The following is a 144179-nucleotide window of genomic DNA, read 5'->3' on the forward strand; positions in this document are numbered from 1 at the left end:
AATCAGCAGAGCAGGGCGGCTTGGCAATCCATTTGGAGAACACAGAAGTCACAGAGCAGCACACCGAGGCCAGCTCTGAATGGGACCAAACTTCTTCACCAGACCATGGGACTGAAAACCTCTGGTGTTGAGACAAGTTTCTCCACCCTCAGCCTTAAAGAAAACAAAACAAAATAAAACACCAATGCATAAGAGCTAGAACACTGGGCTAATAAGAGTGCTTCTTCAAGTGAATCAGGCAGACAGACCAGCAAAGTGCATGGCACTGTAGCAGCCTGACGGATGAAGTTTAGTAATGATCCAAATCATTTCTGTTGACATCGGTATCACCAAAGAGAAAGGGGGTGTGCTGCCCAGCCTGTCCTATGGAGTGCAACTGCCCTTCCTGTCCTTTGCCTATCTTCCTTCCTTTTTGTTTCAGATCCCAGACATGTTAGAGGATGATGGGAGAACAGCTCTATTTTGCGAAGACCCTGAGACATTTGTCTGAGTTTGCAGGTGGGGCTGCCATACCAAAGTGCCACCAACTTGGTGGCTGAAAACAGAAGTGATTTATTCTCGCAGTTTTGGAAGAGCACTCAAAATGGAAGGCACGAGAGTGGCTAAGGCTTTGGGGTGGGACGGCGCATGGCCAGGTGATGGCCATTCAGAAAGTGAGAGAAATACAGGAGATCAATGCCAAGCCTTCCATTGTTTATGCCATCCATTCCTCTGGCATTCCTAGGCATCCTTCCAAATCGACTCGGGCCCACTTCACTTGATTCTGCCTCCTCTCTGGGCATCTACTCCGTCTACACACACTACCAGTCTTGCCTTCTATTATGCCCAAACCTCCAATGCGTGTATCTCCAGAAAAGTACCTAGCGTGTTGCTTTGGCCACAGTAAGCACTGAGTGGTGTTTTCCCTTCTTAGCTCCTAAAATTCTTCCACAACCTTAGGGATTTTCACTGCAAATCAAATCTGAACTGAGTTTTTTTTTTTTTTTTTTTTTTTTTTTTTTTAATTTGACAGACAGACACAGCAAGAGAGGGAACACAAGCAGGGAGAGTGAGAGAGGGAGAAGCAGGCTTCCTGCCGAGCAGGGAGCCCAATCCCAGGACCCTGGGATCATGACCTGAGCTGAAGGCAGACACTTAATGACCAAACCACCTGGGCGCCCCTGAATGGAGTTTTTAGAGAAGACCAGGTTTATGTGCAAAGACACAGAGATGCAACAGAATCCTTTCAAAGAGCTCTCTTACTAATGCTAAATCGTAGGGAATAATGCATTTCCTGACATTTTCAGATTCCCAGACCAAACTTACACTATGATCAAGGGGAGAACAGGGGTGAGCAGTTTTATAAAGGCTCTTTTGTCCAATCCTTCTTCCAGACTATATCTTTATTCGTGGGGCAAAGGGAAGGAATTCACTTAGAGTTCATGGATGACACAGGTGTGTGTGCCCTGACTTTTGTCCAAGCCAAGTCTTATGGAAAATATACCTTTTCTGTAAAAGGAAATCTGAAAGACTCCAGGGGGATAAAGGAAAGTCTGTGTATGCACGTGTGTGTGAATATGTGTGTGTGGCTTGAGAGAAAGCAAGCGCGTGCAAGTTTAAATTCATGTATGCTGGAGAGGGGAGGGAGTGGTGGATCAAGTTAACGTAAGGAAATTTAATCCGCATTTGACTGCTTAGCCAAATATAGAAGTAGTACCTACAGGATGACATCATTATAGGGGAAGGTGGTTGTTTCTGAGTGCAACACTCTGGGCTTAGAGAAGGTTTCAGCACCTGCTTTAATCAACCTTACAACTATTTTTATGAAGATTTACACTTATAGAAGTTTGAGTAGTTTTCTCGAGTTCCTTCCTTTTGCTTATAGTTTGGAATTTTTCCATGTTTTTGGACGCAAATAAATGCAGCTGTTTGCTCTGTAAGAGCAAGGGAAAACATATATTTATGCTGCATTTGTAATATGCAGAGAATGTTCAATTGAGACTGGATTTGGCTTCTTGCCTTATGTTTCAACTTTTCTTTTTAATAACATAAGATCCTTTATTCATGCAAATGATGCTATTGACTCATCATCATGGTTAAGCAAAAGAACAGGGATCTGGGCATAAAAACAACTGAGTTTCAGTTCTGCTTCATCAGTAATGACCTTCCTGGATGTGGCAAATTATATTTTCCAAAGATGGTCCCCAAATCTCACATCAGGACATCTTGACAATGTGACCTTGACCCTGTCCCTTCGGGAGGAGGAGTCTGTGTCTCCTCCTCAATGATCCAAATGGGCTTGTGTCCTGCCTGTAACCAATGGAATGTGGCAGAAGTGACTCCGGGGCCCCACTTCTGCGGCTGGGTCATAAAAGACAACACAGCCTCCCCTGCCTTCTTCCTAGAATGTGAACATCAGGCGCTGGGCTGCCATGTGAGATGTTTGCCTCTCCTGAGGTGGCTGTTCTGTGAGGAAGCTAAGCAGTATGGAGCAACCACTGATGGGCACTTGAGTCAAAAGTCCGGGTCTTTGCTGGGTGATGTATGGAGTTGCTGAATTACTACACAGTATCCCTGAAACTAACATAACACTACATGTTATCTACACTGGAATTAAAATAAAAACTTAAAGAAGTCCTGGTCTTGGAGAAAGACAAACACCATATGATTTCGCTCATATGTGGAATCTAAAGAACAAAACAAATGAATAAACAAACAAGCAGAAAATAGATTCAGACCTATAAATAAAGAGGACAAGCTGATGGTTGCCTAAGGGGAGGGGAGTAGACGCAGCATAAGAAGTAGAGCCAAGGATATGGTGATGCTGTTGTATGGTGACAGTTAGCAGCTACACTTGTGAGTGTCATGTAACATATGGAGAAGTTGAATCCCTATGTGAACACCTGAAACTAATGCAACATGGTGTGTTAACTACAGTCAAATAAAACAAAATTTTAAAGGGCTGGTCTTTGAGTTCTTGCAGCCCAGGGGCCAGACACATGGTCGAAGAAGTCTTCAGATGATCCACACTCTCATCATGAAGTTCCTCAAGATCTTGGAGCGTTTCCAGCTGAGGAACCAGTCAGGCCAGAGACCAGCTATCCGTGCCTTGCCCTTTCTGCCCTGCTGGCCACTATGTGGAGGAGAAATTCATTTCTTTCTCATTCAAGTCCCGGTATATTTGGCTGTCAATTACTCAAGCTCAGCTTTGAGCTTAATATACCCGTCAAAGGCTCTTGGTACTTGTATGATAAAATCCCACTTCTAGCACAAGGCTAAGGCTCCTGTCATCCCTTCAGCCTAACCTCCTGACACTCTTCCCCACTGTCTGTGCTTAGGTTCAACAAGTCTTCATAAAGTTTCTTTGCTCACACACAGTTCTCTCTGCCAGGACAGCTGCCCTCTCAGCCAACCCTATTGCCCAGCTAACTCCAGGTCTTATGCTAAATGACATTTCACATGGATTCCCTATTATGTACTCTTATAGTATTTTTCTTTCACAGTACTTATTACCTTGGTGATGGCACAATCATTTGCATGACTGTTTGGTATCAGCTTCACCACTACACTGTAGACCTTATGAGGACAAGGTCCATGTCCCTCATGTTTCCTGATCTATTCCCAGTACCTGAATCCTGCCTGGCACATACTAGTTTACTCAAAGACTATTTGTTGAATTTTATCGAATGAACTTGTAAGATAGCTGACCAAAGTTTGCAGGTTAGGCTTGTGGCTGGAGAAGTAAGCAAAAGATGAACCTGCCCATATTGGTATCAACCTATGACCTTGGCTTCATAGTTATTACATTCACAAATCAGCTGAGCTCACCCCACCAGGCTGCAGGCACCCTGAGTTTGGTCCCCATAGGCTATCTTGAGTGTCATCAGGGACACTTCTGATAATAGAATCTCTCTCTTTAAAAAATTGGTTTATGGATGAAAAAGTCCCAAGTATATAGGATGCTGAGTTTAGCAGAATCTGTATGTAAATTGGTATTTTGCTGGTGATCAATCTTGTGCTAAAAATGGAAAATCAATAAAAAAAAAAGAAAATCTAAGGAGAAAAATAAGTTGTAGACATTTTTGGCCCAATGAGTTTCCAAGTCCGAGGACAATGCATCTGAGACCAAGGTTACCGTCTGTTTCGAAGGAGTGTGCAAGAAAACCGGATGACCATTTCATATACACAGAATATGGCTGAAGCTCTCAGTGAGAGAAAAGTTCCAAAAACAATGCCTCCTCTCACTTCCTGGGAAAGGCCTTTTCAGTAGCTCCTTGAGACTGAGAAGGGATTCATCACACATGATCAACGGTCCTGGGATCTCTTGAGCAGCAGAGTTCACAGAACTGTTGAAGGTACAAGAATGGAAACAGCAGTGAGCTTAAGGACATTGAAGTAGCACGAGAAAGAAGGAAAGTCAGTAAAAAACACCTCATCTGAGATCCTTCAACTAAATATCGAAATGGGTTGGCACGATAGAAAGACATGGATGGCACTGGGCAAGAACCAGTGTCACCAAGTAGTGCCAATTCAAACCACTTCTGACTGAAGTAAGGGGGAAAGACTTGGGAATGGTGAGGCATTAACAGGGGAACTAGTAATCCTATATACTGTGAACGTTCTCCAGATAATTTATGTAGATGCCCAATTAACTTTGTTAGACAGAGACGAGGGAAGTCTCATTAAGAAAAATAGCTGTTAGAGTTGAACTGTGTCTCATCCCCCAAATCATACATTGGATTCCTACTCATCAGTACCTCCTAATGTGACCTTATTTAGAAATAGGGTCATTGCAGATGTAGCCAGTTAAAACGAAGTCATACTGGAGCAGGTAGGCCCCAATCAATCCAGTATGACTGGTGTCCTATTGAAAGGAGAAATTTGGACGCAGGGACAGACACATATAGAAGGAAGACAATGTGAAGAGACACAGAAGTTGGTCATCTACAAGCCACAGAGAGAAGCCTGGGACAGATTGTTCACAGCCAATTTTGATTTCATACTTCTAGCCCCCACAGCTATATTTCTGTCATTAAAGCCACCCAGTATGTGGTCCTTTGGAACAGCAGCCCTAGCTAATTAATACTGTTGCGTAGCATAATAGAGTGCACAGAGCACAGAGAAAGTTTAGTCCTGATCCACCCTTACTAGCTTGGTCAATCATTGAAAGACTCTTTAATATGCTCAGTTTCCTCTCCACTCACATGTAGAGAATCAGGAATGATACCCTAAATATTTAACAACCCCTAAGGCATGCGGCAGAGGCTGCCAATCCTACAGGTGGCCATAGGAGGTGACTTCAGATGCATTCATTCTTGAAGCCGCCTTCCAGTCTTGGACAACGAGATGGACACCAAGCACATAACCTGTTGAGGTAAGCAGCAGCAGCCCTGTCCACCACCAGGGCTCCATCCACTCCTTCAGCATTTGGTCAGCTCAGGCCAGGGAAATACATGGGGATGGGAGCCATTGTGGGGAAACCATGAGGAGAGCTCCCTGCTGGTGCCCATATGCGTCTCTCCTGGGCTGAGGTATTTGGTGAGAGAGCTATAAGGGTACGGGGTTCATTCCAGGGGCACAGAGCCTCTGCCATCTACCAACCTGCATGGAAATATTTTCCACTTTTTTTTCTTTTAAGATTTTGTTTATTTATTTGATAGACAGAGATCACAAGTAGGCAGAGAGGCAGGCAGAGAGAGAGGGGGAAGCAGGCTCCCTGCTGAGCAGAGAGCCCGATGTGGGGCTGGATCCCAGGACCCTGAGATCATGACCTGAGCCAAAGGCAGAGGCTCTAACCCACTGAGCCACCCAGGTGCCCCTATTTTCCTCTTTCAACAACCAGCAGGGTCTTCCTGGCTTTTACCTGCTGAATATGAGGTCTGGGATAATTACAGATACTACATGGTTCTGTGAAAATTAGGTGAGGTGAAATGTTTCAAGTGCTTAGCAAAGTGCTGGCATATGGATAATGCTCGAAAACCCCTAGTTTACATTAGTATTTTTTTAAGATGTATTCATATATTGGGGGAGGAGGGGCTGGGGGAGAGGGAGACAGAATCTCAGGCAGATTCCCTGCTGAGTATAGAGCCCAATTCAGGGCTCAATCTTGTGACCCTGAGATCATGACCGGAGCCAAAATCAAGAGTTGTACATTTAACCAATGGAGCCACCCAGGCACCCCATGTTTACATCATTATTGAGTAAGAAGGTATTTAAATAGAACTAATGGAACATTTATTAAGCACCTGCTATGGGCTGTGTACTCTCCGGGTACTAGGGATCCGAAGATGAATATGACCCAACCCCTGTCCTCAAGGAATATATTTTTATTCTTTTCTACTTCCCTGATCTTCATAATGAAAGGAGATTGAGTCTTTCAATATTTCATTGCCTGCCACCTTCCTTTCCACACAGCCTGTACTAATACCTCATCATTTGGGTATTTCTTTTTTTTTTTTTTAATATTTTATTTATTTATTTGACACAGAGAGAGAGATCACAAGTAGGCAGAGAGGCAGGCATAGATAGAGGAGGAAGCAGGCTCCCCGCCAAGCAGAGAGCCCGATGCGGCACTCGATCCCAAGACCCTGAGATCATGACCTGAGCTGAAGGCAGAGGCTTAACCCACTGAGCCACCCAGGTGCCCCCATTTGGGTATTTCTTTAGGGACTCCTCTATGCCATGGTTCGACTTGAGTGATTCCTGAACTGATAGCATCTAAAACAAAACAAAACAAAAAATTTGTATTGAGGCCAGAACTCCATTGATTTTGTGTGCATTAAGATAAAAAGAAAAAAGTCAAGCTTGGTTAATATGTGCCCCGTGTTGCTTTTTTCAAAGAGGGCATCAAAGGATCATGACAAAAATCAGAACTGCTGCTGTGGTCGAGGTGTTTCCAAAGATGGAATTCTTTGGAATCCATCTGTCCCTATGTGCACATGGATGGCTCCATCCCATCCTTATCCAGAGCTGGCATCAATGACCCTACCCTCTTGAAATTGGGCTGACTTGTGACTACTTTGACCAAAAACTGGTAGTGGAAGTGATTCCATGCCAGTTCCAGGGCTGACTTTTTACAGGACTGGCAGCTTCTGCTTTGCTGTGGTCTGAATGTTTGTGTATCCTCAATGTTCACAATTTTACTCCCAAGCTGATGGTATTAGCAGGTGGGGCCTTTGGGAGGCGATTAGACCACAAATGCTCTGCTCTAGTGACTGGGATTAATGTTCTTATAAGAGACCCCAAAGACTCAACTCACCCCTTCCACTGTCTTAGATCATAGTGACAAGATGGCCATCAAGGAACTGGCCCTCACCTGACACTGAATCTGTCTGCACCATGATCTTGGACTTCCCAGCTTCCAGAACCATGAGAAATAAATGTCTGTGGTTTTTAAGCTATTCAGTTTATGGAATTTTGTTATAGCCTCCTGAATGAACTAAGACACACTTCCACTTCCTTGAAACACTTGCTCTTGAGAAGCTCCTTCTGGAAGCCATGTAGTAAAAATTCCGACATGGCGAGACAGGAGTAGGTGGTCTAATCGCCAGCTTTTGCTGAGTTCCCAGCCAGCAGGCAGCACTGACTGCCAGCCTCAACTGCCAGCCATGTTAATGCGCTGTCTTGGACATCCGGTCCATCTGAGCCTTCAGAGAACCACAGGCCCAGTCTCTGTCTGGCCTCCACAGGGGAGACTCCACATGAAAACCACCCAGCTGAGCCCAATCAACCCACAAAACCCCAGAAGATAATAATAAGTCAATGTTGGAGCCACTAGGTTTGAGGGAGTTTGTTGCATAGCAATGGGTGACCAGAATTCTGCTCTTTGGGAACTTCAAATATTCTCAACTTCAAAGCACTGGAAAGAGGCCAGAGCATGGGAATCAGAAGCTGGGCTCTGGCCACAGCTCTGTCCCTAACAGGCTCTGTGACCTTGGGCATGGTGCTTCATCACTTTGGGCCTCTGTTTCTTCCCTAAGGAGTCCAGATCTCCAGGATTCCTCATACTTCTAACTCTTTATGGTGCTGTAATCTTTCTTGGATGGTGGTTAACAGCACCTGCACTAACCATTCGTATAGAGCTCCACCCAAATGTAAAATTCTGCTCAATTTCCTAGAGCTGCAGACCCTCAAGGTCATCTGGCTCCACCAGCTCATGGTATAGATGAGGAAACACCAAATCACGGGGTTGTGAAGGTGCCCCAGCTCCCATACTCACTGCTCCAACCCACTGCTCCCTTTCTCAAGCTTTGTCCAACTATTACTTCCTTCACCTTGGAAAGGAGTCATTGCTTCTTTTTTCAAATGATCTGGGGTGTGGTGAGTAAACTCGCCAACTTATGTTTTCTGGGTCTTTGTGGTCTTTAATTCTGCCCTCTCACAGCTTTCTAATTGCACCTGGTTTTTCTTTCTTGTGCGTTTTTAATTTTTTTCAAAAGTTTTTTGTTTTTGGGACACCTGGGTGGCTCAGTTGGTTAAGCGGCTGCCTTCGGCTCAGGTCATGATCCCAGCGTCCTGGGATCGAGACCCACATCGGGCAACTTGCTCAGCGGGGAGCCTGCTTCTCCCTCTGCCTCTGCCTACCACTCTGTCTGCCTGTGCTCATGCTCTCTCTCTCTCTAACAAATAAATAAATAAAATCTTATAAAAAAAGTTTTTTGTTTTTGTTTTTACTTATTTTTATTATGGTAGGATATATAGAACATACAACTTGCTGTATTAACCATTTTTAAGTGTACCAAATGGATCTAGTTCTCATGATTCATTCCCAGTTCCTGGGAAGGGTGACTATGTGACAATGATATAAAGCCGTAGAGGCCGATTCTGGAATATTTCTCCATGCTTCTGCAGTGTTCAGCTACTTGGGGGAACTTGGCCACTAGACTAAGAGCCTCGAGGACAGAAGACAGCATCTTGACCTGGTTATCAGAAGACCCTCCTAAGAGCTCTTATATTGTCTTAAGATTGTTTTTCTGGGCACCTGAGTGGCTTAGATGGTTAAGCATCTGCCTTCCGCTCAGTCAGTTAAGCGTCTGGGTCCTGGGATCCAGTCCCGCATCTGGCTCCCTGCTTAGCGGGGAATCTGCTTCTCTCTCAGCCCCTCACCCTGCTCTCGTGCTCTCTCTCTCTTGCTCACTTGCTCTCTCTCTCAAGTAAACAAATAAGTAAAATCTTTTAAAAAAAGGTTGTTTTTTCTGCCTCACAGGAACAAACAGGGCTCATCAATGGCAGCTGTTGCATCACAGGTAGGCAAACGGGAGGCTTTTCCCCCAAAGCTAAGCTACTCAGTAGAACAGCAGGGACATGGTACACTCATAAATACCCTTGTTGACAGTCTCTCTTTCGAAATCATGTTTATTTGCCAAGTTGTGTTTCTGCTAGAGAACAAAGAGAAATCTGCCCTTTGGTGACTGAAGGAGGTCAAAGCATTGTAATCGGTGTCACCAAGGCCTGACGGTTTCTGCCCCACAGATGTAATGAAAGAGCAGATCACTGCCATTCTCTGAAACATTTGCTCAAGTACACCCCCAGACTGTGGCCACGGACTGCAGGCAAATGCCTCTTCGTCTGCCCCCCACCGGGGGAGCCACAGCACCTCGACCCTTTGGACACCGAAAGGAATCACAGCTTTGGTGGAAAAGCAGGGACCAGTGGTGGTACCATTCGCCTCTGCTGGGAATGAAGGGGCAGTAAAACCCTTTGGGTCGACCTTGCATCCTGGGGTCTTGAATCTCTGGTCTCACTATGGTTGCAATTTGCAGAGGAAGGCTGGGCTCAAAGAAGCTATTCTCAGAACACCGTGAAGGGTTCACTTTGCAGTCACGGTCATGGACAGGCTGCTCCCAACAGGGAGAGGCACATCATTAGATAAATGTCGTGACCCCGTAGGAAGGGGGAAGATAAAAATCAACATCCAAGGTTCTGAAGGACAGCCTAATGGACAATAAATATTTTACCAGCTTCAGCCCTTTATATGGAATGCCACCTTTTCACCCTATCAAATTGTTTTCTTTGTGTTTTCTTCCCTCCCCCAAGTCCCATTACTTTTTCATAGCGCAGAAGGGAAAAAACAACACTGTTGTCACTTTACTAGTGAATTCTGTACACAGAGTAGTTTCTAGATAATGTTAGTTCTCTTCTTTTGGTGTTCCTTTTCACTAAAATAAGCCCGCCTGTCTCTACTGGGTAAAAACTTTCCCCCCACTCTATGAGAAAATTAGACCAGAGGACAATGTAGGTGATCCTATTTTAGACAATCATAAGACTTTTTTTTTTTTTTTTTTTTTTTTTTTAAATAACCCTGGCAGAGCGGCAGGGTCAGTCCCTCTCTTGGCCTGCAGGAGAGGCCAGTGGCCCCCAAGTCAGCCATTTCTATTTTCGGATCCCCAAGTCCAGAGAGCTAACCTCCCCTGTGCTGAGGGCCACGCAGCCAACCCGCTGGCAGATCGGGCCTGCAGCCTCTCCGCATTTACATTTCCATAAATTTACATCAAATTTGTGCTGAATCATATCCCCCGCCCCCCGCAGAAGAAATGAAATACATTATCAATAAGTACAACAAATCTGAATAATCAGAGCGACTTTCCCTGTCTCTTTACCATTTAACTCCTTCCTTGGGGCCCGGACTCACACCATTTCCCAGACCCGCCAGGACTGTTTTTCTCCCCCACCCAGCCCTGCGCCTGTGCTCCCCCCGCCCCCCTCCACTCTTCTCTCCCCCACCTTCTTGATTTTCTAGCCTCTTCTCAGGTGCCCCACCGGGCCCTGCCTCTCTCCTTGTCCCTCCTTTCCTTCCTTGCCTCCTCCAGCTCTAGGCCCTTCGCTGCTGACTTCTTGGTCCCCCTTCCCAGAACCCTTCCATCGCAGGAGCGGCCCCTTCGCTCTGCAGGTCCCCGCCTCCTGCCCCGCCCCCCGCCCCGCAACGACCCAGCCAATCACGTCCAGGTCTGCGCCCCTCCAGGATGGCAATTGCGGGTCCCGGCCTGCGAGGCCATCATCAGCCCCAGTCAGTCATTTGAGCACCTCAGCGGCGGTTCAGCGGGGAGTGGAACTTCCTTCCACCCCCTGCTGCCGGGCTGATTGGCAGCCAGCGGGGCTGGGGGGAGGAGGGCCAGCAGAGAGCAACTGATTGTTTGCTGCTGGGTAAGGAGGGCTTAGTGGTGGCAGAGAGGGGGTCCAGGAGCTCAGGAGGCAAACAGATAGAAGATGCTCTGAGTCAGGAACCCTGGGCAGAATTGAGGTCTGTCTGATGTCTGGCTGCCAGCCCTGGTAGGGAAATGATGGATGAAGTGCTTTGCAGAGCATCCCCAGGTAGGCGAAGAGAGAAGGCTTATCTTTTACAGAGCTGAGGCCAGTGGCCCAGGGGACCTTGGGTCTCAGGGCTCTGTAGCAAGCCTGACTGCCAAAGATGCTAGGACCTACAGTCCACTGCAGTCCTCCACCCGCCCCCCCCCCATTAAAATCAAGAACAAAGGAATGCACTTAGCAACCAGGTGACGTGGGGGAGGGTTCCTGGCAGGATCTGTCTAAATGTCCCTCCTTTGACAAAAGCAAGAATTGAGGACCTTGGCTTATATGGAGTTAATTTTTTTTTAATTTTATACACACACACACACACACACACACACACACACATATAGTGTGCACGCGTGTGTGTGTGTGTACATAACATATATCACAAAGAACCGTATCATTATAGATCATTTTCTTCCCAGGCTCATCAGACTGGATTTCCTAATTCAGACAGGAGAAAGGTGACTGGGGGAAAGGAGTGGTCATGGGTATTGCCCCAGTTGCGTAGTTCAGAGAAAAGCTGAGCCAAAAATCTCAACTAGAGATTTGCTAGGTTCCCTTTAAGGAGAACATTGACATTTTTGCTTGGGCCGCCAGAATCTGAATTGAAAATACTGTCTGGAGAAGTTGTATCAAAAGCTTTAGGGCTTTCCTGGGTGTCTGGGGCCTGTTGGGACTCGGCCAAAGTTATCTCGCAAGTCAGTGGAGATGGGGTGATGAGAGGCTACGTTTCCAACAACAAGTTCAAGTCCTCCTTTTGTTCCCAGTCTCTCCGGAGGTTTTTGTTTGTTTGGTTTGGTTTGGTTTTCATCAGTGTCTATCTGCTGCTTCAATATCTTAGATTAAGCTATTCTGGAGTTGCCACATCTAAAACCCTCTCAAACTTTTGAAAGTCAGACACATCACTCAAAAGCATCTAAGCACTTTCTTCTAACACTATAGGTACATATAAATAAATAAATAAACCTGGCCCTGGGGCTATGAATCAATACGGAAAAATTGGGACCCTGGAGATTTTTCAGAGTGCTAAGGGGGTGTGAAAATAGAGGTGAAAGCCAACGTTTCAATACTTAGTGTCTGGGTGGCAAATTTCAGAAAAAGACTTAAGACACTCCTGGTTTTCCATTGGTCCTGTGCAAATGGACTGTGGGTTGGAACACTTAAAGTACCGCTTTTATCAGATATAAGGACAGTTGGTGAGCAGTTTCAGTTTTTTTCTTTGATGAAAGTTCACCACAATATAATTAGCTTTGTTTTTGTCAGCCTGGGCTGCTATTGATGAGGTATCTAGAGGCCTTCTGGTATAGGTGCCTAAAAGCTTAAACTGCATTTAATTATTATTATTACTCAATGTCAGGCTACATAAATGAAAAGAGATAAAAAAGAATCGCTTGCAGCTCCATTGCCTCGGTTCGTGATTAAATCTCATCTCACAAGCTAAGCAGCTTCAAGCTGGCACTCGGGGCATGGAAACCTCTAAGGAAAATCCCAAGCAACTACAGAGGCCATGTCAATGGAGTTAAAAGTCTCCCCACATGCTGGGGTGGGTAGAAGCTCGCTGCTCTTTTGATTTTCCTCCCCCAATTTTATTTTTAAATACCTCAATAACTGGTTGACTAATTGCAGGGAAGGAAAGCACATAGGGGAAACAGAGTCATACAGAGGGCTGTCTTAAAGGTATGTGGTCTCTCAGGTGGCGATTCCTGGGCTTGCAACTGCTTCCAGATTGTCCTGCCGCCTGAAATCACCAGGGAAGGCTCCAGAGCAGCAGCTGACCTGCAAGCCTCAGCTGCACATGGTAACAGGAAAGGAAGGGCTGCTTTTCTACCTGAATGCCAGCTGAGACGAGGCACAGACCAGGAGGCAGTGGAAGGCAGATGGACCGGGTTATGCCTGCTCTTCCTGCAGTGTAGATCCTCGACAGGTCGGATGAAACCAGATGGTTTGCCAGAGGGCAATATATTGGCAGACAATCCCTTGCTTTGTAGCATGAGGCGTTGATCAGGCTGTTAGGAACAAGTGTTTGACACTGAGTTAACCCTAGACATTCAACTCAGAGAATGAACCTTCTTTCCACCTCCTCAGATTAAAAAGAGAATGGATTAGGTGGCCCAGTATGGTCAGGAAATCAGAAGCCTTAGGATGCATTCTAGCCTCTTCTTTCTTTTCTTCCCATTTGCTAGAACATTACTTTGCAAAACCTCAATGGTAAGGCTTGCAGACCCTCCAGGACAGGAACCATGGTCTGCAATATTATTGAACATTCCCAGGATGTATACAGTATTTGTATACAACAGGCACTGAATAACTGTGCTGCCTGGTTGACTGGCAGGCTCCTTCTCAGAGCCCCTGGCCTGCCAGAATCTGTTGTAGAATATTCTTTAGATGAAGGCCTGGAAGGTTCACGATGCCAGGGGCTGTTGCTTGTTAATGGCTGCTGGGGACAGTTCTGACCAACCAGGCTCTTTCTCAGTAGCCTCACCATCTATGCCGGTTATCTACTGATACATAGCAAACCACCCCAAGCCTTAATGGCTTCAAACATAGCAGCCATGTATTTAACCATGTGATCTGGGGTCTGCAAATTGGGCCAGGCTCAGCTGGGTGCTTCTTTTGCCGGTTCCTACTGGGCTCATGCATGAACATGTCATCTGTGGCAGCTGGGGGTCATTGGCGTCATTCTCGGATATGTGGCAGTTGGCTGGTTGTTGGTCTTGAGTCCATCATCCAGGAAGCTATCCTGGGCTTGTTTGTATGGTAGGGCACACAGGTTCCCAAAAGCATAAGCAAGGATTAGCCCTCCTGCACATTTGTAAACACTGCGTTAGCTGAAGCTAGTTATGTGGCGGAGCCTAGAGTAGAGTCAAAGCTACAGACACGGGCTGGGGCATGGGCAAGGAATTATTAAAATTTACAGACGGTCTGCAGGCCGACAAAACAAGGCCAACAATAAAATGTGGTATGTCCTTCTCCCAGGTGTGGTACATCATGTTCATCCAAGATGCTGAAGAGATCCTCTGGGGACAGACGTCCTAGCCAGGTCTCTGTTTCTCTGTTTTTCAGATCTCTGTTTCCATATTGGATACATGAAGAGAGCACCCATCTCACAGGATTGATCCAGGATCCAAAAGGGGCTAAAAATTATAAGTAAAGGCTGGCGATGATGCTCCCAGAACTGTAAAATGGGTCCATAGCCTCTTAACCTACCTGCTTATCCCCTCAGGTAGGGCTTCTGCAAGACTGGAAAGTCCACATTGGTGGTGGTCCATGAGAGTTTAGGAGACCTGGGAAAAAACCATCTTGAATATTAATGACTTATTTGTGAAGATTCTCTGACCTCTACAATTCTCTTCAGCCCTTCCTCTCAGGAGACGGTCTCTGTTTGAAGCCAGCCTGTTCCCCCCCACCATCACTCACCGCCCCCCCCCAAAGAGTGCAGCACCCCACTCAGAGCTTTGGGTCCTATTTAGATTTCAGTATTGTTTTATTTTCAATTTTTTTCATTTGCTTTCTATTTATGACAGCTGATAATTTGAGAAATAAATACAAGTAAACATTAGGAACTTCAAAAACAATGTTAAATATATAACACGTGGTCCCTTCATTCCCATGACCATCAAATATTTGTATAGCTCCTACGATGTGCCAGGCCCCGTACCTGACGTTCCCTGGAGAACAAAGCCACTGACCTGCCCCGGTGGGGCTTACTCTCTGGAAGTGGGTCAGGGGCTGGCTGGATTTGGGGGCTTGGTTCTTGCAGTGGACACGCAGGTGCCTGTGGAGCCCACTTCCTGGCAGGAGAGAGCAGGAATCTCTGAGCCAGTAGCGACCAGAATAGAATGCTGAGGCCCCCTCCGGCTCCTTCCCTGCGAGGCTGGGCGCAGGGGCGAGGATGGCAGGCGTGGGGCCAGGGCCCGGGCGCAGGAGTCAGGGGACCCGCGTGGGGATCGGGGGTGTCAGGGGCTGGGTCCCGCGTGGCAGTCGCGGGTCGGGGAGCGGGAGGCCAGGGACCTGGAGGTCGGGCTGCGCGGGGAGGCCCGGGGCCCGGCGGACTGTGGCTGCGGCCCGGGAGGCCGCGGCTCCTCCTCCCCTTCCCGCGGAGGCGGACGTTGAGTCAATAGCGCGGGCGGCCGCAGGCGGCGGCGCGGCGGCTCGGAGGCGCCCGGCCCTCTCGGGGCCGCGCGGGGCTCGGTTCGGGGCGACGGCGGCGGCGCGGCGGGGGGAGGCGGAGGCGGAGGCGGAGGCGGTGGAGGAGGAGGTGGAGGCGGAGGCGGAGGCGGAGGAGGGCGGCGTCCGTGAAGCCGGCCCGCGCCTGCAGGAGGAGGCCATGAACGGAGACGGGACCGAGAGCGACTGGCAGGGGCTGGTGAGCGAGGTGAGGCCGAGGCGCCGGCCGGGGGAACAGGGCCGGCTAGAGCGGCCGCCCCGGCCCACAGCCCGCGCCCCCCAGGGTGGCAGAGCGGCGCGGGGACGCGCGGGGGATGCGCCGGCCCCCGCCCCCGCCAGGTGCTCTGTTCCTCCCGCGCTTCCCGGGCGAGCCGGGCGCCGCTTTGCTCCGCGCCATCTGGTGCCAGCTTCTGGGGAGGGGCCTTCCCACTCTCCCCCCACCGCACCCCGGCAGGGTTTGGCCCCGGATTGGAGAGCGAAGCGCGGGCATCCGGGAGGAGAGGCGCCAAGCCCCACCTGCTTGCCTGGTCACCACTGTTCTGGAGCCTTGCGATTGGACGGCCGGTGCCGAAGCGGAAAGGGGGTGCGCGGGGGTGGGGGGATCCGGGCCCTGGGGTTCCACTCGGGCCAGGTGGAATTACCTATAGTGGAGGTTCGGATAGGGGAGTTCGGGGTCCTCCGTAGCCTTCATGCGGTCACTTAGTCATTTCTGTCAACACGTGTGTACGGTGGGCCTACCCCGTGTAAGGCGGAGAGCCCTTATCAAAGGCTGAGAAAGACAGGTGCAGAAGTCATTCGATCTGTGGAAGCAGAAACACCAGGCCCCTTGTTCCCCCCCACCCCCGCCGTCACAAACTCCCCTGGGTCCACTTGTAGTCTAAGCTGTTCCCACTTGAGCCCACCTGAGTTTTTGGCGTGCGAGAGGCTGTCCACGGACTCCTCCAGGTGAGAGTAAGGACTGATGTGTCCCTCTCACAGGTAGGTGGCTCTTCCTGACTCACCACCATATGTGACAGCAGTTAGCCACTGCTGAGCATCCCTCTGAAATTTTCCATTCTCTCCCTCCTGAGAACCATCCCCCTGCCCCCAGGCCAACTTGGGGTTTCTTGGACTTGACTCCTGTGCACACAATGTGGGGTGTAGTGGTTTGCTCTCTTCCTTCCCCTTGCGGGATGTTGGAGGGAAACCTGGTAATGTCCTTCTCTTTTAGTCATTTTCTGGGGCTCCAAGTCAGTCTGATAACGGTACTTAATGTCCAGTGTGTGGGAAGCGTATTTCTGAAGAGGAATAAGATGTCATTAGTTCTCCCTGGTTTAGTTTGTTTACTGGAGCATATGTTGCAGTTAGGGAGAGTCACACAATAGACACAAAGAATGCTAAGGAATGGAATGTAAAGGATGGAAAACCAAAGGAAGGAAATGCTTAATTGCATTCGAATGTGCCTCTCTGTGGTGGGCTTACCTCCACCTTGCACTGAACACACTGTACTGCAGACTGGTGGTTCCTACCCACCCCCCAACCCAACATGGGTTTTCCTTGGCTTTGTTCCAAGTGCCTACACACTGAGCTCCATACACAGCAGGTGCCTCCAGAATGCTTATGGAATAAATCAAAATCCTGAAATGGGTCTTTCAGGAGTTGCCTCGCCTGTCCCAGCCGCATTTCTTCAGGGTAAGACCTTCTTGCCTTCCGCAGACATTCATTAAAGACTTTAGAATGTGGAAGGCACACAGCAAGGAGGTATACTTGCCGCTTTCATGATAGCGAATGTCTATTTCTTGAGTCCCTCAACAATGTTAAGCATTTATATAGCCTCAATCTCATCACGGTATAGAGTAGGAATTACTTTGTATTTTACAGATAAGGAAACTGTGGCTCCGACAGGCTAAGGAGCTAGAGAATTTGAACCCTGGTTTGTCTGACTTTCTTGGGATCATTAGACTATACTTTGTATTTTTTTTTTTTTTTTAGGATTTTATTTATTTATTTGACAGGGAGACACACAGCAAGAGAGGGAACACAAGCAGAGGGAGAGGGAGATGCAGGCCTCCCACCAAGCAGGGAGCCCAATGCAGGGCTCGATCCCAGGACCCTGGGACCATGCCCTGAGCCGAAGGCAGACACCCAACGACTGAGCCACCTAGACTGTACTTTGTATTTTAATCATTGGTTCATCTGTCTACATTTTCAGCTAGACAATAGGTTTTCCAAGGGAGGGGATCATGTCTTACTCAGCTTTGAATCCTCAGAGACTAAGTCAGTGTTTGTTAGAGTATGATCTACACATCACCTGCACCAGTCATTTGGGGAGCAAAAAGTACAAAGAGTCACTCTGCATTATTGGGAAAAATGCAAGTTTCAGAGCCTCTCCCCAAATCTATTGTGTGCCTACCTCCTCACCATGGCTGCATCAAAGTCCTAACCCCTGAGTAGCTGTGAATGGAAACTTATTGGAGATAGGGCCTTTGCAGATATAATTGAGTTAAAGACTATGAGATGAGATCATTCTGGATTTAGGGTGGGCCCTAAATCTAATGGTGTCCTTATAAAAGAAAGTAAAGCTAGATTTCAGACACAGAGATACAAGGGAGAAGGTCATGGGAAGACAGACACACACAGACGGAGGCCATATCAAGATGGAAGTAGAGATCGGAGTTGTACAGTGCAAATCCCGGAATGTCAAGGTTTGCCAGCCACCTCCAGAAGCTGGAAGAGGCACAGAACAGATTCTCCCTTGGAGCCTCCAGAAGGAATCAGTTCTGCTGACACCTTGACTGTGGACATCTGGTCTCCACAGCTGTGAGAGAATAAATTTCTGTTTTAAGTCACCCAGTTTGTGATAACTGGTTGTGGCAGCCACAAGAAACCGATACACCCATGGCATGAAAATGCCCAGGAGTGTAGCCTCAAATCTGCTTTTCTCAGAAACTGAGCTACCCAGGGGATTCCCCTGCCCACTCAAGTTTTGCTGGCTGGCTGTGGACTGAGTCTGGCATGGAGAAGATATATGATACCCAGCCAAGCAGGATTCAAGGAAGAGAGTGGTCAGTGGCTGGTGGTGTTTCACAGTGATTTTGGAGCCCAGCCGAAGGAACTGGGGAAGATGTCACCAAACATCTGACCTGAGCTGAGTGGGTTTTTCGACAGCTCCTATTGGTTTTCTGCAGAAGACCTGGCTTTTGCCTTCCACCATTAATTACCCCTCCTGCCCAGAGACCTGTGCTCGCTTTCAATCAGTTTTCTTCCTCAGCTTGCTTGACTCTAGGAAGTAGTTTTCATTTAAAATGATCCTACAGAGATGAGTTTTATTTTCATATTTTTAGTATAACAAGCTGAAATTACAGCCTCTTCTCAGGCCCCGAAGTCAACACAGCCATGCATGTGAAAAAAAAAAGCATGGCTTGTGTGCTATATTGGAAATTAAATGTCTGGGGAGGAGGAAATGATGTTCTTAACGCCACCTGAGGTGATCTTTCAAAATCAGGGAGAAATCTTGAAATAGAGCCATGCAGACAATCAATACCTTTCTATTTCCAAAATAAAAATGCTAGCCACCTCTCAGCCTGGTGCCCTGTGATAAACCATGCTGAGTTCAGTGTCGCATTTTCACTATTTGAGTGTTGGTTAATTAATTAGATAGCAATCAGTCTCATATTCCTTGAGTGCGTTGTATGACCCTGGGCCTCTGCCCAGAGTGGAGCCACTGACATTTGAAAGAGAGAGATTGAATAGACATATAGTCTATTCAGTTCTATCTATAGTTGTCCTATGGTTAATGGCACAGCTGTGGGTCTCAGCAGTCGACTGAGATTAGGGGGTGAACCTTGGCTACCTCTTTCTGGGTGCAAATGATAAAAAACCCAACCCAAAGTGGTTAAGCTCAGGGAATTTACTGACTGGTGTTGGGAGTTGAATTGTGCTCCCCCAAAACATCTGTTCAAATCCTAACCCCCACCTTACAGCTGCAAACGTAACCTCACTTCGAAATAGAATCTTTGAAGACATAATCGAGTTAAGGTGGGTTCTTAGTCCAATGACTAGTGTCCTTATGAGGAGAGGAAAATTTGGACACAGGGATGCACAGAGGGAAGACCATGTGAAGTTACAGAAAAAAGAAGGCCACATGATGAGCTATGCAGCTAACAGGAGTGCCCCCGATTGCTGGCAACCACCAGAAGCTAGAAAGAGGCAAGCAACAGTCCTCCCCTAGAGTCTTATTAGGGAACGTGGCTCTGCTGACACCTGAATCTTGGAATTCTAACCCCCAGGAGTATCAGAGAGTTCATTTCTGTTGTTTCAAGCCCCACGGTTTATGGCAATTTGTCACAGCAACTCTAGCAAAACAATGCAGCTGGCCTGCTACTAATTCCAAGGCAGGGGTGGTTTGGGGCACAGCTGGATCCCTGACTTGCAAGGACACTTGGCTCTCCTTGCTGTTTGTCTTCAGTCTCAGCCTCCCATACTTTCAAGTTCAGAGGAGAAAACAGAAGCTCTTAGGTAGTACATTCCATAAAACTGCAGGAGTCACTCCCTGGGAACTCAGATCACTTGCCTGCCCAGGAATGAAACTGCTCTGGATTGGAGTCCTGCCTCTCCCTTTCCCTGAGCTTGTATTTGCATCCTAGGAAGCTTGAGCAGGACTCCGCCCTTGGCAGGGGTGATGTGGTGGGGGGCACACTTCTGGTGCCAGGCCACAGTCTCCTCTTTTCAGGCTAGTATCTGGTCAGAGGTCACCGTTGTGTCCCTCCTTGTCCCCCTATCATGCTACTCATGTCAGTGTAGTGCTTAGTCACTGCTCTGAGCCTAGGGGACTTCGCTGTCTGGCCCAGGCTAGGGGCAAGAGGTTCCTATTCTGCCTGCCCCTAAATCACTCCTGAGCAGAGGGAAACTTGTGGAAACTATTGTGTAGTTGTCTGGGTAGATGTACCACACGACGCTTGGCTGGTTGTAAGACCCTTGGGATTATGTCCTACTTACTCAGAAGGAAGGGTAGATTCGTTAGGGTAAAGTCTAAGCCACTGTAACCAAGATACCTATCCTCAAAATAGATTGTTTTAAAGTTGGTACATGGGTCTCATTCTCGTTACAGTGTGGTGGTCCATCTGGGGAGGGCCGATTCAAGAATCCAGATTTTTGGGCACCTTCTTACTCCAGTGGGTCCTGGGGGTGGTCCCCAACTGTGTGTGTAGAACTGGTTGGTGCCATGTTTTTGCCCCAGCCCATGAGAATGGAGAAAAAGAGGGCAGGGGGTGTCCAGGGCTAGGGCTTATTCTTTAATGAAGGATGACTTCTGCTCCCATCCCCTTGGTCTGAGTATAGTCACGTGGTCTCCCCTCGCTGTGGGAGGTGTTCTAGCGAATATAATCTTTAGCAGTATGTGCTTAAATTTGGGAGGGTTCTTCTTATCGCCACCTGAGATTTTTTTTTTTTTTCACAATTTGGGAGATTCAAAAGTGAGAAGGATACATAGGACATGAAAAATACAAACCATAAAAGGAAAAAAGGATAAATTTGACTTTATCAAAATTTAAAACTTCAGCTCTTTGAAAAGCTCCACTAAGAAAATGAAAAGATAAGCCACAGGCTGGGAGAAAATTTTCACAGAGAACATACCTCATATCTGGAATATAGAAAGAACTTGCACAACTCAATAATAAGAAAACAAGCAACCTAATTTTTAAAATGGCAGAAAAGTTCAATAGACACTGCCCTTAAGAAATCTGTATGGAAAACAAGCCCATGAACAGATATTCGTTATTACCATCGCTAGAGAAGTATAAGTTAAAAACCACGGTAAGATGCCCTGACACACTTATTAGAATTGAAAAACAAACAAACAAAAAAAAACAAATGAACCAAGTGCTAACAAGGTTGGAGAGCAGCCGGAAGCCCCATGCGTCGGTGGAGGAATAGGACATGAAAATCCTTTTGCCATTTCTCATCAAGTCAAACATACACTTAACTCAGCAACCCAGCAGTCCCACCCCTAGGAGTTTATCCCAGAGAAACGAAGACATATGTCGACACCAAAACCTGCGTGTGAATGTTTATAGCAGTTTTAATTTATAATTGCTGAGAATGGAAATAGTCTCCACGTCCTTGAACTGATGAGTGGGTAAACGGCCACACATGCGTGTGACGGAATTGTGCTCACCATTAAGATGGAACAGATCACTGATCCTTGCAAAAACATGAATGAATCTTTAAGACATTTGGTACACCTGAAGCTAATGTAACACTGTGTGCCAGCTATACTTAAAAAAAAAAAAAAAAATTGGCAAGTGAAAGAAACCAGAGGCTCAAGCCAAGCATACCTACTATAAGATTCCATTTATATGAAATTTCTGGGGAGGCACAGCTAAACAGGCAGGAAATAGATCGGTGGTTGCCAGAGCCCAGGAGTGGGGTGAGCAGATTGACTGCAGAGGAACATGAGGGAACCTTCTGGAGTGACGGACATATTCTATGCCTCGATCGAGCTGACGACTACATGAGTTGTGTGTGCTAAAATTCATAGAGCTGTATACCCAAAAAAGAGGAATCTTTCTCTGTATGAATTATATCTCCATAAAACTAATTATTTTTTTAAAAGATTTTATTTATTTATTTGACAGAGGTCACAAGTAGGCAAAGAGGCAGGCAGAGAGAGAGGAGGAAGCAGGCTCCCTGCAGAGCAGAGAGCCCGATGTGGGGCTCCATCCCAGGACTCTGAGATCATGACCCGAGCCGAAGGCAGAGGCTTTAACCCACTGAGCCACCCAGGTGCCCCAAAACTAGTTATTTTTAAAGGGAAGGCTTGGGTAGTCAATATCGCCATTGCTCTAGAGAGCCTCACTTCTTATCTGTCCAGGTCCCCACCTCATTGGGTTTCCATCAAGACGAGCCATGCTCCCCGAACCTGCCCACTGGTTTTCACTCTGCTCTCCCAACCCAGGCTGACTGGGCGGAACTCCATGTGCATTCTTAGAGACTCCCTGATAACCAAGCTCTCCTCCTTACACTCTTGATTCTGTCCTTTCCTTAACTTTGGAGATCTTTCTAGTCTTTTGGGGGGCTTTGGGAGAGGAAGCTCTTGGGGACACTCTTCTATGCCCTGATGTCTTAAGGACCAAACTTTCAACACTGAAAAGCCAATCACTTTGTTGCTTGTGTTTTGCTGGGTGCTCCTTTTCTGGGAACATCAAGGCAGAATGACTGGCTTCTTAAAAAGGGAGAGGAATATGTAGCGAGAAACAGGATAGGGGTTATAGGAAGTGGAGGCAAGGTGGGTAGATAGAACATCAGTTAATATTTCAAGGTATTATTCATATTAATAATATTATTATTAAATGAAAAAGCAGTACCCAACAGTGAGCACATATATAGATAGTTGGTAAGTCTTGAGCAGTAGGAAAAAAGCTTCTCAGAGGCAGTGGAACTTGAGCTGGCTCCCTCCCCTTTGGCTGAAGAGGGCATAGGTGATCATGACAGGAAGCAGGCATGAACCCTGGGCTGGTGGTTGACTTTTGAGGATATGCTTCTGGTAAAGGCTGAAACCAGTGGGTTGGGGTATAGCAGACATTAAGCCTGGAGTAGCCAGGGTGGACCAGATGGTGAACGACTTCAAAAGCAAGACAGAGTGTGTGCTCTAATGTAGATGGTAATAGAGAGGCACTGGGTGCTTTTTTAGCTGGATTACAAGTTGATGAAAATATTTGGAATAGATTTCTTTCCACTGAACTCAATGATCACAGAGCCTCTTACATCTATGAGGCACTATGCCAGGCACTAGGGATGTATAGGCAAATTTGGTAACTTTGCCAGGAATCAGGGAAAGACAAGATGAGAGACCAGTAACCCAGTCTTTTCTGTCATCACCAACATTCCCAATTATTCCTTTTGCACTGAAGTCATACCATTAATCATACGGTTTTCTAACTAACCTGTAACTTGTCTATCTCTCCACGGAACCCAAAAGATCTTGAACTCCTTGAGAGCAGGAACCATGTGTTATTAATTTGTGGCCTTAGCTCTTTGCACCATATTTTGCCCTTTGTAGGTGTTAACTGTAGAATATATGAATTTGGATGTTTTGAATAAATAAAGTGATAAGGAGACATAGCATCTGTAGGAATAGAGGAAAAAGAATGGCTGTGAGGAAGATTTTTTTAAAAAGACCCCGACGGGATTTCATAGTCAGCTGTTTGGGAAGGTGAAATCAAAGGAGTCCGAGATGACCTAGAGAGTTGGTGACGCTGGGTGTGACGGAGGGGTGGGGGTGGCCAGGTCTGGCAAGAAGAGATGAGTTCCATTTAGAACTCTGCATTGTTCAGAGTTTCCTGGGAGTACTTGAACTCTTGCAAGGCAAACTTCGTGCTTACTGGGAACATTTTGGATGAGCAGCTATCTTCCTAGTGGCAGGCTAATTTCAGAGTAAGTTTATTAAAATTAGCATGTGGGGGAAAGTGAGCACAACTGCTATTTTTAACTAATAGGATTCATGTTCTCTCCTGTGCAGGGAAATTCGCATATGTGCTTCTAAAATTGACAATTTCTACTCTTATTATGTTAAAAAATTAATTTAGTGGCTTTCACATTGAATAAAATACATTGGCTGAAGATTCGAAGAGGACTTTGCTAGTCCCTGAATGAAAGTGACCAGAGTGAATGACATTTCTCACTCACCGCCCGGTTTCCCGCTAGTGAAACCAGACTGAGGCTTTGGGTGCCTCACGGCAAAGGACTTGGCTGAGTGGAGAGCCTGTATTTCTCTCTGGCCCATAGGGTAATGTGGTACCAGTGGATTACCTGGTTCCCAAGGAACACAAACCTCTGTTTTTTTGTTTTTTGTTATTTTGAAGTCTTCCCATTTTTATTTTCTATGTAAATTTGCACCAAGTAGTAAACTCTGTTTCCATTTCCTTATGCTGTTTTATTGTAACAAACATTTATGTGCAGGATATCAGATCTTCTTCAAGCCAGTCTACCCTCTATCAACTAGCCTGCTATGCGACCTTAAAAAGAAAAGCACTTTTTTTTTTTTTTTTTTTAATTTTTATGTATTTATTTGACAGACAGAGGTCACAAGTAGGCAGAGAGGCAGGCACAGAGAGAGAGGAAGGGAAGCAGGCTCCCTGCTGAGCAGAGAGCCTGATGCGGGGCTCGATCCCAGGATCCTGGGCTCGTGACCTGAGCCAAAGGCAGCGGCTTTAACCCACTGAGCCACCCAGGCGCCCCCAGAAAAGCACTTTTCACTAAGTCTTCTTACTCAGACACCTTCTATGGCTCCCCATTACCTGGTATTCAAAGGCGCCCTCAAAGTAGCCTTGACCTTTCTAACTTTATGTCTCGCTGCCCCCCTCAGCAGTTGGCTGCTCCAGACACATTAATCTGTGATCCATTCTTACCTTTACCTTATCCTCACATCCTGATCTCATCTGGGTGGACCTTCTACTTCTTCCCAGACCACAGCTTTTGCTAGTCCTTCCAGGTGGAACAGAAGCCACATCCCTCATAAAATCATCCATGACCACCCAGGCTTGAAGTGAGCTCTTCAACCTGTTGCCTTATGTAGCTCAGGTTCCAGCCCACTCATCCCGCATGAAAATGCTCCCAGAGGAAGGAAGGGACCTTCTCTGTGTGTGGATCTTAACTCCTACACCAGTTATGAGCTCCTCAGAGAAGGGACCGTGACCGCCTGTGTTAGGTAGGAGATAGGAATGTGTTTCACGCTATGACTCAAGAGGAGCAGAAACTGAGAGGGGTAACTGAATAACCAACGTAGTTCTGGCCCATAGGCAAGACCTCTACTTGGATTTCACATCCTAACTTTTGGAAATTAACTCCTCCATATGCCTGCCCACCTATAGCTTTATTAAAAGGCTGACACACAGGTAGAGTATTAGTGACATTGGATGGATCCGTTCCTGCATTAGTCTGGTTGGTTGGCATGATGGAGGAGTAAAGGACAGCCTTTAAAATGGGACAGGGGATAGCAGTGGAAGGTCTTCAACACAGCAGACACAGATTGAGAACTACTCTGTGCAGGGCCTTGGACACCAGACAGTCCCTCCTGAGGGGTTTAAAGTCCAGTGGTGGTAGAGAATGGGGATAAGGCCACTACCCTGTGACATACATTTTGGTAAGTGCTCTGCTGGTCAAGGGGAAGTTAATTTAGCTTGGGGGATTGAGGGAGGTTCTTGTGCCTGGAAGGTTGGGCAGGATTTGAGCAAGTAGAAGTATAAAGGAAGGGTGTTCTAGGCAGAAGGAACAGAAATAACAAAGGTGCAGAGGTGGCAAAATGTAAGGCTTGTTTAGGAATTACCAGAGTCTGGCTTCTGGTTGGCAACACATAGTGGGGCTTGGTGTAGTGGTTGTTACACAGACCTTGAATGCCCTGTTAGCTATATAGAGAGTGCTAGGGTCCTGAGCGTGGCCTTTACTCTTCAGGGGGCTGATGGAATGATCGTATGCTTTGAGCAGGGGAGAAATTACCTGAATGCATAGGGAAGGAAGGTACGTAAATGGTACGGATAAGGACTGAGCCGGACGCAGGAGCCCAGCTGTACCTCTTCCTCTTTCCCTTTGCTTTCGTCACTCTCAGCCCACCTGTGTCTACCTTCTACCCCTTCTTTATTCCTGCAAATGCTCTTGCCAAGGCCGTCCAGGACAAGCCTCCTGTTTGCCATACACTGTGGTCTGTCTTCAGGCTTCAGCCTTTGTGGTCCTGACCTTGCAGTCTATGACACTCCACTCTTTTTTCCCTCCATGCTGGGCATCCCTCCACAGGACTGTTGGACATGTCTCTGGGCACCTCACCCTCCCTGTGCCCTAACCTCAATTCATCCTCCCCCTGCTTTCCGCTGTTCCTGTGTCTCTTCCCTTCTTCCTCCCATCTCAATTAATGACATCACTACAGAGTCTGTAATTCTTCCTCCCAGCGGAACCCAATCTAATTATTAATGAAGGCCCCTATTTTCTGCTCAGGGACAAGTCTTTAATCAGGGCTCTGGGTCACCACTCCCACGATCCCACCATGGCCCGGGTTCTTATCCACTCTCCCCAGAGTATCTGCCACACCTTGTAAGATCTTTCTTCCATGTCCAGCTGTCCAGCTGGATTTGTCATTAGAAGCACGGAAAGGATTTACCACTGCTTTGCCTCAAGCCCTCTGATGGCCTCCTGAGGCCTTAGGAGTGAAAAACCAGGCCCTCCAGGGGCCCTACTCCCTCCTTATCTCCAGCAACTCCCCTTCTGCTACCACTTCCCCCACTCTCCACAGAACTCCTGACAGATACCAGATCATTCCATGCCTTGAGGCACCTCTAGGCCTTTGCTTGTGTCCACAGTGACCTCCTACATGTACTTTGAGGCCCAGATCAAATATCACATCCTCCACTTGAGTTTCTTACCTCCCCTAGGCCTGGTGTATTTTACCTGGGAAGTGGATAGTATATTCGACTTGGGACGATGGTGTGGGGGACTGTTGGCAGCATGACTAGGCAAGGATTCCGAAGGATGGGGACCCTCAGAGAGGTGGGTGGCCAACAATATCTAGTACAATTCCAGGCACATGAGGCTTAGTAGGGACTCGGGAAAGGAAAGAAAGAAAGGAGGAAGGGAGGGAACAAAGAGAAGGAAAGGAAGAAGGAAACACAGTTCATGCTCCCATTTCTGATATTCTCTTTGAAGCCAGCCCTGCTCATCTGCAGCTGTGCCCCCCTTCCAGCCTCTCCCCCTGCCTGATCATGGCCCTGAAGATGCTGAGAGTGAGCGTCACGTGGCCTCAGCCCAGGCCGGTGTCCTGCCAGCTGCTGGGCTCAGGCTGCAGTGGGTAACCTAAGTCATCAAACCCCACCGAATCTCCTGACTTCTCCAAGACCTCAATTCCTCTGGATTTCCTACCGTGAGGACATTATCTGTCTATTATCTATCTTGTATCTCTCACCTAAGATGGGGATAAAGTGAGGTGGGATACGTGAAAGTGTGTTTGGAAGTCCTCAGCATCTCTGGTGGAGGTGGTGGTCCAGTCCTTGTGGGGCTTTGGGAAAACCCTTCCCAGGGCTTCGGAGATGCTGCTGCTGAGAGAGGCGATGTGTCAGCTGCTGGTTGTCAGCACGATGCTGCTGAAGATTCATGTCGATGGGGTACAGGTGGGCGTACTTGCCTGCTTGGCTGTCTGCAGACCCCATAACCAGGGAGGTATTAGAGGCGGCAGGAGGGAACTCCTTCTTTCTAGCCAGTTCTAATTTGCTTTTTAATGTGCTGCAGTCTGGTGAGTGCCATTGGGGCCAGTCTGTAACCTTTTCTCTGACAGTCTCCAGCTTTGCTGGACCTCCTGGTGCATGTACAGGTTACTCAGTCCCTCCTGGGCGCCTTCCATTTCCCTGGCCTCTTCCGCGCACCCCTCACTCGCCCTCCGACCTTGCATCCATCCTGCTCTCCCTGAGTCCAGCCTCCTGCTCGCACGCCTCTCTGGTTTTCAGAGCCCTCTGCTGACCACACTCGCCTTCCCTCGTTTGATTGGGGCAGAAGAAGCCTGTTAGTGAGCGGACTTCAGTGCTCAGGCAGTGACTCACAAAGAACGAGCAGTAGCCCCCTCCCTGGAGGAGGTGTTCCCTCATCAGCCTTCCTGCCTCCTGCATCCCCTTCTGCCTTTCTACCCTCTCCCCTCTGCCTGGTCGAGCGCCTGGAAGCCAGACTGGGCTTCTGGTCTTCCTTGCTCAAAAGTCTCTGGAGCTCCTACTGGCTCTCCCTTGGACTCCGACTCCGCTCACCTTCACAAAGCAGATGTTCCCGCCGTATCTCCTGTTTCTCCTTTTCACGTGTCCTGTGCTCCGCGGAGCCACGCTGGGTCTCTGCCGGGAGCCTGTGTTTCCACACACCTGCTGTTTGCTCAGGCTGGGCCCTTGAGCAGGAGCTCTGGTTCTCTTGCTTCGTCCCGCTCCTCTCCTGAGGCTCACTGGTAAAGACCTTCACCTCCAACCGGAAGGTCTTCGGCCCTCTGTGGCCCCATCGTATCCAGGTGCCCCTCTGTGACCCAGGCCTCCCTAGGTGGGAATGATTTACGTATGTGCCTTGTCTCCGGCCTGGAGTTCCTCAGAGCAGGAATGGGCTGATGCAGATTTGAATCTGCCCTTATACCCGGCACGATGTCCTGCTCGCAGCAGACAAATCTGAAAGAGATGCCAAACCTCTCGGGTTCTCCGTGAATACCTGAATCGAAAAACTCCTGAATTTGAAACAAGGACATTCATTTTTGGTTTGTCAGAGCAACATTCCCATTTGTTTCTTCCCCCAAAGCCCCCTTTTATCCGTCTGATCTCACAGACCTTCTGACTTCCAAAATACAGATTGTGATCTTTTAAAGGTAGTAAGTCAAATCGCCTTTTAATAAGCTCCAAGGGATTTATGAACTCACTACAAGTCATTTCCTCCCTCCCCCTCTCCGCCGCCCCTTCTTCCTCTTCTTTTCTCCCAAACTGAAACTTTATTGTATCAGATATATTGCTTGAAAGAGTCAGGCAGAAGCTGCAGGTGGGAAATCATTTGGTTCTGAAGAGCTGCTTTCTGTAATGGGCTCTGACCTGTATTTGAGAGCATCTGAACACTCACCAGTGTCCGCCTCTGCTCGGGCTAGATGTGAATCTCGCTGCAAGGTTGTTGGCTCCCACAGGTGACTTTCATGCAAAGCAGTTACACAACTTCCCTGGTCCCTGCAGTCATCTTCTCATCACGAGAAAAAATTAGTAAAAAGAGTACCGTGGGGCGCCTGGGTGGCTCAGTGGGTTAAAGCCTCTGCCTTTGGCTCAGGTCATGATCCCGGGGTTCTGGGATCGAGCCCCACGTCAGGATCTTTGCTCAGCAGGGAGCCTACTCTCTCTTTCTGCCTGCCTCTCTGCCTACTTGTGTTCTCTGTCTGTCAAATAAATTAATTAAATCTTAAAAAAAAAAAAGAATACCTTACATCTGTCTGCCTTCCACTGATATTCAACAGGGTGAACATAGCCTCAGGCACTTTGCTAAAAGTTGGGGCTAGAAGGCAACAGGAGTTGTCACCTTCCTCTCCATTCCCTTATCCTCGTAATCTCCTTATCAGTTAGAATGAGCTGGGGGTAGTGTCCTTTTATAAATGAAGAAATGGAAATGCAGAGCCCTGGTTGACGGTCACTCAGCAAGAAACGAGTGTGTGGAGACATGCCTCTTCACTTCAAGTCAGATGTTTTTCCCACCCAAAGGCTTGGATTCACACCCTCTGCACACTCACGCCAGCTGACCGAGATAGAAGCCCCAGCAACTGGAGTTGAGATAGAGACTTCTGGGGTCTGGGTCCAGATCCCTACCCAGACATCAGGAGATTCCAGAAGTTGAGCCAAAGCAGTGTCAGGGATACCTGCAGACGTGACCAAAACTGAAGGACAGTCGGGATATCACCTCTGCTATGGAGGCTGAAGGCAGGTGCGCCAGGCAACGTAGTCTTGTCTGAGCAGAGGCTCAGGGCAGTGTGAGAATCTAATAGTGTCAAGGGGCCATTCTCCCCACTCCCCACCCTCGTCCTGTCTACTTGACCCATCACAGAGAGTTCCTCAGGCAGCACTGGGGGCCTTCCCTTGCCGGCTGGAGTCTGGGAGTGAAGAAGAAAAGGCGGGTGGGGAAGAAAAGCGAGTGGCTGCGGGTGTCACCTAGAGATAATCAAACTTTGGGTCAGTATGGATTTAACTTTAAATGTCTGAGTCGGTTGACACACTCCCCAAATTTGGAAAATATAGGTGTGTTTAAAAGGAAATAACTATAATTCCAGTACCCAGAGCTGACTGCTGTTAATATTTTGGTGTATAATCTCTCAGGTATTTTTTCATGCCCGTCTTTCCTTCCTCCTTCGTTCCTTTCTATCCTCCCTCCCTTCCTTCCTTCTTTCCTAAAAGTTCTTACTTATTTTAGAGAAAGAGAGAGTGTGTGTGTGTGTGTGTGCGAGCAGAAGGGGAGAGAGACTCTCAAGTGGACTCCACACTGAGCACAGAGTCCAACCTGGGGCTCCATCTCAGGACACTGAGATCATGACCTGAGCCAAAACCAAGAGTCAGATGCTTAACTGAACGAGCCATCCAGTTGCCCTCCATGTCTTTATTTCTAAAAATGAGTTTATATCACAGGCTGCTTTATTTTATTATTTTTTTTCATTTGTATTGAGCCTAACACACTTACAGTGAGTGCACACAGTGAATGCTCCATGTCTTTTGGCGTGTGCATGCTAACCACCACCCAGGTCAAGATCTAGAACATTTCAGCTCCCCAGAAGACTCCATATGCCTTTCCCAGTCAACTCAATGTCCCCGCACCCCCATAACCATTATTTTGAATTCTGTCACTGGATGCTATTTTTATAACTTGTTCTTTTTCCTACTCAGCAATAAGTAGTGCCTAATGTCCATGTCCCTCACTCATCAGCATCATCAACACAATCTCTATGGCGGTGTGGGGTTCCACCTTATTGACAAACCATATGCTTGCTGGAATTTGAAGCTATGTCGTAGAATTTCTTGCTGCACTGTTTCCCATTATCAGAATGCTCAGATGTCTGACATCAGGGTTCTTTCAAGATCTTGAACAGGCTGCAGGGACAGTGACTTGGAGATTTGCCTATGGTTTTTTTGCAAGGCCAGTTTGTGCTTTCCCCGGCTCACTTAGTTTCTTTGAATACGCATGAGTTATGCTGAATGTCCCAATAACCAATCCTGTGCAACGGCAAGGACATCTCACATCCTACCATGTGTGGCGTGTAAACATCCGTACAGGAGAGCAATTTCAAGGAGTTCCTTCATCCCATCCCTCAACTTTTTAAAAATTAGTTTTAAGGGGCGCCTGGGTGGCTCAGTGGGTTAAAGCCTCTGCCTTCGGCTCAGGTCATGATCCCAGGGTCCTGGGATCGAGCCCCACATCGGGCTCTCTGCTCAGCAGGGAGCCTGCTTCCTCCTCTCTCTCTGCCTGCCTCTCTGCCTACTTGTGATCTCTGTCTGTCAAATAAATAAATAAAATCTTTAAAAAAATAAAATAAAAAAATAAAAATAAAAATTAGTTTTAAGAGAGGGGAAGAATTCATTGGACAAAATTTAAGCACCTGGGTTTAGAAAGAGGCTCTTTTCCGATTACAAGATTGCTCAGTGAGTGAGGAAAACAGCTGTTTTGATTACTGGGAACAGTCATGAGGATTCATGAGAAAAATGCCATGCTTCCCCCAGAGACAGTCTCCTGCCCAGTGCCGACCAGTTCCCTTCTGATCATGTAGGCATTCACAGTGCACATTTGGAGACATTCCTGGCTCTCACCCTTTCTTGGTTTGGCTTTCGATTATTTTACTATCACTGTTACTAGGAACACCACCGTGATCCCTACTACTCCCTCAGTATCATTATTATGACCAACAGCAGTAAAGTTATTTGTACATGGTTTCCATTTATTAAGCCCTGGTCACGTGCCAAGCAGATAAGGTTTGGTCCAGGGACATGTTGGAAGGAAAAAGGACACAGGTATTGGGCACTATTTAATATGTTATCACTAGCTATACTTCATTTATTCCCCCCAACCACCTTGAGAGGCAGCTAGAGTTACCATTTTACTTGCTGTGATCGGTATGGCTAAGAGTTGATGAGAAAGCCTAAGAGAATATGCTGGTAATGCCAGATCTGGGATCTGAACCCAGGTTCTTTTCCCCCCAAAGTCTGTGTTTTCCCTACTTGACCACGGCCTCACCAAATGAGTGAATGAGGGAGTGACCAAACAGAGTTGCTACAGTGTTGTGCTGGTGTAGTTTGAATTATTGAGCTCAAACGGAAGTGTCCTTTAATTTAAACCCATTCAAACCTTGGTGTCATACTTTTATGCTTTTGTGTCATAGATATCCAGTGACACTGGCCAGTGGTGACGCAGGGCTCTATTGCGAACTCAGTTACGTATCTTCCATTAAAAGGCTCCACATTTCCTCGGTATCCATTGTTTGGCCATGTTGGCATATTTTTGGGGATTAATTTTAAGGTAATACCAGCAACAGCAGTGGTTTGGATAAGATAGAGTTATCTGTATTTTTCCCTCAAGTACAGTGAATTTAGAGGAAGACCATCTAGGGCTGATAAGGTGGCTTACAGTTTGTCTGGGACCCAGGCACCTTCTGTTTCTCTCGTCCACCATTCCAAGAGTGGAGCTTTCTATTCTGGGACCAGTATTTTGAAGGAAGAAGAAGACATGAAGAAGAGTGGGCTCCTTCCTTTAAGGAAACTTCCCAGCAGTCTCCCAGGACACTTCTGCTTCCCTCTCATTGTCCAATACTTTTACATGGATGTAGGGGATCCTAGTAATACCTACCTCGTAGGGCCTCACTGGGAATGTGCGTCAAGTGCCCAGCATGGACCTGGCATGCAATGAGGGGTGCAGGAGGATCTGCTATCAGTGTTTTGTCTGATGCACACATGGTCATATGTGGGATCTAGGCCCATCAGGCTTGCTAGGTCTTACTCAACAACTTGTTTTGACTACTCTGGTCTTTGCACCCTCCCACACAGTACAGACAGCAACAGTCCTCATGATAGCTATGAACATGATGCTTGTGGATCATGAGGATGATGATGGTAAAGATAACTTCTCACTAAGTGCCAGCTACATGCCAGTTACTGGACTAAATGCCTTGTTCATTCATTATCTCCTTTAACCTCACAAACCCATGAAGTAGAGACTGTCATGGTCCCCATTTACAAATAAGGCATCTTCGGCTCAGCAAGAGGTGGATTAACTTGCTTGAGGTCATTCGGCTAGAACTGGCAGGACAGAGACTGGAATTCAGGAAAGTCTGACCGCCCTTCCCCCAAGCTCAGGGTCTTACTTGGGATATCCACTGCCATCCTTCATGTCGTTTTAGGTCTCTCTGCCTCTGAAATTTCATCTCCTTTTAGAATGGTCTCCTGGCCATATATTTAGTCAGTCCTTTTGATGCTACTGTCTGTAGCAATCCTGATTATCACTAAATTTCCTTACTGAAAGAGAAATGCCCAAACCTTGACATTACCTGCATCAGTGATGTCTTCTCTGAAGGAATTCCTTTTAAGTGTCAGGTCTTGTGTCTGTACTTGCAGAAGACTGAACTGGAACAACCCATTTCATTGTCATTTAAATGGTTTTCTGATGACCCGTGATGGTGGTGGACAAATGGCCTGTCAAGGGAAATGAGAAAATCATCCCCAATATTGGCTCGTGGCTTGTTGGTGATGTGGGGCCAATGAGGATTTTGCCCTCCTCCCTGAAAGCCACAATAAATTCAGATCATCCACAGGAGCCCTTTGCTGGCATAATCGACCCATCACCATTACCAGCCAGAGAAACAGACGTGGACACAGCTCTCACCTTAAGAAGCGTTTACAGTTTAGTCCGTTCTCTGAAAGCTCCTGTGATTTGAATCACCGGGATTGCACACCCTCCCATGTTCCAGAATGCCTCTCCACACAGCTTGCTGCTGTGGGGTTGAGTTCTGAACCAATGGTTCTTGTTGAGGGAAATTTCCCACTCATCAGTGCTGCCCAGAGGTGGTGACAACAAGTGCAGGAGCAAGGGAGCTGTGCTCAGAAGAAGGTGAGCTAGCGCAGAGAGAGGGCAGCACTGGCTCCCAGCCGCAGGCGTCAACTGCGGACGCCTTCATCCTGTCGGCAGAAATGTGGGCCCAAGTGGCCCCTTGAATGATGACTCCGTGGTTCTCACACAGAGAGAACCTCAGGGGGAGCCGTGATGATCATGACTGGTTGGCATCTTGGCAGATGGTGGTAAGAGCTCTATTTACTTGGATAATTAAAATGGTCATGGATTTGCATGTCTGATGTCAAGATCTCTAGTCTGCAGATGACTGCTTTTTGGGGCACACAGGGATGGAACCCCTCCTTGCTTTGGAGTATCTGCACCTGACTCAAGTGTCAGAGGGATGGGAGCCAGGGAATATTCCCCCAAATGCTCCGTCTTGAGTTGAATCTCCATCTTGAGCACTCTGACCCTCTTATGGAACTATTCATCCCAGCAGGGAGATGACATTTTTCAGAAAGGCAAGGTCTGCTGACAGACTTAGGAATAAAGATTGTTTTCTTTCTTTGAATAGGACTGATGTAGTTCTTTGGATTATTGTGATTATGAGAAAGATTGGTCCCTTTAAAATTTATTGAGTGCTTTTTTATTTTTATTTTTAAAAATATTTTGTTTATTTTGAGAGTGCATGCGTGCATGGGGGTTGGGGGAGGGACAGATGCAGAGGGAGAGGGAGAGAATCAGAAGCAGGCTCCACATCCAGCACGGAGCCTGACGCAGGGCCCAATCTCATGACCCTGAGATCATGATCTGAGCCAAAATAAGTGTTGGATGCTTAACCGACTGAGCCACCCATGTCCCTCAAGTGCTTTTCCACATGCATTGTTTTACTGACTCTGTATGATTCTTCTCTGAGGGAGGCATGGGGCACTGTGGCAGGAAAGGCAGGAAGGGGCGTGGGACAGGCCTGGGTTTAAATCCCACCATTGCCACTTACAAGTTGTGTGACCTTTTTTTAAACTCCCAGAGCCTCGGTTTCTTCATCCATAGAAGGGAATAATGTCTGCATTTTGGGGTTGTGATAAGGATGAATGATGTATATATGTAAAATGCTAAATCACCTTTGGGCACAGAGTAGACCCCAAGATGTTGATGTCAGTCACACAGCATTTATAAAAGAGAAAACCGAAGCCCAGAGCAGGGTAAGTGGCTTCTCATGGCCATTCGTAGGTGACGGCCATGAGAGCCACATAATTTCACTGTAAATCCCAGATGCCATATTGTGTCTATTCATGGTCCCTTTGTCTTGGTGCCTCCCAAATTCCCTTTTGTTAAAGGATAGTCCTGGACTTGGTTGTTGTCCTCCTTGAGCCTCATCTATAAAGTGAAGGGTCTGTTAGAGGTCTCTTCTGCCTTCTGGTATTTGGGGGCAGATCTGAGAAGTTAGGAGCAGGTGGATATACAGCAGTCGGTGGGGCTCATCCATAGTAGGATTTTTAGGGTTTGGGTTTTTTTTTAATGATTTCTTTTTGAGCCCAGGGGAAGATGAACCACAACAATGTTATAAATTTTAAAGGCAGTTTGACCAAAATGTTGTCCATACTTTGCTGGCCTCTTATTGCTACCCAGTCCACAAGAAAAGCTTTCTGCAGCTGAATTGAATTATTATCCTATAGTGAAGTGACGAGTGGATCTAGCATCACATTCCACATGTGACCGTCATATGTTATAATGTGTCATTGCATATGCGAGCATTGGTGACATGGGCTGTCACCTGTATCTAGTGTATCCCGGGCCCCTGGCAATCTGGGTGAAAAGGGAGAGCCTCAGATGCATGGGTAATTTCAGCCCCCCATCCCGAACACCAGATCTCTGAAATGAACCAGAATTGCACACCCTGTCGTCAGCATCGCAGCCGGAGGCAAGGTCAGATCAGCCCAGCACTGCAGACAGCGCAAACTCACTCTAGGCAAGCAATGATTTTTAAAAATATACACTATCTTCAGCAAATGAGAGGGATTTCCTCCACCATTTATGGTCAACTAGGAGGAAAGCCAGTCGTTTTTCCTTGCATTTCCTCCTCATCTCTGTAGGCCTGCAAAGAACAGGAGCACACGCAGACAGCATAGAGACTGAGAAGGTGGGGAGAGGGAGGAAGGGAGAAATAACAGGGCGAAGGATTGAAATAGATATCCAGGCAAACCTTCGTTATTCCTAACTTCAGTTAACCAAGACTGTCAGTGAATTTCACATACCCCCCAGCTACTATAGTTCATATTATAAACTCTTCCAATTACCTGAAATCTCACTTAACTTAAATTTCAGCACATCCCCTGGGGCACTTGAATAATCAAAGTTTGCCTGTCGAAAGTAATACCGAAGAGGGGAAACTGCCACGGTGACTCCGAGAAAGATAGATCATTAAAAAAAAAAAAAAAAAAAAAAGTCATCTTAGAGAAAGGCATTAGAATCATTAAGTTACCAACCTGAAATTGCTGAAATGTTATCTAAAAATTACAGAGACAGGGACGCCTGGGTGGCTCAGTTGGTTAAGCAGCTGCCTTCGGCTCAGGTCATGATCCCAGCGTCCTGGGATCGAGTCCCACATCCGGCTCCTTGCTTGGCGGGGAGCCTGCTTCTCCCTCTGCCTCTGCCTGCCATTCTGTCTGCCTGTGCTCGCTCTCTCTCCCTCTCTCTCTGACAAATAAATAAAATTAAAAAAAAATTACAGAGACAAACAGAGATTTATAACAGGGCTGTGGAAATGCTCGGGAGCTACATAGTTGGAGACTGGGGTACACGGCCTCGTCCAGCGAAGGTGGCTCGCACAGGTGCTGGCGAGTCAGCACAGCTCGATCGGGGTGCCTGCAGGCTGCAGGATCTCAGTGACTTGGCCATCTGCGTGGGCTTGGCCTCACTTGGCCTCCTACCCCATAGATGCCCAAACTTGGCCTGGCAAGGTTCAGGGTATCTCCAAGCAATTGTCCTCAATGCCTATCTGGAGAATGAAGGTGGCAAAGGAAGTTTATGCCCTTGTGATCTGGGGAAGTGCTCATTTTAAGCGATAAAAATGAGGTGACATGCAAATGCCATTTTGCTAATTCTATAGGAGCCATCTTGTGACCTCTCCATACATACCAAGTTTTTGCAGACAGATGACTTTTTCTAAACAATGCTGAAATGGAGTTGAGAGTTTTAGGCTTAACAATAAATAATAATTGATTAGCTTATTAACATATTACAAACATATATATTTACATATGTGTGTGTGTGTGTGTGTGTGTGTGTGTGTGTAAATATATATTATAGCTTACTAGGAACCAAAATTCATTTTTTTCTCAAATACTTCTTAGCACTCACTCTCGGTCAGGAACTTGGCTCTGGAGATGCAAAGGTGAATGAGTTGGACCTTGGCTGCAGGGAGGTCTCAGTCTGTGACGAAGCAGACAGGTGGGCAGGTGGTTGTGATGCTCTAATTAAGGTGTACCCAGAATGTCACATGGCTGTGAGGAGCCAGGAAGAGTCAGAGGTGGACAGCAGCCAGGAATCGAAAGGCTCTTGTTTCTCAGTCTCCTTAACAGAGATATTTTTAAAGATGAGTGAGTGGCAAGACCTGATTTATGGTTTTCAAAGGGACTGGTACCTGCTCTAGACAGGTAGGGAGACAAGGAGGCCATCGTGACATTCCCAGCCAGACGTCACAAGGCAGGGCAAAGTAGGGGTTCTGGGAATGGTGGGAGTGGCTTATCCGAAGGTGAAGTTATGTCATTTGTTGAGTACTGTTTACCTGAAGCTGCAAATTGGATGAGAAAGGAGGTATCCTGGGAGGAGGATGGAAGATAGGGTAGGAAGAGGGTGTGACAGAGTACAGGGGGACCAGGGGAGGTGTACCTCTAAGAAAAGAGTGAGTCCGTGAATTGAGAAGTTTCTAAATTATTCCTGAACACGAACCCTTCAGCCACATACGTTTATCATCATGCGGCAAAGCCTTTGGGGATTGGCGGGTATGTTCTTGCAGCAGCTAATGAGAACTAGCCTGATTCCATCAGTAAAAATCGCCAAGGCCCATGAGTCACTGTTTGAGGGTGAGAGTCCCTTGGTGGAGAGGTCCCCTTCCTGACATCCCGGCTACCTTCATCCCTCTCTGCATTTATCTGTTCGTAAAGCCATCTAAATAGTAATGTAGTATGTCAGATAGACATTTAATTATTATGATCTTCCTTGTAGCAAATTATGATTTGCTTTATTGCAGATAACAGTAAACGGGTAGATAAAAGCCACTCAGTGGTGAAAACTATGGGTCTGGGTTCTTCAGAGGATCAGCACAAAGCTATCTTCATGGTGCTTCTGCGCGGGTATGAATTAACATCGACAAATGACTTGTGAATTGTGCTTTAAAAATATAATTGAAATGCAATTCAAAAGAAATCTATATTTGAGAGGATAATAAAAATATTTCATGATATCTAATATACATGCCGAAAACTGGGCATATTTTGCCAAGTTTATTCCGTTCACGTTTCACCAATTACCCGGTATAGTTGGTATGTGGTTTTTCTTTCCCATTAGGTAGGTGTTTACCCCACTGCAACCTGGAAACTTCACCACTGTATGTGTGTTTCTGGGTATGATCAGTAAAGACTCAGGGGTCCATTAAAATAAAAGGAATTGTTATTAAATGCCCACTCTTTCTTTTTCAGTCTTTATTCATAAATCACCAGAAGGGGAGGGAGGACCTTAGCAAAGCTGAGAAATAAGCTCACTGGAGTAGATCCACCCAGATGAATGGGGTGAACATTCATTGTTCTCTCCTTTCCAACTACACCCCGCTTTGGAGGGTATTACCACTGGATGTAATCTGCAGAGAGACACAGGGTGACAGCCCGGGTGTCCTGGTCTCCCCCAGGGGAAGGCTGGCACACCATCTGCTTTGGGCAGCTGGAGAACCCTTGAAGAGAGAAAAAGGCTGAAATGTAACAGAGTTCTACGCGATTGATTGGTGGCCTCTGATCTGATCTTTCCTGCACGGGCACCTCATCTTGCCTTCAGCCTCCAGAGTCACCTTGCCGCCTCCCTGTGTCCTGCTAATTCTATGTGTGCCAGAGTCTTTCCAGGACATGCCTACGTGAGAGGATCAGTTACTGTTGCTTAATGACCAAAGGATCTTGGTTGATCAATGCAGAGAACAGTCTGGGTGTGCTACTCGTTCCTTTAGTAATGAAGGGTAAGCTGACCTCGTTGAGCTTCAGTTCCTCGTCTCTAGAATGGGGCTAATTGTACAATCTATTTCATAGATAGCTGTAGGATTGAATATAATGTTTCAAGTCGAGCATTTAGTACAATTTGGAAAGTAACAATATTCGCTGGATAGAGGCTGCTACACTTACTATGGTAATGAAATAAAGGCCCAATTCTCCTTAGTATTACTCTTAACAGTGCCTGGGACGTAGAAGACGTTCCAAAGATACAAATTTGTTTTCTCCTTCCTCTTTACTGAAAACAAAGCCAAACCCACCTTTCCTTGGGTAGGGAAGAGAGCAGATATCGCCAGCCCCTAAACCACACTCAAACTTACCAGGCAGAATTACACCCTGACTAGGGAGCAAAAATGGAAGCCTAAGGAGAATCAAGTGTGTATCCCTTGGCCCCACCCAAGTGACCAGAAAGTGGGGGCATTTTCCTGTGGCTTGTCCCCCTGGGCTCAGCCCTTGGACAGGGGGTTGGGCTGCCATGCAACCCATTTGCCTGTCGATAGGATTCTGATACCAGCTGCTGAGGCTGAGGCCAGACCCATGCCTGTTTCTTGTTGCCTGGGCAGCACCCTCCCTAACAGAATTGCGTTAGACAAGGTGATAACAGAATCCATATTAAGAAACAGCAAAGTCAGTATGTTCTTTGTAGGCTTGACAGATCAGATCAAACGGCAGGATCCAGAGGTATGTCTGCAAAGCAAGCCCCTGTCCCCAGCTGCCTTCCCCTCCCCCTGGGAGCTCAGCAACCAATTTTACCCAAGCAGTAGAGTCAAAGATAATTTCCGCCACGTGATGTCAAGACCCAATTGTCTTCCTCAAAGGATTCTTAATGTCACTCCCCTATACAGAGCCCCTCAGGGCTCCTGCTTGTTGGAAGAATAAAATCTGAACTCTCCAGCACAACTTCCAGGCCCTTTCTGACCTGACCACCCATCTGTCTCTCTTTCCAGCTTTATCTGATGCAGGCGTCATTCCCACCCCGATGCCAGAGACGGCCCAGCGTGTCTTCCCATGTGTCACCTTTGTGCTTTGCTCTGGCCGTTTCCCTGCCAGGAATATTATTTTCCCATCACCGCTACCTGTCACAACTTCATCTACTCCCCAACAAAACGAACCCCTCCACCTGTACTTTGGGATCCCTTCCAAATGTTCACATCTTCCTCCAACTCTTCGAGCCCCTTCTTTGCCGAGCTGTGATCCTCTCCTTGTGCTTAAGAAGAGTAGAGTATCAATACGCATATGGCACTTCCTATTTTAAGTGTGTTATACATACTAATTGCTTTAATTCTCACATGAGCCCTATGAAGATACTATGATTATACCCATTTAACAAATAGAGAAACTGAGGCACAGAGGGGCTGAGTAATTGATCATGTAACCAGTGAGTGGTCAAGCCAAGATCCAAATGCAGGCATTGCACTCCTTCCAGCTGGAGGTAAGGCAGCTGATCAGATCTCACAGTCCGACCTGATCTGTCAGCCATCATTCAAACTGTCTTTCCCTGGGTTTCTGGGAGCTCCATGTATACCTCTCTATAGCATTTAGCATGCTGTAGTTAGTAATGATTAATGAGTGATGGTCAGGTCACATTATCATCTATTATTATCTCTTGTGTTATATTAATAATTTTTATTGCTATAAAAAAGGACCAGGCACCGTTCTAAGTTTTTAGGCATTCATGTCTTGCTAGGGATGTGTACCTTGATTTGCGGGGTGGAGAGAAATGCACCGGACTGAGGGAACCCTCAGCTTGGGTTTTGACTCTGGGTCCCACTAGCCAACCTTATGTAAGCCAGTGTATCATGCTGAGTCCCAGCTTCCTCATCTGTGCAATTAGAGGCCTGCCTTAGAGGATTCCTGAGGTCTTTACCACTTGTGAGTTTGAAACTCTCTCAAAAGAGGACAAAACTACATGTGTCACAGGATGTCAAGGTAAGATAAATGTATGCCATTGTCTCATTTATTATATGTATGTATTGAGCCCCAGGTAAGTACCCTGTATTGTTTTTAGTGCCGGGCATCTGGAGAGAGAGAGGTTGAAAATAAACCAATAGTGAGTTGTATAACTCAAGGTCAAGTAACAAGTGCAATGAAGGAAAGTAACACAGTATGAAAAGATTGAGATTCTGGGTGGTGACAGACAGGGACGAGCTTCCTGAGAAGACATTACAACAGATATCTGAAGGAAACCTGGGAACGGGCCATGCAGAATGGGCCAAGTAGAAGAAACAGCAATGTAAAGGCCCTGAGGTTGGAGTGGGCTCGATGTGGCCATAGACCAAGCTGCCCCTCATATGTTCCAATGGAGGCGTCAAGTTAGAGATGAGAGTGAGTACAGATGAGAGCCTGAGCTGGTGACACCAATTTAGGTAAAATTGGCACAGAGATGATGGAAAAGCCAACAGAATGAACAAAAACCCTGGCTGAGGTGGGGGGAGGATTTGGGTTAGCCAAGAAAAGAGGCCCCGGGGCCTGAATCACAACCAGCATAACTGTGCAAGTGCCCTTTGAAAAACTAAGTGTCTCATGCCTGTGATTCACTTGGTGTTGAGCCCTGTGTGGTCATCAGCACGCAGCCAGCCAGAACTCTTGGGACGGGGTTGGCTGACACCTGAGCAGATGCGTGGGTGGCCTCTTACGCCTCAGCCCTTCCCCAGGGAATGTGTTTGAAAAGGCCCCAGGAGAGCTGCCTGTCTTCCAAACGGGGCCTCAACATACTGTGCGTAAAATGCGGTGCTCAGTGCACAGTGATCTCTGAGTGTCTTGTTCTGAATGTGTTTAGACACAAGAACGGTAATATGTGGACCTGCTACTCATGTAACTGGTACCAATATCGAATACTAAAAGAGCCTGGAATTTGTAGTTGAGAGTCGTGGTTTGAGGGAGGGACACCTGAGTGGCTCAGTTGGTTAAGTGTCTGCCTTCAGCTCAGGTCATGATCCCAGGATCCTGGGACCAAGCCCCACATCGGGCTCCCCACAAAGCAGGGAGTCTGTGCCTCCCTCTCCCTCTGCCTGCACAAGTGCTCATGCTCACTCTCTCTTTCAAATAAACAAATAAAATTTTTTTAAAAAATGAGTCCTGGTTTGAGCTGACGGTAGTTAGTTAGGTATGTGACTCTGGGAAAGATAATCTCAGCTACTTTGTCAAGTGGGAGAAACAGTTTTTGTCCCACTTGTCATATAGTGTGGACCATCCAATGAGGGAGTGTCTGCAAAAGTGTTTTGTTTGCTTTAAATGTGAGAAGAATAATACTTCTAATTTTGAAAAAGCATATAAAGTCAAATTTCACACAGCATCTTCCTTTTGGAGCTCAGTGAGGTGGGCAGGGCAGGTCTGAACTAATCAGGGCTGTGCCTTCATCCCAAAGCTCTAATTATCTGCATTACATAATGGCCCCCATCTCTCAAAACTCACCAAGCACCGAGTCCTCCATGTAGGTTTCCTCCCCTGCTAGTGAACCCACCCCCTCATCCCACTCTTGTCTCCCTTGGGGAGCTTCATTCTGTATTTGTCCAGTGAATGAGTAAATGCATCCTACAGAATAGTAGAGAACAGGTCTATAGATGACGGTCCAAAATAAATGTGTGACAATACACAGGGGTGTGTGTGTTTATTCCTACACCCATGTTCTAAAGGAGAAGTCTGGTGAAACAGCATGGGTGCTCTCTTCTGTTCTATGCTGCACCTTTTTTTTTTTTTTTTTAAAGAAAATGAGGGGTTGCAAGTGAATTGATCTCGGTACCCAGATGAAGGTGTCATGAACCACGACTTGGAAAACACTCTTAGAAAATATCCAGTAGCCAGGAACATTGTTCTTTGAGGTTTGAGGCAAGTCGTGTGGGTTATCTGTGAGCTTTACCCCAGTTCCTGCATTCGATGCTAATTTGAAAGAAAAAAAAATAGGCTATGGGAATAGACCCACAGCATTACAGCAGCTTGAAGGTTTGCTGCATGTAATGTACTTTTAGTTTTTCCTGGTCTACACGAGGAAGTCAAAATCTAATAAACGCTTAGGTTTGGGACAATTCCTGTTTGAAAAAGACGGGGTGTTAATCACACACATGTCATCGAGACTACATAGGGATTGGTGAGGGAGACTTTCAAGTAAAAGTCAGGTTCCCTACCCCAAATCCTTGGGCCCCAAAGTCATTTCAGAAGCAGGAGTTATTGGAATCTGAGAGGAATTGCCATAAGCATACAGAATATTATGTATTGGCCCCAGCAGACTCTAGGGCAGTGGCTTAGTCAATAATCAAACACATTCATTTGTCTTCAGCAAATATCTAAAGATTCACATTTAGTGGCATAAAGACCATAAACGCCCTCACATCACTGAGGTCACTAATGGGATGTGAACACCGGGGAGATTCAGAAAAACCCGTAAGGGATTGTGGAAATTAGGTTTGTTATCCAGGTATCATGTTTTTCATTTTCAAAATCAACAGGATCATTTATCCCTTCGGGGGACCAGTGTTTGGCTCTGTGCCTCACACAGAGAAGGCACCTAGAAAATATTTGTTGAATGGGTGGCTGAGACCAGCTACAGCTTACAGAAAACTGTTCCAGCCTGGCTGCTTTGGAGGAAATAGTCCTCTGGTTCTTTTCTGACGCCCTGTAGTTTATCCCATTTCTTATAAGTGGATAGTAACCTTATCGCTTCCACTTGGCTCCCTCTCAAGGAGCACAGGGGAGAGATGCTTGTAGAGTCCTTTTGTTTTTTCCCATCTTCCTTCAGGCGTCATCTGAGGAAAGGAGAGGCAGGCTCCCGAGAAGTGGAGGGGAGTGGGTGAAGAGATAAATGTTTCACTCGTTTGTTCCAGGTCTAAAAACTAGCCAAACTCAAAACTGCCCTTCCATAGCTCCCTCGTGCTGGGAATACCAACTCAAAGTAGGAAGAAACTCCATAAATATTCTGGTATTTTTCTTTCCTTCCTTTCTTTTTCATGGAATGCTTAGCTTTTAAGGCACTGGGGCTTCCAGGGATTGGCTCTACAGAAATCTGGGTTCAAATTCTGACTCTGCTTGCCTCTCAGTACATTGCATAAGCCTTTCCACACTGTACATGAGGAGGTCAGTGACTTCACGGTGTTGCTGTGAGGATTGAAGGTATCCACACGGAGAGCATCTGTCACAGAAACTATGCTTTTGGTTCACAGTGATGGATCTTCATCTTTGTGATGGTTCAGCAGAAGCACAGACCAGGGGCAAATATCCTCTTCACCGGTCTCCCTAGGCTCGTTCTCTGATTTGACTCCATGAGTTGGGATGGGCTAAGTTAGGCCCTGGTAACAAACACCTCTCCCAAATCTCCATACCTTAACACCACAGAATTTTACTTCTGGATCATGTCATGGTCTCTGTGGACCCCGCGGACTCTCCAGGGCAAGTCGTCTGCTGTATTGACACCACAGTCAAGACCATTTCGTCCTCAAGGCCGTACCTGCTTCCACACCTGTTGCAGCCGGTGAGGGGAAGGACCAGCGATTCTCACCTAGACTCTCAAGTGCTTTCACCCTGGGAGAACCTCATGTCCCTGAGAGGCCCATTTTATGGGATAAAGCAAGTTACATGGCTCTACCTTACTCCAAAGCACAGGGAGGGACAGTCCTGCCATGGGCCTGGAAGGAAAGGAAAGCTGGAAATATTAGAGAGAGATGCTCATGTTAACCACACAGGCATTAGCCTTTTCTCGTTCTGCCGTAAATCGTTATTGCGATCACAGCCTCCGCCCAGCACCCACGGCAGCTAGTGGGCATCTGATAACCCCTGCTATATAGAGATTCTGAAACTGCCATGGTCACGGGTGATCTTTGGAAACCACTGAGCCAGCTCTGTCCTACATAAGGCAGAGGAAGCAATTTCTGGGCACTTGAAGTGAGTCCTACCTCCTGGACTGGAGCCCCATCCCTCCCCGCCCCCATGTTTTCCTGGACACCATTTACCCCCAATGATATTGGATAATGGGGGTAAAATCATGGGTTCCTCAAGTTTCAGGGCACCCTGGTTGCCCCTCTCATCTTCCAGGCGGGGTGTGTGTGTTCTGTTCTGTGGTTCTCCCAGGGCCCCCACAGTTCATGATTAGCTGCAGGTGAGACCCACTTTCGGATGGAGGACTCCCGGCCCTGCCTGCTGATTCTCTGTTGTCCACCTCCTCCATCCTCTACACTTACCCTGTCCTCCTTTAAGAGCTGAAATGTCTCAAGCACGGTCACTTGGTTGGTCCAGCTTCCTGTTCAGGTTTCGGTCCCGCCCGAGGCTGGGGATGGATCCGTGCACTTGCCCGTTGTTCAGAAGCTGCCAACAAGGAGGCTCTTCAGGACCTTTTCCTTCCCTTCCAGTTTTTTCGTTGTTTTGTTTCCAATTGGAGGGCTAGGAAATGGGTCATTTTAACAGCATCACCACAGGGACCAAACTATAACCATTTTAGAATGAGTGCGAGAAATTCCTTCCCATTCCCCAATATCGCTTCTCCCCCCCCCCCACAGAGTTTTCTGTTGTTACTTTGATAACAGACATAAGCTCTCTGGCCAGGTGCAGGAAAACAGAGCCCTTGTTTGTACTTTGGTCACCCTCTGGGCTACAAAAAATGGCACAGAACGGTTCTGAGACCGTGCCTCGCCCCTGGACCCGCGGGCCACTGCTGGCCTCTCAAACTATTGCAGTTAGGGTTCTAACTCTGGACACAGTATGAAGCAGGAGGCCTCTAGAGCCTGGGTTTTCAAAGTGTAGCCCGAGTGAGATTCCCCGTGCCGTGGGCTAACGATGCAGATTCCTGAGCCTGGGCCGGCACAGAGATTCCGACTCCATGGCTCTGAGCTGGGGCCGGGCAGCCGCAGTTCCACCAGCACCCCCGGCCTGCGGCGGGGCGGGGGGGCACAGAGCAGTGTCCTCTAGCCTCTTCTTCCTTCTTGATTCTGCCACAGCAGGGTCGGGGGACTCCGGGGAAACCGTCCCGTCTTCGGGGCAGCACCGCTTCGAGCTGCTTCCGAAATGAGGCTCCAGCCTGAGATTTGTTCTCTTGATAAAAATAAGCGGCACGGAGGGCATTTGTTGCCGTTTGCTGGTGTAGACCCGAGTAAGCAGAAGAAAGCGCAGTCGAGCAGCGGCTTCCGAAAGACCACCCTTTTGCCGCTGTGGCTCTAGGTTCTGTATGGAATGTGTTTGCTTTCTGACCCTTGGAGCAGGTATAATGGTCCTGTTTTTCGTGCCTTGAAGGAACTCGAGCTGCAGGGATGCCCCTCTGCAACTCCCAGGTCACTGTCTTCACAGAGGCCTCTGTGCCTGTTTCCTGCCAGGTACTCTGGACCCAAGGGAAGGGAGTCCTATTACAGCCCTTCACGGCTTCCAAGGCCCTATCTGAACCAGGCCTTGGGAGAGAAACTGCTTCTCTCTTGGATCCTAATAGACAGCAGTTCAAGGTCAGGGAACCTGAATTTCCACTTTGCCAATAAGGGGTGGCCCTTACCGCTTCCCGAGACCGATGTTATGGCTAATCTTGCCTACAGCACCTCACAATGTCTCCATGCAATTGGAATTTTATTCCCCGAACGTGGAAGACAGTGTCTTTGGGGTCTCAGAGTTGAATCTGATCAAGTGAAGGGACAAAGGTGGCCGTTTCTGTGCCACCAATACTAACAGCCCTGACAACCGAGGCTTACTGATCCGGGGCAAAGAACCGAAGGCGCAAGGGCAGATCTGTTAAATTGTGTGTAAATGGGATTTTTTTCCTGTGAAATCTCAGTACCTCCCTTAGGACATTGCAGTTTAGGTTTTGAGCCGCGCTCCTCTGATATTTACTCGTTGGGGATTTTACTCCTGAGAAATCACAGTGGCAACAGAACCATTTTGCCTCCACGAAGACGATGTCAAAGTCTTAAAAATCCAGGACGTTTTAAGGCAGGATTCCAACCTCATTACTGCCAGGAATAAGACTCACCCAAGGTGGAAGTGTCCTCTCTTAGAACTCAAATCCGTCTCAGAATGGTTTTTCTTTCCCCTTTGTTTTTGAAGCTAAGCAATTACTTTTTTTTTTTTTTTTAAGGAAAAAAAAATTGTGCTAATGCACAAAACTCTCTTTTTCCCCTTTCATTTATTTGAAATTGAACTTAACAAAGTCAGTTCCAAGCAAGCACTATATATGAGTAATGCTTTTTGTCCATAAAAGAGCATTGACTCCAATGGTATGGGAGCGCTGATTCTCTCTCTGCTTTGTGTGAGCGTCCATAATGACAAAGTGCTCATGTCAGAGTGTATAATGAAACTATAAATTGTTTTCATGAATGCTCTGAATTTGGTCTTTTACGGGGCAAATTCAAAAGGTATTTAATGCCACATTTCACATACGTGAATAACGCCAGGCGGTGCAGTATATCCAATGAAAGTAAAGAGTTCCAGTCAGGCTCACACTGGCCCGTGTGGTGGCTGATTATCAGGTAAGGGTGGTTCATGGTCGGGGTGGGGATGGGCTGATGGAGAGAAGGAGGGATGAAGAAATCCTGTCCCCCTGAGGAAGAGTTCCAGCTAGGTATACCCAACTGTTTGGGGGCAATCGAAGTGTGGCTAAAATACTTAGCTCATCTGGTGCCTGGGTAGTGGGTGCCTGTATTGGAGTTATAGAAGTTGTACACATCTTGGTGGAGTTAGTAAACGAACATTCTCAGGTAAGAAAATGTCTCCTGGGGTGAATGGACAAGGGAATTCTTCTGCAGTGATTTACAGTTCAATTAAGTTATTTCTAATAGCACTTTTTGTATTTACTTATTATAGTAAAGCCACATGGGTTTCTTCTAGAAAATTTAGAAGACACAGAAAAGCACAAAGAATAAAGTTATAAAAAACACGTGGCCAAGAGTTGTTACTAATATTTTTACAAAATTTGTATTGAATTACCTTTCTGTGTATATCATTTCATTGAATTTTAATAAAATTTTACATAATCTTACCTAAATATATTTTTAATACAAAATTTGGGTCCAACTATCTATCCATGTCATTTTAAAAAATTTGCTTTTTTACTTATATGTTGGCTAAAGTATTTTATCTGTTTATCCCAGTTTGCTAAAGTTCATGAACATCCAAGGTTTTGGTTCTGTCATGAGGGGCGTAGGTCAGGTACCATGGCTGTCTGCATATTGTATACCTACTGCATACATCATTTACTGACTGACCTCTCTGGGTATATGTTCTCTAAAAACAAAAAACTCCACAAAACAAAACCAACTGTGCAGGAAGCATGAAACAGGGGGTGTGTTAAACGGAGGTCTATTGACGTTTTTGACCCGCTGGTTGGATTTTTTTGTTTTGCAGTACCTAGTGTGTAAAAGAAAGCTGGAGAGTAAAAAGGAAGCCCTGCTGATCCTCTCCAAGGAGCTGGACACATGCCAGCAAGAAAGGGACCAGTACAAACTCATGGCCAATCAGCTTCGGGAGCGCCATCAGTCCCTGAAGAAGAAGTACCGGGAGCTGATTGTACGTGTTACGTCACGGTGATGTTCTCGTGCCCTCATTAAGATAGAAAGTGGATTACGCTGGAATTAAAATTTTAAAAGAAAAAAAAAGTGAGGATTTTAACACACCAGTTCTTTAAAAGAAAGTGAGGGGAGGTTCACATTCAAACAGTTCCAACATGGAAAAATGAAGAAGTGGAAGTTGTCACCCCTGTTTCCTCCACAACCCAGCCCCAGTCACTAGCAGAAGCGTGTGCTTCCGGACTGCCTCCTCTGGCATCTATGAAAACTCATACAAATGTGTTTGTATATGCCTCCTTCTTAGTTTAATTGTATGGGGCTTTTCATTGTTTTTTTTTTTTATCATTTTTATCACTTTTTGTTGTTTCTTTTTCTTTTTACCTTTCTTTTCTTTTCTTTTCTTTTTTTAAGTAATCTCTACACTCCGGGTAGTTGGGACTAGAACTCACCACGTGGAGATCAAAGGTTGCTTGCTCCACCCACTGAGACTGCCAGGCACCCTGTTTAAAGAGGATTCATATTATAAATCTGCACTAATCCAGAAGCTGCTAGCCACATGTGATTATTTAAATTCCATTTCAAATTAATTAGAATTCAGTGAAATTGAAAACTCCGTTCTTCAGTCTCGGCACATTTCATGGGCCCAATCCCTGTAGGATACCATGTGGGACTATGTGGATGTAGAAGAGTTCCGTGATGGCCACTGTGTTGGGACGGTGAGAAACTGAGCGTTTCCATCATTGCAGAGTTCTGCTCATCCCCACTGTGTAAACATAGTTCCAGCACTTGCTTTTCACTCAGTCCTTTGGTCATTTCTCTAGGCCATACGAACAAATTTAACTCCTTTTGAAAAACAGTTGCATAGTAAGATTTCCATAATTTCTTTTACCTTTCCTTTATGCCGGGCATTTAGAGTCACTTTGGGTTTTCATGTGGCAAGATTTTTAAGGCTGCAGATTATACTGAGATGGAGGGTACCAACGGCAGAGAACCAGATGCATTCCACTTTTTTTTCCTCACAACATTACGATCTCTGTTTTTGAGTGCTGACCCAATGGCTAACATTTAGCCATCTAAGCTGGGGTCATTGAACTCTCCTGAAGCAGAAATAGAATAGGAAGTTTCCACATAATGTTGACTTCTATTCAGGCAGCATGGGAGACAAGAGTACTGGTTTACTGAGCATTTATGCGTCACCTGAGTTCTTTTTATTTCCAGGTGGCACCAAAGGGGTGAGGGAGGGGAAAATGAATCCTTTTAAGACAGAGATTCTGAGAGGACTGCAAGTTCTCAGTTAATTCTCTTTTATCTTGACCATATCCTATCCCCTCTTCCCTACCATATCCCCGCCCCCAACTTGTTCTGCTCATGGAGAAAACTCAAGCATGTGTGCATCCACTATTATTCCTTTGGATCTAACTATTTAAAAGAGGGATTGGACTCAAACCAAATGAAATACTATCTCAGTTTTGGCTCTGCTCAAAGATAAATCCAGTTTTTTCATGTATTTACTTGGTTCATACGGTTTTAGAAAGTATCTAGGTTTGGTCCTAATTGGAACTGATTTCCTAGAGGTTTTTCCAAAATAACTGGTTCAGTTTATACTTAATTTTTTTAAAAGCATATGTGAGGGATGCCTTGGTGTCTTAGTTGGTTAAGCATCTGCCTTCAACTCAGGTCATGATCCCAGGGTTCTGGGATTGAGCCCCGTGTGGGGTTCCCGGCTCAGTGGGGAGCCTACTTCTCCCTCTTCTCCCTGCTCATGCTCTTTCTCTCGGTATTTCTCTCCCTCAAATTAAAAAAAAAAATCCTAAAAAAATATATTTGAATTTGGTTCAGCACACTATTGATTGCAGGGGGAAGGAGTGGGAGGGTCTGAATTTAGTTCGGAGTTTTGTTCAGTTCCCTGAATCTAAGCACACTTTTTTTTTTTTTTTTAAGTAAAGTGTAACATTTGTTTCTTTGTAGGATGGAGATCTGTCACTTCCCCCTGAAAAGAGGAAACAGGTAAGCCTTATTCCTGAAGTTTGGTAACTCTCAGATTGTTCATACTGATGTCTTACAATGACTGGGGTGTCAGGCAATCCAGAGTGTATAGAGAACTCCTCTTAACTTCCCAGAATCCTTTTGTGTTACAGAGTGGGGAACAGGTAGTAGAGAAATGCTCACTGAGAAGAGGGGTTGGCGGTTGTGGGGGTGATGGTGTGGAAGGAAACCCAATGACGTCTAACAAGGGGGAAGAGGGCATACCAGTTGACAGCATTCCCTTTCTTGTTGGGAATCCATGAGTTGGGAGCTCAGGGCTGTCACTCTTTAGCATTCTGTTCGTGGATGGATTCTGTTCTCCCATTCAGTCTCTACCATTTCAGGCTTTTAAAACCATCTTACCAGCAAAACTCACATGTTCTTTTCTACTAAATGATAGCCCACATCGTTTATAGGTGAATCCATTTTCCCCCCACAGATTTCAGATACTTAATTTGTGTCGTTGAACAAATCTTATATATTTGTAGATCTGTTTCTGAACTTCCTGTTTTGTTCCATGGAGCTTCCTGTGTAGTCCTGGTGTTGTACCACATTATTCTATTGGTTTTGGCTTTGTAATACTTGTGACATCTGTTTGGGCTCGTCTCCTTCCCTTTGCTCTTGCTATTCATGTGTTTCCTATTTGTTACTTTTTCCAGATAAAACTTACAAACATTTTATCAAGCCTTCCTCTCATTCCACCAAAACAAATGAACCAACCTATTGGTATTTTGATTGGGGCTTTGTTAAATTTGTAGATTAATTTGGGGACAGTTAAGATTTCTATAACATTATGTCCAGGAATATCATAAATCATATTTCTTTTAATCCAGTTGCATACATACATACATACATACATACATATTTATGTTGTTGTTTTCCAAAGGTATCTCTGTCAGACCTTCCCTCAACTTGATAATTGTTCTCTACTGACATGCCCTGAAATACAGCTTTTTATGGGGTTGAAGTGAGCCCAGATGATGGTGATGTTAATGCTATGTGTTCCATGTTATGGAGAAGCCTCTGCCTCAGAGCAGGGCTTCAAAACTAGGAAATGAAGATACAGGAATTGCTTTGTTTCTTCATAGCTGTAATGGTTAACTCGACATCCTGTTTTTGTTCATTGACAATATACTTGATATCACATGTAAACTTGTTGGGTCCATTTCCTTGAGATTTTTGATGCTGAGTAAATAGTATGCCCCCCCCCCCCCACAGGACTTTCACCCTGAAACAGCAACGCAACTCCTTCCTTCAGTTACCCCTTTGGTTATTTAGTTCTACTCATTCCTATACTCTCTTCCTATTTTATTTGATTGTTTTGTACCACTCCAGGTTTGATCTGAAGTCAGATTTTGCTATAGAGCTGATTTTTTTTCTAAACAAAATTACAAGGGTGTAATTTTATCATGAATGTCTAAAAGTTGTCCTTAATCTGGAATTACTAGATGTTTTTGTGGTTTTTGGTGGCTAGGAACAGTCATCCTTGTTGAAATTTTCAAGTTTGTTAGTATTCATGAAGGGGTTTTACAGTTTAAGTGAATTCACGTCCCATGACTTTATAATAAAAAATTTGCATTGACCAAGGAGAATCTGAAGAATTGTAGTGAGTCTGTCAAGCTGCATTCATATAGCTCTGAAAAAGCAAGTACCATGTCCTCAGCGATGGCTTTTTAGATTTGAATATAGCATTCAATTTCTGTCCCTTCGGGATTTGTACAATGGTGTGACTTTGGCTCTGTCTCCTGCCTGGTTTGGAACCTCTGACTTGCTTCATGAGATAGGATGGGTTGCGGTGTGGGCAACTGAAATTCTGAAGTGTTTAAACAGTAAAGAATATCAATGACTTTGCAAAACCAGAAGTTCAAAGGTAGAGCATCCTACTTCTCCATTATGTGTACTCCTTCTCTCCACTGTGCCACACTTAGCAAATAAACCACAGGACCCCTAGGGGGTGCCTGGGTGGGGGCAGAGTCAGTCAGGCATCTAACTCAAGAGTCGACTCAGGTCATGATCTCAAGCCAGGAGGTGGAGGCTGGTGTTTTGGCTCCACGCTGAGTCCCTGCCCTTATGAGCATGTGCAGGCTCTCTGGCTCTCTCAAATAAACAAATCTTAAAAAAAAAAAAAATACAGGACAGTTGGGAAATTCGGGTTTCAGATAGACAACTAAAACGTTTTTAGGATAAAAGTATGGCCCTTGGGCTACCTGGGTGGCTCAGTTAGTTAAACATCTGCCTTTTGATCTCAGCTCAGGTCATGATCTCAGGGTCCTGAGTTCAAGCCCCATGTTGGGCTCTACATGGGACATGGAGTCTACTTAAGAAAAAAAAAAAAAAGAAAGAAAGAAAAAGACAAAGTATGACCCATGCAATATTTGGGACAAATTTATGCCAACACATTATTCATTATTTATCTATAATTCAAGTTGAACAGGGCATCCCATATTTTAACTGACCACTGTGGCACAGTGGTAACTGTGCCAATTTCAACACCAGCTTTCTCTTGAAGAGATAGAGAACTCTTGAATTTTCTCTTTCTTCTTCTTTACTTAGAATAAAGAACTTCACTTTCTTCTAAGGCCGGTTCCCCTAAGCAGGAGAGGCAAAACCCCCAGCCATGGAATGGAAGTGCTTTTCTCCATTCTAATTGGGTTAGTGTAGGACATGCTCCCATTCCTGGTCTACTGACATTCACCAGGAGAGTGCCATGTGTTGACTGGCTTTGATTAATCACCGAGGAAAGAAGGGCTGCTCGGAAGCCAGCAGTGACACTGTAAATAACTGTGTGGCCTTGGGAAGTTTCCTTTGGGTGTCTGAGTCTTAGCAGTCTCATCCATAAAATGGGAATAAATATGGTACCTACCACATAGTGGTGCCAGCAGAGTCCTCCCCATGGTGCCTGGCAAAGGGTGAGCACCAATAAATATTTTTCATCCTTTCCTTCTCTACCTCATCTCCCTTAAATTTTTTTTTTAATCAGTTATATAAAAGTGTGTTGAATCTGCCCACCATGGCCCTTGTCAGGACCCTTTTGTTTCCATTTGGCAGGTTAAAGTAGCTGGGGTCCAAGAGGGGTTTCCTGGCTCATAGGACTTCACAGGGTTATTTGAGCAGAGAGCAGGGAGGCAGAAATGCAGCCGGCGCTTTGGCTACCCCAGCTCCCTCTTCTGCGCTCAGCAGCCATTGTTTCTTTCTGTGAACCTGCTTTCTCTGTAGAATGGGAAATGTGACTCCACATCTTTGATCTCTAGAAAAAAGTTGCTCCTCAGTCTCAAGTGAGAGCTCCTCTAGGCCAGGCTCAAGCCAGGGGCCCATCTCAGGGTTGGCCAGGCACAGCCAAGCATTCTATAGACACAAGAAGGCTTCTACTGTTGTCATATTAAGGGGTGCTGGGTAGGCAGACATAACTGTCTGCCTCACACGCCTTCTTCACACGACCTTGGAATGACCAAGAGTAATGATGGCAGCCAACCTTTTGGAGTGACTGCTCGAGCCGTGTACAGACCCTGTGTTCGGCATTGTACTATGGATGAGCTCATTTAGTTCTCACCCAGCCATGTGAGGTGGGTGCTGTCATTAGTGTCGCCATCTGACAGATGAGGAAATTGAAGCGTATGGTGGTCAAGGAAATTACTGCAGGGAAATGACGTAATTCATTGGTTTTGGAGCCAGAGTATGAACCCCTGCTGTCCACTCAGAGCTCATGCTCTTAGCCACATTGACTCAATACCTACTTATGGAGCATCTCATGGGTGTCTTGTGCTAATTTAAACAATGGGGACACAGGTCTGAGAAAAGTCAGATCCAAATCCCCGAGCTTCTGGAACTTGCATTGTAGTTAGGGTGACCACACCTTTGTTTCCCCAGGAACATCTCCATTTTGTCCTGGCATAATTTGTATTAGGGCTCCTTTTCACTCTCCAGAGCCTCTTGGTTTAGATGATAAATAATATAATCACTTTAATTCTAGTAGAGATGCTATGAACAAACAATAAACAAAATAATTAAAATAAATCAGATGTAATGGCCATTGATGCTATGGAGGGAGAAATACAGCCCAAAGCAAAGGAGAGAATTCTGGCTTAGTGATGGAAGAGATGTCTTGATAAATAGTGGGGAGAAATAGTTCCAGGATTTGGAAATATAAAGAATTTTATCCATTCAAAATACATTTTTAAAATTTTATTTACTTTTAGTTAATTTATAGAAACATGTGGCTGGTTTTTTGGCAGTGAGTGTTAAGATGCCTTCTTCCTTAGCTCGGTGTGGGGACGAAAATGCACCAGTAAGTATTTCGGTCCTGGTTGCAACGAGACTTTGCATTTAGCCAGAAGAAGACAGCTTTGACACACATGTGACAGGACGGGAAGGGAGAGGCAAAATTATTTTCTTCACTTTTTCGTCTAGAGGAACAGGGTAAAAGCATGCACTCTGAGCTGGTGTCTCCTTTATTAATTTACATGTTTATCACGAAGGCAAGACAGTGGGTAAAATATTTACCCCTCCAGCTGAAAAGCAGGTGCACTTACTTAAGCAGAAAGCACTGGAACAAGAGCAAGCTGTCATGTTAACAGATGGGACATGGAGGTCCAAAGATCCACATATTAGAAAAGGAGATGCCACACAGAGCCATTTCATTGCCCATCAGCCTCGTTTCTTGATTGGGAAGGTGGAATTTCTGTGGTCTCTACTTCAGTCTTCCCTGTTCGTGTCTCCACTCAGAGGGAGAGATTGCTATGATCATTGTTATGGGCAGGATGTCTGTGTCCCCCCAACATTCATGTATTGAAACTATGCTCCTCCAGTGTGATGGTATTAGAAGGTGGGGCCTCTGAAAGATAGTTAGGATGAGAAGAGGTCATTGAAGTGGAGCTGTCATGAGCGGGATTAGTGCTCTTCCAGAAGTCATGAGAAAGCTCGCTTTCTCTGCTCTGCTCTGCTCTGCATCCCCCGGAGGGTGCCCCAAGGAGTCACAACCGAAGAGGTCCTCACTAGAGCCTGACCACACTGGTTCCCTGGTCACAGACTGTCAGCCTGGAGAACTCTGAATAATAGTCTTCTGGAGTTTATAAGCCCCCCAGACTATGGTATTTTGTCATAGCACCTTGAGCTGAACACAAATGTAGTTGAGGGTTCTTCTCAAATGTAGGTAGAAGCAATACCACATCTTCCTCCTCAGTAGTGCTTTGTGCTTTTCTGAGACCATATATGCATGCATGTATGTATGTGACCTCCCAACTGTCTCCCAATGTCCCACTGGCAAGTTAGGTCTTGCACAAAGTCGCAAGGCAGCGTCACGGCTCACAGCAGGCCGAAAGAGCCCAGGTTTGGCATCCAATCCTACCGATGTGAATTTCACCCTTCCACCTGCTGATGGGTGATCTCTGGCATGGTGCCTACCCTTTCTTAGGTTCACATTCCTCCATGAGACGCATTCATAAAGCTCCTCTGAGGAACTGGTATGATAGTGTTCATCATGCTCATTGCCTGGGACTTGCTGAGTGCTCAATGAATGTTGGCTGGTTTCTGTTTTTCCCCTGACTTGCCAAGCCAGTTCATGGAGCAGAACTAAAAATCCAGATCTGCCAACTTGTAGTTCCTTATTCTCGTTCAGGTTTTTTGTTCTATATTCGACTCTTAGACTGAGTGGGGAGGAAGCCTAGTCAACATTTAACTTAACCCATTTTGGAAGTCCAGAGATGAAGTGCTTTGATGTGCTTAGAAGTGGTGGAGAGCCAGAAACAGCTAGGAATCTTTACCTGGTAAAGCCAGTGTTCTTTCTCATGGCAACTAAGGGTCTGATCATAAATATCTTCTTGCCTCTTTTGTCTCCTCCTCAGAGACAGACCAGAACTTTCATGATTATAGTTCTAGAAATATAGTTGTCGAGGCTTTCTTTTAGAACTTAGAATCTCTTTGAAAACAACTCAATTTCCAAGGGCAAATCATGCGTTAAGGAAACTATGAAGAAATCGTGACAACAGCAATGCACTAATAACTTCTCCTGGGATATTGAAATGAAAACATCTTCTTGATACTCTAGGCAGAACTACACACAGAGCACTTCTTTCCACTGCAGAGAGAGATCACCACAAGATCTCAAACAACCCTTTCAGTATTTTTCTTTTGTTAAACAAGCAGTTCCTCCAAAGGAGACAAAGGGAATTTGAATTATCTTGGGTTAATCTTCTTAGAAGATGGGATTCTTTGGGGTCGCAGCAGCACATTCTCCCCATTCCAGCTCCTCCTTGAATAAACAATCAAACGCATCTTTGTCTTCTCCCGTTTTGATTTCAAGCCGACATATCACGGGGGGTATTACTCCAGGTTTAAGAGGGAGCCTTTGCTTTCTTCCCTTAAAGAATGATGGCTTATTTAGATGGTGTCATGCGCCAGAGTGAGAGAGCCTGGAGAAAACAGAGCATGGGTTGGCCCTTTGTGGAATGGGAGGGAGTCTTTTACTTTTCAGTACGGAAGTCTTTTTGGTTAATCTTATTTTCGTCCCCCGGGGACTGCAAATCAGAGCGGCTCTATGTTTTTTGGATTTGATGCTCACAACCTAAAACTTCCTTCAAAGATCTCAAGTGCTTTGAGATGTTTCTTTTCATGACTCTTTGAACAGTGCAACTTTCCTGTTCCACCAGGGAAATTGGGAAGAAATCCAGGCCCGGCTTGCGGGAGTCCTCCCGAATGAAGTGACTGTAATTTCATTCTGAGTACTAGAGGGTGGGTCTTGCTATCAGCTCTGTAGTTATTTGCAGGGAGTTTGGGAGGAAGGTGAGAGTGCTCCCCACCCCCACCCCCAATTTATAGATAGGGATGTTTATGTTCAAGGAATGCAGAATCATAATGGCCAAGATGAAGCAAACATTCGTGTCCACAGCAACCTTCCAAACCTTTGGGTGTGTGTTTGCCTATGGGCCTGGAAATGCAGTCATTCGCAAGCACGTGTGTTGAGGTTATGAGGTGGGAGGAGTCTGCCAAGGGCTCCTTGCACAGCCAGAACATATGTATGGCAGGAGCTCTGGGTGGTTGTTTCTGTGTAAATAGGAAAACTGTCACTGTAGCAGAGGTCATCACTTTGGCAGTTGCTATGAATAGGGAGCCCTTGCTCAGCAAAGCAAGTCTCCGTCTATTACTATTAACACAGGACTCACCATAGACCAAAGCAGCAGAGTCAAAATTGCAATTAAATTTGCTATCAGTCACACTGCTCAAGTATACTTGATGTTTCATCAGACATTTTTTTAAACATATTCTTGTTTAATCTAGTACTCTGCCCTCCCAAAGGTATGGCTTTAAGGAGTCCACAGCATCAAACTTCTTTTAAAAAAGACTTTATTTATTTCAGAGAGAGAGAGAGAGAGAGAGAGCATGTGTGTATGATACCGTGAGTGCGAGAGAGAGAGAGAGCAAGAGAGAGAGAGAGCGCACAAGTGGCGGGAAGGGGCAGAGGAAGAGGGAGAAGCAGACTCCCTGCTCCACCCCAGCTCAGGACTCTGGGATCAGGCATGAGCTAAAGGCAGATGCTTAACCAAATAAGCCACTCAGGTGCCCCAACACAGCATCAAACTTTTTAACACCTCATGCAACAGCTTGGTTTCTGAGTCTGGTCTCTGTCTCTTTCCCCCTCACCCTCTCTTTTCCTTACTGTTCTCGAGGAAGTGCATAGGTCACGGTTTTACCTGTCTCTCTGGCTCTTACTTAACTTTTTTCCCTCCCACTTTTGATAAGTACTTTTATGTCAGCAATTTGATAAGTACTTTTACATCAGTACTTTTATGTCACCAGGACTTTCTGGTGTACATCATTTTTACATTGTGATGTAGACTAAGTTTTCTATGGCTAGGTTCCTGCAGTGATATGTATCTAATAAATTACAGAGATTCAGGATGACATGGGGGATTGCCCCTGGAGTATTGCCCCTGATGCCTGGTCGCTGGTCTGAATTATTTAAGGACTCAGGTGGAAATATGTGGCCCACCCCTTTTTCTGCTCTTGCCGGTGTCTGGGCTAGTGCAAGGATGGATGGTTAATCTTAAACTTTTCATTACTTTCTTTTATTCTGTGGTTTTTTTTCACTCTATACTCTTAGGTTCAGTACATGGGGGCCTGCAAATTTAACTAACAAAAGACAGAAGGGAGATTATACAATTTTATGGCTATTTTATATGTATGGGAGTTCACAGAAGAAGTGAAACCCAAAGAAGTAGTTGGCTCAGGGGCTTACATACCATTTTAATAAAAGAAAGGGCATTTGGGCTTCCAGGGATGATCAGCTATGGGAAAGTGACTAGAAAATGTATAGGAAATTAATGGGAGCCAAGGGTTATTTTAGTAAGTCTTGTATAATGCAGATCTTGGGGTGCCCCGAATGGCTCTCTGGTGATGGGCTGCTTACTTCTTCCTGGTACGAAAGAGGTTGGGACAGCTTCACAAAGGGAAATTTATGCCCTGCTTTTAGGTAGAAATGGGGAGGAGGGAAGGGAACTCTCTGTATCTGTTGATTCACAATCGCCTTCAACTCAAAATATCCTCATGGCAAAGTGGAATATTTTGGAGTGGCATATTCTGATCCCCTTCATATCCATCTTTACTTTTCCTACTTCAGGGAGAAAAATGGTATATAGTGGATTCTTTTCTCCCCATCTGAAGGATTCAGGGTGGTGTTTTTATAACTAGTGTCCTGAAATCCCTTCCTTGTGAGCCAGTGTTGATTACTTGATCATTGGAAACTAGGGTCCTTACCTGTGATTGTCATTGCCAAATGTGATTATATCATTGATTTTTTTAAATCTCCCTGCCATCACTTCTTATAAGTTTAAAAAGTATATTGCATCTAGAGTGTAAACTGTTCTGACATATTTTATGGCATTTACAGGCGAATCAAAACCCAGTGGTTGAGGCAAGAGCTGGAGCCTAGGATGCAGTGGGACTGGAAGAAAGCTGGATGAATGGCTCCCTTGGCCCATGTGGCTCTCTGTCTTAGTGAGAATGTCTGCCCCCCAGAAGGCGAAAGGTTGGGGTGAGATCACACTGCTCTCACACCTTCCAGATCTTTGCCCCCACAATAACCATCAGGATTTGTGGCCTTCATCTCTATGCAGAGAGAATTGCCATGAGAGTCATGGTGCCCACACCATGGGCTGGCCTTGGCAGCGCATCTCTATAGACATTACTGGGTAACTGGGGGTTGACTTGTTCCTCAACGAAGGTGTGTCTGAATCCTTTTGGCCTCGAATGTCCCAGAGACGTTCCCATCCAATCCTGCTCGTCTCTCTTCCCGATCATGATGTGCATGAACTTGCAGCTAGAAAGAGTCACTGCAGTATATGGGTCCTACAACACATGCTACCGTATTTATTCCCCTGTTATCAGAGCTAAAATGTCAACCTTTCCTGTGGGCCCTGGCTAGGTCTGAATATTTAAAAGAGCTTTTAAACCCTTTTGCAATTTGCTATTTATGTTAGCTCCTGCCCCAGAGATCTAGAGGAAACGATCTCTCAGAGATCGGTTTGGTTTTCCTTCCCTGCAAAAGCCTTCCCAGGGTTAGGCGGTCTGCCACTTTTTCTTTGACATTTCCTTTACATAGTGTGGCTATTGCCAGCTGATGGTCACAGAGTCCTTCTCAATAACACAGAGACAAAACGCCCTGCATAGCTGATAAATTATAAGCAGACCCCACGTGTTAGCTTGATGGATTGTTAGAGTGAGCGTGTGTGAGTCATGAGTGTTATTTTTGGTCAAAAGAATCGTGTGAACTTTTCTCCTCTATTTCGAGTGCTTTGAAATGGACTACTTTTCTTTCTTTTCTTTTCTTTTTTTTTCCTCTTTAAGGTATATGTCAAGGAATTAGGTACCCTATCAGAGCAGTCATTTTCCAGTTCCCGAAGTTATTGTTTTGGAGTTGAGGAGGTGGAAGGACTGAAAAGACTGAATAGAAAAGAAATCTGTGTTGACAAGTCACCCAGCCTGGGAAATGTGAAATTACAGCTGAGCGCTTTGAAGCGGGGTGCCTCCCCCACCGTACCCGACAGTGGGGTCGGTTTCAAAGCACGGGTAGATTTACTCAAACCCAGCATGGAGGCTCTGCGCTCCTAATGGACCACCATTCTGTGGCTACTATGGAAATGCCTGGCTTTATTTTGGTAGAATTCTGTTCAGCCAGCTGCAGAGTAAATAATGGTCATCAGTCACATCACTGACTCCACAAATCCTTGTTTCCAGAAGCAGCCTTGTCCTCTGCTTCCCATAGCACTGGAACCTGTGATGTGAATACCAGGTGCCTGCCCTGTGCTAATAGCTAAATAACCTGACAGCTCTCCAAGCTCGGGGCTTTTCAAAGTGAGGCCCCAGGACCATGCCGGGAGCCAGGCAGCTCGCTTCTGGCCCATGATAAACACAGAAATTGAGGAAGTGTTCGGAAACTTCTGTGACAATTTGACAGCATGATTTTATGTTTGTTGACTCTACCAAACACTTGGGGGTTTTACCCTGATGCCATTTAAATTCATTTTTTAAAAGATGTTATTTATTTACTGAGAAAGAAAAAACAGAGAGTAAAAGAAGCAGACTCCTCACTGAGCAGGGAGCCCAATATGGGACTCGATTCCAGGACCCTGAAATCATGACCCGAGCCAAAGGTAGATGCTAAACTGACTGAGCCACCCAGGTGCCCAAATTCACTTTTCTAGTGATTGATTTTTATTGTATTTTACAAAAATTATGCTCTGTGCCTGGTTGGAGGTAGAGAACTAGCCTTTCTCCACGGATGGATCTGGTTATACTGGTTTGTACTGGTACTGGTTTAGCTGGTTGTACTGGTTTAGCTACGACCTGAGGCTGGTGACGGAATATCAGGGTCTTCCCGCTACCTGAGGAGCTCAAGCCACTGTTGATTCAAAGAGGAAAGACTGGGGCACCTGGGCGGTTCAGTCAGTTAAGTGTCTGCCTGTGGCTCAGGTCATGATCCCAGGGTCCTGGGATCAAGCTTGCCATTGGCCGTTACACTCAGCAGGAAGCCTGCTTCTCTCTCTCTCTCTCTCTCTCCCCCTGATCCTGCTCTCTCTCTCTCTGTCGCTCACTCTTTCTCTCAAATAAATAAATGCAATCTTTAAAAAAAAAAAGAAAGAAAGAAAGAAAAGAAAAGGTTAAGGACATTGTAGATACGGGGTCGGGGGGCGTGTCTTTTATTAAGTTTCCACGGGTACTCTTTTTCAAATTTAATTTTAATTCCAGTATAGTTTACATGCAATGTTATACTAGTTTCCGGTGAATAATAGAGATTCCACAACTCTATACATTACTCAGTGCTTGTCCTGATAAGTGTCCTCTTGATCCCCTTCGCTGTCACTCTTACAAGCATTTGTTCCTGAGCCTCCCTTCTGCTGGTTAGGAGGAGGCAGGCGCCGTGAAGGTGAATTTTGCTGTGTCTCCTGCAGAGGGGGTGCTGAGACGCTGCTTCCCCGCCCCTCCGTGGGGCCAGTCCCTCTGGTCTGTGAGGGAGGGATTATGCTAGCTGAGCTCATGTCTGGGATGTGTTCTGGGGTTCCGTGGAAGGAAAGCAGAGGCAGCCCACTTGTGCTACCATGTGCTAAGGAAGGAGAGTGGCAGATAGAGGGGAGAAACCAGGAAAGGGAATTCAAGAGCTAAATCATCACTGTACTCTGGACCCTGGGGTCGGCCTGTCCTTGTGGCCTTGAACTGTTCTCCAACTGGAAATTGGGAATCAGAATCCTGGGATGTGTTAGGAGTGAGGGAAGCAGGGTGCCTTTTCCCTTATCGGGAACTTCCCCACTCCCATCCACAAGGCTCATCCTGGCTCTCTCTGCTTTTTTAAATCTTGGTTTAAATGTGGTCCTTTCCTTTGGCACACTTTGTTCCCTTTGCCCACTTTGTTTTTCTCATCATTCAAGCAGTAGGTCATTCTGTATTTTATGGCAACATAATGTAACTAATGTAATATAATATCATCTATTCAGATGGGAGTGTACAAGGGCAAGGCATTCTGTCTGTCCTGCTCAGTGCTGTATATCCAGAGTCTAAAACACATGGTAGGTGCTCAATAAATATTTGTTGTATAAGCAAATGGATGAATAAGGAGTAGTAAAAGGGCAGGATCACAAAGGAGCTAATTGTGTCCAAGGAGGCATTCGGCCGTGTCTACCCAGCCCTTCGCTGAGTGGTTGAGTTGGGGCCACTGGAAGGACACAGTCAGGAGGAGCTAACCCTTTAAGCAGCACCTACCGTATACCAAGTACTGTGGGAGTTGTCCTGTGTTCATTATTCAATTTAGGTATCACATGGTCACGTGAGATATGTGTGGGCAGCTGCTTTTTCAGATGGGGAGACTCAAGAGGTCGAGTACTTCACCCATGGTCACCCAGCCCTGTGAGTGGCAGAACAGGGATCCAGCTTAATTGATCTGATTTCTAAAAACTTCCAGAAATAGTCGTTTGGTCACAGTGTCTCTTGTTTGTTTTTTTTTTTTTTTGTTTTTTTTTTTTTGCTTTTTTAAGTGTAAGATGGGAATTGATTTTCTGCATCCTTCACCAAATTTTATCTGATAAGAATGGAAAACTGAGAAAATCAGAATACAGCTATTCTAAAATATGAACCTCGCACATACAAGGTTGAAAATTAGATCGCATTGTTGAGGAATACAGGGCTTGGTTAAATCCAGCCAGTGGGGATGAGTCAGGTTTCCATGCAAGACTCTGTGCCCAGCACTGGCTTCAGTGTTGGTACATACTGTTAATATTCCATATTCTTCCCTAGGCTGAGACCACAATCTCCAGACTCAACATATTGTCCCTTGTTTGGAAAATATTTATGGAGCATCTACTAGGTGCTTGGAGTAGATCATAGAGAGAACAAAATTCCTTGCCCTTCATGGAACTTCTATTTTTGTAGAGAGAGAGAGGCAGGAAATAAGTAGTAAGCAGGAGGCCATGAAATAAATCACATGATATCTTAAAAGATGGCATGGGCTACAAAGGAAAAAAATAGCGTAGGGGAAGGGGCTTAGAAGGTCAGGGTGGAGGCGAGCAGGTTGCTGTGTTAGATTGAGTGTTAGATCGAGATAGTGTTAGGTTGAGTGGTTCAGGTAGGCCCTGTTGAGACTGTGGTTTCTGCACAAAGTCTTGAAGAGGTGAAAGGGAGAGGGAGCCAAGAGGTGTTCTGGTGGGAGAGCATTCTGGTGGGAGAGCATTCCCGTGAGAGAATATAGAGCAACTGCACCAGGATGGGAGCATGCCTGGTATGCTTGGACACCAGCAAGGAAGTAAACTTGGGAGGTGCCCAGCCAGAGTAGGGAAGAACCTGAAGGTAGAGACAACCTGAATCCCCAGTAGATGGGACATGGGAGATGAGACAGAGTGCAGAGTCAGGGATGAGCCAAACCAAGGCTTAACTTTTTTATCTTTCCACCTTCGTTCCTTTTTTAGGAGCTGACATTGAGTATTCCCAAAAGTATTAGAATTTAAAAAAATATTTTTTTTTAATGTAGGCTCCATACCCAATGTGGGGCTTGAACTCATGACCCTGAGATCAAGAGTCAAAAGTACTGACTGAGCCAGCCAGGAGCACCCCCAAAAGTATTAGCATTAAGGTGCTTGGAGATTTGGCCACTACACTTACACTAGTCCCCTAATGCCTCTGCATTTGGGTTTCTTCAGCTGTAATATGAAGGGACTCTTCACAATAATCTTAAAAATCCCCCTTCCAGCTACTTCTGAATGATTCCCCACAGGCCATATTCTCATTGCTTGCTTGCTTCTGTCCCTCCTTCTTTCCTTCATTTATTCATCATGAGTTTTTAAAACACTTGCTGGAACACAAGCCCTTCCTGAAGCAACAGACATGGACGCCAAGGAAAGGAGGAACAGCATCTCTGCTTTTCCGTCGCTTGCAGTCTTCTCGCTGAGGTTAGAGAAGAGGGCAACAAGCAAGGCAAGAACCAGAGCAAGCAGCAGCTAGCAAAAAGGGGAACAGTGTGGCACGAAAAGCAGTCATGTGACAGCCATTTCCAAGCTCAGGGCACCTGCGGAAGGGGTGGGGGCATGGTTAAGAGGTGCTCACATGCTCTGGGCATGGGGGCAGTGATGATGTGAGGTGGAGCTGGCTCGAGGTGGGGAGGCTGGTGCATAGAGAGTAGGCCATATGGGCCAGAGGGATCTGGGTCTGAGCAGGAGGCACAGCCTATGAATGGATGATGTCATGAACCTGGGTCAGGCAGGTGAACTGTCCTGGTACCACGGGACCAGAAGAAGGGAATAAGGAGGTGAGCAACCCAGCCCGAGACTGTTGGATTACCTCCAGACCCTGATTTCTAAAGTTGTTGCTCATTCCTCGTCCCCTCTCTGGCAAACTCATCTCGTGATCAAAATTCTGGGCATTGAGGTAGCAAAGAAAAGCTCACTAAACCAGTTCTATCTGAAGGGGAAGAAAACTATCTAAACAAGGAAATGAAGCTTTCTCCTGTATTGATGGCTCAAGTTTATAATTGAACTGTACATCCATTTGCAAGATTTTTAGCACAGAGCCCTTAACATTTTTTCTCTAAAAAGTCGAATATGACTGACCCCTCCATTCCTTGTCCTCGTGCCCTTCTGGAAACAAAGGAGATCCCCGTGCTGAGGTTCACAGCCAGTGCTGTTGCCCTCACCATGCAGTTGTCATGGTGTGATGTGTACACTTGCAATCGTGGATGCATTTATCTAATGGGCTTTGCATGGCTCCACTCGGCCGGGGTGCCGGCCTCCGCAAGCCCAACAAAGCCCCACATTGATCCACTCCCGTGTTTCTGATTGTATTCCATAATATGTTGACATTTCCAGGCTAATCTTGCACAACTACTGCGAGATTCTCAGGACCGAAATAAACATCTGGGAGAAGAAATTAAAGAACTTCAGCAAAGGCTTGCGGAAGTCCAGGGCGACAATAAGGTACTGTGAATATTTAAAGGGAAAAGCTCCGCCATGTAATTGTGTGCTTAGAGGTTTATGGGGAACACATCAGAAAAACGTAATGCCGCATTTGCTGAGAAATTTGTTATAGATTTTTTTTTAAAGATTTTATTTATTTATTTGACAGAGAGAGAGAGAGAGAGAGATCATAAGTAGGCAGAGAGAGAGAGGGGAAGCGGGCTCCCTGCTGAGCAGAGAGCACGATTCAGGATTTGATCCCAAAACTCTGAGATCATGACCTGAGCCGAAGGCAGAGGCTTAACCCACTGAGCCACCCAGGCGCCCCTGTTATAGATTTTTACATTTGCAGTGAAAAGTCACAGTTTAGCATTTCTTATCTTTATGACATCCCTTTTGTGTGTGTGCGCACGCGTATGTGCATGCTTCTGGGTTGCTCCAAAATATTGCCACAACCCACTGTGGAAGTTTCATTATATTCAGCTTGGTGGTGAATAACATTGCGGTTGAGGGCAAAATAAAACCCAAAATGCTATGTTTTCCCCCTTCTCTACAAATAATGGATTTGTGGCTCAGATGATTTGGAATTATTCGCATTCAGTTTTGAATTTTAAGTAGTCATCTTACTAATTACGTTCACATAACCAATTTATTTTATTGCTAAATTTGGCAATTTGTATGGAACATTGCTCAAAATCCACTGCGTGGTATTAATCAAACTCCCCTGTTGGCAACGTTAATTATAAAATATGAACTCATAAACTCCAAACTAAATGTGTGCTCTCTCTCTCCCAGCTGAAGCTGTGAACAAAAGTACAATTGAGAAAAGGAAGAAAAACTATCAAAGTTTTAATTCTCTTCCCCCCCACCACCAGAAAAAATTTCTGTTTTGCCACAAGAGATCCATTTCCAACTCCTTGCCAGAGGCAGCTTTCCTCACAGAGATGGCCATTGGAGTTCAACTCAAAAAAACTCCATGGCAGGGAGGAAGTCCTTTCTTCGGAAATGTCTTTTAAATGTTGCCAAATTTTCTTGACAAATGATGGTGATGTTCATTGTTTCTGGGAGTTCTTGTTTCGTGGAAGGCGCCATTTTGAAAGATGCTGGCTCTTTAAAAAATGCACGCAAGAGTCTGCGTTATACAGAGAAGTCTTCCATGATCAAAGATCAGAGAGGATTTTCTGCTGCTGGTTTGAGAGGATCAGTCTGAGGACCAACTGGGAGGTCTTCCTGCATAGCCTCTTCTCCACTTAATCAGCCTTTACATTTTTTTTTAAACCCTTTGGATTTACATATATTTGGAAAAAATTAGGCTTGACTATTCCAGGTCATGAAGTAGGGGGTGGGAGAGAATGCCTGAGAAGGGTTTTAATTAACACTGGACAAGCTAATCAGGGCTCTGGTGTGGTTTTATGCACCATTACAAGGATTTAAGTTCTGTAACCTAGGTGTTTGGTTCATAATTAAAGGCCAGACCTTCTTAGTCGCTTCCTCAAGGTTTTCTAGAGAATGAAATGAGATGTGTTTAGTAGTTTCCCTTAAACCCATAAAAATACTACAGGAATTTTGGAGACATAATAAATCCACAAAATATTAGAACATTTTGAAAAGATATGATATTTGGATTCATGGTTCTTGACTGATTTTATTTCCTTATCTCTTTTTTTCCCCCTTAAATGAGCTATCCACCTCCCCAACTTTCCAAAATATACTTCTGCCTCATCTTTTGGTCACTTTCAATTTTGACACCTTTTAGACATGGGAATCGACATTTGCAACTGGTATTTCAAGGAAAGAAAGGGAGGGCGTGTGTGTATGTGAGTATGTGTGTATACATGTGTGAGTGTGTGCAGGACTGAGTGTGTGTGTGTGTGTGTGTGTATGCACGTGTCACACTAAGCACAGGTCTGGGGCTCCTTGTGTGTTGGCACAGTCTGAACTTCTTCATTTATTTGCACTCCGGGTCTTTATTCCAGTAGCTGGACACATTTACCAAACTTTGTTTTCTTGCCCAAGGTTTAGAATTTAGTGACTCATATTCATGGTCTGTGAAGTAATTCGCCCGCCGAAAGGTACAGGGAAGATGCTATAATGTTCAGCAGGCCCCGTATCTCAGTACCCAGCCTCCCCTCCTCAAAAAAGACCAACTGCAGTGAGCCCCAGAGAATCCATTTATTCTCATTTGCATCTATAGTTATAGGGCTGATTTATTTTCAGATCCCTGTGAGTCATAGCCATTCTCCCCCCCACCCCCACCCCCGGTTGTCAACATTAGGGCCAGATGACTCATTTGATAATGACACCAGGCATCTTGGGAAATGCAGAGGCCCCTGTTCCTTGGTATGTGGTGAAGAATGGGTTAATCCTCCATTTGTTCTTTTTTGTTGTTGTTTAATTTGTTATGTCACTTGCTGTTCCAACATTTCTATCACCTTCCAAATCCAGTTCAACCTCCTTGCCATGGTGGGTAGGCCTTCCAGTATCTGGCCCCTTAACTGATTTCTATTGCCACTAGTCACCTCATGCTTCAGTGAACAACACTAATTTCAGCCCCTTTGCTGAACTTTATTGTCCTATGCCTCAGGGCCTTTGTACCTGCTACTGGCGCTGTTTGGGACACTCTTTCCCTTTACTTCCCTCTCCAACTCTGGTTCATCTTTCCAGTCTTAGGTCAAATGTAGCCTTCTTCAACTCTTAGGGGCAGGTCTTGTGCATGCCCACAGTGCTCCGCTCTTTCCCCTCTGCTTATGCACGTGTATGGCACACTCACCCCAAGAGTAAGCTCTTTGCAGGCAGAATTCCTGACTGGGCTTTATTGCTAGGAATTAGCACTCTTAGTTCCTGGTACATGCACATTTCTTAGTAAATCTTAATTGAAGGAATGGAATGGAATAGATGAGTGAATGAATAAACGGAGAGAATGAAGGGAAGGAAAAGAAGAGCCAAAGGTTCAAGAAAGAGGAAGAGAAGAACAAAAAGGACAAAGAATATAAGAAAATAAGCAGACTGAGAAAATAAGCTGTGGTTGTCACCAGTAACTCCATTCACAGGCCAAGAAGTAGTTTCAAAATTTGGAGAAATGAGCTAAAAAAGCAAACTTTCATCTAAAAAAAAATAAAACTAAAGCAAACCCTAGGTGTGAGACCTTGGGAAGCCCTTGTGGAGAGAGCAGTGTCTGAGTCTGAGCCTTGGTGGACTCAGGGTAAAAGTCCTGCCCATAGGCTGCCTCAAGCCTGTGAAATTCAAGAACACTTCGTATCTGATGTTATTGGACTACCCCTCCCCCAGCCCATACCATTCCAAACAGAAGGGCCGATGGCATCATTTTATGAGTGACTGTTAAAGCAGAAGATTGTTATCTCCAAGTTGCCATTTTAACTGATGACCCTTATCCATATTTTGGGAAGCCCAGATTCTAGGTGTTAAGTACATTTAAGAAACAAGGTGATAGGAAATTACTTGCCTTGGATATTTTAAGGTAGACTAATTTTTCCATTTGTTCAGCTAGAGCCTTGTGACCCTACGTGCCATAAAGCATTTTCAAACAGCCTCTTGAAAGATCTGTTGCCACCCTGGCTTACAAGCAGCTTAGCCCTCCCATGGGGTTGGGAGGGTGGTGGGGGGGTCCGGGATAGGGTGGGGGGGGGGTCCCGTGATCAAACACCACCTGCCGTCTCTCTGAAATGTGCCCAAGAATTTCTCGGAGCTCTTGGGTGGACACAAACCCCCAGTACAAGCTAGAAGAGAGGCATGAGGAGGGAAACTTACCAGACACCCTCCGTTTCCTTGATGATTATGGTTCTGAAAGGTTAATGAGGAAAGAGGAGGCATGTGGGGAGGGAGGACTCATATCTCCACAAATCACCTTGGGAAAAGCTTTTCATGGGTGGTAGATTGCCCTGGGCTCTCAGGGTGTCAGTCTGTGCAGAATAAGGACCAATTATGTGGAAAGACCCGACAATGCTGGGACCTCAAGTCTGAAAAAGAGCCCAGTAGGAGAAATGCAGCTTTCCTTCCTGCCCTAGAGGACTGCCTGCTCCTTTTCTGGGCATTAAAAGAGTGGATTTAGGGAAAGAAGACCAGGAGGAAGAAGGGGTTCTCTGAGAATTTAAGGATTAGTAAGAGTCACCAACAAACCTAGCAGAGCACATTTGGGTCAGATAGCCAGAGGTGAGCTCTCTGAAAGAGGAAGGCTGGCTGATAGTGCTTTGTTGATGTATAACAAATCATGAGGCCACCAACATGAAAGCACTGAGCTGTGAGTTGGGAAGATTGGGACTCCAGGAAAGACCAATTCCAGCCTTGCCAATCAATGTCAAGTGGTGTAGAGAAATATAGTCTAAGAAGTCCAACTTTGGAAATTGTTCGACCCAGATTTATAGCTCTGCCAGTGGTTGTTTTATGGCCTTGAGCAAGTCAGTTTTCTCTCCAGGCCTTAGCTTCCTCATCTGGAAAATGGGAGCGATCATATCTCCCATTGAATTGTTGACAGGTTTTATCATTTATTCATCCACACATAAATGGGGACTTGCTACATACCCCGCTTAATGTTCTAGGAGCTGTGGATACACCAAGGTATAAGAAAGACAACGTACCCATTCTCACAGAGCTTATATTCTAGTTGGGGAGAGATACAGTAAGAAAATAAAATATACAAGATCATCAGATAGAGGTTAGCGCTGGGAAGAAAAGAAAGTAGGACAAGGAGAATTAATGATTGGGTGTGTGTGTGCAGTACTCAGTGTTTATAAAGGGTGTAGCATAGTGCCTGGAACCTAGGAAGTGTTCCACTAAGGGTAAATGTTGCTGGTATCTTAGCATGACCTGGGGCCAGATTGGCTTAGAATTCTCTTGTGCAAGTATTCTACCAGGAAGCTCAGGTCTTCCTTCCTATTGATCAAGTATTTCCAGTGAACTGGGTACATGCCTCCCAGTAGAGACAGAAATTGTGGTGAGAAGCCTCGCCTCTGGATGCCCCAAACTCAGCACTCCTTATAACCACCCCAGACTTTGCCAGCACCAGGCATGCTTCCTTTGGTGCAGAGCTCCTGGAAGCTTCCTTGCATTTTGTGTGCCCCTTGTAGAATAGGCACCTAACAGCAGAGCGTGCCAGAAACAGGAACTCATGTTCCCAGTGAGACAGCCAGAACTCGGTTTTCTTGTCCACTTGCTTTTGTTTTTTCTTCATGTGACAACTTATGGCACTTTGTTGCAGAAGAACAATAATGCAATGCAAGGTATTCAAAAGCAAGGGCGTTCGGGTGGACAGCATCTCCTAACAGTGTCCCGCATCCGAATTTCCTGGGCCCCTGCTGGCCAATTGAAATGTAGCTCTTTATAATATTGCATAAAAACAGGGTTTTGCCCTTAATAATGAGCTTTATGTTACACCAGCTGATGGCCTTTAAGCACCTCTGTTTTATGTGGCGTTGGCACCATAAAACGATAGGGCCCTTCTGTGACCATACCTCTATTGACGTGGGACTTTTGGATGGATTCAGAGAGCAAACCAATTAAGTCAAAGCCACGAGCCAATAAAGACAGACCAAGGAGTATGCAGGTGACTAATTAAAGTATATTTTGTTTTTTTTTTTTAAAGAAAAGAGTGCTCAGCTGTGGCTGTTTGTAATGGTCTGGAATGAGTTATCAGAAAGCTCTTTGTAAACCGTTCCTCTTTATGCTTCAGAGGAACAGAGAGATGTGTCCCAGTCTGTAGGAGACCCAAATGAAGAGAGCACTCTAATGAAAAGCTCTTACCTTGGGGCATTATAGAAATTAATTACAAAGAATTGAAATGAGTGATAAGGGCCCTTCGCCGGCTCCAGCCCCAGCATATCTTGCTCTAACTGGGATCTTGACTATGAACTATAGACAATGCTCAGATCGTTCAGCAAGCAGTCAGAGCAGATCAGTATTCCCTAAGGTTTTACTGTCAGATGAATTAGACACATTGGGTCTCAGAGACCGTACTGGAGCCTGTCCCACCTCAGATGAGTGCGTAGCTCAGGTGGCCCATGAGACCAGGCATTGTAACTTACTTCTTATTTGTTAGTTTTTTCAAGTATTGTTTACTCTCTCTTTTTTTAAATTTAAAATCAATGTCATTAACATACAGTGTATTACTAGTTTTAAGCGTAGAGTTTAGTGATTCCTAGAGAACTGGTTCTGAGAGATAGTGGCCCAAGACTCCTTCTACAGCACGTCACATCCAGATCATGCTCAAGAGCAAGGACATTGAAGCGCCTTATGGCTGCTCGGTGGGGCCCTATAAAGACTGTGGCTCTGAGGCTGACGTGTACTGACCTGGCTGACGGTAATTCAGGGGCTTCCTAACTGTGTGCTCGTGGGCCACCTGCTTGACTTCTCTTTGTCACAGTTGTTCTCCTCTTTGGCACAATGGAAATGACAGTAGTACTTGCCTCATAGTGCACAGCTCAGTGGAAATCATTTCAACAGAGCTGTACTGAGGCCCCAACTATAGGCTCTACAGAGGGGGAAATAAACAGGGAGTCCCTGCTTTCATGGGGCTTCCATTCTAGTAGGGATAGATGAACAGTAATCAACTAAACAGATACATTCTATTTCATAGATTCTGAGATGAAGGTCTTCACATTTGAACATCTCTGACATATAATCAGTGGTATTGTGTTGTTACGATGGACAATTTTTATTCCTTTTAGATGTACATAAAGATGGGTCTTAAAGTTGATGGAGTTTTTTTGTTTAAGAATTTATTTATTTTAGAGAGAGCTAGAGAGCATGAGCAGGGGGAGGAGCAGAGGGAGAGGGAGAGAGAGAATCCCAAGCAGACTCTGCACTAAGCTCAGGGCCTAAGGTGGGGCTCAATCCCGTGACCCCGAGATCATGACCTGAGCCAAAATCAAGAGTCAGACACTCAACTGACTGAGCCAATCAGGCACCCCTAGAGTTTTATATTTGATGAGATACAGTATGACATGTCAGAGGATATTTAATGCTAAGTGAAAACATGACTTAGAGTACTATGGGGTACAACCAGGGCAGAAGGGGAACACTCTTTATATTAGGTGGTCAGGGAAGGCATATCTGCTCACAGGCCCTTTGCTGAGAAGCTTGAAGAGTGGGAGGTGGGAGGTGGTCAGTTAACCAAGGGATAAGGTGCACAGCCCTGAGACTGGGACAAGCTTGGGACGATAAAGGCATGGCAGGGAGGCCAGTGTACCTTTTATGAGAATTAAATATGAAAAGTTATGTTGCATAAAGCATTTGTCACAGAACACACTCCCCTGGGGAATACTGTGCAGTTGCTGTCATAGTTGTGGAGAGAGGTGATGGAACATGAATTCCACAACCCTATATTGCCAGGGTGGACCTCCCAGTCCTGCCATTTGCCAGGTTTATGGTGTGGGCAGGTTGCTTTACCTCATCAGAGAATGGAGATACAACAGTATGTCACAGGGTACCTTGTTGGTCTTCTCTGGGTTCATGTCTGTAAGCACTGAAGCCAGGGCTTGGGGCGTGGGAAGAGCCACCTGTGTTCCCTGTAAGCAATAAGAGATTGCAACCTTCAGAGAGGGGGCACTGTGACTCACTGAACTCAGTGTGGACTCAGGGCAAGAGCCTTGGCTTCAGAGCCTGCGTCAGCCTCTCTGTGGGGTGGGAGGGTCTCTCCTGTAGAGGACATGACAGTGTCTGCTTCCTGGAATCATGGGAAGCATCAAATGGAGCCCTCCTATGTTTAAAAAGTATTTAAGGGCTCCTCCAGTTAGCTAGACACCACTGTGGGTACCAGATGTTCCAGAGCACTGGATAAGGGAGCTTCTGGCTATGGTGGAGCTGTTGGTGGGGATGGCATGAAAGGTGAATGAGATCATTTCTGGTAGGTATAATGAAGACAGTAGAGCTGGGTGATCTGAGTAGGAGCCACTTCAGGGTGAATGGCTCTCATGATGGTATCCAGGGAAGACTTCACAGAAGAGGTGACATTGGATCTGAGACCTGAAGACAGAAAGGAAGTGGGTTCTGGATAGACCAAGAGAATGTGCAAAGGTCCAGGAGCAGGCACAAGCATTTATGTTTGAGGCATTGAAAGGAATCCAGACAGGCTAGAGAACAGAAAAAAGGCAAGTGGCTGGAGATGGAGTCAGGAGGCTTGTGGGGAGAAGCTCATGTCCTCATGTTGTGCCTCATCAACCCAACTAAGAACTCTGGCATTTGTTCCAATGCAGTGAAAAGCCACTGAAGATATGTGTCAGGAAAGCTTCTAGCACATTGTTTGGCTCAAGTTGGGTGCTTGTTAACCGGGAGACATTGATATACACACTAATGAATGCATGTGATGATCTCCAGAGCCTTGGGAGGAAGACAATGAAAACAACTGTGTTTTTTTGGTTTGATTTGGTTATTTTAGTGACAAATTCTTTTGTTTAAAGCTAGAACTGGATTGACCTATAGATCCAGGGATTTGGACTCTGGTGTACACAGTAGAGTTGCAAACTGGAGCCTTTTTAAGCAATTATGTCCAATTTTATCAAGGGTATTTCAAAACGGTCAGAGGGCAGTTGGAGAGCATATGGAGAAAACCAACAGGAAAAGTCAAGATAGGCAGGGCCTTGTTTATTAAGTCGGCAGGCATGGCACTATGCCAGCTGAATGTCTAATAAATGCCTTTTGATGCTGACCTCTCCCTAGGTGAGCTCTTTGCAGCAGAACACAGAACTGGGGGGAAGGGAGGGCTAGCATCCACTTCCTGTTAGTAATCCTTTCATCTGATCTTCCCCATAAACTGACAAATAGAGTCTCTGCCTAAGAACGGTAACCATACCAACTGTAACTGGGGATTGCACTTTTAAAGCTCTTTGGAGACTTACATCAATAGTCATCATTGCATTGTAACTGCACTTTATGAGGATAGAGACACCCTCCTCCGAGAGCTGGCATTGTGCAGTGCACAGGATGGGCAGCCATACAGAGCTGTCTTGTCTACAAAATAGCTTTTATCCTTATTACAAACTGAAGGTATCCCCCTGAAATTCTTATGTTGAAACCTAACTCCCACTGGGGTGGTATCCAGAGGTGGGGCCTTAGAGAGGTGAACAGCTCAGCCTTCATGAATGGGATTAATGACCTCATGGAAGAGACCCCAGAGAGAACTCTTGGGCCTCTTCTGCCAAGTGCGGATACAGCAAGAAGATGGTTGTCTGTGAATGACGAAGAAGGCACTCAGCAGAGACGAAATCCGCCAGTGGCTTGAGCATGAGTTTCCTTGACCTCAGAACTATAAGAAATGCATTCTTGTTGATCAGAAGCCACCTAGTCTATTGTGTCCTGTTATAGCAGCCCAAACAGACCAAGGCAGGAGTTGGTCCTAAGAAGCGAGATGCTGCTAGAACAAGTAACAAATGTGGAAGTGAATTTGGAACTGGATAATGGGTAGGGCTGGGAGAGTTTGGAAGTGTGTGCTAGATAAAGCCTACATTGCTGTGAATGGACCATCAAGGGCAGTTTTGGCGAGGGCTCAGGAAGAACAGAGGAGAATGCCTATGTCTTCTTGGAGAATACTAAAGTAATCCTGAAGAGGATGTTGATAGAAATATGGACAGTGAAGGCCATGGATGAGGCCTCGTAAATAACTAGGAACATATTGGAAACTAGCGGGAGGGCCTTCCTTGTTATGCGATAGTCAAGAACTTGGCTGAATTGTGTTTGAGTCCATTGTTTTATGGAGGGTAGAACTTGTGAACAATGATATTTGGTATTTAGCTGAGGAGATCTCTACGGAGAGTAGTGGAGACATGGCTTGGTTTCTTCTGATTGCTTATAGAATACAATAGAGAAATGACTTGAAGATGGAGTTGTTAAGCAAAACCCAGAATGAAAGATTTGGAAGTCCTCAGCCTATCTGTATTGTAGAACAAATGAGACCACCAAGGGGATGGCCAGGTGACCTTTTGATAAGGAGATAAGCACTGACCAGCCAACTCAGACACGACCCAGGGGTTGTTCCTAAAAACAATGAAAGAATGAATATGAAGACAAATCAGAGACTACCCAGTCGGCCTGGTGTGCATGAGCCTGGGATCCCAGCAGCCTGGTTCCAAACGATGGGGTCACCCAGACCTGCACGGCCAGCAGGGAGCCCTATGAGGTTGCATTACCAAGTCATGGGGGTGAGGTTGTCATCCCTGGTGGGTTCGAAGGCAGAACATCAAGCCAGAGAGGATGATTCTGGAGCCTAAAGGTTTAACATTGTTCTGTTCAGTTTTGGACTTACCTAGGACCCATCACCCCTTTCTTCTTATCTGTTTATCCCTCTTGGAACGGGAATGTCCTCTGCCTGTCCTGCCTTTGTATTGTGGGAGAACGTAGCTCGTCTGGTTTCACAGGCTCATGGCCAGAGGGGTTTACCGCAGGACCAATCATGACTGGAGTCTCACCCATATCTGATTTAGGTGCCATTTCAATGAGGCTTTGGACTTCAGAGTCAATGCTGGTATGAGTTAAGACTTCTGGGGCTGTTGAGATAGAATGAGTATGTTATGTATGTGAGAAGAACATGAATTTCAGGGGACCAGGGATGGAGTGTTAGAGACTGAATATTTGTGTCCCCCCACAAATTTGTATGTTGGGATTCTAACCTCCCATGGGATGGTAGCAGGAGGTGGGGCTTTTGTGTAGTGATTGGGTCAATAGGAGGCGCTCTCATGAATGGGACAGGTATCCTTATAAAAGAGGCCTCTACCTCTCAGTCACGTCCTCCACCACATGAGGACACAGCAAGAAGGCGGCCATCTCTGAAGCAGGAAGCAGACACCACGTCTGCCAGCACCTCGATTTTAGCACTTCCAGCCTCTAGAATGGCGAGAAATAAACGCTTGTTGTTTAGAAGCCACTGAATCTGTGGCAATCTGTTTCAGCAGCCTGGATGAATTAACACATTCCCCATTTTCAGAAAAAACAATGACACCCAGGGCCCAGCGAGTTTAGATGACTTGCCAAGGTGGCACGACGAGGATAAGCAGCACCGGGGTCTGAACACAGGTAACACCTGCGAATAGCATCCATTCCTGCCCCTGGCTACCTGTCACCATCGTCAGGGGCAGACGGGTCCAGGCAAGCGAAGACCAGATGAGGAGAGGATGTGGAGGGCTGAAGGGTGAAGGCTGAGAAGAGATCTTGGAAAGGAATGAGTCATTCCGACGGGGGGCCCCCAAGGAGGACCAGAGTTGGAACAGGGCCTCCGTAGAGAAGTTGGACTCCATCCACGGGGTGGAGGAGGGGCACCCAAGAGCCATTTTGCCACATGGTTTTGTGGCCGTGTCCCTCAGCCACATCCCAGCTGCAGCTGCTCCTCAGCCATAAGCTGACAACTCACACCCATAATTCATTCATAAGCGTTTATTTCCATCTAAATCAGCAAATGAATACATCTCTTGGTGGCGTGCATGAGCCTTATGGGGCAGTGATCCGCTTCTCAGGCTGGCGCAGGAAGGTTGGCCACGGAAGTCTGATGGCCCCATTTGGGGGAATTAAGTGGCCCGAGCAGTTGCTTCATGACCATTTCCAAGGTGGGACGTCAGCATCATTGCCTGCAGTGTATGGATCAGGTTGGTTCCAGTCTGCTTCTTTCAGCTTGGAAGAAAGACTGGGCCTCCCTGGGGGGCGCATGTATGGGGACACTCACATGGAGGGTGACAGTGATGACAGGCATAACGAGAATCACAGCAGCAGCTGACAGTGCACACATTCTGTGTTCCAGGGGCTGTGCCTAAGTGTTGCAGAAAAATCCCACCATCTCTTAGGATTACATCCTAAAGTCAGCATGTGACAGGCAAAAACTTGTGTCTAGCCCTGGTTCCCCTGATGGTCCCTTAAATTGTCCATAAAGTTCAGGGCATGTGGCATTTAGGTTCCCGAACCGGGCAGTATGGATAAATATGAACAATGTGCTTGTGTCCGAATGTATTAGCAGCCACCCTCCCACACCCCTCTGTCTGGGACCCTGAAAGCAGGGGTGCATAGTGGCCCAACTGAAAACATTGTGCTCACTCATCCTCTCTTCTCCATTGCTCTCTTCCTGACAAGCACGATCTTTGAACTCCTGAGTTAAATGCTCACTTAAACCACCTGCACTCCTTCTCAGTTCATGCTTATAGCACCCACTTGCCCCCCCAACCCCACTCCCCCCACAGAAGCTATACTGTTACTGCTTCAGTGGAAGATACAGCAGCTCGGGGAAGGTCAGGCCTGTGTACAGTTGTACAGGTAGCAGACTGTGGACCCAGACCCCAGACCCCAACCCAGACAGATTCCAGGGCCTGCAGGGCTGCTGCCCTGGAAGTCAGGAGAACTCTTCCCACTGCATCCCTACTGCAACCCCCTCCTTGGGTCCCTTCAGCTGGTTGCACTTGAATTTCAGAACAACTAATGATCCAGCTATTACGAGTGTGGGCCTCACTTTTAAAAATAAATGTTTCAACCAGTCCAGCCCTGCAATTTAATAGGCAATATTGTATGCATATTAAACACCAAATGATTGTTAACATATTTATTGAAGCATAACAGGCATCGGGCATATAAAAGATGACTCTCTTATATGGCTGTCAGACCTCAATAAACATGTTTAATAATTAATTGGCGTTAAGCAAACATAATTGTGTGATTCTAAATTAGGTGTTCAGTGAAGCATTCTGTGCATGGAAAACCACAGCAGTGTTTTATTACTTCAAGATCAGGCTGTCAGTCTGGCTTTTCACATATCAGGCGAAGTGCCCCCCGTTCCACGCCGTGTCAAAGGCCTCCTGTAGCCTCACTCCAAAAAAGGCATGAGCCCTCTCCTTCCTAGACCCTTTGATCTGAGAAACGTTTCTCATTTGGTTAGCTGTTTGTCTATCTGCATATCCACTTGGGTTCTGAAAGTTCTGAGCCAAGAAATTGTCTGATGCAGAAGATGTTTTCACATCCCAGTCATTGGTTGAATTAACCAGTTCTGCCATAAACACCATCTCCCCCAGTACAGGTGATTCACATCATTCGAGATAGCTCTGCTCTCTAAATTCTCTGCAAACAACAAATTAGCAAATACCGAAGATTGCTCCTAGAGGAAATGTAAGACTAGGTTCCTCTGAGCCTCTGGTCAGAACTTTTTTTTTTTTTTTAATCAGTTCATAGAGTACTTTGAACTCAAGGCCCATAGCGCTGTAAGTCACACCTGACGCGAATTCTCCGTCAGGCACCTCACGACCTAGAACACAAGACATTGCTTCAGCACTGTGCATTTTAAACAGCAGAACACCAACAAAAAGAACAAAAGCATGAACAAACAGGACAATGACCAGACCACGAAAGGGGCATCTGTTTGCAGTACGAGGACTGAAACAAGAAGGTAGACCATTGCTTTGTTCTACCTCAGCTGGAAACGCTCCTATGAGAGGAGTCACATTCTTTGCAACTCTGTTCATAGCTGCACATGTCTGGCCATGATGCAAAAACACCATGAATGTTGATTTTGAGATTGCAAATAGATGTGCAGGTAGGTAAATTCACACCTGCAGGATCCTTGAGTTATGAGGATCAGCTGTAATCAGGTTCCATGGAGCACAGCTGTCTACATCCCTAAGTATCCTATGTCCTCTGCTGGCCTTTTGCACGAGCTGCCCAGAGAATTGTCTGCTCAGTATCAGTGCTGCTTTAGCACATAGTAGGTGCACAATAAATATTGGTCACATTCAATCGAGTGGTTTTCAGTAAAGGACCCAAAGTAGTTGTCGTTTGAAAGTAGATGCTCGTTGCTTCTGTTTACGCCATTGTTTTCCTTGGTGACTGCTGGTATTTATTGTCTCGATCTAGTTAATATAAAACCTTGGCTTTTAACTTTCTTTCACCTGCCCCTAAATCCTTTAGAGACTTGAAGATCCATTTTCTTTGCTGCCACGAACCCCTTAAGAATCATGCTAGGTGAGGAAAAGCATACCCCAAGCGGACTTTGCTGGCTGGGTCATAAAAATCTGTCTCCAGGTTGTCCGTCTACGAAGCCCATCCACACACACCCTACAGGGAAGTGGGGAGTCAGGATTACAACCTTTTCAGAAGAAGCATCAGGAAGCAGGGCCATAACTTGAAAAAGTCAGTCTCATGGCCACACTGTTGGCACTGACCTAGACACTTAAGGACAGTTCTGGCCCCATCAGATCTTCCGGGGATCACTGTTTCCATTATGACCCTACCCGAAGGTTTGGAATTGCACATGGAGCTAGGCGCCAGAGTCTGGAGCAACTCTAGGTCTGCAGGGATCCTTTGGAAAATTACATTTTGGAGCCTGGAATTTTATCTGTAGGCATTTAAAAACCTATAAATGAAAGTCTGTTATGAAAGTCGTGTGTGCTTATTTGACAAGTTAGAACATAGAGTACAGAACAGAGAACATACATATCTCACTATCATCAAAACACACACATTTAAAAATTTGGGTGTAGACAGGGGCACCTGGGTGGCTCAGTGGGTTAAAGCCTCTGCCTTGGCTCAGGTCATGATCCCAGAGTCTTGGGATCGAGCCCCGCATCGGGCTCTCTGCTCAGCAGGGAGCCTGCTTCCCCCTCTCTCTCTGCCTGCCTCTCTGCCTACTTGTGATCTCTGTCCATCAAATAAGTAAACAAAATCTTTTTTAAAAAATTAGGGTGTATTGGGTCACTTTTTCTTTTGTGCACAAGTTCTTTGTATGACTTCAATTTTACTGCAAATGAAAGTTAGTCTTCTGCTTTTTGTTCCCCGTTTAGCATGCTATCATAAGCATGTTCTGTGTTATTACACAGTTCATCACCCTTATTTCCAACAGCTGCAAACTAGCCCATTGATTGGTTGCACTACATTTTGCTAGCCATCCCATGCTCATTAGATGTTTGTTCTCGTTCTTTAGCTCTTTCTGAAAATGAGAGTACAATCCACCTTTTCTTTTTTCCTAAAGCTGCTGCATGTCTGGGATTGCTATTAGCCCAGGTTGTCAGAAACAAGGTTACTGGATCATTGGTTGGGACATTTTTAAGGCCCTTGATGACATAGCCTCATTGCTAAGATGTGGGAACAACAGGCCTATCTTACTAGATGCTTCCAAAAATTGTGTTATCATTTTGTTGTCTTTGCTGACTATAGAAGAGACCCAGAGTTTTTTCTTTACTGTGCCAGACCTGCAAAGGACCTCCACCTTCAAACGCCCAGGCCAGTGTTCCCATTAGACTTACACTGTGTGTGCATGGATATAGGGGTATATGCATGTGTGTGCAAACTACAATGTATATTTAACTTATTCTTTAATTCATGATATTGGCAAGACATTTCTTTGTCTCATGCCTTTCCTTAGTATTTCTTGAAAAGTCATACCTTCCAAAACTTTTTGCTGAATATGCTCAGGTTTTGGTTTGGATCTATTCATTTTAACACACACACACACAGACGTTTTCTCTCTCTCTCTCTCTCTCTCTCTCTCTCTTCCTTTTCCTACTAATGGGAAATACAGCTTTTGAGGATGACAATTGCCAAACAGAGGCTCGGAGATGAAGAAATTGGCATGCGGCATTTTGCAGCCCATGAGCGTGAAGACTTGGTTCAGCAGCTGGAAAGAGCTAAGGAACAGGTTATTGCTAACATCTGTTAAGAGTGGGGGATATGTTTGTACCTTTGGACTGTGTCCCGTTTCTCAGAGAAGGCAAGGTACCTGGGATGCCAGCCGGAGGCGCAAGGAGGGTGTGAGTTGAATGCTTTGACGTTCTCCCTGCTCTGTAAGTTCCTGATCTGCCTCTTGTGGTCCTTGCTTCCGGAAGGTCTGTTCCCCTAGTTTGGGGTGCCATTGCTCTGAACACAAGAAACATCTTCCCTTTCCCCCATTCAGGATAGACAGGAAAGGAACAAGACATGACAAATGGGCCTTAATTTGCAAATTTCCCCAAGTGTTGAGTGATGCTTTTTAGACAAAATCTCAACGGGTACAGAGCCCTAGTTAGGGGACAGGAAAGAGAGCCTAGACTTCATTTCCCTCCTCTCGCAGGTGGGATGAATACGCCCTGTCAGAGTTGGTCAGCAAAGCAGAAGCCTCCATCTCTGGCCCTAAAATGATGTCTGAAGAACATCTTAAGTAAGGACACTTCCTTGGTTTCAGATAGAGTCTCTGGAGCATGACCTGCAGGCCTCTGTGGACGAGCTTCAGGACGTTAAAGAAGAACGGTCTTCCTACCAGGACAAAGTGGAGAGGCTCAACCAGGAGCTAAACCACATCCTGGGTGGGCACGAGAACCGCATCATTGACGTGGATGCCCTCTGTATGGAGAACAGGCAAGTGGCCGGGCCCAGGCAGGCACTCAGGCAGGACACTGGCCGTGCAGTCTGGGCAGCCCAAGTTACAGCTGCCTTGCAATGACAGGAAAGTCCCACCGCCAACATGGTGATAGTAATGCCACGTATTAGCTTCGAAAGTCAGAAAGGCACCACACCCCTATACACTTGCCTCCCCAACCCCTGTCTCCTTCCCCCGCCCCTCCCCGCCTCCCAGCTGGGCAAGAAGGGTAGGGAGCCGGTGAAAGCTGCTTGGTATTGATATCAAGGAGAGGGGAAAGAATAAGAAAATAAATTGAGAAATTCCCTTAGCTGTTTCTTTTCCCCGAGGCAAATTTCAGAGTGTGTGTGTGCGCGCGCGTGTGTGCGTGTGTCAATTTTAATGTTATGTCTGGTGTCGCTTCTTCCTGCCTGCCTCCCCAGTGGAATCATCTTAATGAGAATTATGTGAAAACTATGTTGATATCCCTTAGAGGTTCTCTGCAGAAGGCTGTTCTAAAGTGGGGTTTCTGTGATTTGGGCATATTTGGCCTTGATTACATCCATTTAAGAAGAGGTCACCAAGATGCACTTTTCTTCTCCTCTTTTGGTGGTGAGAAGGCATTGTGTGTACACAATAGCTCTGGAGGCGGGTTGTTTTCTTTTTTTCTTCTCCTACTTGCCTATATGTTTTTTATTTTGTGCCCAGACACTTCCTAGTTACATGTTTTCTCTCCTAGGTACCTTCAAGAGCGATTAAAGCAACTCCACGAAGAGGTCAACCTCTTGAAATCAAACATCGCCAAGTATAAGGTAGAGAATTGTGATGATGCTGTTAATGACTCATGATTGTACATCTAAATGCCATTCTGTGTTAATTCCCTTTTATGTGCCAAAGACATGTGAGTGCTCGCCTGCCCTCCCAGATAAAGTTAGAGCTTTCACTGAGGTAACCAGGAAGAATGAAGCACAAAACAACAAACACAACAAAAATAGCTTTTGCAAGAGCATTTTCGTTGCTGTCACCTAGACAGGGCGCATGGAGCCTGCCCAGATCTGGACGTGGCCACTTCACTGCCTCGGTCCGCATAGAATTAGGTTTGTTATCAGCGCCTCTAGAAAATATTCCATCATCAGACACTGCTTGTCTCATAATCATCCATAAGAAAATGGTTTCTGAGCGACAAGAAGAAACCAAGATTGGGGAATCACAATCTGAGCGAGAACGTTCACGTCACACTGAAAGGACAGAATGTTTAAATTCTCCCACTGTTGTTTAGACTCATCCCAGCTCCATTAGTCTGATAATATCTATTTCTGCAGATGTTCGTTGTGAGCGTTATAATTAGAAACATCTCCTGGGTTTCTCTGCTTTGAAAATAGATTGATTTCTCTTCCTGAGGGTAGAGTTTTATAGCAGTCTAGATGCTTGGGAGAACCGTCTCGTTTTCCTGGCTTCTGACGTTAGCTTTTCTTCCCTGAAGTCTCTATGCTGTTCTCCCTTTTCCATGCTGTTGGGGGCCACACTTTACACCAGTCTATATATACACACACACAGCCAAAGAAGAATGCAGCTTTTAAAGTTGTATAATTAATACATACATTTAAAAAATGTGTGTATGCATTCATTTAACAGCCTTTATTTGGTTCTTCAATGTGCCAAGCACTGCTACACAGCGCATATCAATTGTAGTGTAAGGGTCTGTGACAGGAATGGCACTTTGGTCAGCACCTGTGTGCCTCCTTATCTTGTGTCCGTGGCAGACGTCATTCATTATTTGTGGCTTTTTCCAGTCCAGCCCGGAAGTCTTCCAAAGACCAACAGTGATCTTTTGGCATCGGCAGATAAAAGTAAACCTGTTCTCCGTCTCATGTCTATTCAGAAGGGGTTTCCATAACTAGTGACTTCACACATTAGACGGAGCACTTGCTTTCGGATTTGACTTAATTTAATGAATACGCATTGAGTGCCTTTTATATATAGGAGAAGGTAATTGCTGTCATTCTGCTGGGCACCAACTTTAAAAAACAAAACAAAACAAAACAAAACTCTCTACCAGGTCCATAAATTTCATACCTCTTTGGCAGGGCCTCGGAATTTTAAAAGTTGGTTCAGCATTTGGGGTTTGCCAAGGGGTCTTGTGTGTCTGATGGGAGCATGCATCTACTCTAAGTAGGTATTTTTCTTTTGCTTTCTTTTTTTTTTTTTTTTTTTTTGGCTTTTTTGATAGAGATTTGTATTCTCTCCCAATGCTGCTTTAGAACGCTCTCGAAAGACGGAAAAACTCGAAAGGCCAGAGTAAATCCAGCAGCAGTGCACTGACTGGAGTCCTATCTGCAAAGCAAGGTAGGGTTTGTTCTCTGGAGGGATCTCAGAACAACAGAATGCCAGAGCTCGGGGTCCGCGTCTCTGTTTGTGGTGGGGGAACCAAGGTGGTTCTTAGAACAGCCCTTCCCAAACCTCCATCTGCATCAGCATTGGCTGGAGGCCTTGTTTGAAAACACAGATTACTGCCCCCAACCCTGTCCCAACACACACACAGAGTTTTTGACTTTAGGTACAGTGAGGCGCCAGAGAATGCACATTTCTAGAAAGTTCCCAGGTGTTGCTGATGCCGGTTCTGGGATCTTGCTTTGAGAACCACTGCATTAGACGTTTTTCTAATAACAGACCCCCTTCACATCTGGTCCTCTAGCCTGTGCTCTTCCTTCAAGAACACTTTCCCTCCTTCGATCACCGGTTTAACATCCATGAGTCCATGTTCCAACCTTGCCAAGTTTCTCCTTTTTCTGGCCTCTGTGACCAGAATAGAAAAGTCTCACAGCCGCTGAAATCATTTTATCACGGAACATGTGCCTTTTTCAAAGAAGCTTTTATTGATTGCAATTCTGTTCCTCCTTCTTGTCGATTCTGATGAAAAATAATGATCTTCCAGGAACAGTCCAGGGGAATAAATAGCAGAGAGCTTGCTTCTGACACTTAATATTTGGGAACTCAGTTCTCAGCGTAAGCCTCAGGTTGAACATGGGCGACTGGCCCAGTTTTGGGTTGTCGGCCACACAGACCAGCAACGATCATGCAGGAGTCTTAATCAAAGCTGGAGTGGCTAGGGGAAAAAAAAAATGCTGAATCTTCAGCTGACCTAATAACCAAAGCACTTTTCTAAGCAACTTCTGTTTTTCCACTCAACTAAAAAAAAGACACCCTAGAATTGTTTTTAAACGGAAACCTCAATACTCCCCAGAAATGTGAAGTAGCCATGTGAGTTCAGCTCTGGATACCCTGGACAGCCAAACATCTTTGAATGGTGAGACCCAGTCCCATCACTGATGTGGGGAATGCCAGCCACATTCAAACACCACGCCCTAAGCCTGCCAGAGCCTTTCTGGATAACCCTCTGGCAACTTATTTTGACAAAGCTTGAACTCATCCCCTTTGAGCAGCAAGAAATAATTACCAACGTCTGAAAACATACTGCTTGAGGCAAGTTCTTCCTCCATTAGTTATGAGGGAAAAAAAACATAGAAAGTAACATAAATGTCCAGCAGGAATTAAATAAATTATATCTACACATGGGCTCCCAAGCTGCCTTTACATTTTATGTTTTAGGAGATATTGATGATGAGGAGTTGGGTTAACTGAAAAAAAGAAAAGCTTTTTCTCATTTCAGAAGAAAAATGTATGAATCTGTGTATCTATGTATAGGCATATAGAAAAGGATGTTCAGAGATGTAGTGAGAGATTTATTTTTTTCTGTCTGATAGGAGCACAGGCTGTGTCTTTTTTATGGTAACTCATGGTTTCTAAAAAGATGCAGACACAAAATATATTTTGTATTTTAAATAATGCCCCATAGGATCTTGCCGCCCACCGAACATAGCACGCTGTAGGAAACTCTGCCACAAAGCAAGGAGCTCGGGACCAGGGTCATTGCCATTTGCATGGCTGTGTGACCTCCAGCTGATGTTTTTAATCCATCAGCACCTTGCTTTCCTGTCCATAAAATAGGGATAAATAATACTTCCCAGGTGGGTTTTATTTTATCTTTTTTTTTTTTTTTTTTTTTTTTAATTTTGGGCCTCAATGAGTTAGTATAAAGCATTTTGAAAGGGTGAGATGCTGGACAAATGCAAAAGATTATTATCCCTTTAAGAAATGGGTGATAAAAGTCCATGAGAACTTCCTTGTTTCTGTTCAACCCTCACACTAAATTTTATTTTGTTTTAAAAATAAAAACACCTGAAGTGGATTCTTCAGTACTTCATCATACCATTTAGAAGCCGGGAGCTTAACCCAGCTTCATTATCCAGGAAGATCAGACATAGGTTTACATTGCAGTGTTCCAGAAGGACTTAAGACTCAGCTGTAAACTTTGTATCCCACCCAGTTCAGGATTTGTTATCCGAAGATCATGGGTGCAGTCTCCCAGCCACTCCACAGTCCATTTCTGATCTGAAATCTCTGGCAACAGCCCTGCTAGAGACAATCCACGAGAAAAACATGGTCATCCAGCACCAGAGACAGACCAACAAGTAGGTGACTGGACCCTTGGGTGGGGGTGGGTGGGAGAGATGTGGGATGGCCACCAGTGGGGGGTTGCAGCCAGGTGGGATGGCAGACCTTTGGGGGAGGGGAGGGGAGCACTTAAGTCTGGAAGGTCCCCTCCTAAACTAGAATGTTGTGTCCACATTGTGACAGCATCTCAGCCATCTGCCAGAGTGGGGGAGGGGGAGAATACTACCAGCCATTACAGACTGAACACTTAGTCGGAGCCACTCACTGAAGAATGCAGACGACATGGGCAGTACGATTGCCCGGGTGACTCACCCTACCTCTCCTGCGGGTCTCCTTCAGGGAGGGCGCCTCCTCGGTGCCATCGTAACTTATAGCGTGACACTGGGGGGTTCGGACCAGCAGGAAGGCCAAGCATCAACTTTCATAGGCAACTGGGCCTAGAAGGGAGTGTCATGTCACTCTTCCAGAGAAGCAGAGAAAGTGGTGGGACAGAGCAATTAAAATAGAGTGTCTTCCCTGATTCTTTTTTTTTTTATAAAGATTTATTTATTTATTTATTTGACAGACAGAGATCACAAGTAGGCAGAGAGGCAGGCAGAGAGGCAGCCAGAGAGAGAGGAGGAAGCAGTCTCCCCGCTGAGCAGAGAGCCCAATGCGGGGCTCCATCCCAGGACCTTGGGATCATGACCTGAGCTGAAGGCAGAGGCTTTAACCCACTGAGCCACCCAGGTGCCCCTTCCCTGATTCTTATAAACATATCGACTCAAGTTAGTAGCCATTAGAGACACACGCAAATTGGAGGTGTTCAAAGAATGGTGAACAACAATAAGTTAAAGCAACAGACACTGTGAACAGGGCTGGCTCTGAGGACAAGCGACCATGCTCGGAAGGGCCCTGCCCTTGGTTCGGAACTCCATGGTTGCCATCTTGAGGTTCTTAATCATTCTTGAACAAGGAGGCCTGCCTTTCCATTTTGCGGTGGGCCCCAGAATTATGTAGCTGGTCCTGCTTATGAAACCTACACATAGCCCCAAAATGAAGCTGTGCAAGAAGTGAGCAGGCTCTGAAACGCTGGGGCTTCCAGCAAGGATGGGAGGGGTGAGGGAAGCGGGGTCCTGGCGAGGGGGAGGGGCACGGGGAAAGAGGCAACTGGAACATGATTGAGAGTATTGTAAAAACAAAATAGAAAAAAAGAGAAGCTGGGAGTGAAGGGAAGATTGCGCAGGAGATTAAGATATATATAAAAGAAGGCAGGGAGCAGTGGAGGGAGTCTGGGCAATCTTAGAGGGATGACAAGGGTAATTTATTGACAGAAGAAGTTTTTAAAATTCTTTTAAAAGAAATCTTAACCAAGGAATGAGACAGTCAGGTGCTAAAATGCAGAGACATCTCAGGGGAGGGAGAAGAAATGGAAATCTCCCCAGAATAGGTACGAGGTCTATTTTATCCAGACAGAATCCCCTGCAGCCGATAGTGTTCTGCATGAGCCTTCTTTGTCCTCACTGACTCCCTATAAAGCACCCACTGGGGCTCTTTCAAACCTTCTCAGGTCTTCTAAACCCTAGTCTGTTCTCAGCAGGTAACCTCAGCTGCTCTTTTATGGAAAAAAATAGATGCGCCTTCCCAGGAACCCCAAGACTTACCCTCCCCTGGAACCAGTGCCTTCCACCTTCTCCCTCCTGGCTCTGGGAAACACACCCACCCACCATCCTGTTGGTCCACACCATCTTCCCTCCTCTGGGCTTGGCGCCCCTGTGAGCAACTCATCCCACCTAGTCCACTCCTGCCCCCAACCCCTGGCTTCTGCCTCTTCACCCAGACACCACACAGAGCTCCCTGAACCTCCATAGTCTTTCCCCAGCACGGCAGCTCCCCCTGAATTCCACTCACCCAGCATCTTTGTGAACAAGAAGGCTGCCTTTACTTCTTCAATAGCACCCCCTCAAACTGTGCTCCTGAGAGCACCCATGTCAGAATTACTCAGAGGCACTGGTTCTGAAATGCAGATTCTGAGGGGTTTTCTAGAGGGAACATCAGGTTTCTGGATCTGAGCCAGCCCCAGGAAAGAAAGACCACCTCGGCTTCAATACCTCCTGAGACCTCTTTCCAGATGTTCCATAGCCATCTCCCTTTGAGGGTCTCCAGTACCCCCAAACCCCACTTTCTGAGTGTTTCTTTTCTGATTTCTCTGCATCCCAATTTGCATCTTGCACTTACCTCCTTGGATTCCTCTTTCTCCTCATCCCCTCGATTCCCTCCATGCCCCTTGTTTCAACCCCAGGTCTCCACCAGGCCTTCTGATCTCCTTACCCCACCTGGGGGCTTCATCTCCCCCACCCCCTGCATGACTGCTTCACACTTTCTGCAGGCACTTCTCAGAACTCTTGTACCCACCTCACCACCCAGAGCAGTACCCACATTTCCCACGATAGGTTGTCATTTTGCCCCATATCCCTTCAGCTCTTCGCGTTCAAGGAATCTAGACTCTGGGCCACCCACTCCTTAGTACGTTTTAAGACCCTTGAAAATGCTTGCACCCTTTGACCCACGTGGTCTGCATCTAGGAATTTATCCTAAAGAAAAAAATCAGCATGAATGTCCTCAGGTTCACATAAATGGATTCATTTATAACAGCGGAGAAAACAGAAACAACCCAAATGTTTTTATTTATATTTTATTTTATTTTGAGAGGGAGAGAGTGCGCGAGTACAGACGGAAAGGATCGCAAGCAGACTCCATGCTGAGCACAGAGCCTGACGCAGGCCTTGATTTCACCAATCTGAGATCATGACGTGCGCGGAATACGAGAGTCAGATGCTTAACCATCTAATCCACCCAGGCGCCCCCTGCCGATGTTTTTAAGTTGGAGACTGGTTAACATTATAGTAACTCCAGGCATCCCTGGCTGGCTCAGTCGTTAAGGGTCTGCCTTCAGCTCATGTCATGATCTCAGCCTAGCGACAGGCTCCCTGCTCAGAGGGGAGTCTGCTTTTCCCTCTTCTGCTCCTCCCCGTTTGTGTCTCCTCTCTCGTGCGCGCTGTGTGTCAAATAAATAAATAAAATCTTAAAAAAAAAGATTATAGTAAATCCATAAGATAGACTATTATGCAGCCATTTAAAGCATGATTTGAAGAATATTTAATGGGCTCTGCCCACCTTCCTGATACAATCAACAGACCTCCCCATTATGCAGGTTGAAGCTGTCCCATTAGAAGAGAATCGCTGTTCCCTCCCAGTAGGGAGGACAGTGCTGGGCCCACTGTATGTCCTTATACTTATTTAATGAATGGATGATGGAATCATCTTTTAATCCTTTTTCTTGTTCCCTTGATATTCTTTACGGTTTTCCTGGACTCTGTATATATGTTAGATCCTTGTCCTAGGCCTTCAGTCTACATGTTCTCCCTGCCCCCTCAGCTTTGGTGCCACCCCACTATCACCTCTCCCTTGGGAAGACCCTCCCATTGATCCTCCAACCGCAGACCCCAGACCCTCCTCCACAGCCAAGCTCCTCCCTCTCTCAACTCCACGCCCCCAGCTACAGTTCTGATGACGTCACAAGCCCCCACTAAAAAGCTGGACTTTTCGTGTTTGTTTCAAGTTTTTATTTAAATTCTAGTTAATTAACATATAGTGTAAAATGGGTTTCAGGAAAAAGCAGAACTGTTAAAGCTAAATCCTTCTGCCTGCTGAACTCAGGAACCCCAGACTGTCAACCTGACGCTCCCGCCTCTCAGGACACATTGATTTCCTAGCACCTGCCCTGTCTTAACCCTACCGTGACCAGCCCGCCCCAGGCTCCATGGGCGCGTATCCTCTGTTGAGAAACAGGCTTGCTCATTTTGACAGATTTAATTTTGTTTTTTGTTTGTTTTTGTTTTTGTTTTCAGATTTAATTTTGTTTTAATGTACCTTGTTATTTGTAACTATTATTCAATAATTCTGTACCATCTCATGGTTCAAATTTTAAAGGTTAAACAACAATGTATCCCTAAACTACCACCATCTCTCAGCCCCCAATTCCCCTTCCTGGAAGGAACCACACTATTCCTTATTTCTTATGTATCCCTTTCCAAGGATGCATATGGAAATAAACATATAACACATTTCCACAGACACATATAAATACTCATATATACTTGTATAAATATAGTCTTTTCTCTCTTCCTTCCTTCCTTTCTTTCTTCTTTTCTTTCTTTCTTCTTACAAATTGCAGCTAGTATTCACCAAAAAGGTGTTTTTTTTCCACTGTTCTTCACCTTGCTCCCCCCCCCATAACAATAGATCTTAAAGATTGCTTCCTATCCATACATAAAGTACCTAATGTGCCATCTTTAAAACTTAGAAGGTCTTCGGTTTCATACTTTCAGTAAATGTTTTATTTGGGGGCATGTAAAAAAAACTATACAACAGAGTGGGGGCTAGGAATAAAATCTGAATTTGGTCTGCTTGCTGTGATCCCCCTTTTGTAACTAAAATAATATAATAGTTTTGTGTTGGTGGAGCATTCTAGGTGAGAATAAAGGTATTCTGTTTCTGTAAGCCTGTGCTCCCCCTACTGGCTTTCCACCGCCTGTCACTCAACCCGCCTTGAGAAGGCCCAATGGGAGCCATCTTGAAGAACGAATGGTTCCACACAGGACTTTATTTTTTTAGAGGATTTTCAATTAATGGGCATTTTGCTTGAGGTACTCATTGCCAAAGAGTTGGCAATTGTCTGACTATTGCTAAAGAAGGAATGAGCATCCTGTGACTTATCAACAGGTAGCAAAGCAGTAACAGAAGAGGCAGATGTTTAAATCATGTTTTACCGAACACCCCGTTTAGTTTTCCAGTCAATACTTTGCTGGTGGTAGGGTGCCGGTGCTGGTGATGGTGGTGGGTACATGAAGATAGTGACCTTTCACTGCCCTTCCTGCAATCCTAATACTGTTTATTGCTCTCCCCCACTCTGGCCAAGGGTAAATGGCTCGGAAGTTCAAGACACTGAGAGCAGCATGAGCTGTCATGGATCAGAGCAGAGAGTCAAAAGAAGGCCACATAGGGTTGGAAGGGAGGACAGGGTAGAGCCACAGTCACGTCTTGAGGACTGGGCGGGCTCTCCCCAAGGACCCTCAGGGATTTCTGCTCCCGTGTTGTCTGGGGAACAGGAACAGACACACAGTGATGGCCAGCTCCCGAGTTGGTTCTGTCTTTGCCAATCCCCTATCACGTTGTTACTATCAGAAACTACTACTGAAAATCTGTCTGGAGGCCTGACATCCTGAGGATTTTCCTAGACTGCTAGGTAGACATATGCTGAAATCCCTCCTAAAACAAACCATAGCTAAATAAAAAACCTTATTTTAAAATCTCTCCCCTCCTACAAAAAGAAAAAGAATCCTCTCTCAAACCTGTTTATGCCTCAAGCTACTGCCCTAGCTGTCTCTTTCGATTCCGTGCTAAACTACTTGAAGAGTCATCTGTATTCCCAGACTTGGTTGCCCCAAGTCTGCTTCTCCCAACCCTGTCACTTGGATTCTGGGTTTCACCCCCATCCACTGTCCTGAAACATCTCTCTCAAGGGTCAGGCACATCTACTAGGTAGACTTTTTCATCTAATGTGACCACTTTCCAGAATAAAACAGTATTGACATCCCACCTGGGTCTCTCACACCCCTTGGCTTCCTGGCCCCATGTGGCCTGGCTCTCCTCTTCCCTGTCCAGCTATGCCTTTCTAGTTCTTTCTTGCCTTAGACAGGAATACTCTAGGGTCAGGTTCTTCTGTCTTCTCACCCTCTGCTGGTGAGCAGATCTACTCCCCAGCCTCCATGCCCATCTCTGCGTTCCCAGACTTTTCTTCTATCACGTGATGGGCTGTCTCCATGGATATCCCATAGGCACCTCAAATTCTTCACCTACCTTGGTATTGTTACTCCATTCAGCTGACTTCCCACATCGCCCCCTGGGCTTGTTGGAGGCCACCACTATCACTGACTTGGACATCACCCTTCTAACTGGTCTTCCTGCTTCTACTCATACTGATACCAGTTCGTTCTCCACTCTGCCTCAAGAATACTTTCCCTAAACATCATCTTGCTGCACCGCTGCTTCAGACCTTCCAATATCTCACTTTTGTTGCCGACATAGAAAAGTCTCACCCTTCTCAATACGGCAACAAGTTCATTCATGATCTGGGTCCTTCAGAACCACTCTGGATTCAGCCCTCATTTACTTCACTTCCACTCTGTGGTTCACTTCCACTCTGAAGTACTTGCATGCTTTCAGGCCCACGTTTTGATTCCAGACCCTCCACTTAGCAGCTGCGTCACCCTGGGCAAGTTAGTTGACCTTTCTGAATCTCTGTTCCCTCATCCACAAATGAAGCATATTAAAAGCTCCCTCTTCAGTTGTTGCAAGGGGTAAGGGAGATACTGTCTGTGTGGTGCTTAGAGTAATGCCTGCTAGAGAACAGGTGATTGGGAGATATTATTCAAACCTTTGACAGGCTCTGTACGTGTGTGTGTGTGTGTGTGTGTGTGTGTGTGTGTGTGTGTGTATCCACATCTGTTTCCCACCAGACTTTTAGTCCCTCAGATACTCAAATACAGGAATACAGGCTGCTTCTCTTCATTATCCCCTACAGCCAACAATTGTGTGCTGAATTGGTCCAACTGAATTCAGTGGACCCTGTTCTTGTGTTTACTGCCTCCCTCGATGCCTGCTGCCCTCTCTCGCTGGGCTGCACCACCCCACATTCCGTGGACCACCGGCCGTATTTGTTCAGCATGAAACCCATCGGGAAGAGTCTTTTTATCCTTTGAGGACTCTTGGGCCAGCTGTGATACAAGCCAGCCCAGCTGCATCTACATTTCAATTATGAACAGTTTTTAAAGAGGTCTTGCTCCAGACACAAGCATGCTTGTTTTACAGGACCACTGTGAGGTGTTAATTAAGACATGTATTGTGGCAACAAACGGAGTTGCAGGTTCAAATCCTGAGTCCTGCTTGTGACTCTGGTCAAATTAACTAATTTCCGTGCCTCTGTTTCCCAATGGGAGGAGTCGAGTGAGGTGGATGAGTGCACTGGGGGTTGGCAACAGACACAGCTTGGAGATAAACTGTATACCCTTGGGCAGGTTGCTTAACCTCTGTGTTCCTTATGGTCCACATCTGTGAAAGGGTAATAATACAACGTACACCACAGGGTTTTTGTCAGGTCAGATGAGATCATGTATGCTCAGTAGCTGCTCAGCATGGGCTCTGACTCAGAGCCAGGACTCAAGAAAGATTAGTTTCGCTGTTCACGGTAACAGTGGTGTGGTTGCTAGTGTTCTGGATAGTGTTATTGCTACTATCACTACTAGCACAATTCCCATTGGGTCCATTTTACTACCTCCTGCTCTGTCTCAGATGCTTGTGTCAGGCCAAAGAGAACAGGCACTGCTGACAAACAGGCAGGGTCCCTCAAAGGAGGGGGAACCAGCAAATTCACCTCAGTCCATTTCTGGGAGACAGAGCTCTGTTATCCGGGGACATCAGGGGGAAAAAAAACAGCAACCAAATGTCTCTTTACCACGCCTTCGAAGGTTGCTCTGATGGCATCCTTCAGCACACACAGAAGAGTTAAGCCTTATCTTTTGTTTCCAAGAGGCCTCGCTCACAGGTGATCTGATCTCGTTAAGAAACAGGCATCAACTTGAACTCTGCTGTGATTGCATCTCAAACCCGTCAGCTGGTGAAAAGGGAGCTCGGATCAGAAGGTCTGAGCAAAATATTGAAAGTGAGATTACGAAGAATGGTTTTTATTGAAGGGTCAGGGACATGAAAGCAGAATAGACCCAACAAATAAGGTGAAAATTGAAAGTAATTGATAAAGACTAAGCAGAATTTAAGACTTAAGGAAAAGAAGAAAAGCTTCAAGTACCTAGGTGAAGAAAACCACAGATGGTAACATCAGAGTTTTCTGGGAGCTCAAAGGGAATATTAATTAAGATACTGCGAGTCAATTCAGGTAAAATAAGGATGAATCCAAAACCATATATATGTGTGTAGATATATACATATTCACGCCTCTGTATGTATGTGGGTGTGTGCAGCTATCTCCAGGATATAAAGAGAGGTAGGAGAACAATTCTAGCATTCTGATTTCTCCTGCTGAAAGGAATTGAAACTTTGCTATTAAGGTGATTTCCACATAATTTTAACAACGGCAGTGCCAAGAAAATCCCCCAAATAATATAAAGACTGGGTTTTCAATTTCTAGGCCAATGGAAAGTGATTCAAGTTTGAGATGATTATAAAATCATTTCCCAACTATGTTTAATTTTGTGTAAAGTGGAAAAGGGGAAACACACACCCACATTTATGTTTTTCCACGCTTTCAGACAAAGTTTGACCCCCAAGTAAACAGTATAATCTTTTCAGATACACGTTCCAGAAATTATATGTCCCAGTGCATCAGAATGGTCACCTTGGAAAGCAATATAATTCTTCTTGTGATTCTGCAATTGCTGGAAGTTCTTTTGAAAAGCCTATTTCTTCATTCTGTCCGTAGATAATTGCAAGCCAGGAAAAAACAAAAGCATTTTCTTTAATCAAATATGTTTATGGAACACCTACCCTCAACTGGGCATTCGGCTTGGTATCAAGGATATGGTCTCAGACATAGATTAGGTTGAGGAAGGCAGATCTTATTTTATTGACTCAAAGCAACTTTACTACACACGTTCACCTGTCTTACTGGTTAGACTTCATGGTTTCCAGAACTCAGATCCACCCTCAAAGAATCAGGTATGATACCACTAAGGGTATTCAAAATGAATTATAATCTTTAGCAATGAGCAATTCCCAAACAGAAATTGTGTAAGAAGTTTGGACAACAATGGAATAATTGTTTAGCTTCCCCACTTTTGTGGGAGAGGACTCACTTGAATGGCAACATTTAGTATTTTTTTCATCATTCACTTTATATTTTCATAGGTATGTTCAACAGAGTTTGTGTATAATGTATTACATATTTTACACATATATTCTTTGCACATGCATACACACTGTGTTTTCTGCATACACTTTAAATCTCAAAACATTTTCTGTCAGGGCACTCTAGAACTGATGAGGCTCCAAGAGCTGATGAGATGCTCATTAATTTTGTCTGTTGTCATTTTCTCCCGTTTTCCAGAATCCTAGGGAATCGGGTGGCTGAACTGGAGAAAAAATTAAGAACTCTGGAAGTTTCTGGTTTGTGGAGTCTTCCAGGTAAGCAGAACTTCATGAAAGTTATTTTCCTTTTTTAAAAAAGGCAGCCTTTACCTAATTTGCAAAGAAGATTCTAGTTTTTATGTATCCTTTTATTTGAAGATCATTGCTGAAAAAATCTACAAGTGCTTTAAACACAGAAACCATCAATTTTGAGGGAATCAGAGAAACTCATATAAATATTCAAGTTCCCATCTGTGGAACTCTCAAGTTTTGCTAGCCTAAATTCAGAAATTGTCATTGTCTGTGTCTGTGTATACTTTATTTTTCACCTTTATGGATATAGTAAATTGTTTCATTTTTTTTTTACCCCTAGGTATTTTATAAGGATTTGTTCATTTTAATTATCATCCCTAAAAATGAGTAGAAGAATATACAAAGATTTGTTCAATTTACTCCTCAATCCTAAAAATGAATATAAGAACTGACAAAAATTTGTTCTATTTAATTATCATTCCTAAAAAAATGAATGAATCATACCTAAAAATAAATATACTGAGAAAAATTTGTTCTATTTAATTATCATTCCTAAGAATGAATATAAAAATGAGTATAAGAACCTTCTTCTCCTCTCTTCCCCTATCCCATTTTATGCAACTTGAAAATCAAAATTTCCTTTGGAGATTTTTTTTTTTCCCCCGCAATTGTACACGTTGCAAGGAAACTCTGATGTTTCACTTTAATTAGCTATATTTATCCTGTTTGTCTTGGTAAAATAATCCCTCTGTGAGAACCCCATCAGCTATTCCCCTTTTCTTTTTCTCCAGAAACTTGTATTTATCATTTTTCCACCTCCTCCTCTTTCCCTGGAAGCAACATTGTACATATATTTTTAGTTACTTAACCTTTCTGCACAAACCAGCTTTCTCTACCCTTGAATTGTATCAGTTGCTGCCCCGTAATGTTCGAGAAATGAAAATTGCCACAGGGACATGGACAACAACACGTTCCCGTAATGTAATCTGAAGAGGCAACCTTAGGTTGCCTGCAAGTGCATTTCATAAATTGGAAGTTTTAGCAGATTCCTTGAACTTGATGTCAAAAGACCTAACAGAACTAATTAGTGGCAAGTGCCATTCTGGGGATTTGAATGATCCATTTTGCACAAGAACCTTTTGATGCGGTTAAAACCTTATCTTCTTTGAAGGCCTTTCTTTGGCTGCATTGAATTTCAACACAGTCAGGCAAATTTATCGTTTATTTGTGCAGTCAGATTGCTATTTCTGGGCACGGACTGGAGTTTTGATTTTTTTTTTTTCCCTCCAAATGACTTAGTGAAATTTCACGATGTTTTATTTCTACAATTTATGTAAAAAAGATGGAAGTTGAGTAAGTCAAAGGATGCTGAGAATTTTCTGTCTCCAGTGTTATTTGTTCTGGGATGGAATGGCTATTATGCATTAACAATTCTTTCTTTCCTCCTTTTTGCTGCCTGAAGGCCTGAGCTACAATGTTTCAGTAGGATTTGGGAGTATGTTCTATTTCAAATATCTGTGTTTGTGGCTAATAACAGCAGTGCATTAATATCATCATCCCTGCATGTAAATAAATAGAAATGCATTCTCTATGTATCATTGCACTTTTCTGATTAGAACAGTCCATTGAAATGGAGAATTCAATTAGTACCAAGTAAATATTCAATGGTAAAATGAGCTTTGAGGGACCCGGCTAAATGGATTTTATGCCATGGCCATGTTTGTTCTAGTATCTGGCCTCCTTGCAGACACAGAGTGGGAGTACAGGACAAGGGTGGTACAGATCTGGTACAGTTGATGTAAGGGAAAGAGCATTGCTTTGCTGCTATTGTGAAGGATTCTCAAGGAGGCACTGCCTTGTGGTCATTTTTAAACCACGGTGAGAAATACTAAGGGAAGGGCCCCTTGCAGTATCAATCCAGTCAGCCACTTCCACACACTCATTGTTTTGTGGACCCCATTTTACCTACCAAAGAGTGGGGCAAGGGGCAGTGTGTTATCTTCCTCCTCTCTCCCTCCCTCCCCTTCCTCCTCCTCCACCTCCTCCCCATCCTTTCTTCTTCTCCATCTCTTCCTCTTTCTCTTCCACATTTTTCCCTTCCTCTTCCTCTCCCCAGGTAGAAGCCTTGTCAGCGTTTCAGCCACCTGGCAGGGACTGAGTCCCAGTAGTTTCAGAGAGTTGTTAGCTCACTCTTATTTACTAGCATCTGAAAGGTTCAGTATCTTCTTCAATAAATCAGTCCATCAATGTGTTGATACATTTTCGAGCATCGACTTTGTGAATTCATTTCTGTATCAGGCATTCTAGTCACGCCCTCTCAAAGAATCCATAGTCCCTTTAGGGAAGCAAGATGCATACACATCTAGCAGTGAGAAGAAAGTACAGAATGATATATAATTAAGTGCTGAGTGATAAAGGTGTTGGGGTGTAAATGGAGAAGGTGAAGAGTCATCAAACATCAGACCTGCAGGGAGAGTTGAGAGCAAAGAGTTCAAGTATGGTAAATACTTGGTGTATATTATAAAACACCCATTCCAGCGCCAGTGGCAGACATTACTAATCCATCCCATGGCGCTTGCATGCTGCCCTCACATGTGGCCCTCAGAACAGACGTCCACACTGGCTTTCCAGGAAGCCTCCAACTGGTTAGAGTTGACGTGTGAGAGAAAACATTTCCCCCTCCCTGATCTAGTCTAATCCCCTCATTTCAGATGGAAAAAAACAAAGGTTTAGGAAATGGGAGGATACCAAAAGGATGAAGAGGTAGATATTAGAACTCAGGTGTTTTCCCACGTGTGCTGGGGAACCATAGTTCAGAGAAGAGAGGAATTGGGCAGGGTGGGGGAGGGATAGATCAGCTGGGAACTGGAGAAGAAGGATTCAGAAGCCAAAACAGTCTCCTCTGAGACTCCAAAGGGCAGTGGTGAATTCTACCTTACTCTGAGACAGAACTGCTATTGGACTTTGAGCATGCAATGAGTATTCTTTGAGTCTTTTTTTCCCCTCCCTCCTCACTCTCTCAGCCAACGAATATGTAGTTCTCGATGTTGTTCAATAGAATTGGGGAAAATTTGTGATCTTGCTGGGAAGTAGGCAAGTCTGACAAATGCCACAGTCTGCATGGAGAAATCATCTGGAAAGCAGAGCATATTCCAAACTATTTCATCGGTTCCCAAGAGGTGGGAAGGCATGGGAGTCCTTTGAGAAAGGTTGGGTGGGTGGGGGGCAACTGACGTGGTCTCCCGGGAGGAAATGACACCCCCTCCACACATCAGCCTCAGTCCCCAAGCCCTTTGCCAGCCTTTGTAGGGAGAGTGGTGCCTGGGGGCTCCAAGGAGAGGTTTCCTGGATGTGCTTCTGCTCTAAAAAGAAACACTGAAAGCCAGAAAAAAAACAAAAAACAAAAAAACAAAAAACCTGGCAAGTGCAGAACCTGGCTCTTTGAGTTTTTCATTTTAATTCTCTCTTCTCCACTCGAAGCATCAGCCTGAGGAGGAAAATGTGCATTTTGAAAGTACTTGGTACATTTGGGAGAAGGGGAGGAGGGATGCTGTGTCCCAGGGAACCGGGAAAGTTTCCAGACACTCATGTGCCCCACAAGCGAGGGGCCTGCCTGTGTGGCTTTCTGCCTGGCTGCCAGCTGCCGCTTGACTCTTTGTGGGTCACCTCACCCCACGCCGCCACCTCCAGAGCGAGGCACCAGAATGAAACTGCAAGACAGCCGACTATCAGATTAGAGCTCACATTCATCAGCATAGATGGAATCCAGACTTAGAAACAATGGGACAGGCTTCCAAGGAGGCCTTTGAATCTTTCAACAAACACTTTGCAAGAATGACCAAATCTTGCCATTTTATCTTAGGATTCAGGTTAGATATCTCTAGGCAGGAATTTCAGGAAGTGTTCGGCTACTCCCTGACCCCCACCTCGATTGGCCAAGGACAAGTCATGGCTCCGGTTTCCTTCACTAATGCTTGGAGGTTTCGTGTTGCTCCAGCATTTTTACGGAACTATTATGGAACAGACGGTGCTCTGTGGCTGGAGGGGCTAGAGAATTGCTCATGACCAGAGGGGCTGAGGGCCTCCCTCAGGCCACCTTAGTCCCTTGCCTGAGGCCAGCTCCCTGCTCTTCCTGTAATTCTGATTCTTCAGCCACGAGGCCACAAGGGACTTGGAAGGCTGATTGGGACACAGAGGGGCAGAGTGTGCCTCTTCATGCAAGAACAACCAGTCTACCTGCTAGAGAAAGATGGCTCAAAAAATGCAATCTCTCCTGACTTGAGGACAGTAGCTGTTGCCTTGGTCAAGAAAAACAAAGGAAGTCTATGAAGAGGTGTCTGCTCTAGGTTCATGGGAACCATTAGTCCCTCAAAGCATTTCCAAATTGTGTCTTCACAGTACAGAGGAAGACCCAGTTGTGTTTCTTTCTTTCTGAGAGCCTCTTAACAATATCCCAACCTGTAGATGGACAGTTCTCTTTGGGACACTCCTCCAGACTATGACTCTGAAGACTTGGGGGTTTTTTCCCACATGAGACAATAGTCATGCTGGTGGCAAGCTTTCAGATCGGCTCCTTTCAGATGCCTGTTCTTCTGGGATGACCCTCAGCAGAACTCAGAGTGCTGTTGCTGCTAACAACATAGTCCATCTGCCGGAGGCAGCCCCGAGCACCTGTGCCCAACATGACATCAGGAGCCCCAAGAATCCATCACCCATGTATTCAGAACCTTACCAGCTATTTATTAAGCACCTACTCTATGCCAAACTCTCTCCCACAGTCTTGGAAATGAAGCTCCCTAATGGGAAGATGGTATTGTGAACAAACCAAGGGCTCAGAGGTATAGTCCAAGGTTCTCCTGGTTCTCTAAAGGCGGAAACGTCTTTACAGAAATACCATTCTGTGTCCACTGAACCTGAAACCAAGTAAAATTACAGAGCTTTGGGGCCCCTGATCTGAGCCCTAGAGAGATTAGAGGCTTGGCTTTAGAAAAGGTCTTTCTCAAAGTTAGATGGCTAAGGCTAGAGCATAGGCTGGGCCCACAGCCCTGGGGTTTTGATTTTGGGCACTGCAGTTCCCACCGAAGGAATCCCAAAGTCTTGTAGACAGAAGTCTGGGGTCAAATCCTGCTTGTTGTGCTCTCCTGACCACTGGAAAGACTCCCTTTATGTCCACATGTTTTGTGTCCATGTGTCTGTGTTCACGATGCTCACGTTTCAGAGCTACACTTCCTGCTCCAGATTTCTGGAACTTTCCATGGCCTCCACAATAGAGCTATAATGTTCTTCTTTCTCTCAGCCTCTCCATCCACTGGGGGAGTTCATACAAATAGATACAAGGGTTTGGTTGGTATGGGACTATATGTTCTAAGTGCAAGTTTAGCTGTGACAATTTGGGGGACCTGGTACTACCCACATTATGACTCAGTCCAAATGACCACATTGAATTAAATCAAAGGTAGCATATATGGCAGTGCCTTCTACACCATAAGATAATACTTTCAGTATAGGACATTGAGCACTAGTGAAATGCTTAAGGGCTTTACATGAATCATTTCATTTCACCACCACCTCACAGTGAGGTGGGTGCTGTCCTTCTTCCTCATCTTACCGATGAGGGCTCTGAGGCTGAGTGACTTGCCTGAGGTCAGCCAGCTAACAAGGGATGGAGTCCAGGACACAGACCCCATAGTGTGGCTCCAAAGCCCACACTCCTCAGCCCTCTCCTGTGGTTATGACTGTTATAGTCTCACCCAGATCAAAGCCATTTGGTTTTTGCCCAGGACACCAGGCTGCTCCTTCATGGTGGCATTTGTGGGTGCCTATGTCCTGAACAGACTCATAGACTGGCCCTGGACCTCACTGCCTGGTCCTCACACTATAGAAGGGACCAGCTGGCCATTGCCCTTCCACAGTGTTACCTGTGATTAAAGAAAGTGCCTTTTTCACCCAACAGCCAGTCCATTGTGTGGGGTGAACATAACCACAACTCCTCTAGTGACATAATATGTCTGTTTTCCCCTTTTCCATGACAGGGGGCAAGGACACCATACTGTTCAGTGACCCTGCTCTCCCCACCATACAGAGATCGAGATCCCCACTGCTGAAGTTCATCGAGCAGCCCACTGAGAACAAAGCAAATTCCGAGGACGGTAAGCACACCTTGATTTCTCTGTCTATCTCTGCCTGACCTGTGCCTGGCACAGAGCCGGGGCTCAGTGGATATTAGTTCTTCCCCTCCCAGTAGCTTCTGGGACACTGTGGGGTCATCCCTTGCATTTCGTCTTGTTGCTTATATGGGTTTGTGTGTTTGGAGCTTCCAGCTGAAGAACGCAGGCCTCTGTACTCATCACAGTGACACAGAGGTTAAGAGAAAGGGCTCAGGATTTGAGAAGCTCAGGCTCATAGTCCACCCCCATATTGTGTTCGCTCTGAGAATTTGGACTAGTAACTTCTGCCTTTCCCATTACCTATAAACTGGCGAGATGATGGTGCTAACCTCGGGGAGATCTCAGCACACTGCTGGGCACAGGGGAAGTGGTCTGGGAGTCAGCTGAAAAGAGAATAAAAGCTTCTCTGCCAGCACACTTTCTGGAGACAGAGTGTTTTGAAGGAGTTCAGAGGCCCGTTTAGGGTGCCAGAGGAGCCCACAAGTGTGAGAGGCAGCTGTCTTCCCATGCAACAGTCCTGTTTCCCCAGCTAAACTATCCCTCCCATCTTTCTAAGTTTTGTTTGTCTTCTTTTTCTACCCTCAATGTGATTGCCAGCTTCCAATATGACCCCAAATGATCCCCACTTCCTGGTATTCCTACCCTTATAGATTCCTCTCCACATCATATCAGGGTTCATCTATATGACTAACAGAATACAGCACAGGTAATAGTATATGGCTTCCTAGGATAGGTCAGAAAAGACACATGGGGTCTTTCTTGCTCTCTCTGTCTTGGGTCATTCTCTCTGGAGGAAGCTGGCCAGCCTCCACGTCTTGAGGATACCCAAGAGGTCCCACATGTTGTTCATGCAGTCTGGAACTGAGGCCGTCTAGCCACCAGCCATTTGGGTGCACCATCTTGGAAGCAGATTCTCCAGCCCCAGTCAAGCCTACAGATGACAGCAGCCCTGGTTAACATTTGATGACAGTTCCATGAGTGACCACTAGTGAGAACCGCCCAGATAAAGTGCTCCCAGGCTCCTGAGTCTCCAGCTGCTAAGTTTTGGGACAATTTGTGGCACAGCAGTACATAACTAATATACCCAGCATGCAGGTGCCAAGGTTCTTCCCTTGGTTTCCATATTTTCTCTCCATCTTCTCTTGCTCTGAGTCACACCTGCAACCATCACCTCTATGAAAATATTCTTGAAATATTTTCCCCCCACTGGGTACCATCTGCAGAGCTACAGTCCCTGCCTTTCCAAAGTGCAAACTTTACCACCTAAACATTCTGTGGACTTCTCAAGTATGACATCGCCAACTCTACATGCCTCCTCCCTTTTTGGTCACTCTCTCAGCTACCCCAGCTACATCTGGACTCAACCTTGATCACTGTCAGCTTTCCTTCCCCATCCATATCTTGGCTGTAGCCACTCTTTCTTCAGAGTTTCTCACACCTCCAATCCTACCACCTCTGGCTTTGGTTCAGCCCTCTTTACTTCCTCAGCATGGCTTCTGTCCCAGTTTCCCTGTCTTCTAGACTCCCCCTATTTCATTCCAATCTTCCCCTTGCTGCTGTAGGATAAAGCTTCTGGAGCACTGCTGTCCAACACGTGTGTACCCTAAGCAGAAATTTCTAATGGCTCCCAACTGTTTTCCACTTAAAATCACAACACTGCTACCCTATCTTTCTAACCTGATGATTATCTGACCTAACAACTGTGCTTGTATCAGACTGTACTAACTAGTTGAATCAGTTGCTACCATCGTGTAACAAACCACCCCAAAACTTAGAACTGAAACAACTACTATGTATTATTTATAATGAGTCTTGGGATCCAATGAGCAGTTCTGTGGATCTGAGGTGGGCTCAGCAAGGCTTGCTTGTGCATCTGTACAGCTGTGCTTTGAAATTTGTTTCAATCCTTCACACTAGTACATAGAACGGTAAGAATAGGACAGGTCTGGGATTTCCACAGAGAGGCTCCCCACGCATATGCAGGGAGAATTCTTAAGAGAGAGCACTTGACTCAGGTGGGTTTCACACTGGCCAGAAGGCAAGGCTGGGTCTTTCCAGCCAGCAGCATGGGGCTCTTTGCAAACCGGGCCTGTGACATGCTGTGCCCTCCCCCAAGCAGTCTGGAACATGCATTGGTCATCCCATGCCAGCATCCAGTGTCTACATGGAGACCTGAAGCCCTCTGTCTTCTCTGGGCTTATTTAGCTCCTGGGTGGACCCGGGGCCCCCTAAGCTAAAATGGAACATAAGCTGGGCTTGATTTTCACAAGGGTAGCATAAGTAATGGCCTGATTCAAAATGATAGCTTCCAGAGTTCCATCATTAGCTCTCATTGTTCCAACCCCATCCTTCGCCAGTGTGGGTGGGAACAAGGAAGCATTTGTGGAGCGGCTGGCAGCGGCTGGGATGGTCTCATCACCGGCGGGTCTCTGATTAATTCCGACTGAAAGAAGCTCACACTTGGGAGGACAAAGCCCATCAGAGATCAGTTAACAAAAGAAGACGAATGTCCCCTTTGGGCCAAAGTGGGAGGGTGACACATTTTTAGGAGACTAACAGTCTTTCTACAAAAAGCTACTTTTTCTTCATCTTTTCGAGAAAATATTTCTGCTTTCTGTACTATTTGTGTCATAATGCGTTTGTATCGGCTGATTGCCTCATCATTATTGATATGTGTTTTGTTATTATTACATATTAATGATACTAATTCTGTTTGTAAAACAGCACAGAATAATCACTATTATCTTCTAATAATATTTTCCCATGCTGAGCTCAAAATCCTTCATTTATGGGAAAGGCAGTGCCCTGTGTCTGCTCCCAAAGGAGAACGCACACTCTCGCGGCTCAAGAGTTAACATTCCAGAATCACAGAGTTAAAGGAAGAGTTTTCCCCCAGCAAGTAGCAGAGGCCCTAGCAGATCAACAGTCTTGACATTTTCAGCCACTTGTCTTTGTCTCTTGACAATGACTTGAGTATACTTTTTAGATATCTTTTGGATAACCAAAGGGGAGGAGAGGATTGGTAAATCTTGCGGTTGACCCACAATCTAATCCCAGATGGAATCCGGCCCCTGTATCTTCATGTTTCCCAGGCTCCGAAAATCCGGACTTTCTCAGAAAAAAATAAATGCCAGATAGGGCCAAACAATAGAACTACAGCCTTGCCCATCCCCCACTTGCTGCTGTGTTTTGACCTCTAAGGATAGCAGCAGTGTTGCTCCCTCCCGCTCCCCCCAAAAAAGGTTGCAAAGTTCTCCCTGGTAATCTCAAAGGTTTGCCATTTTAAAAAAGATTCATGTGTTTGGACACGAGCAGAATGTCATCTAAAGAAATGGCACAAGGCAAAGTACCAGCGACCAAAAGGCCCCAGTGTAATTTAGACCACCCTCACTTAGATGTAAATTAAGGTAGAGAAGATTAACCTGACCCACGGTAAAAACACCGCAAATGGTTTAGGGGTTAGGTTGTTACAGGTAAGGTTAATTAATTTTTCAGGGGCACCAGAATATACTATTAAGTGTCCTGGAAGAAGTAATTTCATAAGAGTAATTTCCAGAAGGAGTTTATTCATCTCACGTTGGTGAAAAATTTAACTGCAGAAAGGACCATAATTTACTCCTTTCGAATAAAGCTTCTTGCCCTGTGCTGGAAACTGGCTCATTTTGACTCAGTGTTTCCCATATCCCCTCTACAATTACCATAAAAATTTTCTTTTGTTGGTATGAAACTGATGTTATTGCTTCCCTGAGCTACCTCAGATGTAGCTGTTTGTGTGAGTTAGAAATCTTTTTTTTCCCAGAAGTGCCCTTTTAAGAACTTTTAGGGTAGCCACCTGAGGACAGCCTAGAACGAATTCAAGGATTGCTTTCATTTTTTGATGCATGGGATTTACATGTATGTACTCAATAGACTCATTTGTTCATGTATTCATATATATGTCCATAGATCCAAGCACTTAATAAGCTATTTATTGACTCCCCATTATAGAACATTGGCAAAGTTTATCAGCTAAGATTTCATTCTTCAGGTGACTTTTATAAGCTAATTATACATAAGTAACAAGGGTAAAAAAGTTCAAAGAAAGGACTAAGTTCCCTTGGGAGTCTAGACACAGCTCTGTGGAGATTAGGGCACTGTGGAGATTACTTTTTGTCCAGATTTCATGGAACAGGCTTTGTAGTGGAGATGGAGGTCAAGCTGACTATTGACGTTGACCGTCTGGATATGGACAGGAACCATAGCCATGGCAGCATCGTCAACCTCATAAGCAAAGGCTCAGAGGACAGGGCTGGGATGCCATAAGGGTTAGGTGTAGGGATACGAGGACAAGGGTTGGGATGTCAGGTGGACAGGCAGATGGAGGTTGAGTCGTTGAAGGCCTTGAATGTCAGGCCAAGCACTCGGCTTATATCCCAAGACCATAGCAGCCTTTGAAGTGTTTATAGCTGGGGAAAGGCACAGTCAGATTTGTGTTAAAGCTCACAGTGCTTCTTACGACTCAGGTGCGCCCAGATCACCTTTTAACAAGTTAAAAGGCAGGCTCTGAACCAGTAGGTGAGGGGCAGGGCCTGAGATCCAACACGTCTAACAGTCTCCCAGCTAATGGTGCCACCAATCTCCACAGATCCCACCCTGAGTAGCAAAACTTGAGGCAAGGTTCCTCTCCAGGCCATCTGATTAGAGACCAGAAGCAAAGAAACCTATTAGGTGTGAACGTACATTATCCTGTCCAGACCGATCCCAATAGTTGTTTTCTCAAAAATCCAGGCTGACTTCATCCACTTGTTTATATATTCATGAATTTCATTGCAAGCACAAGTCATGGCCTCATTTTCAGGTACAGTACTTTCCGTGGTCAGTGAGTTCTTAGGATGGTAATACATAGCCATCCGTATCGACATACAGGTTTTCAAAAGTATGAGGTAGATTTGGTCAAACTTCAGTCCCTGGGACTTTGTCTGTGGACCTCAGAAAGGCAAAAGAGAAAGAAAATGGCTTTTTTTTTTTAAATGTGGGAGTCAGATTTGTATGGGAGAAACTGGAGGTGTGGGGGCTGGGGTATGGGGACAGTGGTCAAGGTTGAGTCGGGCCCCCCCATGATTATAGTGTGCCAAGACATCCACCACTCGTCTACCATTATCTCTTCCTGCATCCCTTCATCTCAGTCTCATTTCAGACTTCCGGTGCGTCTAAGCTCACTAACATTTCATTTTTTCATTTTATTCATTTTCATCTTTCATTTTATTTATTTATTTGAGAGGGAGAGAAGGAGCAGGGGGAGGGCCAAAAAGAGAGGGAGAGGGAGAATCAGACTCTCCACTGAGCAGGGAGCCAGATGTGGGGCTTGATCCCAGGACTCCAGGATCATGACCTGAGCTGAAGGCAGACGTTTAGCTAACTGAGCCACCCAGGCACCCCCATATACTGTTCTTATTAACAAATACCTTTATGCACCATCTCACAGTTAAAATGGAACACACATAGGGTATTATTGTTTCGTGTTGTAGAAATTCTGAGCTGCATTTTAATTCAAACTTTTTAGATCTTTCGACTTTTTAGGCTGCATGTAGTTAGATGTATGCACTTTTGAATACCCAGTCTTTCTAAATGTTATAACTAATCCTTAAAAATTCATATAACTCTTATAAATAGTCACCACATAGCTATCGCCTGCCAGGATGTGGGTTTATGAACTATCAGGAGTGGTTTGCACTTACTCTCTGAATGCTTACTTGTTCATTGGCTGAGGCGATGTTAAGTCAAATCCAGCTGAAATTTTGGGGAAATGTACCTAGTGATTTATATAGGGAAGCCTAAGAAATCAAGCCATGACTACAGAGTGTCTGCCTTGGGAAAGGAGAGGAAGAGGCAGATACAAGGAACTACGAGTGTTTTAATCAGCTGAGGCTTCTATAACAAAATTCTATCAGGAAAGTGTCTTAAAGAACAAATATTTATTTCTCACAGTTCTAGAAGCTGGGATGTCCAAGATCAAGGTGCTGGCAGGTTCAGTGTCTGGTGAGGATCCTCTTTCTGATGCAGACAACTGCTTTCTTGCTGTGTCCTCAGTGGCAGAGACAGAGACAGAGAGAGAGAGAGAGGGTAAGAGTGGGGGAGAGAACAAGAACTCTGGTGTCTCTTCCTCTTCTTAAAGGGCACTAATCCCATCATGGGGCCTTCACCCTCATGACCACATTTAAACTGAATCATCTCCCAAAGGCCCCACCACCTAATATCATCACTTTGAGGATTAGGGCTTTCACACATGAATCGATCCACACATGGATAAGGAGAGGATACATTCGGTTCAATAGTATTGAGGGATATAAGTGGTACTTGGCGGTTGATGGGTAGGAAATACACCAATGTAGGTGGCTTCAAGGTATGATGTGGCAGGCATGAGGACATCTAGAGATTTGGGGAGAGGGGAATTCCAGATCATTCAGGTAGAGGAATCGAGCTGGCAGCTAGAAACCTGGTTGTGTGTATCCAAGAGAAAGGGGTCAGAGCCATGGATATAGAATGGAGAGCGGTGCTCATGGTCCAGAATTAAGGTCATGAGTTGGCCAGTGAGTGAAAGTGAATGAAGCAAGGGAAATGCATGGCACGTAGTTGGGGGTGGCAATCAGAGGGGCCAGAAGGAGATTTGAGATGGATAAAGGAAACTAGAAGGCATGCAGAGTAGGCTGATAATGGCCCCAGAGATTTCAGATACTAATTCCTGGAACCTGTAAATGTTAGATTCTGTGGGCTAAAGGATCTGCAGGTGTGATTGATTTACCCACTCTGAGATGGAGGGAGTATTCTGGATTATCCAGGTGGAAGCACATGTTTCCTTGTAAGAGGGAGGCAGAAGGAGACTTGACACACACAGAAAAGGCAGTGTGACCACACATGCAGACATGGGGGATACTGTTGCAAGCCAAGGAGTGTCAGTAGCCACCAGAAGCTGTAAGAGGCAGGGAATGGATCTTCTCCTAGAGCCTCCAAGGGCAAGTGACTTCGGTTCTGGCCCAGGGAAAGCCATTTTGGACTTCTGACCTCCAGAGCTATAAGAGAATAAATGTATGTTCTTTTAAGCTATGGAATTTGTGGTAATTTGTTACAGCAGCTATGAGAAACTAATATAGCATGCTGACTGAACTAGACTGGAGGCAAAACAGAAGAATACAATGTTTTGGAAACCAAAGGGAGAGACAGCTTGAGAGGAGGATGTGGCCATCAGAAACATGCTACAGAGGGGGCAGGAGAGGACTGAAGAAAGAGTGCTGGAGGTGGTGACAGCAGCTTGCTTGCTGGTAGGGAGGATACAAAGCAGGCTGAAGGATCTGAGCTGTGAGTCAGCACTGGGAAGGGGAAGCAGTGGATATAGGCTCCTAGGTCTACAGTTCAGTGCAGAAAAGGAAAGTCAAGATGGTAATTGGTGAAAAAATCTTGGAGGTTGCATATTTTATCTTTTTAAACTAGTAATACAAACACATGTTTAAAGTGTAATTGACGCAGAAGGGGCGCCTGTGTGGCTTAATCCTTTACACGTCCAACTCTTGATCTCAGGTCCTGAAATCAGGGTCTTGAGTTCAAGCCCCACATTGGGCTCCATGCTGGCCATGGAGCCTACTTAAAAAAAATAAGTAAATGAAAAGAAAAGAAAATGTAAATGACACAGAAAGGTATAAAATTAAATTTAAAGCCTTCCTCCATCCTTGTTTTCTGCTCTGACCCTCAGCTTGCTCCCTAGAGGAAAACTGTAAGTGTTAGTGTATGCCTCCAAAAAATCTTTACAGCGCAGCAAGTATATACAGAATCCCCTGTCAACGGACACTCAGATTCTTTCTAGGTTTCTGCTATTAAAAAAACAATGTCATGGGGCACCTAGGTGGCTCACTCAGTTAAGCATCCGACTCTTGGTTTTGGCTCAAGTTGTGATCTCATGGGTCTTGAGATCAAGCCCTATGTTGGGTTCGTGTTCAGTAGGGAGTCGGCTTGAAGATTCTTTTCCTGTGCACCTCCCTCCACTCACACAGTCTCTCTCTCTCTCTCTCAAATAAATAAATAAATAACCTTTTTAAAAGGCAATGTCATTGTGAGCCTCTAGGTGCATACATCTTGAAGTATTTGGGCTAATATCCATAGGTTGATTCCTAATCATGAAAATACTGAGTCAAAGGGTAAATGTATTTAGGATTGGGGTAGATATTTCCTCAATGCCCTGTCAAAGAGTTTTGCTCCTTTTTATTCTCTTTGGTAATGTATGATTGCATCTGTTAACCCCACATCTTCAGTAACACTGAGCTTTATCAAACCTTTTCATTTTGGCCAGTCTGGTAAATGAAAAATTGTATCTCTTTGCAGTAGATATCTTTAGTTAGAGTGATCTCATCGTTTCTCATGTTTGCCAACCATTTGTATGTCCTTGTGAATTACCTGTTTCCATTCCATACTTAAATATTTGTTGAATGCCATGGCACGATCAAATGAACCCACTCTACAGACAGTAACATGGACCAATCTCATATACACAAAGCGATACAGACACAAACCAGCACTTCCAGTACGATTCTGGTATGCCAATGCCAAAGACCAGACAAAACTCATCTCTGGTATCTGAAGTAGGCTAGTGGTCACTCTCGGCAGAAAAGTGACTAGGAAGGGGTCCAGGGGAGTAGACAGACTGGGAAGTGTCTGTAGTGGTTGGTTATTTTGCTTCTTGTCCTGGCTGCTGGTTCCATGGGTGTGTCCACGGTGTGAAATTCAGTGAGTTGTAGACGTAACAGTCAGCACACTTTTATGTACGTTAGACTCCCAACAAAAGAAAAAAAGGAAAGTGAGGAACTTTTTATAAGCGTTCTTGAATGCTTAGAATGTGCCAAGCACTGTGTACAAGTCAGGCGAGGCCCCCGCTTACATTCTAGAATAAGATCAACGTGTCCAATGCTGAGCACTGAGCCCAGCACAGAAAAGCACCTAAAAAGAATTGGCTGGTATGATTCACTTTAAGAGGGAGAAACCACAGGTGCCTGCAGAGACCGAAAGCCAGCATAGTATGGACAGAAGGACACACAGACATGAGAGAACCATCGGACACGAGGCTGCGGGCTGAATCAGGAGCAGATTGGGTAGGACCTTGTCAGAGACCTGAGTGAAAGGAATTAAAATTTATTCTAGAAGCAGCTAGGCTCCGGCGAAAGGTCCTAAGCAGAAAAATGCATGGTCAGGACAGGTCAACTTCTTCTAATTGTCCTGAGTTCTCCCTCGGCTTCCCCAAATCCCAGCTGTCAGGCTGAAGCTGTCTACATGTATCTGAAGCCAGTTGGATCACGGTGGAACTCTACCCTGGTCCCGGTTTCCCCGGGCTCTGGCCTCTGAAACCAGCCCTATGAGGCTCTTCCATGCATGTCACCACTCTCTGGCCTGAGAGCTAAGAAAATCTTGACTTTAGGGAACCTCAGAGTCTGGGGTCGAATGCAGACGACCGGGTGCTGAGAGGTTGCTCCCCAGGTGTGTGTCCATCCTACAGAGCCTCTGCGGCTTAGGTCTGGAAGGGACATCAGAGACTCCTGCCCCTCAATTTGTGTCTGCGGAAAGGAGGCCAGACAGGTTCTCCTGATCACAATGATTAGGTAGGAAAATAGGGCTAGGCGCCAGTTCTCAGGACCCCATTCTCTCCCATTCCCCAGCAGTCGAGCTCGAAAATGTCTGCTGTTCAGAGAAGAGGCCTGGGTAGAACAATTTAGTTAGGAGGGGTGGGGAGCTTAAGCTTCTTTTGCATATAATGTTTTACTAACACTGAGGAAACATCAGCAGTGTGCATCGAAGAATGAGGAGCTGTTGGAGAATGAGTGGGAGGATGGGGATACTAAATGCCTCCCACATCGTTCTTCTCTTTCCCACCAGGAAGGCCGCCAGCACCTCTTTTCATGACTAAAGATCCCAGGTCTTTCCTGAGCTGCAGAATCTACAGAACCTTTGTCCTCAATTTAGATGCTTAATGGGCACAAAGAAGCACAGTTAGAGGGGGAAGCAGGAGATAACCAGGCTCCCAGAAGGGATGGGTGATGTCCATGACCATGAGCACCCTTTCCCTCCGTGAATGACACCGCAGTCGCCAGGGTGGCTACTTTCTTTACTAATGTGGGTCCCTTTAGCAGCAGTTTCTGTCTCCGAGCCCCTGTGACGTGCGCCTGAGGTTGGGAAGAGAGAGGAAGCAAGGGCTGACTCCCCGCCAGATGTCTGATGCTGTCCTGGGTCTGTTTCAGGGGAGGCCCAGAGGCCAGAACGAGATGAAAGCCGGGCCGCTACTGAGGCATTGATAGCACCAGAGGATGCTGGAAGGCCGGCCAGCCGCTCCCCAGCAACTCAGAGCCATGGGAACCAGTGCAACCCCTTTCATCCTTCATCACCCCGGGTAGCGTCTGAGGAAGAAGGCATAAACAGGCTTGGAGGGGAAAGAATGAAACTGACAGAGGCAGAACCGGAAGCGGTCAGAAGAGCGAGTCTCGGGGAGACTCAGAGGCATGAGCCAGGGACAGCCCCACCGGGCCTGGCCTCCAAGGGGGAGGTCCCCAAATCTTGCCTGGGCTCCTTTGAGTCCAGCCAGGCGGCAGTCGAAGCCTCCAGCGCGGAGGACAGCAAAGAGACCCCAAAGGGTGGCGGCAAGAGGAGCGCAGTGAAAACCTGAAGAGAAAAGAGACCCGTGTGGTGACACGTCTACAGTGCAGGGGGCGGTAAAGAATTAAGTGTCTGAGCAGCTCTCAGAAGCTGCTTTCTCCTCACACACTTCCAAGTCTACAAGTGAGAAGAGACACAGGTCCTTTGGCAAACTGTGAATATCCTGATGATGCCAGCCCAGTTTGATTTATTAAATGCGCGTCCTCAAGCTTCTCGGTGTCATCTCTTTCTGCCGGAGACGCGCTGCTGTGAACACGGCCGGGCACAGAATCGTGTCAGCCATATGGCTAGTTTTCGGCATCCGTCTTTCTGTCAGCATTTGTTTTATTAGAGATAAGACATTTTTCTATTAGCGTTTAATGTTGTCGATCAAAATTATGGGGAGAGCGTGAAATGGATGGGGTTTTTAATCAGGTCCCCCATCTTTGTAATGGTTAGGCCGCTGGAGAGAAAAGTGGCATTGAGCATAATGGGTCCAGAGGGCCCACAGCTCCGCTCCATCATGTCAGGGCCCCGGAGGACCTCCCAGCGTGGGTGTTCTTGGCACCCTGCCCACAGCCCTGTCTGTCATGCCACCGACTGGCGGGTGAAGAAGGGCTTAAGCGGGCTCAGAAGGTTGGGTTTCCTGTTTGAAATCCACGTCCCCTGTGGAGACCCGTTTGTGGACTGCTTGAGCTGAGTTTTCCAGCCTGTAATTCCGAAGGATTAATCGACCTGGAGTGATGGGAGGGAGGAGAGGGGAGGAAGGGGACTCCAGTGGTATTTTGATTTTTTCATTTCTGAGATAAGAGCCAGAGCCTGGGAGCGCTGGTTCTCTGCATTCAACCTGTGCTGCCTATGGGGGTTTTGTGGCCATGGGGGGTTGGGACAAGATAAGCACTTGGGGCAGGAAACTCTTCGGGCCCATCCAGTTTCCTGTGCCACGTGAAACCTTCACTCCTCCTGCAGTGGGTTAAGGCTGCCTCCCTGTGCTGCCAGGTACCGGACCTTGAGACACAGAGCACGCGGCCCAATAGTGGAAAAAGAGAGGGAAACAAAATAACTTCATTACAGCTTGTTTTGGGGGGCTGCAGAACCAAGGACCAAGGGTCGGAAGGGAGGGGATGTCGACCTTCCTTGGTTTAACCTTGGTGGGTTAAAATTAGCTCTTCTGGATGGCACCTAGAGCTGCAGAAAATGGAAGACTCATCAAACAATAGGCCTTTCTTTGAGCAAAACTCAGTTCATTACCCCAGAAAGGCCTGATACCATATCCCAGAGCTCAAAACACCCTTGAGAACCAGAATCACTCCTATAAGAGGCTCTCCTGAGGGAAAAGAGAGGCTCCCGAGGTGGGAAAATGGCAAATTTATCCGAAATATCAGATGTGTAGAGCAGATGCACACTCCCAGGTGTGAACCCTGTGAACCCGCCCATCCGGAAACTTCCCTGCCACATTTCATCTTTGCCCTTACTCTGCTGGTGGAAATTTTGCGCTCTTTCACCCTGAAGGAGAGTGAAGTGTAGGCAAGAAGGTCCAGCTTGGGGCCGGGGTGGGCCTCCAGCTGCTTGCTTCCCACTCAACAGACATCACCCCGATAGTGGAAGAGGGGTATGCCCGGGTCAGTGCTCTGTCGCTCCCGGACCCAGGAGCTGGGATCTGGACACACCATTAGCCCCCAAAGCCCCATTCATCCCTCTGTGCTTCGGCCTCTCCCGGCTCCCCACCCCCGCCCCCTTGACTTCCTCTCCAGGGAGGCAGCTTCTGCAGCTGCAGAGTTCGCACAAGCCAGCAGGCACGGAAATAATTTTCCTGCGGCACCAGGCCTTAACTATCTGCAAATGTTCAGCGCTACTGCATAGCCTACCAGAGCCACCAAAGGAAATCACAGCCAGATTTAATACAATAATAATAAAAAGAAAAATATCTCTCCCCACAGAAGTGGTGGTTTTGACGTGCAGTCAGCCAGGTGCACGTCTTTAGGGCCCATTCCATCACCTTTGGGAAAGCAGCACTTATAATAAACTCCGCCACATTCCATCACGGGCAGGGAAACTACTGTGAGTCCCAGAGAGTGTGGAGTTCAGGGTAGGGAGGTCAGAGGGAATGAAAATCCAAACTGTGCATGCAGTCTACCTCGGAAAGTTTTCTGTTATTAGATGGAATTGGGGCCAATGAGTTGATCCTGTCACATGAGTAACCTTGACAATGCCCCATACACACACGTGACACTGTCCCACCCCTGCTGTTCCAGCCCAGTGAGGTTCCTCTGTTCCACAGACATTAAAGGGAGTTTCAGCAGTTACTTATGGCTGTCTTGTCTTTTTGAGAGTCATCGTGAAAGTGCACAGCATTAGCTGCTCTGTTCCACCAGCTAGCCTTGCATCAGTCTGAGCACGCTCAGCTACATTTCACACTTTAAGAGATTTAAACAATAGGAAAATGAATTATATTACATAACAAGAACTTCAGAAGTAGGGTATTCTGGGGCTGGTTTATTCAAGAAGTCATCAGGGATCTGGGTTTCCATCTTTCTTCTCTGCCTACCTCAGGGTCAGCTACTCCCTCAAGCTGCCAAAATAGCTGCCACAGCTCCAACATCAGTCACCTATTCTCACATTTGTGTCCAAAGGCAAGAAGGAAGTTTCTTCCCACATGGGTCCATGCATGTGTGTGCATGTGCACGAGTAAGAGTAAGAAACCTATTTCTTGTCGCATGTCAATGGTCATAATTATCACATGCTTATGTCTAAACCAAACCCTGACGAGGGAGATGGAATTCCAGAAAAGGGTTTAGGCTCCTCACATGTGAACTGGGGAGGGCCCGTCCCTGGACATGCAGACTCTAAAATGGTGAACAGCAAAACAAAATTGAGCAGTACAGGAAAGTTGAGAATAGATTTAAATAGGCCAACAGCAGCATTGTCTCTGAACCCCACCTCTGATTTTGTTTCATTTTCTTCCCTTGAAAAGGCAGACTATTGAGCTACTCATGAGTTTGGGGCTGGGGGGCGGGGCCATGGTTGTTTGTTAAGAAGAATGCCATCTCATCTCGGCTCTTCCCTGGCTGCTTGATCATCTGTTCTGTTTTGTAGCTGGGACATTCCCACCTTTGTTTGCCTCTTCGAGTGTGTCTGTCCTTCCATTATTTTTCCAGCTCGGTTGCCAGCAGAATGCAGAGCAGTCTGGATAAATGAAACAGAGCTGACAGTCTCTTAATGAAAGCTCGTTTGCACATACTGCATTTCTGGTGACCGCTCTGTACCTGAGAGCCTTTAGGTGTGGATTTTTACATATGAGCATGTGTCGTTCTTTTAATTAAGGTCTCTGGAAATGGATTGGCTTTTTCAAACCAGGCGTCTCTCATCCCTAACTCCTCTTTCCATGCCGCCTCTGCCCACCTTCCTCTCCCCCTCCCTCGTCTTCCTCACCTCACACAGCTGTTCCAGAAGCCTCTCTAACTAGGAGGCTCCTGGGGGCATTCAGCTCAATCCCAGCTGAAGCTTCCAACCACTCCGGGCTCTTTAACTAAACACATTTTCCCGTCATTGTGACTCTTGTGCCCTCAATCCCCAACACCCACCAAGACAGGGGATTCTAAAAAAGCTTTCCAGCATCAGTCATTCACGTGTTGGGGTGAATCTTCGGATGTGTTAGTCCCATGGGAGCATTTGCACTTACCATGTGACATAAGACGTTCAATCTCGTCTTTAAGGAATTTCAAAGACCAGCTACCTGCTCATTGGTGTTACCTTCCTTGTTTCTTTAATATTACAGCATGCCTTCTCCCCTCTTGGTTTTCTGCTCCTCCAAAAAATGGGGCCTCTCCTGGCCCCCATCGCTTTGCTGCAGCCTTTTGGATGGCTTGATATTCCACTTCTCTTTGAAAAATTCCTCTCTCAGGGCGCCTGGGTGGCTCAGTAGGTTAAAAGTCTGCCTTCAGCTCAGGTCATGACACTAGGGGCCTGGGGCCTAGGATTAAGCACCATGTTGGTCTCCCTGCTCAGCGGGGGTCTGCTGCTCCCACTCCCTCTGCCTGTGCTCTCTTTCTCCCTCTCAAACAAATAAACACAATCTTAAAAAAACAAAACAAAACAAAAAAGAGTCCTCTCTTTGAGTACCTTCTCTGTCTGCCCTTTGCTTTCATGGAAGCAATGGAATGGAAAGGCTTCCAAATGGAAGCCTCCATTTGGAAAAACCTCCCTCCTTAATAAATACTTAGGGTACCAAGACCAGGCTCAGTCAGGATGTCAAGAAGCCAAAAGATTCCCCTTAACTCATTATTTTAATATATTCCTTTTTTTTCCACATGTCTTTCTGAACAGAGAAAAAATTTGAAAATCAGAGATGCAATAGAGAGCTGAGTAGTGAATCTAATTAGAAATGAGAAGCAGAAAAAATAAGAAGGACCTGTCTCTCGATATTATGATTGCTCACAAAAACAAAACAAAACAAAACAAAACAAGTTGATACAGCATGAAGGCAATTTAAAATGAAAGATACAGATGCGCGACCTTACATTTCAGATCACCTCTTGACTGAGAGGGATTTTTTTTTTAATAGGGAAAGTTTGTACAATACTGACAAGTTTGACTTTCTGGAATCTATGTGAGCCCTGGAATATATTTTGGATCTTGGCCAAGGCTAGTGATAGCCCATTAAATTTAAAACAATTTGCTTTTAAAAAAATGCAAACCAGCTGCTATCTTGTAGTTTAAAGAAAGAAGTAACTTCTATTCATTTGCAGACCCTGTGTTATTGGTTTCTACGATCATCATGTAATATAACTACATCTTTTTTTGTTACCTGAAATAAACATTTGGTAATTTTCCTGGTACAGATGATTATCTTTATTATTTGCACCATTTTCTCTCTCCACCCTCGCTGCAGGCCAATGATACAGGCTGAGCGTTCCTCCTAGCGCATTCTAACAACTTATCAGTTGCAATCTGTCACCTAAAATTATTAGATCATATGGCAGTCGTGAAAATTATGGAGAATGTAAAGATTTTATGCATTCAGTCAAAAATGCCAGATCTAAAATCAGTTGGTTTATTTCCTGCAGTCTTTCAAGTTGACCAAAGCACTCACTGATTTGCTCTATTTTCTTACGTTTTTAGTATTTCTGTATATACACGCACTGAAAAGCCCCACTCGGAAAAAATTCACTGCAATTCTGAGAAAAGCTTATCCTAAACATCTAAAGATAGCATTTCTAATTATTGTCTACATTGTGTTTAAACTGTGCAAACTTGAGCATTATTCTCACTTTACCAGCTGTGTCTAGGTAGAGTCATTACATCAAACGCTTCTAATTTTACAAAAAGAAATCAAAACAAGTGTGTGTTTAAGTCTCAGTGACAAATGCAAACCCTGTGAGTCAAACAGGCAAACTGATTAGCAAGCTGGCTGGGAAGTCAAAACAGCGAATATAAGGAGATTAACAAAACAGATCTGTAAGATGAGAGGAATAAAAATAGCCTCCAGGGGCCAAGTGGGGTCCAGTGGGCGGGTTTGGTGGCACACATCAGGTTCTGTGCCCCAAACCAGATGCCTGCTTCCACTGCTCACCATCTTCCTTCCTCTCAGAACAACCCCGCCCCACCACGACCACCCCCTGGGGTCAAAGTTCATCACAGCCAGTCTCTTCACCGATGCCAAAACTTTCTTACAAACCTAAGTGAAAGCAACCTTTACTTGAATCCTTCTAGTTGCGGGACCCTCATTACCTTACAAGATAGTCTAATCCATTCGTAGGTTAACTATTTTTCTGCCGTTAGCCATTGTTATTAAGTGGACATGTACTAGATACTTAGGCCTTCATGCTATGCTATATACCCGTCACAAATAACACTTGATTTCATCCTCAAAACAGTATGATGATCTTACTTTATAGATGAGAAAACCCAAGCCCAGAGAGGTGGAGTGACTTACTCGGGTCCCACAGCATCTGTGGCAGAGGTGGGGTTCCAAACAGTCCTTTGTACCTGAGCCTGAGCTGTCAACCACCCTGCTGAATGCATTCCTTTGCCTTTACAGTGAACTGTAATTGACCCTTCTATTATTTCCTTTCTTTGTTTCTTGTCTCTGGAGTCCCACAGAATAGTTTATCAATCCAATTCCCCTTGATGGACAGAAAGGAAATTAAATGGGTCTGCTAGGGGGCGCCTGGGTGGCTCAGTGTGTTAAGCCTCTGATTTCGGCTCAGGTCCTGGTCTCAGGGTCCTGGGATCAAGTCCCGCATCAGGCTCTCTGCTCAGCGGGGAGCCTGCTTCTCCCTCTCTCTCTGCCTGCCTCTCTGCCTACTTGTGATCTCTATCTCTTTGTCAAATAAATATATAAAAGCTTAAAAAATTTTAAAAAAATAAAATAAATAAATGGGTCTGCTAGGGTGTCTCTTTAGTCTTGGGGGGGCAAAGATAGTGAAAAGGGAAACTAAGAACGGAAGGTGCTATGATGTGAAAGTTTGTATCCCCTGCCCCTCACCCACCCACCCACCCCCTGCCAAGATTCATACATTGGAAACCTAATCCACAAAAATGATGGTAACAGGCGGTGACACCTTTGGGAGGTCCCAAAGTCGTGATAGGGGGAGCCTTATAGAAGAGGCTCCAGAGGGATCTCTAATTCCTTCCTCCAAGTCAGGACACAGTGAATGTCCATGGTTGTGAACCCCAAAGAGAGCCCTCATCTGACTATGCTGATGCTGTGATCTTGGACTTCCAGTCTCTGGAGCTGTGAGAAATCTCTGTTGTCTATAGGCTACTCCATCTGTGATATTTTGTGATAGCCCAAATGGACTACAACAGAAGGTTAGCACCAGCCTCCTTCTAAAAATAAGTCCAAACCTCCCTTGATGATTCTGAATTAACCTATAATCGCAGCAGCAGAGTCGAAGATGGGGTGTTGGGCATCCATCCATGCGGTGTTTATGGCTCCACTGAGTGTCCTATGTGATTCCTGCCCTGTTTTCACAACTTTTAATTGTGGGGATAGGCACGCACATCTGGTGAGATCAGGATATTTAGAGACTCCATTTGCTAGTTCCCTTTTAGGGCTGATCTGCACAGTTCTGGCTAATACTTCAAACCAGTGAGAACCAGTTGGTGGAGCAAAGCCACCAGGCAAAAACCTTGCTCTCTGGTTGTCACTTTGGTTCAAGGAAAGATTTTTAAATAACAAGTTAGTCCTAGTAAGAAGCAAAAATAACCACTGGGGATGGGTTTCTGGCTAAGGTTCCATTTGACTCACGGCCTTAAGAGTCTGGGAGAAATGGAAGCTGCCTCTGAGTAACAGGGAGAAAAAGCTACAGCTACAGAGTGAGTCGGCCCAAGAAGTGAGTGTTTTTATTTAATCAGTGAAGGTGTTTAGGGGCACTGGTGGCTCGGTCAGTTAAGCAACGGACTCTTGATTTCAGCTCAGGTCATGATCTCTGGGACCTGGGATTGAGCCCCACATCAGGCTCCATGCTCAATGTGGAGTCTGCTTGGGATTCTCTCTCTGTTTCTCCTCTGCCGCTCCCCCTACTCAAGCACACACTCTCCCTAAAACAAGTAAAATCTTTTAAAAAATAAAATAAACAAAGGTGGATAACACTTTCTGTTCTAGTCTGTGTATAGATTATAATTTTTAAAAAGAGAGGCTGAACATCCAAGTCAAAGCCTACCATTGGGCTCCATGGTTCTTGAAGTCAAGAAGAAGAACGTTGTCCTTGTCTGGGTCCTGGAGAAAGCCAGCAACTTCTGACAGCAATACCAACCTCCCTGTAAACTGCCCACTGGACTGCTTCACTGGCCCTTTCCCCAACATCTGGGAAATGGACCTCGGGCTGCCCTTAGAGGCACATGCTGGGAGATGCCAGGCCCAGTGAAGTGGCATGAGCTGTGTGCCAGGTCGGTGGCTCCAGCCTGGGAATTTCCAGGAAGCTTACTGCAAATAGATGTCCATCTTTTCCTTTGGATTCCGGCCCAGGAAGCTGTCATTTTTTTTCCCCCCTCTCACGTTCCTGAGTGATCCTGGTGCCCTCCATTCTCGGAGACCCACGGAAGGGCAAGGCAACCAGTGACTGAATACCGCGGCCAGCAGACTTGGAGAGAGGAGGATAAGGAGAAATCCTGCACGGATTTGGGAAATATCTTTGCTATTTCCGAAGAGTAGCTGAGCCTGGGAGCAGAGCCTCAGACAAACAAAATAAGTAACCAAGGCCCCAGTGCAAGTCTGAATTGCTGAGTTTTAATGCGAACACAAAGATTGCCAAACAGCCCCCAAAGGAGCAATTCTCTGCGGGGTGGCAGTGGGCGAGCGACAGACAGCTGAGAGGACACGGGGCAGGGGTGCCTAACCGCAGGCTCATTTGCTGGCATGGTGCACGACAGGCGGCTAGGCGGGCATGGGGGGCTGGGTAACCCCAGGAGGGGTCTCAGAGCTCCTAGAAGGAATCGACGGGGTGGGAAGAGCTAAGTCCTCGGGGCAAAGAGGGATTTCAGGGCTCCTGGAATGAGGGTGGGGTGACAGGGTGGGAAGGAACCTCGGAGTGGGGGGGTCTGGGAGGGTAGATAGGGTATTTCAATACCTCCACGGGCCCTCAGAGCTCAAGATGAGTGGTCTCAGAGGGCGGGGGCTGCCTCCTGGAAGCAGAGGGGTGTCTCCGCATACGTGGTTGGAGGTGTCGGGGTGGAGGGGATTTTCCGGGAGACCTCAGCCATGGCAGCCCTGGGACCCGGCCTGTGGGTGTCTCTGGGAGCAGAGGGAGAGACTTGTGGCAGGCAGGGGACAGGTCTGGGGCGCGCGCGGAGGGGAAGGGCGTCGGGGGCCACGGGGAGGGGGGGATCTCTGTGACCCCGGCGACCACGGAGGGGCGCTCTCAGGCGGTCTTGCACTCGCTCTCGCGCCGCCGCTTCTTGCGCTCCGCGTGCTCCTGCGCTAGGCGCGCCCAGGGCAGCGGCCCGCTCAAGCCCACTACGCAGCAGGCGAGCCGGCGGCCCGCGTTGCCGTTCTCCACGCTGGCCGGGTTGCCGCCGCGGCCCAGATCGTCCTCGCCCGCGTGCACCACCACGGCGCGGCCCACGATGGAGTGCGGGCCGGCGAGCGAGGCAGCGAGGTTGCCGCGGTACTTGAAGAGGCGGCCGTCGCGCACGGCGAAGTTGCCGAAGTCGCCCGGGTGCTGCGGGTGTGGCACGGCCAACGGGTTGTAGTGCGCGCCCGTGGACTCGCAGCCCTGGCTCAGGTCTCCGAACTGGTGCACGTGGATGGCTCGGCTGGAGCTGTTGGCCTCGGCCGGGAAGCCCTCCAGGTCGAAGTAGGCCTCGAGCCGGGCCCCGGGCGCCAGCTGCCGGAAGAGCACGAGGCCGCTCACCCGTGGCTGCGCGGTGTCCAGCGTGGCCGACGGCTCCACCCGGCAGGCGGCGTGGAGCGCGGCGTCCGGGCCATCGGCCGCCGCCTGTCGCTGCGTCAGCTCCTGCCAGATAGCCGTCACTTTCTCGTGCATGTCGCGGATCTGCGCCGCCGTGCTGGAGCCGGGCTCCTCCGGGTCCACGCCAGGCCAGGCGCGCGAGGCGGGGGCCGCCAGCAGCAGGTAGGCACACAGCAGCAACAGGGCCAGCATAGCCAGAGTCGGTGACCTGTGGGCACCCCCAGGGGTGGGGCGGAGCGAGCCTTAGTTGCTGGCACTGGGGAGCCTCTGGACTCTGGACCCCAGGGGCTTCTTTGCCCAGTGGGCATTCCTGCCTTAGCTCCTGCGTCTCAGGCCCTGCCGCGCTCCAGGACCTGGGTTAGGTGCGGGGGTTGACACAGTCTTGGGCAACTCGTGGCGATCTTTTTGAGCCACAAGTGTGATCATAGTCCTTTCCAGCCCTGGATCCATCACATGGATGGAGTCTTGGGGCAATCCGGGGAGCACCTCGGGTCGGGTGAGGGTGGCCCTTCCAGACCTCTTGCCTCCCCTGATCACCCCACCACATCCCCTGCCACTCTGGCCTAGCATCCTTCCTTACACACCTACTGAGACTAGCTGCCCCTGCCTTCTTGGTCTTTGCACCAGCGATGCCCTCTCTCTGAAGTGCCCTGTCCTCTCTTTGGCGCGCACAGTAGACTTGAAGACAGAAGCTGAGTCTTACTCATCATCCCCAGCACCTGGGCCTGCACCTGGCTGTAGGACACCTTTAATATGTGATTGTTGAATGAGGAATTCATGGAGGGACAGACATGTCATCAGATCATTCTAACGCCCTCCCTGTGACTGAAGATGGAAGAGTCTTGTGCTGGGGAAGGACAGAGGAAGGAGTACCCACACTGCTGTGTGAACTCCCAGAAGGCTTCCCAGAGGAGATGACATTTGAACTTGGTCTCATAAAGCAAGCAGTCTTTGAGCTGAGCCAGGTTGGAAGCCCACTTCAGGCAGGAGGCACAATGTGACATGTTCACAGCCTGTGAAAGGGCATGGTTTGTTTAAGGGGTTGGGGGAAGTTTTGTGTGGCTAGAACATGGTGTGTGCAGCCAGGGAGGAGGGAATTTAGAGCTGACCCTCAGGGGCTGAGGGTCTAGGTTTGCTGTACTAAGTAAGGACTGTGGATATTGGGCTGGGCTGGGGGGGCGGGGGGAGTGGTCTAGAGCCAGTGGAAATTTTAAAGCAGAGGGCAATGAGATAGTTTTCAGTTCATTAACCTGGATGGGGAAAGGATATGGGCTGGTCTTTGGGGTTGGAGGGAAGAGGGAAGATGGAGTGGGAATAGCCTAGCAAGAGATGGAGACACAGAGAAGGAAAAACGGAGACAGCCGGAGGGAGATGAGTTGCCTGGTTGCCTCAGGGGAAAGCAGACCTAATGAGGGCCTTCACCAAGGTGGAGGCAGCAAAGATGGAGGGGCATGGATTTGGGAGACATCTTGAATAGCACTTATAGTGGGGATGGAGAGGGAGCGGTAACAGCCATGATGATGGGGTTCCCAGCAGGGAAGACAAGGCGGGTGCCTGCTGGTAGGAGGCCCTGAGAAGTTGGGAGAGAGGCTGAGTTCACCCTGAGCCCGCTGAGGGTGAGAGGCTGGTCAGTGCCCAGGTCGGGTATCTCTTTGGTAGCCGTTTGGAAATATGTGTCTGGCACTTGGGAGAGGCAGTGTCCCTGTGAGAGGTTTTCCATGTTGACTGCACATTGGATTCTGACTCTAAAAGTCACATGCCCAGTCCTCACCCAAGAGATTCTGATTCAGTGGGCATGGATTACTATTTTTTTAAAGCTCCATCAGAGACTCGGGGACTCAGCCAGGATTTTGGAGTCAGACACAGACTCAGATCCCAATCCCAATGTGTGCTAATCACCATATTGTGGGGAAGTGACTGACTCTGTCCCAGCTCCCCACCAGATAAGGTAATGTCACCAAGGATCACGGTGAAGATTCAGTGAGATACTATCTGGCAGGTTGTCTTCATAGTTTTAAGTCTGTCCTCACGGATCAGTGCTCTCTCCACAGAACTGGTTTGCAGGTCGGCCGTGCTTTCAAAGGCACGTGCCACTTGAAAAGCAAACTCCAGGGCGGGGTGTTTATTCCTTCTTGTAACCATTACAGAAAGGCAATCTAGTATGATGATGAAAAGAATGGGTTCTGGGCTCACTATGAGTGTAGAGCAGCAGAGAAACTGCTGGACTGAAAGTTAATTGAGCTCCACCTCTCTTCTGAGCTTCAGTGTTTTTATCTGCGAATAGGGATAATAATACGGACCTTCGAGCCTTGCCTTGAGGTTTCAGAGAGACAGTGTGAGGGGCTAACATTTATCAAACACACCTACAGGCGCTGTTAAAAGCACTTTGTCTGTATCGAGTTACAGAAGCCTTCCCTGAGCCCAGTGGGGTAGGCGTTACTCTTATCCACCTTTCAAAGAGCAGGAAACTGAGGCACGGAGAAGTAAGCCTCTTGCCCAAGGTTACAGCGTCAATAAACAGCTGACGGCAAGATTTAGAAGTGTGTGGCCCAAGCACACTGAACAGCTGAAGGCACACAGCACAGAGCCTGGTTAGGTAGGAAGTTCCCGGTATCTGGCAGCCCTTAGCGACCGGAGGGAAATGTGGATAGAAGTTTCAGGATGATCCGCTGAGAGACGCTACTGAGGCCATGAGAGAAGGAGGTGCCCAGGAAAGGCTCCAAGAAGGAGGGGCAGGAAAGGTAGAAGTCCAGAAGGGCAGGTCAAGGGTACCACCACCTCAGACAGGGCCTGGTATGGGTTTCCCCATACTCCCCACTAGAGCCCCAGGGAGCGGGTCCCGCAGTGAGGAACCAACCCAGGCCTCAACCTCGAGCTCTCCAGCATCATCATCGCCTTGCCCACCCCTGCCAGCAGTCCTGCCCCTCGGAGGGCTCTGCCAGTCGGAAAATTCTTCCTTAAAAACAGAGCAAAACCAGATTGTTTGGGGTGTGTCAATGAAACTTTCTATTTTGAGAATGCTTGGGTAATACTTAACATTCGAAAGAGATCCTTTTCTCTTTAAAGAAAAAAAAATTCTTCTGCAACACTAGGTGAGCCCGGACTCTGTGGTTCTAAACCTTGACTTCTACCGCCCCCCCGCCCAGTCCACGGCAGGCTCACCCATCTCACACATGCACACTGTCCCTCTGAGATTGAGCTGTGAAAGACCATGTGGTTTGGCGGGGCAGGGGGGGGTAGTCTGTGTGCCTGGTCTGGAAGAGAAGACAGCTTATCAGAAACAGAGGACCAAGGAAGCCACAAAGGCTGTGCCTCCTTTCTGGGTCTGGATCTCGGAAGACGGTGGCCCTTCCGACATTCCAGTTCCTTATTCCTAGAAGGCACCCTGGAGATGAGTCTGAGCCAGCCAGGCCCTCCCACCCATGCCTCCCCCAGGAGGTGGCTGGGCCCTAGTAGGTCCAGGCACCGGAGGCATGCAAGAGAGAGAGGTGGCCTTCTTCCCTCCAGATTTCTCTTTTTTAACCCTAAAGTCTGCGGGGACAGTTCATCGCAGGTGCAAAGGACAACAGCTCCTTTCTCTCCCAAGGCCTCCTCCCTCATCCCTCTTCTACCTCCCCACTCATCCCTTTCAGAGCAGCCAGGTTCTGTCCTTCAGTGGGTCCCTCTCAAAAAGATGATCAAGCGCTTTTCCAAGCAGAGGCCAGACGCCCCGCCCCAGTTCCAAGCTCATAAAAAGCACCCTCGGAGAAGAAGGAAAGGAGCTTCAACCAGGCACCCACCTTTCCAGCTCTTCCAAAAGAGCTTGCCTTCTGAGAAGTAGGGAGCAGCACCCAGTGTTCACAGGAATGCAGGCAGACTCCTGAGGCCGGGCTGTTTGTGGGTGTGCAGGGAAGCCAGCCCACGGGAGTGGTCACGGCCAGGAAAGCCAGCCATTGGGCTGACTGAGGGAGGGTCAGGAGGCCCTGTCCCCGCGTGTGGAATGGCCTGGCCCCCTCCTCCTCTGACTCCACCCTCCTCTGTCTCCAGCTCCACCCTCCCCACGCCTGGGTTCCCCCGCCAAGTTTTCCTTCTTGTGACTTCACTGGTTTGTGCAGACGTAGCCAGTGACCTTCAGCACACAGCTGGGAAATAAGAAGTCGGCAGAAAAGAGCCTTTTTGGAGAGGTGTACAATGGCCTCTTTCTTGCTCTCCCCTGATTTCCTCTGCTGTTGACTTATGTTTGCCGGATGCTACTAGGAAGGAAATGGGCCCCTTGCAAATATGGATGGTGTTTTGTCCTGGAGCCCTGGTGCCAGCCCTTTGAGAGGTGGGGGGGCATGTGGGTGGTGGTCACGTGGGCCAGGCTGCCCAGGCCCAGCTGTGTCACTTCCCAACTCTGCTCCTGCTCCCTCAGGGGCCTCCCCTTCATCGTCTGTAAAATGGGGATCTGATGCTGACCCGGCGGTCGGCATACAGTCATGCTTTATCATTCAAGTTATGGAGGAGTCTTCTAAGAGTGTGTGGCCCAGGGAACCGTGAGCCTTGTCCGCCCCTGCTGGCCTGCTCGCCTTTGTTGCCACAGTCTTTCCTCCATCATGGCAGCCCCTTCCCAAAACAGAAGCTTTTCTCTCCCAGAAGAGCCCACAGGGGAGAAGGCTGCCTGTCTGCCTGCCTGTCTGCCTGCCTGTCTTCCTTCAGCAAGTGGGCTGTGGGCGCTCACTCCAGGCTGGGTACCCAGAGCTGCATGAGCCCCTGCCGTCTGGGGCTTCAGACCCTGGGAGGGAATGGTGATGTCAGCAGATCCATCAGGCTCAGAGTGGGGAGTGCAACTGAGGAGGGATGGCCAGGGGGTTGGGGGAGGGGGGCTCCTAGAGACCCAAACACTAGTCTTGGCAGCCCGAAAGCTTGTTCAAAATCTAGACTTCTAGGCTCCACCCCAGGCTGAGTGAATCCACTGCCAGTTTCCTAGAACTGTTTTGTTTTGTTTTTTTTAAATTGGTCATTCTGGTGTGCAGTCAGCTTTGGGAACATCTATTCCCGCTTCCTTTGGCAACAGCACCTCAGTTTTCTGCTTGGAAGCCAGGGCTCATTCTGTGCAGGAGGTATTGACTCCATACCTCGCTCCAGACGTGGGCATGTGACTAACCAAAACATTGCCTTGGTTCCAGGATAATTCAAAGCCAACAAGATGCATTGACACTTTTCCTGGAACTGCTAGAAAGACTAGAGTTATTGCCGCCCCCTTGACCCACTAAGGGAGGATTTGTCTGAGGAGAGAGCCAATGTGGAGGGAAGCAGAATAAAAGTTGAGTGAAATTTGGACCTAATGGCAGAGTATGAGGCCCTGGATCTAGCCACACCTGAACTCCGTTTTAATGATGTCAGTCAGTGTATTCTCCTTTTGCTTAAGTTGTCTGGGTTGGGCTTTCGAACTTGCCCCTGAACACTTTGCAAAATGCCTTCTCATATAGCATTTCATTTAATGCTTCTATTAATGCTGTGGGTTGGGTATGAATTTGCCCACTCGGTAGATAAGGAAATGAGGTTCAGAAAGACTAAGTAATGGGCCCAAGGTGGCAGAGCTGGAAAATGGCAAAGTCAAGATCTACACTCAAGACTCCGATTTCTAAACCTGCCTCCTTAATCATTAGACTTTACAACCTCCTGGCCTGTGAGATGAAGGGAAGGAACAACAGGCAAGCCCACACCCCACAGCTTTCTCCCAACATCAGTGACTGCCGCACCGCGAGCTGCTGAACCACTGACCTCTCTTTCATTTCGCGTCTGTTAATGTATAATACAACAAAAAACCCAAGTCAGGCTTGTAAAGGCAGCAGTATTCGGAGATGCGCTCAGAAGTACTCCCATCAGTGAGAAGAGATCTCTGCCAGAGAACTTTGAACTTCTTTCATGCAGGGATCGCCCTTGTAGTTTCCCTTTCATTGTGTTCAGAAAACCCATCGAATGAAATTCCACCTGGAAACAGAGTGGTTCCCATGAAGGGGAAATTCCTGAAAGCAATAATTAGGGTTTCAAGGTTGTCTCCTAAAAAGACCAAATTCTGTGTGATGACAGTTTACCCAACGCGAGTACTTTCGACACACCTGAGAAAATGTCCAAGTGTGTCTTTCTGCCTGAGGTCGGCCCAGAAACGCCAAGGGGAGCAGAACTGGAGTCTGGGAACTATGTGGTTCAAGCTCGGATCTTGGCATTTTGTCCAAGTACCTTTGGGTGATACAGGGGAAAGGAGGTCCTTGCTAGTTAGCTGGGCAGGGAGAAAAGAAACATCGTTCTTATTAATAGTGATAAAATCATAATATCTTGCATTTATGAAAGTGCCTCTTGTGTCAGGCACTTGTTAAGCAATTTGCTTGCACCTTTTTTTCTTTTTTAAGATTTTATTTATTTATTTGTTTGAGAGGGAGCGAGAGAGAGAGCACAAGAGCAGGGGGGAGGGAGAAGCAGACCCCCTTCTCCCCACTGAGCAGGGAGCCCGATATGGGCTCAATCAAGGGCGCTGGGATCATGACCTGAGCCGAAAGCAGATGCTTTACCGACTGAGCCACCCAGGAGCCCCATGCCTGCATTTTTCATCTTATTAAGAGCACAGCCCCCCAGTGAAGAGGAGAGATGGCATTCTGTGTCCCAACGCCACGTTCTGGCCGGCTTCCTTCTGTCTGTGAACGTGGCACCCTTCTGTTCAATTGTCAGGTCAGTGCGTGTGGATCAGAAAGTAATGAAGGCCAGCCAGAACCAGGAACTTCTCAACTCATTATACTTGGCTGGCCGTGTGAGGAGCACAACCAGTGAGAGGGCATGAAAGGAGTGCCTTTTCCAACCAGAAGCTTAGCTTGTGCAAAGTTCTTCTCTCAGGCAAACACCAGAGTGGAACCCCTCTGGGCTAAGTTCTTCGTGGACTCTGACCCAGCCTCCAGTCCCTCCTCCTGCCTATACCTGTGATATGAAACTCAAGTCATTCCTGCTTTGCCCTGTGAGAACAAGATAGCAGTGTGAATAACTAAAAAGTCTATCCAATGTAGTGCCAGCTCAAAATAATCGCACAGTATATTTCTCTTGGGAAAAGAGAAGCATTTCCAGCTGACTTTCGAGACATATTTATTTGAAGATATTTGCCAAGCCCAGGGGCCCCCTGGGTCACTCAGTCTGTTAAGCATCTGACTCTTGATTTTGGCTCAGGTCATGATCTCAGGTTCATGGGATCGAGCCCCACACTCTACACGAGTCTGCTTGAGATTCACTCTTCCTCTGCCCCTCCCCCCCACATTCTCTCTCTCTTCTCTCTCTCTCTCTCTCTCTCCTCCCTCCCTCTCTCTCTCACACACAATAAATAAATACATAAAATCTTTAAGAAATAAATAAAAATACTTGTCGAGCCCAGCAGCCACAACTACCCCTCCCTCTCCTTGCTACCTCCCACTATAGATGCTGGAAGGCCAGACACTTGCTTTCCCAGGATCCCTTTCAGCTAGCAATTGGCCTGCGACCCATTTATCACCAGTGAGATATATAACTAGATGTGGCTTTAGGGAAAGCGTTTATGTTCATTTTTAAAAGGACAGAAGTGTTTGGTGCTACCTCTTTCCCCTTTCTCCTGCCTTGAATGTGGGTTTGACATTTAACAATGTGACTGCTACCTTTGGACTCTACGTTGGCAAGAATGAGAACAAAAGCCAACATGCCCAGGGTAGAGGAGGGGAAGAATCTAGGTCCTCAAAAGCCTCACCAAAAAAAAGTACTAAAGAAAAGAAAAGAAAAACTGAAAGGAAAACTGTGCCTCATTGAGCACCTGAACCAACCCCAGCAAATCCCTGGTCTTCTTGTAGAGGAGAAGAGAAACCCCAGTATGTTTCACTGTTAGTGGGTTTCTGTTACTTGCAACGGAATTCATGCCCAACAATAGAATCATGTGCCCGACCCTTCAGTGGGCACCATGACTATGAGATTGTAGAAATCCTAGCTTTACTTCAAGCAGCAGATAAGTCTATTTGGGGAGAACAATATATGAGAGACCCTAGCATCCTCCCTGTGTCACTCCCATATTTTATAAATAATGAAACAGACCCACAGGAGTTAATTGACTTGTCCCAGTGTCACACCCATTAGGTGTAGAGGAAGGATTCATGCCCAGATGGTTGAGTTTTCTGACTGCCAACCTTCTACCTCATCAGTTCTGAGACTCCCATCGACCATCTCTTCACTTTCCTCACACTACCCTCTCACACACACACCCTGCAGCTCACCATGAAGAGGCAATAGTCTCCCCACTCAGGTGGCATTGGGCCCAGGCCCTTTCCTGCACACCCACAGAATGACCAAACTCACAGAAATGATGGGCAGAAAAATTCCAAGGAGCTTGTGCAAAATGCTCAAATATCGCAACATGTAGAAAATTAAATCTAGAGGAAAGGTGTTAGAATATTCTCTACTCCTAAGATTATGGAAAATTGTTGCTGGAAGGATCTATAGAGAAAAGAGAGGTTCTCTGACTCAGCCTCATGTTTTAAAAAAGAAATTAGAAAGTCTAAATGCTAACAGGCTATTCAGAAAGCCTCAGGTTCAAGGCCCGGGAAAGAAAATAGGGAAGCAGCAGTGTGATTCACTCAGAAAATGAACCCAATATGGTTCTGGCCCTTCTTCAGTGATGATCTCACGTGGAGTGGCTTGGAACTCCCATCACAGTTTCCACATTGGCATCACCCACCAGGGCCATTCATGGGGGCAGCAGCATCTGGAAGATTGGAGCAGTTAGAGCAGTTAATAAATTGAATTAATTTTGGAACAATCTAATAAAGCAATGAGCCTTCTCATAGTACTTCTGGGCCCTGGCCCAGCTGTGCAGGACACCATCTTGCCCTTTCTGGAGAGAACAGGAGAAATAAGATCGGGTTTTATGACATTCTCCTCACAGTGGAGAGGTAATAGAATCTGCTGGCAACTCTGTCCAGGGACTAAGCATGGAACTTTCTGAGTGTTTCCCTCAACTTTTGTCCATTTTGGTGGAAGAGGCTTTTCACACTGGTCTTTCTCCACAAAACTTACATCAAAAGCAGGAATTTATCTCTCATTTGACTATTTTCTTCAAAAGTCAAGGCAAAAGAGATGCGATCTAACTGCTGGTTCAACTATTTTATTGTACTTATGGAGACATGTTTTAATAATTACAGCATTGTTCCAGTTGGGTTTTATCAACCAGAATAAAGTTATCTTTTCCTTTGTAGGCATATATTCACTGTAGAAACACTAGTACAGACCTGGAATTGCATTTACAGTTGAGAGCATCCATTTGTAAAAGAAAATGGCTGTGCGTAGCCTGAAACCAGCGTTCCCCCCCCCCTTTTTTTTTAATTCTAATCCTCAAAGTTAGATCATCTCAAACAAAACTTGAATATTTACAACAGGGATTTAAAACTCCAATGCCTTTGGGGGCCAGACAGGTTATATAATGAATAAAATGGGCCAGGTATATGTCTTCTCATTTTTGTCTTCAAACACACAGCCTTCTTATCTCCATTGTGTCTTCATGTTGTAGTGGAGAAAATATTTGCATCTCATTGAAAAATGGCAAGTCAGCCCCAGGGCCTGGGCACAGCAAATAGGAGTGAGGATCATGACACCCGGGAGAGAACATGCCAAGTCTATAGAGGGCAGCAGCCGCTCCACCATGTGTTGCCATGTGTGAATGCAGCTCTGTTATCACCAGATCTTCCATTTCTCAAGAGAGGCCAGAGATTCAGTTTTCCATGCGATTGCTCTCATTTTTTAAAAAGCAGTTCGAGGGGCGCCTGGGTGGCTCAGTGGGTTAAGCCGCTGCCTTCGGCTCAGGTCATGGTCTCAGGGTCCTGGGATCGAACCCCGTGTCGGGCTCTCTGCTCAGCAGGGAGCCTGCTTCCTCCTCTCTCTCTGCCTGCCTCTCTGCCTGCTTGTGATCTCTCTCTGTCAAATAAATAAATAAAACCTTAAAAAAAAAAAAAAAACAGTTCGGTAGTGTTATTTGCTGCCTATAGTAGATACATAGCAACAATAAAGACACAGATAGACTGACAGTAAAAGGATGCAAAAAAGATACACCATGTGAGCAGGAAGCATAAAATGAGCATGATTATATTAATAGCAGAAAGAGTAGATGTCAAGACAAAGACTGTTGCCATAGACCGTCACAGAAATCAGACAGTTCATGACGATAAAAGGCACATTTATCAGGAAGCCAGTAATTCTCATGTTTATATACCTATTAAAAACTTTAGAGGGCGCCTGGGTGGCTCAGTGGGTTAAGCCGCTGCCTTCAGCTCAGGTCTTGATCTCAGGGTCCTGGGATCGAGTTCCACATCGAGCTCTCTGCTCAGCAGGGAGCCTGCTTCCCTCTCTCTCTGCCTGCCTCTCTGTCTACTTGTGATCTCTGTCTCTCAAATAAATAAATAAAATCTTTAAAAAAAAAACTTTAGAATACATTTAACAAAAACTTATAAAGCTAAAGAGAGAAATAAACCCATGTCATAGTTGAATATTTTTAATATACCCTCTTATTAAATGATAGAAGAAATAGTATATGCATTATATGAACATTATCAATCAACATGACTTAAATGATATTTTCTCAACAGTTGAGAATAAATGTTCAAGTTTACATGAAGTGTTCATATCCTAGTGTATCTTGTTTTCGTTAAATTTTAAAAGGTTAAAGCTTTAGACTATGTTACCTGGTTGCAATGAAGTAAAAATAGAAGTCAACAACAATGAGAGATCTAAAAAATCCCCAAATATATGGAAATTAACTGATGCACACTAAATAATCCATGAGTCAAAGACAAAGCCATAAGAGAAATTAGAAAATATTCTGGGCAAGTCATAATGGAAACAACATATCAAAATTTGTGGGATGAAGCCAAAGCAGTGTTTAGAGGAAAATATATAACTTTAAATGCCTATGTTATAAAGATACTAAGATTTTAATGTTATGAAGCTATAAAACTAACAACAAATTAAACTCAATGTACGTAAAAGGAAAGAAATAATAAAGGACATAAATCAATGAAATTGAGAACAGATAAACATTACAGAAAGTTTAAAAACCAAAAGTAGGTTCTTTAGAATTATTATAAAATTGGCAAAGCTCTAGCAAGAATAATTAGAGAGCTCTGAATTACCAATAAGAGAAATGAAAAAGGTCATATCATTTCATATAGCTATCAAAAGGAAAAGTAAATATTTTGAACAAATTTATGTTATAAATGCAATAACAGATAAAAGGGAAAAATTCTTGAAAAACTTAACAGCAAAATTGACACAAAAGAAATAGGCTAAATGGCTCTATATATTTAATGTCTATTTTGTAATTTAAAAAATTCTCCTCACGAAAAATGTGTAGCCCAGATGGGTTCACTGGTGAATTCTACCAAACAGCAACTATTTAAGACAGAAGTTATACCAAACTTACACAAACTCATGCAGAAAATAGAGCAGAAAATTCTTCTCAATTTATTTTATGAGGCTAGCATAACCCTGGAACCAAAATCTTGACAGACCAATATCCCTCGCCAACACAGAGAAAAGTTTCTCAACAAAATAATAGCAAAAGAAAATATATATGGAGGGGCACCTGGGTGGCTCAGCCGGTTAAGCATCTGCCTTCAGCCCAGGTCATGATCCCAAGGTCCTGGGATCAAGCCTCACATCAGACTCCCTCATCAGTGGGGAATCTGCTTCTCCCCTTCCTTCTGCCCCCTCCCCTGCTCATGCTCTCTGTCTTCTGCTCTCTCTCTCAAATAAATAAATAAAATTTTTAAAAACAAATGTTTGCTCTTCAAATGACACCTTTATGAAACTGAAAAGATAAATCACAGACTGGGAAAAAGTATTCCTAATACATATCTATTAAAAGATTTGTATCCAGAATATATAAAGAACTCTTACAACAGCATAAGAAAACAGTCCAAATTTAAAAACAGATCAAAGATTTTTTTTAAGATTTATTTATTTATTTATTTGACAGAGATCACAAGTAGGCGGGGTGGCAGGGGGAAGCAGGCTCCCTGCTGAGCAGAAAGCCCGATGTGGGGCTCGATCCAAGGACCCTGAGATCATGACCTGAGCTGAAGGCAGAGGCTTAACCCACTGAGCCATCTAGGTGCCCTAAAAATCGATCCAAGATTTTAACCACCGCTTCACAAAAGAAGTTACACAAATGGTCAATAAGCATCGTTTATTGGTCATCAGGAGAATGCAACACAAAATCACCATTGAACATCACTCTATATCAGTCTACTTGCTAAAAATACAAAGACTGACAATGTAAATGTTGGTGGGATCGTGGATTAACTAGAACTCTCATACATTTTGGTGGGGCTATAAAATGGTACAACCACTTTGGAAAACTGATTAGAAGTTTCATATATGGTCACGTATGCATTTAACATGTGATCTGATCATTTTATTCCTAGATATTTATTCAAAGGAAATGAAAATGTATGTCCATACAAAGACTTTAGAGCTTTAATCATAACAGTTCCACTAGAAACATCGCAAATGTTCATCAGCAGGTGAATAGATCATTTGTGTTGTATTTCCATGAATGAACACTATTCAGAAATAAGAAATAAACTACCGGTACATACAACAACATGAATGGATCTCAGAATATTTAACCCTGAGTGAAAGAAGCTAGACACAAAATAGTGCATACTGTATGATTCCATTCACATGAAGTCCCGGACCAGATCAACTACTCTACTATCATAAAAGTCAGAACTGTGGCTTCCTAGAATGAGGTGAAGGGGCATTGGATGTGGGTGTGTGTTAGAATTACTGTAAAGGGACATGAGAAGTCTCTCTCGGGTGATGAAGTGTTCTACATATTAAATATAGGATTCTTACATGAGGGTTTACATTTGCCAAAGATGCATTTTATTGCCTATAAATTATACTTTGATAAATTTGAGAGGTAGAGACATTTATAAATGTTAGCAGAATGACAAGGTTGGCAAATGTTGGGCTGATCTCATTGGTGTGATACTAACCTCAAGTTCAGGATCTTTCCAGGCAGTCATCTAAACGGAACTTTGCATTGTATGTTGCTGGCCTTAAAATGCAGTCTTGGCGAGTTTGAGATCTAATGAGCCAGCATTCTAGAATAAAAAGAGAAGTCTTCATTACAGGGATGGTTGTCTTATTGAGGTATTAAAACAACTGAGACCATTGCAGGACACACTCTTCCTGAGACATCAGGATTGATGAGAGCACTGCTCTTGACTTGGGGCTAACTAAGTTGGCACCTCCTGCCAGCATTTACCACTCTGAACCTTGGGGTCCTCATATGTAAGAACAGGGACAGGAATTGTGTGAGGATTAAATGAGATATGTACATGAAAGTAATCAGCAACATACGTGGCACGTGGTAATCATCCATTATGCACTTTTATTACTTGTTTTTAAGGATATTTCATTTATACACTGAATTAGGAAATACACAAAGGTGTTAGGGTGGGGTTAGGAAGACAGTTGTGAATAAAAAATTAATTTTTTATATAATCACAGGTGACTGTTTATCTCCTCTTTAAGACTCAAGAGAGTCTGGCCCTTTTTGTTTCTGTATATTAGCTAGATCTTCTTACATTGCAGAAATGCAACTCACATCAGCTTCAGCAAATGAGCTTTTATTTGTTCCTGCAACTAAAAAATCCAGGATCTTATATTCCGGTAGCTCTACAACTCCTAGAAATTCCAACAAAATCTCAGGCTGAGTCTCACAGAACCTATCTGGGCCACATTTGGACATCTGAGCCAACTACTGAGGATGGAATACGAGACTCTGTCCTAGCCCCACCCCGTTAGCCAGGAGTTGGGTCAGCACACTAGAACCTCCTGAGGAAGGAGGGAAAGACATAGTTCCCCAAGGAAAATGCAAGTGTCTCCCTGTTCCATCCCAGCTCCGTACCTCTGACAGGTGGTTCCTAGTCCTACAAATTGCTCTCCCCTAGGCATGCCACCTCCAATACCATGGAAGTTTCTGCATAAGCAGATTAGTGTTCTGGGGAGAAACCAACTCTTGTGAAGCCTGCATATTGTGGGATCCTGTCACTTGGTTTTTACATCCATTCCCAGGGTGGCACTGTTTCTTGAAATTCCTAAGAACGTTAGCTCCACACTAACAAATAGACTATTTCAAGATGCAGCCATGATTTTGTTTTGCTATTAAACCCACACTGGAATCTTCTTCTTCCCATTTAAACAGAGTTTGGGTTTCCTTCAGCACCGCCCTTCTGTATAGTAGAGGTGGCTCAGTTGGGAGGAAGAGAAGGGAGGATCTGTTTCTTGTTTTGTTTTGTTTTCAAATATTCCATTTTTACAAGTGAACTGTTTGGTCCCTTAGGAAACATTAATTGCTTCCTGTTATGAGACCAGTGAAGTAGGATGAATGAATTAGACCATTCAGTTGGAAGCCATAAATGTTAGCTGAATGGACAAGAAAACAAGCTCTCCTTTTTCAAGTCGCAGCCAGAAAGTGCTCACCCCAATGTTGGCAGTAGGCTGGTAGAATCAACGGCATCCTTTTGTACTTTGGAGCTTTCCATATTTTTGCAAAGCACTTATACAACCTGTGCATAATCCCGCTTTGGGTTCCCTGTGATTATCCATCCCTGCTTTTCCTTTTCCTTTTGTTCAGGTATCCAGCTCTACCCAACAGGACCCAGGAGCTCACCAAGGAAATTTTCTGATTCATCTAGTTTAACAAGCACATAGGGTTCCCCAAGGATAGCCAAGTAGAAAGATGGAATAATCTGGGTCCCTGAGGCTGTGATGGTTCTGCACCTGTGTCTTTTTTACCTCTGGACTTGCACTCTGTGATTTGTTACCTAAGTCCGTGCAAGCCCAGGGTTTCTTTTATATGTAGCCCAAACTAGTACAGCGTCCCCTGTGAGAAACTGGCCTTTATTCAGACAGTGTTCAGTAAAGAATGCTTTTTCCCTTCCCTGCTCTGGGCACCAGAACTCAGACAGCAGTTTTCAACTAGATCAACCCAAGAGGAACTGACAAGAGTGCCTTTGGCGGCAAATAACAGAAAATATGATAAAAAGTTGTTTCAGCACTTAGATATTTGTTGGTCACTTAGAACCAAAGGTCCACAGCTGACAGAGTGACTCTCTTAGACCACGTGGTCCAGAGACTTCCCGTCTCTCTTTTCCAGCACCATCAGCATGTAGACTTCTGACCTCATGCTCTTGCCTCATTGGTTGCTCTTTGGCTTTTACCCATCTAGATGTGACATCTTAAGCAAGAAGAAGAACATAGGGGAGTAGCAGCACCGTATGTCCCAGATTTCAGTCTATGTCTCATGGTCACAGGGATTCCCTTGATGCGTAAGAATTTGGCAGAGCAAGTGTTCTTAGCTGAACCTATTGCTACTGTAACAAAATTGAACTTTCCTTACTAAGAAGGAAGGGAGAATGTTTATTAGGTAGGCAGTTAACAGTGTCTGCCACATGAGTTCAGATTCATCATTAGCCCTTTCAGGAACTAAGGATGTTCTTTAATTTAGAATTTTATAAAGAAAGCAGGAACATTGGATGAGAAGGACTAAGCTCGTTCCATGGAATTACCTGCTCACAGTCAAGCTTAAGCATGAATAAAGAGGCCCCCAGCTAGAAACTCGAGCTCCTTCTCGAAATTTCTAACCCGTGGCAGATGGGGCTGTCACTCAGCTGGATAGCTGAGCCTCAGGACTCAGGGCCTGGCAAAAGTTTCCCTGGGGTCAGAATGCTTGAAACCTCACGTCCCCCAAATTCCATTGGTCAAAGCAATCCAGGGCCAAACTCAAATTAGCTGGAAGGGTGTATATAAACATATGAGAGGAGTTTTAATGCTCAGAATTCCACACGGATGAGAGGAGAAGGCACCGAACATATCACTTGCCTAGCTCCCGACTTGACTGGCAGTCAGTACCCAGGCCCTCCCTACACCAGATTTATTTAGGAGATAATCCTCACGTAGGAGGCCCGGGTGGTGAAACAGGGTTGTGTGCAATTTGGGAGTCTGGCTCAGAGTCAGAGAGAGTCAATAATACCCTTATTTCCACTCCACAGTTCCACATATGTGTTTAATAATTCATTCCTTGGAAGGGAGATGAGGTTTGTTTTTATGCATTGGAAGAGAAGGTAAAGACATGGTCTCGTTCTGCTTTGGCCAAGGCAGACTTCATGACCACTTGTAAGAGAACCTTATTTAAGCAAAACGTGTTGATTATTTTTAGCATAACTTAAGCCCCGGGAGACTAATGAGGTGTTAACAGTGTGTGTTAATTATGTGATTTTTGTTGTCTTCATTAAAGTTAAGATCCTCCATCCTATTTGCCACCTGAAATCCCAGAGGAGCTCCATTAGTCTTCTGACCCTGGCATCTTTTCGTTCCCCGCAGCTCGCACAATCACGTAAACATATTTTGCTTCCCCTGTGGAGAATCAGATGAGCGCAGCTCGCTTGCTCAGAAGACCTCGGATACCCTCGCTTCAATTCCTATCCATTCTTCATCTCTGTCATTAGCTGTTGGATCTTACAGGAAGCTCATGGTGTAGGAAGCTAGCGACATTAGCTCATTTTTGATCATCTAAAACGGACTGTCCTTCAACTCCCAGAAAACTGCCAGAGAAGCCAAAAACCCAGGAAAGGAGAAACACAAAAATCAGCTTTCATTGCTTTTCATGGCATTTTAATTAACCAAGGAATTGTGTTGCATACACACGACTCTGATTATTTTAAACTCCCGCAATATTTGTATACCTCTGTCCTGAGTGACGATACAGCCCACCCAGAATAACCCTTTCTCGGGAAGAGATAATCGCCTATCCCAGACTCATTTGAAGCGGCAATCAGCATCCTGTTCATACCTCTGTCTGCAATGCGGATGCTCTAGAGAAACTTTATTTGGCAATGGTGTTAGGGGCCTTATTGCAAGTCCAGGAGGTAATGGAGTTCAGGATTTCAGCTGAGGGCGTCTTAATGATGGCCTCATCAGGGTGTATGAAGTTGTAATGAAAATAGCAGGTGAACCTGGCTGGCAAATAGCACATTATGGGTCTTCCTAGTAATTAGAGTTGTCTAAAAATGGAAGGGGTTGTCACATGAGATGGTGAGTTCCCCATCAAAAAAGCAGGGATGTCAAAGCAAGAGTCCCTTGCTAAGGTGTGGGGGGGGTTAAGACTTGATCCTCTTTTGGACCCCTTCCAACATGCATGCACATTCTCTGATTGTTCTAAGCCTACACAAGAGCAGGAGTCTTGACTTTGGGCATTTGTAAGTTGAGTTCCATGGTGGGGTGTGATCAAGTGGAAAGTCAGGCAGACCTGGGCTCCCGTCTCTGCTCTGACTCTTGCTGGCACTATGTGACTGTATGCACTTTGCTTAAGCCTCTATGCCCTGTAACATGAAAATGGAAATATATTTCTTCTTGTAACATGAAAATGGAAGTATATTTGTGTTACAAATAATACATTTAAAATACGAGGCCCCAGGTAAGCACTCAGTAACTCTCAGCTCTAGTTACTCTTGGAAGTATACTTCTTTTACTCTTTTATCCACTCTCTACTTCAACAATACAGTCTTGATTTGTGAAAGTGGAAGAAATGGAAGGCTCATAAAGATAGCAGAGAAAGATCATGCTGGTAGCTGGACTAGTTGAAAAAAGAAGGCTGAGCACATCTTCATGGCAAGTCACCAAGTAGAGTCTCCTGAGCAGAAAGAATTCTGCAGCACTGCCCTCTTCCTGGGAAAGAATATGAACCATGCCAAGTGCCTGTCATGTACTATTTTATCTTAATTCTCTATACGACTGCCATATCAATTCTGAAAGGTAGGTCTGATCATCCCCATTTTATAGAGGAGAAAAGTGAGGCTCGAAGGGATCATGTGACTAACCCAAAGACATATGCCCATTTCTCAGGTCCACCTCACCCACCCTATTACCATGTCTCCCGAACATTCCGGTGTGTCCTCCATTCACAGGGTAAAGTAAATCAAGATGCCCAATTGCCCTCTGGAAAAGATACTCCCACCTGATAGAGTATAGTGGATTTCACCCCAGTGGGTGCCCAGAAAGCTAGTGGTTCAAGAACTGAGCTAGAGCCTTAGTTTGTAGATTCTGAGTTAATTGTGATCTGCTACTAACTCATTCTTTACCTATTTATCTTGCACTTTGTAGAAGGTACACTCATATCTATTACCCTTCACAGCCCCTCTTGGCCACATGGTTCAACATTTTAAAGTATAAAAAGGCACCCATGGTAGTCACCCTTGTGCCCTGTCTCCCAGGTACCCATTCTCTGCAGGGACAATTAGTTTACCAGTTTCTATGGGTAGTCTCCCAGAAGTCTTCTTTTTTTCCCAAAAATTGAAGTGAAATTCACATATAGTCATTTTAATGTGCACAGTTCAATGGTCTTCAGTGTACTCTCTCTAGTTTCTAAATTTTTCATCAACCCAGAAAAAAAGACCAAAACAATCACCCAGTAAATAACAATTATTCCCCCATTTCCTCCCACTCCACCCCTCAGTGACCACTACTCTGCTCTCCATCTCTATGGATTTGCCTATTCTGGATACACCATATAAAAGGAACTACACAATATGTGACCTTTTCTGTTGGGCTTTTGAACATAGCATAATGTTGTCGAGGTTCCTACCTGTGTTGGCATGTACCAGTTCTTTCTTCTTTTTTATGGCTGGATAACATTCTATTGTGCATATGGGCCACAATTTATTCATTCATCCACTGATGAACATTTGGGTTGTTTTCACCCACTATTATGGTTAATGCTGCTATAAACATTTGTATACAAGTTTCTGTGTGGACATATGTTTTCATTTCTCTTGGGTATATATCTAGGAGTAGGATTGCTGGGCCATACAGTAATTCTATACTGAAATGTTGAAGAATTAGAGGTTTTTAACATGCAATTTCCCCTGTTTTTACCCAGTAGCTGGCATAAAAGGCACATTGTGATACACTTTGCTTTATGCACTTGACAGTACATTTTGGAGATCTTTTCAGTGATATGGTAATAAATGTTCAAAACCAGCTCCCTCAGGGGTAAGGAGTGCCTTGAGGGGAAGCATGTACAGATTTCCATGGCATAACTGCCACCATGGCCAATTTCAAGCTCTGTGAGGTCACTGACTGCAGAGTTAGGAACACATGCTAATAATCTGACCTCAAGGGCTGGTCCAAGCTACCTCCAGCACACAACTGGCTCATTCCATATCAGAGCATGAACTAACTGGCTCATTCCCTTTTATGACTGCATAGCATGTCATTTTCGGATGCACTATAATTTTTTAACCAGTCCCTCGTGGTAGACACTTAGGTTGTTTCTAGTCTTTTACTTTCACAAACCAGGTTTTAGTGGATATCCTGTGTGCGTGTCATTTTGCTCATGTGCAAATACAGCAGCAGACATGGTTCCATGAATTCACGAGAATCACTATGGAAGAAATTCTCAAAAGGCAATTTATTCCTTCATTGGACAGTTATGGTATCAGGAAGAATTCTATGCAAAGAAACCATCTGGTTTTGCCCCAGTTTCCTTGTAAGTAAAATGGATGCAAATTAACTATTCATTTGCCAGCATCAAAGAATTAATATAAAATGCTGAAGTGAAATTGAAAAGCATGCTTTTCTTCCTAAAGACAGGAATTTGTGTAAACACGATGTAATGTGGTTCACACTTGGTGATCTCAGGAGCTCTCACAAGTAGGTTGGTAAGGGGAAAAAAAAAAACAAAAAATAAAAACCATTCCTGAGGCATTGTGATCCTGCTCTGGAGTCTTGCCCCAGAAATATCCAATCAGATTGTTAAGAATAGTTTACAGGAAGAACTTTAGCCCAGTGCTAACTTGGATTTGTTGACCAAGGAACTAGAAGACCATGTTTCTCAAGCATGATTGCACTTTTGAATCATCTGGGAAGCTTTTAAAATCCTGATGCCCAGGCTACAGCCCAAATGAATCAAATCAGGCTGTGTACAATTAGGGACACAGGCATCTGTGTTTCTTAAAGCTCCCTTGGTGATTCCACTGTTCAGCCAAGACTGTGAAAAGAATATAGAGAGGGAATCAAATTAGGGAAACACATTGGTATTAGGATTCTCCAGAGAAGAACCAAGTGAATGCATAAACACATAGAAAGAGATTTATTTTAAGGAATTGGCTCATGTGATTATTGAGGTGGCACGTCGGAAATCTGTGCAATGGGCCCGCAGGCTGGAAACCAGGGAAGAGCAGATGCTGCAGTTCAAGTCCAAAGGCCACCTGCTGATGAATTCCCTCTTGTTTGGAAGTGAGTGTTTTGTTCTAGTCAGGCCTTCAGCTGACTGGAGGAGGCCCACCTACATCAGGGAAGGCAACTTGCTGTGCTCAAGGTCTACTGGTTTAAATGTTAATCTCGTCTAGAAACACTTTCACAGAAATATCCAGAATAATGTTTGACCCCATGCCTGGCCACTGTGGCCCAGCCAAGCTGACCTGTATGATGAGCCATACACGTTACATACATGTATGTGCATACATACATTGTTACAACAACAATGTAACAGTTGTTTGGGGTGACTCCAACACGACCCCTTGAGGATGCAGAGACAGTTCAGTGGTTGCTTGAAGGTGTGTTTCTCTGTTTTGATTACAGATTCTCACTGAAATTCCTTGGTTGCTCCTCCAAAAGGAACCGTTTCGTTGTCATTTGTAAGCCCTACCCCGAGAGCCCACAGACTTTATAAAAATTGTTAAAATCAAAAATTATGAGAAGATAAAGTGTTTTCTGCCATCATCTTAGAATTGGATGTTTTTATTAGAAGACTATCGGCCCTTTTTGTCAGCAGGAATGAGTGTTGTTAATTGTGCAAGGAGACTCACTAGAGAAGATATAAAAAGGTTGATCTTAAGCCAGGAATATATTCCTTTAAGAAAATCTGATTCCTTCTGCTCTCTCAGAAAAACCCCAGCATCAAAACCCAGAAATAAAAGAGATTAGTGTCGAGAGTGCTATCAGTCTCCACGGGAAGGAATCCGTGGTTTATTGGGAAAATCATGGGCAACCTAATTATTCCTTCTCTCCTTTATAAAAAGCATGTTAATGTCTTTCCATGTCACCATCAGTAGAGTTTATATTCTTCCATAGTGAAGAATGGGGGTTTAATCTAGAATCCAGTTTTTCTAAGTAGCTAACCATCAGGTAGTATGAAAATCCCAAGTTGTTAGTTTTCAAGTAACAGAGGAGCAATTGGAGGCCTTTGGCTCAGCAGCAGTCTCAGCCCTGTGTTTCCAGCTAGCCTTGTACCTTTGACTCTTGTTCAGGCTCCCATTTCAGAGTGCACAATGGAAATACTCAGCCTCCTGAAGAGGTCCAGACTGTGAAGACAATGCAGGGAGGTCTGAGGACTCCTGCATCTCTCACAGTGGCCCTATATGATGCTCTGATTCCCAAGGACTTGGGTTCTGTCCCAAGCCACTTTTAACCTGTGGAACCAGCTGACTGTTAAAGCCAAAAACTGCTGTGAGTCAACAGGAAACTGAGTCAGCCTCATTGATTAGGAGTAGGAGGATGTGGGTTGAATGTGTCGGGACCTTGAGTGGTTTCTGTGGTCATGGAAATAGTTTCATTTTGCCAGCTACGAATCAACTAGCATTCATGCAGGCCCAGAAGCAGAAAATCTACAGTTAAAAATAAGTCAACCTTTTATTTTTAGGGAAGGCAGAGCACAGCCCAAAAATGGGAATTGGGGCATGTGGACCTGCTTCACTTTGAAAACTCAAGGGGAAGGGGCAGTAGCACAGGGTCTCGCCCATGGAGCTTCCCTACCTATGGAGGACAGTATGTGGAAACAGCTGTCTGAGCATGGGAGGTGGCCTAAACTGAAACATGGTTGCTCTCCTATTCCATTCCCAGCTAAAGTTCAGGGGACCCAGACCCTTAGCTTTCTATCTAAACCCTGTCACGAAATGACTTCAGGGTGGGGACACCTCTGTTGTGGATAGATTTGGTGTGCATAGGACTAGTGTTCATCAGCACCCAGATGCTCTGGTTATCAAAGTTTTGGGATTTCATCATGTTTTCCTACTACTTGGTAAATAAACATTGACCTAATGAATCCCCTGTTTGCCTCCTTACTGTTGGCTACCCATCCCCTCCTCTGGGACTTCCTGGACTTCGTTGGTACCCAGCACCTAAAGAGTTCATTCCTGGCACAGCGGGGCATCCGGAAAATCTGATTCCCTCTGTTCTCTAGAAAGAATGTCAGTATCAAAATCCAGAATTCAAAAA

At 45.8% G+C, this 144179-nt stretch overlaps 2 protein-coding genes across 3 annotated transcripts; one reads left to right on the forward strand and one right to left on the reverse strand.

Moving 5' to 3' along the window:
• The first annotated feature begins 15611 nt into the window (after positions 1-15611).
• LOC111149061 (coiled-coil domain containing 149) lies at positions 15612-114762 on the forward strand. Of its 2 annotated transcripts, XM_022505965.1 has the most exons (13): positions 15612-15646; positions 48534-48695; positions 50663-50701; positions 65557-65664; positions 81134-81250; positions 81773-81945; positions 82665-82737; positions 84187-84271; positions 86313-86457; positions 95601-95677; positions 97116-97148; positions 101686-101802; positions 112077-114762. In XM_022505965.1, the coding sequence occupies exons 2-13, from the start codon at positions 48636-48638 to the stop codon at positions 112496-112498; spliced, it is 1449 nt and encodes a 482-aa protein (XP_022361673.1). In that variant the 5' UTR covers positions 15612-15646; positions 48534-48635; the 3' UTR covers positions 112499-114762. The 2 variants fall into 2 exon arrangements, with proteins under 2 accessions (XP_022361673.1, XP_022361672.1); XM_022505964.1 differs by lacking the exon at positions 97116-97148 and having other exon boundaries at positions 15613-15646.
• A 6516-nt stretch (positions 114763-121278) lies between these two features.
• Positions 121279-125729, reverse strand: LOC111149233 (superoxide dismutase 3). Its single transcript, XM_022506183.1, has 2 exons — positions 125660-125729; positions 121279-122088 (listed from the first exon to the last, which is right to left on the reverse strand). The coding sequence occupies exon 2, from the start codon at positions 122070-122072 to the stop codon at positions 121332-121334; it is 741 nt and encodes a 246-aa protein (XP_022361891.1). The 5' UTR covers positions 122073-122088; positions 125660-125729; the 3' UTR covers positions 121279-121331.
• Between the last annotated feature and the right edge of the window lie 18450 nt (positions 125730-144179).

The sequence above is a fragment of the Enhydra lutris genome, unplaced genomic scaffold (genome assembly GCF_002288905.1).
Source record: "Enhydra lutris kenyoni isolate GAN:26980312 unplaced genomic scaffold, ASM228890v2 scaffoldscaffold21, whole genome shotgun sequence".
Lineage (NCBI taxonomy): Eukaryota > Metazoa > Chordata > Mammalia > Carnivora > Mustelidae > Enhydra > Enhydra lutris.

What these genes read in the sequence shown, in the direction of transcription:
- LOC111149061 (XM_022505965.1), top strand. Translation starts at nt 48,636, where the DNA reads ATGGCCAATCAGCTTCGGGAGCGCCATCAGTCCCTGAAGAAGAAGTAC. An exon ending in CCCCTGAAAAGAGGAAACAG is followed by an intron (nt 50,702 to 65,556) that starts GTAAGCCTTATT and finishes TGACATTTCCAG; the next exon opens with GCTAATCTTGCACAACTACT. An exon ending in TGGTTTGTGGAGTCTTCCAG is followed by an intron (nt 95,678 to 97,115) that starts GTAAGCAGAACT and finishes TGCTGCCTGAAG; the next exon opens with GCCTGAGCTACAATGTTTCA.
- LOC111149233 (XM_022506183.1), bottom strand. Translation starts at nt 122,072, where the DNA reads ATGCTGGCCCTGTTGCTGCTGTGTGCCTACCTGCTGCTGGCGGCCCCC.